The sequence below is a fragment of the Trichomycterus rosablanca genome, chromosome 5 (assembly GCF_030014385.1).
Source record: "Trichomycterus rosablanca isolate fTriRos1 chromosome 5, fTriRos1.hap1, whole genome shotgun sequence".
Taxonomy (NCBI): domain Eukaryota; kingdom Metazoa; phylum Chordata; class Actinopteri; order Siluriformes; family Trichomycteridae; genus Trichomycterus; species Trichomycterus rosablanca.
Genome location: NC_085992.1, coordinates 49,260,070 through 49,375,363, shown reverse-complemented (window position 1 = coordinate 49,375,363; position 115,294 = coordinate 49,260,070). Strand labels below are relative to the sequence as shown.

General features: G+C 41.4%; 1 protein-coding gene across 8 annotated transcripts; it reads right to left on the bottom strand.

Annotated features, from left to right (window-relative positions):
- Positions 1–3,003: 3,003 nt before the first annotated feature.
- Positions 3,004–59,988, bottom strand: oprm1 (opioid receptor, mu 1). 8 transcript variants are annotated; one of them, XM_062995317.1, is made up of 4 exons: positions 59,637–59,988; positions 10,827–11,197; positions 9,529–9,540; positions 3,004–3,805 (listed from the first exon to the last, which is right to left on the bottom strand). In XM_062995317.1, exons 1-4 carry the CDS (start codon positions 59,885–59,887, stop codon positions 3,273–3,275), a joined length of 1,167 nt encoding a protein of 388 aa, XP_062851387.1. In that variant the 5' UTR covers positions 59,888–59,988; the 3' UTR covers positions 3,004–3,272. The 8 variants fall into 8 exon arrangements, with proteins under 8 accessions (XP_062851387.1, XP_062851390.1, XP_062851391.1 ...); XM_062995320.1 differs by lacking the exon at positions 9,529–9,540 and adding an exon at positions 6,582–6,589 and having other exon boundaries at positions 3,004–3,814; positions 10,847–11,197; XM_062995321.1 differs by lacking the exon at positions 9,529–9,540 and adding an exon at positions 10,079–10,094 and having other exon boundaries at positions 3,004–3,814; positions 10,867–11,197.
- Between the last annotated feature and the right edge of the window lie 55,306 nt (positions 59,989–115,294).

Below are 115,294 nucleotides of genomic sequence, written 5' to 3'. Positions count from 1 at the left end.
CAATCTTACATTAATTTTACATTTTAGAACCTATAAAACCTTTTGAAATACAAACTCCAGAATAAATCATGTCAAACAGTTCGTATGAGAACCTCATCAGAGCTCAGAGTCTCATCATCCAGCTTTATGAACCTTGAAGTGAATCAGAAAAAAAATCCTTTTTCCTGTGACTCAGTGCCAGTGTGTGGTACAAGACAGAGTTTCTCAAACCTTGGGTCCCGAGTAGCAGAAAAAAATAATAATAATGAATTAAACTAATTTTACAGGTATATAAACACGTAATGAGCTTGTCCATGTATGCCACCATGTGGAGGCTTTACGTTGCGTCTAGTAAACCACAGTGGGACCAGACCGCCAATGTTTTTATTAATGAATTATAAGTAAGTGTAAGTGGATGTTTAATATGCTAAAATGCTATTGGTTGAATATGTAGATATATACATGCAGTGTATATGAGTGGTAGTAGATCTTGTCTGTGTCCCAAATCGCACAGTACTACACTAAAAAGTATGCCCAATTAATGCAATTTGATTTGTTTCATTAAGCACGCAGCCGGGAATCACTCGCGAACAATGTACGCCTGAGTAAAAAAACACCAAACGTTAGTCGAGTCTGATCTTATTTTAAGCAAATAAGGAAAATAATGTACTAAAAATACATATTTTTTCTTATAGAATATAATCTACAAACCGGACTGTAGTGTTTGAAGACATTTATTTGTTATAATCGATGAATAATGGGACATTGGAGCTAGACAGTGTGCTTTTACCTTTAAAAAAGAGAAATAAATTGGTAATATCTATTTTTAAAACTGTCATAATCAAAACCTGGCCTGTTTACATGTTTATTATGGGAAAAACTACAAAAAAACTGCTTGAATTTTAGCGCCACCGAAAGTCCTGTTAAGGAAATGGTGGCTGGCCTCATGATACTACTGCCAAATCAATATTATGTTAGTAAAAAGGGCGTTTATAAGCTCTATTTTATTAGCTCTGTAAATGTGCTGGATAATTTATTAAAGCATGCTTTAAACGCCATGAACTCGTTAACCAGAACACTTATAAAACGCGAACTAAACATCCGTGTCCCAAATCGCACACTACTACACTAAAAAGTATACCTAATTAATGCAATTTGACTGGTTTCATTAAGCACTACTTTAGACAAAGGTTGCAAATTGAGACGCAGCCGGAAATCACTAGTAAACAATGTATGCTTGAGTAAAAAGCACCAAATGTTAGTCGAGTCTGATCATATTATAAGCAAATAATAAAAACAATGTAGTAAAAATAAAGATTTTCCCTTGTAAAATATAATCTACAGAACGGACTGTAGTGTTTGAAGGAATGTATTTGTTATAACAGTGTGCTCTCTTACTTTTAAAAAAGCGAAATTAATTGGTAATATCTATTTTTAACCCTTTGATGCACAAGCTAAGCAAACCCCTTCTAATGCACAACATGGGTCGAAAACGACCCATATTCATTTCCTATGTTTTTTCATGTATTGTATCTTTTTGGTATATATTTTGAAATCAATTTATTTCACCATTTATTGTTCCAAGTGTTTATCACACATCTTGTTTTTGATGAGCTTTAATCATTATTTACATTTTTATTTATTTACTTTATGAACAAAAAATAGTTTTTGTATTACTACATCAGCTTTACACACATGGGTCGAAAATGACCCATGTCTGCAAGTGTGATGAAATAAAATGAAAAAACACTGTAATAACGTATTTATTCAAATTAACACTGATATTGAACTGTAGTGAAGATTGGTGAATGTGACTGAACGTAAAACTGATGAGATCATATAGATACAGTGTCATCATGATGGGTGCTCAAGAGGACAACAGCTTTTCCCTTCTTTCGCACGTAGCTCTCCATGGTCATATTGTCATGGTGGCCTTGCACATTGGATTTTGCAGTGGATCCAGAAAGAGTTCCTGTAAAGTCACATCCCAGCTCTTGTCTACCCATGCAAGCAGGGTCAAGCCAATAAAAGCCACACATCCTTCTTTGACAATACTTCTTTACTCGTTTCCTTTTGCTGCTGTTGCTCTTCAGAACGTCCTCAATGACGTTGTTACTGATTAATATATCTTTTGGTAAAACAGTTGTTGAACCAAATGCAGGTCCTGGGCATTTCCTCAAGATGTTTTAGCTTCTTGTTCCGCCCTGAATGGGGGATGCTAGCTCCAGTAAGACACATTTTACTCCATTTTTTAGACTGAGTCTGAGTTTCCTCTTCAGAGGACTCAAATGAGTGTTCTGTGTCATCAAAGATGTCTTCTTCATCTAGGTGAGATGGATTCACAGACACACCCTCAATTCCATCTTTGCCCTGTGGCACATAGTCTAGATCACCGGCATCAGAGACCAGCTGTCCTAACACATTGAAAAAGGCTATTAAAAAGCAAAGACTATTTTCATATGCACATTAGTCAGTTATTCATGTATTTACTGTCCTTTTAATAGCTAATAAAAGCTATCCAGAATAGAATATGCTAACATCTAGCAAGCTAATAGTATTGGACATATTTCTCTAACTAGTGAAGTTCAAGAGCCTAATCCTTGGTTATCGTTCAAAAGATCAGTAAATATGTTTCTGACTACAGTACAAACACTTACAAATGTCAGTAGTTCCTATCAAATTCAATTTTGACCCATGTTGTGCATTAGAAGGGTAGTGATACAAAAATGATTTTTATTAAAAAAGTAAAAAATATGAAACTGAAATAAGGATTTGTGATGATCAAAAACAAGTTAATTGAGGAATTCCTGGAAGCTTGAATGGCTAAATTAATTTATTGCAAATATATAGAAAATAAAAACTCGGTCAGGTCACTTTTGACCCAGATTGTGCATCAAAGGGTTAAAACTGTCCTAATCAAAACCTGGCCTGTTTACATGTTTATTATGGGATTAACGTTACAAAAACTGTGCTTGAATTTTAGTGCCACTGATATCTTGACCCCAGATAATAAATCCTGTTAAGTGAAAGGTGGCTGGCCTCATGATACTACTGCCACATTAACATTAGACAAGAATAAACAGGGCACACAGTTGCGTTACTTTGGATTTGTGTTGCCGTTTGTACGCTCTTTGTTGTTAGCATATATAATACAGCTAATGAAAGGGCTCTAGAATCGGCTGCCACCTCCATTTGCACAGTTCTTACAGACCGGTAGTGACTTGCGTGAGTTCTGAGTTGATGTCAACACTGGGCTGTGAGCGTGAATCCAGCGACGACATCTCCACCGCTAGTCATAACTTCCCGTTGGTCTGGTCTGCCGTTGGACTGGACTGAGCCTCTCGCTGGGGGTTCCGGGTGCGAGTGGAACGTATGGAGTTTTGCAGGTCCAGCACGGACGGACTGGGCACGCAGAACTCATGGAAGCAGCGCTTGAAGTTCTCGTCCAGGAAGGCGTAGAGGACTGGATTGAGGCAGCTGTTGGTGTAGCCCAGTGCGATGCAGAAGTGCCAGGTGATGGTCTGGAAAGCAGAGTTAGGGATGGTCACCAGGGCCTTGATAATCACAAATATGTGGATAGGGGTCCAGCAGACGATGAAGACGGCCACCACCACCAGCACCATGCGTGTGATGCGCCTGAGGTTACGGTCCTTCTCCTTGGAGCCGGACAGCATGCGGACGCTCTTCAGACGCAGGATCATCAGGCCGTAGCACACAGTGATTATTAGGACGGGCATTATAAAGGCAAAAATGAAGACACAGATCTTCAGCAGGTTCTCCCAGTACCAGGATGGGTGTGGGAATATCAGAGTGCAGTCGACGATACCTGCAGATGCTGCAGACAAGAGTAAAAAGGGAATTGTGAATCAGGGGTAATAAACATAATTTTTACCATACATCTTCTTAGCCCCTTTTCACCCTGTTCTTCAATGGTCAGGACCCCCACAGGACCACCACAGAGCAGGTATTATTTAGGTGGTGGATCATTCTCAGCACTGCAGTGACACTGACATGGTGCTGGTGTGTTAGTGTGTGTTGTGCTGGTATGAGTGGATCAGACACAGCAGCGCTGCTGGAGTTTTTAAACACCTCACTGTCACTGCTGGACTGAGAATAGTCCACCAACCAAAAATATCCAGCCAATAGCGCCCCATGGGCGGCGTCCTGTGACCACTGATGAAGGTCTAGAAGATGACCGACTTAAACAGCAGCAATAGATGAGCGATCGTCTCTGACTTTACATCTACAAGATGGACCAACTAGGTAGGAGTGTCTAATAGAGTGGACAGTGAGTGGACACGGTATTTAAAAACTCCAGCAGCACTGCTGTGTCTGATCCACTCATACCAGCACAACACACACTAACACACCACCACCATGTCAGTGTCACTGCAGTGCTGAGAATCATCCACCACCTAAATAATACCTGCTCTGTGGTGGTCCTGTGGGGGTCCTGACCATTGAAGAACAGCAGGTTTTCCACAGTTTCCACATTTTTATAGTTAGAACAGTATGACAAAAGTCAAACATGGCGGTGCTAGTGTGATGGGGTGAGGGTGGTTTGCAGTGTAAGAACCTAAACTAAATGTAAGGTAATCTGTCTGTGAGCTTAAGCTGAGGCAACACAGGGTTATAAAGCAGTCAGTGATCCAAACCACAAAGCTGAAATCCTGGCTAGAACCAAAAGCTTGAACCTATAAATAATCTAATTAATCCTTAAAAATCAATTTACAGGGTTTTGGGGGGTTAAATAACATAAATCACAAATGAATAAAATCAGTACTTCGGTGTAAAGATTTTGTTTGCCGTTGAGACCCTGTGATGGATTGACCCTGTCCATGGTGTGTTACTGCATTGTGCCCAGTAATTATTGGGAAACAGGACCCACCCTGACCCCTAGCAGGATGTGGTGGTAGACATCAAAATGAAATGACCAAAAGATGAATCACTATTGATGATGCACAAAAGTCTATATTCCGGTTTGATAATTACTTTTTCATACTGAGCCAGATAGAGCTAAACAATCCATTCAGCTGAATGAAAATAAACAAGAACAGGACGTCTCAGTAAACAGAGAAAGAATATTTACTGATACATACAAGCAGTTGACAATAATTTTGAGTTTAAATGTAAAACATCTTGTTCTCTTGACCAATATTAGCCAACTCTCAGCTTCAGTACTTGGTGAAACATTGTGCCTTGATACACTGCCTGGCCAAAAAAAAGGTCACACACTCCAATATTTGGTTGGACCGCCTTTAGCTTTGATTACGGCACGCATTCGCTGTGGCATCGTTTCCACAAGCTTCTGCAATGTCACAACATTTATTTCTGTCCAGAGTTGCATTAATTTTTCCCCAAGATCTTGTATCGATGATGGGAGATTTGGACCACTGCGCAAAGTCTTCTCCAGCACATCCCAAAGATCCTCAATTGGGTTCAGGTCTGGACTCTGTGGTGGCCGATCCACGTGTGAAAATGATGTCTCGCGCTCCCTGAACCACTCTTTCACAATTTGAGCCCGATGAACCCTGGCATTGTCATCTTGGAATATTCCCGTGCCATCAGGGAAGAAAAATCCATTGATGGAATAACCTGGTGGTTCAGTATATTCAGGTAGTCAGCTGACCTCATTCTTTGGGCACATAATGTTGCTGAACCTAGACCCTGACCGACTGCAGCGACCCCAGATCATAGCACTGCCCCCACAGGCTTGTACGGTAGGCACTAGGCATGATGGGTGCATCACTTCAGCCGCCTCTCTTCTTACCCTGATGCGCCCATCACTCTGGAACAGGGTAAATCTGGACTCATCAGACCACATGACCTTCTTCCATTGCTCCAGAGTCCAATCTTTATGCTCCCTAGCAAATTGAAGCCGTTTCTTACCTATATGCTTAGTTAAATCCAGGTGGTGACCTTTTTTTTGACCAGGCAATGTAGCTTCTAATAAGCAAATTCGGTAAGTGCTAACGAGCTTCTGATGCCTCTTATGTGGAATCTTCACCTGTCCTTCTCGAGCAAAAGCTTCCAGCACATTGAGGTTTGATGGCTTTCATGCTGAAACCGCTACTACTCCAAAGATGGGTTTTAAATCTGAGGACTGAGAAGATCCACTGCAGGATATTCCAGTACTGACTCCTCAACCAGTATTTGGTTGACATGGAAGTGTGTTTGGGATCATTTTTACTTCATAAGACACCACATTTATCCTCAGAATGCCTTGGTGTTTCTGTCAATCGATCATTTCAATCACACGGTCAGGATTGCCAGCAGAAAAATACCCCCACATTATCACTGACCACCTTGATGCTTGACCGTGAGGATAGGGTTCTTCTTGTCACTGTGGCCAAACAATTGTGTCCAAAATTCTAAATTCCTTCTGCTGTATTCCAGTCAACCCTTGCTGTGCATCGTGGAGTCTGGACATGAAGTTCTTGGTTGTTAGGGGATCTTATGGTTGACATTAAAACATTCATCACATCTACCATCAAATCATCCTGAGGTTTTATGCAGTAACAGGGTTTTTTTCTTCATGGTCCTGGGGAGGTACACTATATTGCCAAAAGTATTCGCTCGTCTGCCTTCACACGCATATGAACTTGAGTGACTCCCATTCTTAATCCATAGGGTTTAATATGATGTCGGCCCACCCTTTGCAGCTATAACAGCTTCAACTCCTCTGGGAAGGCTTTCCACAAGGTTTAGGAGTGCGTTTATGGGAATTTTTGACCATTCTTCCAGAAGCGCATTTGTGAGGTCAGACACTGATGTTGGACGAGAAGGCCTGGCTCACAGTCTCCGCTCTAATTCATCCCAAAGGTGTTCTATCTGGTTGAGGTCAGGACTTTGTGCCGGCCAGTCAAGTTCTTCCACACCAAACTGGCTCATTCACGTCTTTATGGACCTTGTGCTTTGTGCACTGGTGCGCAGTCATGTTGGAACAGGAAGGGGCCATCCCCAAACTGTTCCCACAAAGTTGGGAGCATGAAATTGTCCAAAATCTCTTGGTGTGCTGAAGCATTAAGAGTTCCTTTCACTGGAACTAAGGGGCCGAGCCCAACTCCTGAAAAACACCCCCACACCATAATCCCCCCTCCACCACACTGTACACTCGGCACAATACAGTCAGACAGGTACCGTTCCCCTGGCAACCGCCAAACCCAGACTCGTCCATTGGATTGCCAGACGGAGAAGCGTGATTCGTCACTCCAGAGAACACGTCTCCACTGCTCTAGAGTCCAGTGGCGGCGTGCTTTACACCACTGAATTCGACGCTTTGCATTGCGCTCAGTGATGTAAGGCTTGGATGCAGCTGCTCGGCCATGGAAACCCATTCCATGAAGCTCAGCACAGTCCTTTTCACCCTCTTCACATATGACTGCACCCCCATCCATGCCTCCAACACCCTTGTAAAATATGCTGATGACACCACAGTAATAGGTCTCATATCAAACAACGTTGGGACTCACTACTGACCTGGCTCACCTAGCACGGTGGTGCTTGGACAACAACCTGGTTCTGAACACCACCAAGACTGAAGAGGTAATTGTGGACTACAGGACAAACAGAAGGACAGCACACGCCCCCCTATTTATACATGAGAAGGAAGTGGAGCGTGTGGACAACATCAAGTACCTGGGACTCCACATTACAGCTGATCTCACCTGGGCTCTGAACATCCCCCACCTTATAAAGCAGGCCGGACTCCCCTCTCAGCTACTAGTGAACTTTTACAAAAACACAACTGAAAGCATCCTCTGTCTCTGTATGACTGTATGGTATGCCAGCTGTACAGCATAAGACAGTAAGGACCTGGCCCGGGTGGTGAGAACAGCACAGGGGATCACAGGAAGTCCGCTTCCAGACCTGGACTCAGTGTACGCTGGCCACCTCCAGAAGAAAGCCAGCAACATTACTAAAGATCCCACCCACCCAGGACACAGACTGTTTGTCCCACTGCCTTCAGGGTGGAGATAAAGATTCAGCAGGCTGAGGAACAGCTTCTTCCCCAGAGCTGTAACATCCATCACTCCCTCTGTACACCCCCCACCCAAACCCTTAGGAACTCATGCATTTTCGCACCACTTTTCGCATTTTTCCTCAATTTTATATTGCTGCTATTATTGACTGCATGTTTTATGTCTGTGTTGTTGTGTGTTGTTTTTATTGATTGTTGCTGTTGTTTTTCATTTTTCATATGATTCATTTACATTGAGAAGTACTGCACAGTATTTCGTTGTATAATGTACAATGACAAATAAAGATTCTATTTTATTTAATTCTATTCTATTCTAGATACATAGATAGACAGTCAGATAGATTACAAATAGATTTTATATACATGAATAGACAGACATACAGACAGATAGATAGATTATAGATAGATAGATAGATAACACAGACAGATGGATAAACAGAGACAGACAGACAGATAGATAGATAGATAGACAGACAGACAAATGGATAGACAGACAGACAGACAGACAGCTGGATGGATAGACAGATAGATAGATTACAGATATACAGTGTATCACAAAAGTGAGTACACCCCTCACATTTCTGCAAATATTTCATTATATCTTTTCATGGGACAACACTATAGACATGAAACTTGGATATAAGTTAGAGTAGTCAGTGTACAGCTTGTATAGCAGTGTAGATTTACTGTCTTCTGAAAATAACTCAACACACAGCCATTAATGTCTAAATAGCTGGCAACATAAGTGAGTACACCCCACAGTGAACATGTCCAAATTGTGCCCAAAGTGTCAATATTTTGTGTGACCACCATTATTATCCAGCACTGCCTTAACCCTCCTGGGCATGGAATTCACCAGAGCTGCACAGGTTGCTACTGGAATCCTCTTCCACTCCTCCATGATGACATCACGGAGCTGGTGGATGTTAGACACCTTGAACTCCTCCACCTTCCACTTGAGGATGTGCCACAGGTGCTCAATTGGGTTTAGTCCATCACCTTTACCTTCAGCTTCCTCAGCAAGGCAGTTGTCATCTTGGAGGTTGTGTTTGGGGTCGTTATCCTGTTGGAAAACTGCCATGAGGCCCAGTTTTCGAAGGGAGGGGATCATGCTCTGTTTCAGAATGTCACAGTACATGTTGGAATTCATGTTTCCCTCAATGAACTGCAGCTCCCCAGTGCCAGCAACACTCATGCAGCCCAAGACCATGATGCTACCACCACCATGCTTGACTGTAGGCAAGATACAGTTGTCTTGGTACTTCTCACCAGGGCGCCGCCACACATGCTGGACACCATCTGAGCCGAACAAGTTTATCTTGGTCTCGTCAGACCACAGGGCATTCCAGTAATCCATGTTCTTGGACTGCTTGTCTTCAGCAAACTGTTTGCGGGCTTTCTTGTGCGTCAGCTTCCTTCTGGGATGACGACCATGCAGACCGAGTTGATGCAGTGTGCGGTGTATGGTCTGAGCACTGACAGGCAGACCTCCCACGTCTTCAACCTCTGCAGCAATGCTGGCAGCACTCATGTGTCTATTTTTTAAAGCCAACCTCTGGATATGACACCGAACACGTGGACTCGACTTCTTTGGTCGACCCTGGCGAAGCCTGTTCCGAGTGGAACCTGTCCTGGAAAACCGCTGTATGACCTTGGCCACCATGCTGTAGCTCAGTTTCAGGCTGTTAGCAATCTTCTTATAGCCCAGGCCATCTTTGTGGAGAGCAACAATTCTATTTCTCACATCCTCAGAGAGTTCTTTGCCATGAGGTGCCATGTTGAATATCCAGTGGCCAGTATGAGAGAATTGTACCCAAAACACCAAATTTAACAGCCCTGCTCCCCATTTACACCTGGGACCTTGACACATGACACCAGGGAGGGACAACGACACATTTGGGCACAATTTGGACATGTTCACTGTGGGGTGTACTTACTTATGTTGCCAGCTATTTAGACATTAATGGCTGTGTGTTGAGTTATTTTCAGAAGACAGTAAATCTACACTGCTATACAAGCTGTACACTGACTACTCTAAGTTATATCCAAGTTTCATGTCTATAGTGTTGTCCCATGAAAAGATATAATGAAATATTTGCAGAAATGTGAGGGGTGTACTCACTTTTGTGATACACTGTATATATATAGATAGATAGATTAGACAGACAGACAGACAGACAGACAGACAGATAGATAGATAGATAGATAGATAGATTACAGATAGATAGATACGTAGATAGATAGATAGATAGATAGATAGATAGATAGATAGATAGATAGATAGATAGATAGATAGATAGATAGATAGATAGATAGATTACAGAAAGATAGATAGATAGACAGACAGACAGATAGATGGATAGACAGACAGGCAGATAGATGGATAGACAGAGATAGATTATAGATAGATAGACAAACAGATAGATAAACAGATAAATAGATTATAGATAGATAGATTATAGATCGTCTCTGACTTTACATCTACAAGGTGGACCAACTAGGTAGAAGTGTCTAATAGAGTGGACAGTGAGTGGACACGGTATTTAAAAACTCCAGCAGCGCTGCTGTGTCTGATCCACTCATACCAGCACAACACACACTAACACACCACCACCATGCCAGTGTCACTTCAGTGCTGAGAATGATCCACCACCTAAATAATACCTGCTCTGTGGTGGTCCTGAACATTGAAGAACAGGGTGAAATCAGGTTAAAAAGGTATGTAGAGAAACAGATGGACTACAGTCAGTAATTGTAGGACTACAAAGTGCTTCTTTATGGTAAGTGGAGCGTAGAAACAAGGAGGTGGTTTTAATGTTATGGCTGATCAGTGTATGTGTATAATTTTAAAATGAACTGCACTAACGGTCTCTGTTGTAGTCGAGCATGGTGGTGGTTGTGGAAGCCATGACCATGACTGGTAGTCCGATGGCAGACGACAGGATCCAGTTGCAGACGTTGACGATTTTGGCATTGTAAGGAGTTCTGAAGTCCAGCGCCTTCACAGGGTGGCAAACGGCGATATAACGATCCACGCTCATGGTGGTCAGCGTGAAGATGCTGGTAAACATGTTGTAGTAGTCAATCGACATGATGATCTTACACAGGACGTCCCCAAACGGCCAGGTGCCCATGAGATAGTTCACGCTCTGGAACGGTAGGGTACTCGTAGCCAGGGCGTCTGCGAAGGCAAGGTTGAAGATGTAGATGTTGGTTGCGGTCTTCATTTTGGTGTATCTGTCGAGAATAGAAGCATAAAAAGAAGGTCAGATTATAACCGAAACAAATGCAACATTAGAGAACCGTGGATTAAAATCCCTTCCTTAATAATATTACAACCTAAAATATTTGCTTGTTCATTTATCCACTTCTAATTTACACTTGATATATTTTGACTTTATAGTTTTTTATCATTGGCGATTTCTCTAAGACCGCTCAGCTTCCCCTAAAATGTCAAAAATTAAATGGTCAAATATGTACAGTTGTGTTAACATTTCATTGACTACAAATGCGTTAAAACACGTTCATCTCAAATACGAGTTCGTTCAGAATCAGCTACTTATCACAAATCGACTGACTTGAACTTCTCATACATTCCCGTAGCATCAATGCATTTGCCCGCAGAAGCTGAGCGTCTCTTCACTTCTATGGGACTGCATGGAACATGCAATGTTTTTTTCATTGCTTCGAAACTCGCCGGTCATTGGATAAATGCCACAATTTTGTCCCGCCCCCGGGTCTGGACGCGCAGCTTCAGCAAGATGATCGGAGGGTCAGTCGAAAGGCTGAATCCCGTTTTGATTGACAGCTATTTTGAGATCTACACCTTCATTTAATCACTGGGCGCTTCAGTCCCATCGCGGATTTTGAAGTCGAAAGACAAACTGCTGCAACCCATTTCTTGGTATTTGCTTGGTGAAATTACTTGACCATTTCCATTGTTCATTGTGTAAATAAAACACACTCATAGTATTTGTTTCAGTTTAACATAATTTCAACATTTCCTTGTTCGAGTTCAGGCCATTTTCTTGAAAAGGAACGGAGGGCAGAATTTATGTATAAATAAATTGACAAATTTTATGATGTAAGCCGACAATGAGCTTCCCCTCTTTGAAAGACCAGCAGCCGCCACTGTTTTATATATATCCAAAAACATATTCTATGTCACGACTCAAGCCTTTGTGGGGCCAAGCAAAGCTTATGGTGCTCAAAACCTTCATTATATACATGCTGAAATTAAAATGTTTTATATTCTATGTAAATAAGACAGTACATTTGCTTTGTCCGAAGCGATTTACATTATACAGTCTAAGCAATTTAGTGTTAAGGGTACAAAAGATATTAAAGAGTAAAGTGCAAAAATGCAATATTGTGCAAAGATGCGAGTAATATAGTCACTAAGTGGTTGTGTATTGGAGTTGTCAGAGGGGTAAGGGCCTTGTTTAGGAGCCCAACAGTGGCAAACTGGAACCAGTTATTATTCCAATACCCTAAGCGCTGAGCCTTAATTCAGCTATATTCAGGTTGCCAGTGAGATTTTCTCTCCTCATGTCATCTCCTCGATTAATGAGCTGATTTTAATGCGACAGCGTGCAGTAAAAAAGCAAAACACACTTGTTGCCTGACAGAAGGCCTTTACCAGTGATATGGAGTGGCATCGGGAAGCGCATGTCTCAAATTGGAAGGAATTCGAACGTAAAAGAACAAAAAGACTCATGCATAAATGATGATTTTATTTTATTATAATTGGGAAAGTTATTATCTGCTTTCAGAGAGCACTTGATGAAAATGAAGGCTCTCAGATGTCTATAAAATAAGTTCTAAACGATATAATGAATAATTCATAAGAACAGCAGCTTATTTCTATTCAGGAAAATAATTTGTTTTCTTTCTATATTGTCAATCTATAAGCGTTTATGCTAATGAGCTCAGCTGCTTGAGGACTCGGTGGGATAGACGCCTTTATGGCCGTATTTATTTTGTGAAAAGGCTTTTAAAGTGCGACGCCAATTATACAGAGCGATTACGCTGAATTAATGCACTTTTTTTTTTTTTTTTTCTTCTTCTTCGAAGCAAAGCTCTCAACAAAAAAATAACCATTACAAACCAGGCTGGATTTTAGCAGAACACGATGCTAATTTACTGCAGTTCCAAAAGGGATTACGACAGATTAAGTTTAACTTCTTTAATTTGACTGACTCACGGGTCAGTCCAAGATCAATCATCATTATTATATAAGTAACAGCATATTTAGAACTGCTGTTCTCATGAATTATTCATTATATCATTTAGAACTTATTTTATAGACATCTGAGAGCCTTCATTTTACATTACAGGTCACATGGAGACCATTTAAAGCTCAGAATGTTTACAGTACAATAATATTAGCAACATTAGCACATTTTGTATAAAAAAATACTTATAAAATACTTCAGTAATAATATTTGTATCATCCTGTTCAGCACAGGCTTCCAGAAGTATTTGGACATCTGACTAAGAGCTTGACGCATTCATTCATTATCTGTTTTCACACCTATTTATCCTGGTCTGGGTCAAGATTGGGTCAAGGTGGGTCTGATTCATTGGGCAACAGGCAGGAAACACCCGAGCAGGTCACCGGTCCATCACAGAGCAAACACACACACACACACACACACACAAACACCTAGGACAATTTTTAGTACTCCCAATTGGTCAAATTGGACTCCGGAGCACCCGGAGGAAACGTGCATGGACACGGAGAACATACCAACTCCCTGCCAAATGGACCCTGGCGATATTGTGCCGCTCACGTGGGTTGGGGTGCTGGAGCCTATCCCAGCTTTTCAATGGGCGCAAGGCACACAGTAACAACCTAGACGGGGCGCCAGTCCATCGCAGAGCAGACACACATACAAACACATACAGTGTATCACAAAAGTGAGTACACCCCTCACATTTCTGCAAATATTTCATTATATCTTTTCATGGGACAACACTATAGACATAAAACTTGGATATAACTTAGAGTAGTCAGTGTACAGCTTGTATAGCAGTGTAGATTTACTGTCTTCTGAAAATAACTCAACACACAGCCATTAATGTCTAAATAGCTGGCAACATAAGTGAGTACACCCCACAGTGAACATGTCCAAATTGTGCCCAAATGTGTCGTTGTCCCTCCCTGGTGTCATGTGTCAAGGTCCCAGGTGTAAATGGGGAGCAGGGCTGTTAAATTTGGTGTTTTGGGTACAATTCTCTCATACTGGCCACTGGATATTCAACATGGCACCTCATGGCAAAGAACTCTCTGAGGATGTGAGAAATAGAATTGTTGCTCTCCACAAAGATGGCCTGGGCTATAAGAAGATTGCTAACACCCTGAAACTGAGCTACAGCATGGTGGCCAAGGTCATACAGCGGTTTTCCAGGACAGGTTCCACTCGGAACAGGCTTCGCCAGGGTCGACCAAAGAAGTTGAGTCCACGTGTTCGGCGTCATATCCAGAGGTTGGCTTTAAAAAATAGACACATGAGTGCTGCCAGCATTGCTGCAGAGGTTGAAGACGTGGGAGGTCAGCCTGTCAGTGCTCAGACCATACGCCGCACACTGCATCAACTCGGTCTGCATGGTCGTCATCCCAGAAGGAAGCTGACGCACAAGAAAGCCCGCAAACAGTTTGCTGAAGACAAGCAGTCCAAGAACATGGATTACTGGAATGCCCTGTGGTCTGACGAGACCAAGATAAACTTGTTTGGCTCAGATGGTGTCCAGCATGTGTGGCGGCGCCCTGGTGAGAAGTACCAAGACAACTGTATCTTGCCTACAGTCAAGCATGGTGGTGGTAGCATCATGGTCTTGGGCTGCATGAGTGTTGCTTGCACTGGGGAGCTGCAGTTCATTGAGGGAAACATGAATTCCAACATGTACTGTGACATTCTGAAACAGAGCATGATCCCCTCCCTTCGAAAACTGGGCCTCATGGCAGTTTTCCAACAGGATAACGACCCCAAACACAACCTCCAAGATGACAACTGCCTTGCTGAGGAAGCTAAAGGTAAAGGTGATGGACTAAACCCAATTGAGCACCTGTGGCGCATCCTCAAGTGGAAGGTGGAGGAGTTCAAGGTGTCTAACATCCACCAGCTCCGTGACGTCATCATGGAGGAGTGGAAGAGGATTCCAGTAGCAACCTGTGCAGCTCTGGTGAATTCCATGCCCAGGAGGGTTAAGGCAGTGCTGGATAATAATGGTGGTCACACAAAATATTGACACTTTGGGCACAATTTGGACATGTTCACTGTGGGGTGTACTCACTTATGTTGCCAGCTATTTAGACATTAATGGCTGAGTGTTGAGTTATTTTCAGAAGATAGTAAATCTACACTGCTATACAAGCTGTACACTGACTACTCTAACTTATATCCAAGTTTTAGTTCTATAGTGTTGTCCCATGAAAAGATATAATAAAATATTTGCAGAAATGTGAGGGGTGTACTCACTTTTGTGATACACTGTATATACACATTCACCTATTCAGTGTCTCCAATTAACCTGACTGCACGTCTTTGGACTGTAGGAGGAAACCGGAGCTCCCGGAGGAATCCCATACAGACACGGGGAGAACATGCAAACTCCACACAGAAAGGACCCGGACCGCCCCACCCCGCCTGGGAATCGAACCCGGGACCTTCCTGCTGCGAGGCGACAGTGCTATCCACCGAGCCACCGTACTGCCCCGACGTTAATATAGCGATATCTAAACCACCCACTTCTGCCAGGGCGCATTCACATGAGAAGTGCTCTATTCAGCGCTCGACTTGAGCGGTGCTGTAAAACATCATCAAAGTGTGAATATGAGACGAATCTGCATTAGTGTGGAATAAGTGTCAGATCCAGGGTTACAGCTCCACATGTATCTGTGTTTATCTGGATTTTCCTCCCTGTTTCACTTTTAAACTTGTGTTACAGCTCGAGGTTCTGAGAAATTGTGAGAATCAGAATCAGCTTCTCCCGGAGTCTAAAACGCTTATTGTTAAAAAAAGCTTAATGTGGTTTAATGTAGTAAAAGAAGGAATCAGGAGCACTTAACTTCTCTTCATTATTACTGCTCATAAGTTCCTCCACTAATCAAATTCTTAGTACAATAAGTCACGTAAAGCTTTGTTCATACGGCCCGAGTCGCTTTTACCGCCTCATATCAAACAGTTCGTCTTATTGGAGAAGCTTTGTAAAGGTCAACAGCGAACCGGGTCAAAGTTTAATCACCTCATGTGAATACAACACACTCCACTCAAAGCTATTCACAAGATTATGGAGTGTGTATGCAAGAATTTATACTCATTCAGTCATAAGAGCATTTTAAGGTCAAGAATTGTTGTTGGATTAGAAGTTCGGGGCCCTTTAAAGACCACTGGAGTTCCTTCACACCAAACTTGTCAAACCATGAACCTTGCTTTTTATGAAGTACAGAAAGAACCCTGTCTAAACTGGTGCCACAAAGTTGGAAGCACGTGACGCAGGGGGGTCCAAACTTTTCATGTTGGGGGCCAGATAGAGTAAAATTACACAAACACGGGGCCACAGAGTATTTTATAATAAAACAAATACAAATATAACAGAGCTCCTGATTATTAACAATTCCACTTCCTTTTTATCTGAGTGACCGATGATCTATCATCCACAGTGTTGAGTAAACTAAGATTTTGTCAATTTCACGCATCAGTTTAAAACCCTAATGGGAAGATTATTATACTTCTATTAAACATACCCACTTCCATGTTCCCAGTGCGCCTGAAATCTTCTGCGTTCGTGAACGTTAATGTGGGTGTAACGTTAATGTTTTGAGGGGGGGTGGGTCCATGTGAGAGCGCCACCCAGAGTTCAAACAGTTTATTTAAACCTGCTTAACATTTACATTTTCTCTTATCCACTTACAGCGACTTACAGAAGAGCTTCCACAGTAAACATTTCATTACTCTAGTTTAAGTAAACAACAGTCCAAGAACACAAATCTGCTAAAACCTGTTAGAACCAAAGTGTTTTTTTTTTTTCAAGAAATTAATAAGAGTACGTAAGTAAGTAAGTACAAGTCAGCTTAAGTGTTTAGTAAAAAGGTGATGAAGGTTTTTAATCGTTTTTTAAAGACAGTTAGAGACTCAGATGTTCAGACAGACAGGGGAAGCTCGTTCCACCACTTGGGTGCAAGTACAGAGAAGAACCTTGATGCTCGTCTTCCTCAAGAGGATCAAGTCGAGTGAGACTAGTGGCTCGGAGGTTGCGTGGTACAGAGCGGACTGAATGCGTACAGCTACAGGAAACCAGTGAAGAGAACGCAGCAGTGGGGTGATGTGGCAGCAATGGGGTGATATGGCAGCAGTGGGGTGATGTGGCAGCGTTTAGGTTGGTTGAAAACCAGGCGAGCAGCCGCATTTTGAATGAGTTGCAAGGGTTGCAATAGTGGACATGGGAGCTCCTGCCAGCAGGGAGTTGCAGTAGTCCAACCGTGAGATTACAAGTGACTGCACAGTGGGACAACTTAAATATTATTTCTAAAAAAACCTCACGGGCTGTTTCAAAAATGGTTTGGACACCCCTGATGTAATGTATTTCACACAATTGATGTTATAAACCTGGTATAAATCGGTGTGGCTAAAACACCTAAACTTAATAATAAGGCGGACTGTCTGCATTTTTGCTAAATCCTTTACAGAAATAGATGACTTATGATTATATTATTACACTGTAAAATCAATAAACCACTTCTGGGGGTTGGATATAGGGCTATATGTGTTATTAATTACTTTTACTTTGTTTGGTTTATTCAGTTTCAGGCAAAAAATGGTTTAAATGATGAGAAGTGTAAAAGGTTAAAGCAGTAGACTAAAAAAGCGCTTTTATTTGACTCAGTCGAGATGAAGTAGAATCTTCAGTTGTTCCAGACACACCAGCTGATGTAAACAGAACTCAGTCTGGTGTGTGTTTGGAGTAAAACAGTGTCAGCAGATGCATGTGTAGGACCTGATGGATGGCGCTACATTGTTTAGGTTGGTGTCACTAAAGAACGATCGTGGAGAAACGCCGGGTCTCGTGTTGCGCGTGCCGGATTTGGTAAACGCCGCCTGAAGGCTGAAGACCTCTCGGTGCTCGGATGCAGAAGTAATCCGCTGATTTAATTGGGTAAGACCTAATCCTCACAAGCCTTCACACTATAAGCACTTCAATCCCAGACGGCACCTGAAGTCTCAGACGTGCTAATATATTCAATTCAGGAAGTACAGGAGATGAATAATCTCCCTGATAAAGATACTCGGAGGGATGTGATGTACTTTCTAAGCTTTCTGTGGTTTTTCATCTCCAGTCTGAATTCAATATCTATTCTGAACATATTTGGGGGTGCCACGGTGGCTTGGTTGGAGCACTGTAGCCTCACAGTTGCAATCAAAAAGGTCCTGGGTTCGATTCCCAGTTGGAGCGGTCTGGGTTCTTTTTGTGTGGAGTTTGCATGTTCTCCCCGTGCCTGTGAGGGTTTGTAACTACGTGTCCTGTCATGAATGGAACCGAAGTGGAAAACATCAACCTAAAATCCTAATAAATAATAAATAAACTGGGCCGATTAGGAGGGAAGCATTTTCTCACACCAACAAATTCCGGGTTTTAGAACCCTGCTGCACCCACCAGACACCCACAATTTTAATCAAACTAAAATTATAACAAGTAAAATATATTTAATACATTTCTTTATTGTTTGTTATTCCTACTTCCTATTAATGCCTATTGTTTTGGAATGAGATGTGAAACTAGTTCATGTTTAGGTGTCGTATTTTTGGCCATATCGTGCATCTATAAAAATGAGTATCACTGATTTACAGAGTATATAGATCTAGGAGAGGTTTTGGATAGAAATTGGCTACAAAATGCATAAAAAAGGAGCAGCTTTTTGTCACATTTGTTCGCCCATCAGAGACGAGGGCAAGGCAGGAACAGAACAGAAGTTGAAGACAACAAAACACACTGTGATCACAAGGGGCAGCTACACTATTAACACCGATGACTAGACTAAAGGCTAATGTTAACCTAATGCTAAATGCTAACTAAGACTTGCGAGTGTTCAGAATCAATCCCTAAACTAACATAAAACTAATCTGTACCAAGCAAGGAATGCTAAATCCTAAATTAAAGCTGAGCTAACTGCTAAGAAGAACACAAAGGGCAAGACACCATGGGAAGCACCAATACAAGGACGAGACAGAGGTTTCTACTTAGGTCAGGCTTGTACAGGGAACATGGATATCTAAGTCAGGATATGGACATCAAGGTAATACTAGCTAGCTACAACAAGGACCATGGATCTCAAGGACAGGCTAGGACAAGGCACATGGACTAAGGCTAACATTAGCAAAGAACATAGGTCACAAGGTCAATCATGAACGTGGACATGAAGGTTACATGAGCAAGCTACAAGGAGGGTTTAAGTCTAAGCTTACACCTAATTTTACTCCAACCGACAACTAACAAACTTTAACATGAGCAAGGGAGCATGGGTAACTTATATACAGTACATGACAATGATTACACAACAAGGAACAGGTGATCACGATTAAGATGAGGGCAAATCAAGAGACAACGAAAGTCCATGTGCTCTAAGAGAAGGGCAAGGCTGGAGCTGTCACACTTTTATGGCTATTAAATTATTTTATTTTTACCACCGCTTTATCCTGCGCACAAGTTACAGAATTCTTGATGGGTGAGGTTCCTCCGGAGCGGGCCATACGTTAAGAGGCACATCCCAATCTTGGCAGGGTGTTGTTGGTGCCATACACTTTCCATCTCTTAATAATGCTTAATAATACTCAGCTGCGTAGTTAAAGCCTCTTAAACCTTTTTGTATCATTTTCCTAACTTGTGTGTTTTCACAACTTTATCCTGGAGCTTTTTTGAAAGTAATTTTTTTAACCATGATGAATTTTTTGTGTTACCACACAATACTAGTAGCTGAATCCTCAAGGAACAGCCGGTTTTATTATTAAGTAATTAAAGCCATTACAGCTGTTAGTTAAGAGGTCAATAAGCTGGGTGTGGCATTTTGGTGTACTTATCCAAACCAGGTATTTTACTAATTAAATTGGAATAATTTATCACATTTTTATAAACATTATTTTTACTTTGCTGTTAAAGGCTTTGACACATCCACCAAGCTATCCTGTCGACTGTGGAATATGTTTATCATTTTTACATCAGTATAGACGCATATCTAAATATCTTAATATATATTATGATAACTCAGTCCAATTTAGAACAACCAATTCACCATATGTGTGTTATTGGGAGGTGAGATGACCAGTACCAGCATGAATCCCATGCAGATCGAGGGAGAATACAAAAAAGCTGTGCTGGCCCAACCCTAAATATAATATAAAAAAATAGCTTGTATTTGTTAAACTAACCCTATTAACCCTAATGTACGTGTACAACTCCCCAAGCTTCGCCTACAATGACCGGTCTGAATAAGAAGCGAGCGTCTTCGTTGAAGTATTTGCTCATTTTACAGGAGTCGAGCACAACATTATAGGACCGCAGGCTATCAGCCATTACGGATAATTACAGAGGCATCCGAAGCCTTTTACCTGAGACGCACCATCACACCATTTATTCTCCCTGGCCAGCGTTTGTCTCTAATTGCATGGATGTCCCAGGGATCCATTACACCGCGTGCTATACGACTTAGCCGTCTTCAAAAGCAATAAACTCCACTTCTGATAGACAGCGTCCGTCCTCACGGATTCAGATATTTGCAGAAAATACAACAAACACATCCCTCATGACTGTCATATCAGATTAAAGATGTATATTTGTATCATTTATACTGTACAGATGAAGTGTAATGTGTTTTCTCCTGAATTAATGCAAGCAGATGATGTTTCTCCAGCGTTCTCACTGTTATAGCAGAGCTAGAAAACCACCGGCTATCACATTCAGCACAAATATGCAGCCTGTAAGGAAGGGTTTTGATTATCATGTGCAGAAATGTGTGTAGGAGGAAAATCAGATGTAAAATCTGTGGTAAACAAAACAAATGCATGCCTATTTTTAAGATTTCTTTAACATAAAAACCACGTCAGTCTTGGCAGGGTTGCCGTGAGTCTGGAGTCACACATTCGCTCATTTACTCACACCCCCGGGGGTCATTAAGGACAGCCAGTCCACTTTCTGCATGTCTTTAAAAGGTTGGGGAATGTGACAGCATCACAGGCTGCCGCCTTTTCAACTAGTCACTTCCAGTCAGGTTTCAAAACCAGAAAAAATCCTTTTAAAAGAAGCTTGTTGATCTTTATATATTATTATACACCGATCAGCCATAACATTAAAACCACCTCCTTGTTTCTACACTCACTGTCCATTTTATCAGCTCCACTTACCATATAGAAGCACTTTGTAGTTCTACAATCTGTTTCACCCTGTTCTTCAGTGGTCAGGACCCCCACAGGACCACCACAGAGCAGGTATTATTTAGGTGGTGGATCATTCTCAGTACTGCAGTGACACTGACATGGTGGTGGTGTGTTAGTGTGTGTTGTGCTGGTATGAGTGGATCAGACACAGCAGCGCTGCTGGAGTTTTTAAATACCGTGTCCACTCACTGTCCACTCTATTAGACACTCCTACCTAGTTGATCCACCTTTTAGATGTAAAGTCAGAGACGATCGCTCATCTATTGCTGCTGTTTGAGTCGGTCATCTTTTAGACCTTCATCAGTGGTCACAGGACACTGCCCACGGGGCGCTGTTTAGGTTGGTGGACTGTTCTCAGTCCAGCAGTGACAGTGAGGTGTTAAAAAACTCCAGCAGTGCTGCTGTGTCTGATCCACTCATACCAGCACAACACACACTAACACACCACCACCATGTCAGTGTCACTGCAGTGCTGAGAATGATCCAACACCTAAATAATACCTGCTCTGTGGTGGTCCTGTGGGGGGTCCTGACCATTGAAGAACAGCATGAAAGGGGGCTAGAGAAACAGATGGACTACAGTCAGTAATTGTAGAACTACAAAGTGCCTCTAAGTGGTAAGTGGAGCTGTTAAAATGGACAGTGAGTGTAGAAACACTTCTCTCTTCTGATTTATGAGGTCAGGCACTGATATTGGACTTTAAGGTCTGGCTTGCAAATGTTTTTAAACTGTGGGAGCTCCCAGAGGAAACCCACACAGATACAGGGAGAACATGCGAACTCCACACAGAAAGGACCCGGACCGCCCGACCTGGGGATCGAACCCAGGACCTTCTCGCTATAAGGCGACAGTGCTACCCCCCGAGCCACCGTGCTGCCCCTCAATCAACCAGTTCACCAAATCTAAGTATGTTTAGTTGGGAACGCAGCAGAGCTTCATTTCAGCCCTGCAGAATATAAATCTCACGTCTTCTAAACCTTACGATCAACTTCACTGAGCCAAGGCCAGAAAAATCAGAGTTTTATTCATTTATTAAGATTTGACAGGAACAGTAGTTACAGGTTACCCATGATTCATCAGTTCAATGTCAAACACAGTCATGGCCATTTCTGCATCTCCAATTCACCTCACTTCACGTCTCTGTAATGTGGGAAGCAACCCACACAGACACGGGGAGAACATGCAAACCACACAGAAAGGACCCGCACTGCTCCACCTGGGAATCAACCCAATGACCTTCCTGATGACCAACTATGCCACCAAAAATAAGAGTGGTTAGGGTAGAAAAGCCATTTTGAAGGCACTTGGACTCGAGTCATTGCCATTATCTTCAGAAGGAAGATATATAAAGGCTGATGGTTTTGACTCCACAAAAAGAACAGTGGTAGCTCAGTGGTTAAGGTACTGGACCAGTAATCAGAAGGTTGACGGTTTAAGCCCCACCACTGCCAAGGGATGGTGGTAGTCTAGTGGGTAGAAAGGTTGAGACTTCAAATCCCAGCTCTGCCATGCAGCCACTGTTGGGCCCTTAAGCAAGGCCCTTAATCTTGTTTGCTCTAGGGTTAAGTGCACGGCTGACCCTGCTCTCTGACCCCAGCTTCCAAAACACAAGCTGGTATATGTGAAGACAGAATTTGGTTGAACTGTACACCCCTGTATATGTATATATGACAAATAAAGGCATTCTATTCTATTCCAGGTTGCCACTGTTGGGCCCCTGAGCAAGGCCCTTAACCCTTAATTGTTCAGACTGTATTCAGTCATAACAGTAAGCGAGAAGTGTCAACACAACACGGCTTTCAAGGTGTTCAGGTCGCTGTACAGTTCACACTACACGATTGATCTCTTGTAATCGGGAGTCTTTTAAGTCGTTGTGGTTTTCACACTACAATCACTGACTGATCAGCAATATGGGGCAACACACTACACGATCCATCACCTGGATGAATCTCAGACAAGTCTGTCTGGTCTCCCAAACTACGTTTTGTCACGAAAACACACACAAGAAGTGACAAGAGGTGTAAGAGGTGTAGATGTTTTTCTCGAGTCTGCGAGCAATCGATGAACTGCTTGGATCGAACACGTCGTTGAACAGTTCACACGTAGGGTTCAAGAGCGATTTTTAAGTCCCGGCGTATCTGCTGGGGATCTGTCTGGGGAACGAAAATCAGGGCAAAAATCGTGTAGTATGAACATAGGACTCAGTGCTGAGAATGATCCTATTTATTTAAAGTATCCTCCAGGCCACCCAAGAAGGATGGAGGTCCCTGCTGAGTCTGGTTCCTCTCAAGGTTTCTTCCTGTAATTTTAAGGGAGTTTTTCCTTGCCACTGTTGCCCTCGGCTCGCTCAACTAGGGTTTTTGGTCTGTTGGTCCTGGATTCTGTAAAGTTGCTTTGAGACAATGGGTGTGTTCGAAAACCTAGTGAGCTCTCTACATAGGCAGCATTTTACATCATCCTACCTGCACTCCCGAGAATGAGGCTGTTCGAAATCCTAGATGCCTTAATATGCTGCCTAGTTAGGCATCTTAACATTTCAATGTTATTTTGACTCAAGAGCGAGTGAGCATCGGAAGCGTCCTTAGTGTTCAAGGCAATCCCAGCATTCACTGCGGCAGCTCTTCTCTCACAGAAAAATAAAAAAAACATGGCTGACGGTGAGAAGAAACAAGTTATTTTCAAACGTAAATAAATTCTTATTGATTTTTAACTTGTATAAACTTGTACAAGTGTTTTTATTTGCAAGTTCGGGCTCGTCAGCGAATTTAACTGTTTTCGGTACACGGAGGGAGATGTTATATTTGACATGCTAGCGCACTGTGCCACCCCATCCCATTGGTTTGAATGGCAAGATGCTACCTGTTAGCTTAATAAGCGAAACCCGATGTTATCGCTGTCTAAGTAGCGTGTTCGAAGAACATGCCTTATAAGTCATTGACTTATTAGAATCCTCTCTACTGAGGCAGCTGCCTGTGTAGGCAGTAAGACAGCAAGGCAGCTCACTAGGTTTTCAAATACACCCAGTGTCCACTGTAAAAAGCGCTATATAAATAAATTTGACTGGACTTGACTTGACTCATGGGACGGTAACAAGGACTAACAAATAAAAAATGGGGTCTGTGAGGGCAGAACTGGATTTATCGTGATCACAGGCGAACGGGCTTTCATCGCTACCACAACACCTCAGGATTCGCTTGTTGCTAGGGAACACCAGACCCCGATCCGTCTCTCCGGCGCTCTCGGCGCGTTGATGCATTCGTGTTTTTTGCGTTTCCTTCTGATTGAGTTCTCTACGATCCCAATTTGGAGAAATTTGGCGAATTAGTTTAGCGAGGTCAGCTCGCTGTTTGAGGGTTATCCAGCGATCCCGAACGTCCGCGGGCGTCCTCGAGCGCCGCGTTACCTCCAGGCAGAAGAAAAGCGGCATTGTCTGAGCGGACGATTTTGACAAATCCGTCTGAAAGGAGCGCGAATAAACCAGAACGCGTTTTCAGTAAGAAAAGCAGCATTGTTCGAGAGGCCACTGTTTGTGACACAAAAGCGAGCGAGCGCGGGCGACGTGACAAGCTCGAAGTTCGATTCTACAAAACAAAAAAAGGAACGAGACGTGCCGGCACAATGCAAGCGCAAGTTTCTTTTCATGTAATTAGATGCAGAATATACATCCAGTGCCTCGTCTGCTTGTGGCTGAATCATCGCGGCACATGAAGAGAAGCCATTACAGCCTATTAAAGACGCTCCGTCTTTCTACACCAGAGTACGCCGCCGCGCATTCAGAGTAATGCCAGCTAATGCACTGTTATTTCAAGTCTGTGAGAGATCATGAGCATAAATTATAAAGAATAAGCTCCCCGATGTTACTGGAGTATTTAGCCTCTCTGTACGTCTCATGAATCTATAAAGAAATTTACTCTGATCTTTATTTAATGGAGCTCTGTGATTTTTAAATAATAAAAAAGGATTTTATTCAAAACTCACATCACTCGTGTGTGAAATCTTTTACACCACTGTTATGCAATCATATGATGTTTAGTTTTTTGTAGAAACAGATTATAGGGTCACATTAATGGTGAATGTGTATTTGGTACATGTTCATATGGTATATACACCGATCAGCCATAACATTAAAACCACCTCCTTGTTTCTACACTCACTGTCCATGTTATCAGCTCCACTTACCATATAGAAGCACTTTGTAGTTCTACAATTACTGACTGTGGTCCATCTGTTTCTCTGCATGCTTTGCTACCCCCCTTTCATGCTGTTCTTCAATGGTCAGGACCCCCACAGGACCACCACAGAGCAGGTATTATTTAGGTGGTAAATCCTTCTCAGCACTGCAGTGACACTGACATGGTGGTGGTGTGTTAGTGTGTGTTGTGCTGGTATGAGTGGATCAGACACAGCAGTGCTGATACAGTTTTTAAACACCTCAATGTCACTGCTGGACTGAGAATAGTCCACCAACCAAAAATATCCAGCCAACAGCGCCCCATGGGCAGCGTCCCGTGACCACTGATGAAGGTCTAGAAGATGACCGACTCAAACAGCAGCAATAGATGAGCGATCGTCTCTGACTTTACATCTACAAGGTGGACCAACTAGGTAGGAGTGTCTAATGGAGTGGACAGTGAGTGGACACGGTGTTTAAAAACTCCAGCAGCGCTGCTGTGTCTGATCCACTCATACCAGCACAACACACACTAACACACCACCACCATGTCAGTGTCACTGCAGGACTAAGAATGATCCACCACCTAAATAATACCTGCTCTGTGGTGGTCCTGTGGGGGTCCTGACCATTAAAGAACAAGGTGAAAGCAGGTTAAAAAAGCATGCATCCCAAACACGATGTAAAAGAAAACGTGATTCATCAGACCAGGCCTCCTTCTTCCATTGCTCCGTGGTCCAGTTCTGATGCTCAGGTGCCCATTGTTGGCGCTTTCGGCGGTGGACAGGGGTCAGCATGACTGGTCTGCAGCTACGCAGCGCCATACGCAACAACCTGTGATGCACTGTGTATTCTGACACCTTTCTATCAGAACCAGCATGAACTTCTTCAGCAGTTTGAGCTACAGTAGCTCGTCTGTTGGATCCGACCACACGGATCAGCTTTCGCTCCCAGCGTGCGTCAATGAGCCTTGGCCGCCCATGACCCTGTCGCTGGTTTACCACTGTTCCTTCCTTGGACCAATCTTGATAGATACTGACCACTGCAGACCGAGAACACCCCACAAGAGCTGCTATCACAATTTGGCCCTCGTCAAACTGGCTCGGATCCTCACGCTCGCCCATTTTTCCTGCTTCTAACATCAACTTTGAGGATAAAATGTTCACTTACTGTCTAATATATCCCCCCCACTAACAGGTGCCGTGATGAAGAGATAATCAGTGTTATTCACTTCACCTGTCAGTGCTCAGAATGTTATGACTGGTCGGTGTATGGTGTGTGTGTTTGGTATATCTGGTATTTTGGAGAATATATGGTAATTTTTGAGGTTTTGCTTTGTCACCGTCACCTTTGATTTGTTCATTAAGTTTGACATTTAGAAAGATGCATTTTTTTGAAGAACAATTATTCTACCAGCTGTGGAAATGAATAAACTTTGTCAGAGGACACGCTCTCTCGGAGGATGTGCATCGATGTGCATAAATAAAATCAGCAAACACGCCTCAGGACAAGAATTTTAACCAGTGGACTTTACAAACACCAGTGAGGTCAGTGTGGTCAAGGCTTATTGGCTTTTTGTGCCAGAAGTGAGGACATGCAGCACTTTCAGATCTCAAATCTTATGTTAATCACCATTATGTGATATATAGCGCATCACTTGATATAAAACCACCTCCTTGTTTCTACACTCACTATCGATTTTATCAGCTCCACTTACCATATAGAAGCACTTTGTAGTTCTACAATTACTGACTGTAGTCCATCTGTTTCTCTGCATACTTTTTAGCCCCCTTTCATGCTGTTCTTCAATGGTCAGGACCCCCACAGGACCACCACAGAGCAGGTATTATTTAGGTGGTGGATCCTTCTCAGCACTGCAGTGACACTGACATGGTGGTGGTGTGTTAGTGTGTGTTGTGCTGGTATGAGTGGATCAGACACAGCAGCGCTGCTGGAGTTTTTAAACACCTCACTGTCCCTGCTGGACTGAGAATAGTCCACCAACCAAAAATATCCAGCCAACAGCGCCCAGTGGGCAGCATCCTGTGCCCACTGATGAAGGTCTAGAAAATGACCGACTCAAACAGCAGCAATAGATGAGCGATCGTCTCTGACTTTACATCTACAAGGTGAACCGACTAGGTAGGAGTGTCTTAAAGAGTGGACAGTGAGTGGACACAGTATTTAAAAACTCCAGCAGCGCTGCTGTGTCTGATCCACTCATACCAGCACAACACACACTAACACACCACCACCATGTCAGTGTCACTGCAGTGCTGAGAATCATCCACCACCTAAATAATACCTGCTCTGTGGTGGTCCTGTGGGGGTCAAAGAACAGGGTGAAAACAGATGGACTACAGTCAGTAATTGTAGAACTACAAAGTGCTTCTATATGGTAAGTGGAGCTGATAAAATGGACAGAAGATCGAAATAGTAAGACTGATGTGGACATGGGGATAACATGAAATCCACTGGGCCTCCGATTACTGTCTGCAAGCATGGAACGCAAAACATTTCAGGTATGACGGTGGTGCCTGTTAAACTGCTTCTGTGTTTATAAAGATGATTTTCACATGGTTCACTGGGGACATTTACAGTAATATGTGTAAGTGGATTGGAATCAGGACATCCAGTGCTAATTTTTTGCTCATAATCAAGATTTTGCTCATAATTATTCTGAAAAATTCCAACTCCTGTGCATTATGTGCATGTAATTTTTAAACATACACCTCTGACTGAACATTAGACATTTTTACCTTACCACAGCAACCATGGGGAAAAGGTCGTGATGTGTAACATGTAAAGGTAATGTTCCGGTATCTATTTTATTTAGATTAGACTTTGTAACTTTGAGTTTCATTTAATGGCAGCACTGATGGAACATTAGTTAATATATAAAGTCTCTCCTCCACGTGACGTCCGCAATGAACTGTTAATTACACCAGTTTTACTGCACATTAAACACACCTGAGCATTAATGAGCAGCAGTAACAGCTGTTCAAGCACATTACCGCCGTTCAACATAAAGATTACGAGCTCCGCAAATACAACCTCATGTTTAAAATCCCTTTTATTGCAATATAAATATCATAAATCACTGCAAAAATAATACATCACTGTGATTTACATATTATTCTGTATGGACAAAAGTATGTAGACATCAGCTCATCCTAATAATGAGCTTAGGTGAAAGCCCAATCATCAAGTATTTAACCCTGTTGAACACTAGTGGGATGAACTGGAATGCCAGCTATGAGCCAGGCCTGCTAGTCTAACATTACAGCTTAAACTCACAAATTTTGCACTGTTTGGTTGTGTAGGCTGTTCTATCTGCAAAAGGGACTCAACCCCATATCATTACCCATGGTTTTAGAATGGCATGTCCAACAAGCTCATGGTCAGGTGTTCATATATATTTTGGTCAGAAAGGTCAGTAATTCACTCACTCACTCGTAGTGACCATTCGAAGCAGCCAAACTGCCCTCTGCATGTTTTCGGGAGGCAGGAGGAAATAAGACTAGCCAAAGAAAAATATCAATACAACAGAAACACAGAGAGTAAACAGGCAGGTATCAAACCAAAACCCCTCAGGGCCCGTGTTGCTGTGCTGCACCCACACGACCAAATGCACTTTTGTGACAAAATATAATGTACATAAATTATCGTATTATATATAACAATGATGATAATAATACAAATAGTAATAATAACAATATTAATAACAACAATAGTAGTATTAATTAATTATTTATATTTTTAAATGCCCAACAATATACCACTCAATAATAATAAGTTAATAATAAGTTAATGTCCCAACTTCCTCTCTCTGTACTGACCTCTCAAGTTCTGTTTAAAAAAAAAAATATTTCATGCTCAGGGGCCCAACAGTGTCAACTTTGTAGTGTACAGGTTTCAACCTGAAATCACTAGTACAGTATCTTGACCACTGAGCTACCGCTGTTATTCTGAACACTGCAGTGATACAGTGATATTGTACACTGACCTAAGAAACAAGTTTATTTTACATTTTGCAGACGCTTTTATCCAAAGTGACTTACAGTGTAAGTCCTTACCATAAGGGCCTTGCTCAAGGGCAACCACTGGCAACCTGGCAGTGGTGGGGCTTGAACCAGCGACCTTTCAATTAGTATGTTTCAATTAGTGTGTTATCCGCTAGGCTGCAACTGCCCTATTTTAAATAAGTCAAACTTTATGTTTGAATATGTTATAGAACTACTACTCAGAGATCTGGTGCTAAACCATTATGCAACATATAATAATGTCATAAATAAACCACTGCTAACAGCAATGCAACTTACAAACATCTAACATGGGGTTATACAGACCGCAGAATGCAGAAATGGAACTTTTTGCTGTAAGCTCGGGATATGCTCAGTATGGTCTAGGGATCTTAATCAAAGTAAAATCATTATACTGTATAATAATAATAATACATAATAATGTCCAACATCCTCTAGTCAAGAGACTCGACCATTATCTTGGCTTCCAAAATGACTCATAATTCATTGTATTGCATTTTCTCATTTTTTTCTCCCAGTTTATCGTGGCCAATTAGGTCCCACTGCTGGAGACCCTGATTACATCCAAGGAGGGTATATTTACCTGACATGCTCCCTCCGACACATGCGCAGTCCATCGACCACTTCTAATTCGCCTGTACTCGGATTCACACATGAAGTTGGTCTTGTTCACTGAGAGTCACACGCTGATCTCTGCATTCCTCCACTTCTGTACAGGTCGCTTTGGGCTACTAACCAAGGTCTTAACACAGCATCAAAGACCCCGCCCACTTTTAATAGTCCGATCTTTTCCCATCCAGCAGACTAGTGGCCAATTTTGTCTGATTTAGGCACTGCAGATCGTGCCTGCTAAGGGGCGCCCAGCCGACCGGTAGCAGAGCTGAGATTCGATCTCGGAGAGTTCAGAGTCCCAGCACTGGTGCGCCCACATGTGCAAACGAGTATCTGGGATACAAAATGATATTTAAGTGGGTATTATGAGTTCGATACAGTGGTTAAGGTACTGGACTAGTGAGCAGAGGGTTGAAGGTTGAGTGCCACTGTTGGGTCCCTGAGCAAGGCCCTTAAACATCAATTGCTTGAACTGCAAACGGTTGCTTCGGATAAAAGCGTCTGCAAAATGTAAAAGTAATAAAATGATTCAACGAAGGCAGGGTAAAAGAAATAGTATTAATATAGTATTTCATGTAATATCGTATTAATCCCTCACAAAAGATCAGGAGGTTTTTTATTATAAAGCAGTGCATGGATGTCAATTTTCCTCTAAAAAAATTCTCCTCTAAAAACCCGGTGATACACTGGAGATTGGAAAACCAGTTGACACCATTGATGCGATACCACATGCATCCAGATCTCCCATTTGCAGTCGTTGCTCCTCAGGGGAACACGACACATTTCTCCATCACTGCCGCTCCTGTCAGGATGTTCTTCAGTTCAGGCAGCAGCTGGCTGAAGTCATGTCTCTAAATGAATCATGATGTTTCATGCTCAGTTGTTATTTTGCTTCTGCACGATTTTGCTCTTCCTGGTTTCACGCGTTAACAGGAGCCGTCGCTACTCTGCGCTTTAACTGCTGCACAGAAACCCGTGGTTAACAGTAGGAATCGGCTTCACTTCATCACTGGTAATAGATGGTTGTTAAGCTCTCTGGACGTCCTCTCACTTTAGCTCTGAGTGGCTCGGGTGCACGGAGCGAGGGCGAGGACTTTCGGGTCACGGAGGATGAAAATCCAGTCTGTACAATCTCTGTTGTGATGCTTTATTTACATTTTTCTTTGCTTTTTATTTATGCACCATCACCACACTGGGGGAGGGGGTTATGTTTTGTTATACCTTTATAAAAACTACACCTGAGAGGGTACAATACAAAAAAAAAACATTGGTCAGGGAAGTTTTTATGGGTGTCTATATATAGAAGGAAATTTATTTTGAAATTTAAAATGTTATACATCCCACCTTCCTAATAAACCTAAACGCACTGTTGTTATAAATTGGAAACTTCATGTTCTGTTAATTAGCTCTAAAAATGAAAAGGTGCAAGCAACAATAATTTGTAATGTAATGTTTTGGTGTATGAAAAATAATAAAATAATAAATACAGGACAACCCCCAATAAAAGAGGCTCTACCTGCCTAGCGGTAGTAATCAGAAGATTGCTGGTTCAAGTCCTGCCACATGAAGTTTACATTTACATTTTCAGCATTTAGCGGACGCTCTTATCCAGAGCGACTTACAGAAGTGCTTCCATAGTGAAGATTACCTTACTCTGGTTTAAGTAGACAACAGTCCAAGAATATAAATCTGCTGAAACCCTGTTAGAACCAAAGGTCTTGAGCTTAAGTGTTTAGTAAAGAGGTGATGAGAGTCTTTAATCGTCTTTCGGAGACGCTGAGCGACTCAGATGTTCAGACAGAGAAGGGAAGCTCGTTCCACCACTTGGGTGCTGGTACAGAGAAGTTCCTTGATGCTGACGCTCGTCTTCCTCGAGTCCTGGGTGGAGGATCAAGTCGAGTGAGACTAGTGGCTCGGAGGTTGCGTGGTAAAGAGCGGGGTTTTATTAGACCTCGAAGGTAGCTTGGGGCTGGTCCATTTTTGGCTTTGTAGGCGAGCGTCAGTGTTTTAAACTGAATGCGTGCAGCTACAGGAAGCCAGTGAAGACAACGCAGCAGTGGGGTGATGTGGCAGCGTTTAAGTTGGTTAAAGACCAGGCGAGCAGCTGCATTTTGAATGAGTTGCAGGGGTTTAATAGTGGACACAGGAGCACCTGCCAGCAGGGAGCTGCAGTAATCCAACCGTGAGATTACAAGTGACTGGACCAGAATCTGAGTGGCTTCCACAGAGAGAAATGGAGGTTGCGTTTCTCTCTAGAGAAATGGCCAAATCTTCTTGATGTTGTAGAGGAGGAACCGGCATGATCTTGTCATGTTGGCTACATGAGAAGAGAAGGTCAGCTGGTTATTCAGGACAACACCAAGGCTCCTTACATTATCAGACGGTCTGATCTGGGAGTCATCAAAAGAGATGACTAGAGCCTGGGTTGGAAGTTGCCAATGTAGGGCCCCCGAACAAGGCCCTAAACACTCAAATGCTTAAAAGCAGGTGTATTAGCAGGTATACGTGTATAGAGAGCAATTGGGATTAAAAGGGTGGATAGAACGTGTTATGCTGCATAGCTAAGCTCAAACGATGTCAACGCCCCTTCTAAAATATAATGTATTGCTAAAATGTGCATAATTTTAATTATATGAAATAAATTCAAGACTACAAACGTCGTGTATAATTTCGTGATTAGCTGTAATTAACCTCACATCAAAAATGATCTCTGTGTCTATATTTTTGAAGAAACTGGTCTTATCTGCAACGAGTCTCATTCGTTTTCCTCTCTGTACAGCATCAGTGAGGCAGAGAGAAGAAAAACAGAGATCTACGACTGTTCACACAGCAGGAAAGCTTACAGAGGAACCGGAGGATGCTGTCTGAACTGCATTAGCTGTTATCCAGCCTGAAAGGTCAACAAATCCTCAGAGACTCCACTTGTCAGAATAACAAAAGCACTTTATAAACAAAAAATAAGCCGTGTGGCCACAAAATAAGATTTCTAATCCTTTATCATACTTGCTGTAGACCAATCGAGGCAGTTCTATTGACATAGAAGGGGCGTAACACGCTACACTTACCTGCTTGCTTATATTTAGCGAATGTTTTATGTCTGGTCATATTTTTATGCTATATCTGAGACCCAAACTGTACATTATGTATGTCACAGTTGGTTATAAAGAGTAATAATAAATTATACACTATGTAAAATGCAAATAAGGTTAAAAAAGCCAATCAGGGCCTTAATTGTAGTCTCATTTGTAGGCTGCTTTGCCATGCACCTTCTATATATGTGATCCCAGGCTGGGGTTTGAACCCCCAGAACTCTACAACAGACATTGTCTCAAAGCAATTTACATAATCCAAGATTGACAGACCAAAAATCCCTGTCGAGCAGCCGAGGGCGACAGTGGTGAGGGAAAACGCCCTTAAAATTACAGGAAGAAACCTTGAGAGGAACCAGACTCAGCAGTTACCGACCATTACGTCACATGAGCTACAGTATGTTTGCCAAATCAATAATTGTAAATGTAAACCAATTTTAAACATTATCAGTCATGCATAGTAAATAGACATAAAGGGTTATATGGTATATAGTAAAATAGGCAGTTATAGCCTAGCAGTTGCGGTACCGGACTGGTCATCAGGGGGTCACTGGTTCAAGCCTCACCATTCAAGGTTTTTACTCTTGGGCCATTGGGCAAAGCCATAACATTAAAACCACCTCCTTGTTTCTACACTCACTGTCCATTTTATCAGCTCCACTTATCATACAGAAGCACTTTGTAGTTCTACAATTACTGACTGTAGTCCATCTGTTTCTCTGCATATCTTTTTAACCTCCTTTCACCCTGTGTTCTTCAATGGTCTCCACAGGACCACCACAGAGCAGGTATTATTTAGGTGGTGGATCATTCTCAGCACTGCAGTGACACTGACATGGTGGTGGTGTGTTAGTGTGTGTTGTGCTGGTATGAGTGGATCAGACACAGCAGCGCTGCTGGAGTTTTTTTATTACCGTGTCCACTCACTGCCCACTCTATTAGGACCCGGACCACTCCACCTGGGAATCCAACCCAGGACCTTCTTGCTGTGAGGTGACAGTGCTACCCACTTTTATTATGTTATACATCCCACCTTCCTAATACACCTACCACACTGTTGTTTTAAATTAAACTCCACGGTCTTTAATTTAGCTTTAAAATTTAAAAAAGTGCAAGAGACAAAAGAGAACTGATCTCAGAAGCATGCAGTATACATAAAAATTTACAGAAGCGGCCAAATATATTGGTAGCCATGCATAATATTAAAATAAACCAACATTCACTCACAAAATAAAACAGCTAACTCTACAGAGACGTTCTAACAAACCGTGACTAAATTATTTTATATTTATAAAACCCTTTAAAACGAAATAATAAAGAACTAATTGGATTGTGCTAATAGTCTGAGCAGATTGTTCTGATCTAATTAGTCTTACAAGAGTTTTCAACCTTATAATCACACACGCTGCTATAAAAGCAGAAAATTATTCATCCTGCTGGGTTCTGCCTCTGGGAGTCTCATGTTGAATTATTATAAACAGAAGGAGAAGCTGAAGACGCTCTGAGGAGTTTAAGAAAAAGAGCACCGGGCGAGCGTTCTTCACTAAAAGGTTATGAGACCATCTCTAATGAGCTCGGTGTTCTTGTGACCAGGACTGCCGACGTTATTAGGAAGTTAAAGGTCCACGGGACTGAAGCCAACGTCTCCGGATGTGGTTAAAGAGAAAATTGGCCCGAGATTGAACAGACAGATTGTTCAAATGGTCAGAAACGGAACAGAATTAAACAGTTGTTCAGAAATTATTTAAGAAAGATAATTCACACTGATGAATATCAAATAATTAACTATGATCCTTATTAATAAGACTAATTTTATTACTGGGACAACTGTGAATGATCAGGGCATGATTACAGAGTCATTCAGGTTCATTTAAACTTTCTCTAGTGGAATAAAAACATTTAAGCACTGGATTCATTTGGACACACATATATTATGTTGTTTGGCTTGTACAGAACTTTGCCAGAGCTGATCGTTTTGCTTTTGTCATCTTGTATCATGTTACTTGTCACATCATCACTGTTTCTGTTTGTGTTGAACATTTGTCTCGGTGTACAGTAGATGCTAAAACATATTCAACCATTTTTATTATATTTACTTTGATATTATTCCAGTAGATTTACACACATAATGGACATAATCACACATAATGGACATAAGAACAAGCTGACCACACCACTGTCATGTGTGATGATAATAAAGATGATATTGGCTATTTATCATTATTATTATTAGTAGTAGTAGTACTATTTTTATTATTCTTTATGTTATTAGTATTATCATCATCATCCTTATTATTATTATTATTATTGTTATTATTATTAGTAGTAAAAATAGTATTACTACTATTATTTTTCTTTATATTATTATTATTATTATTATTATTATTATCATCATAATCATCATTATTATTATTTATATTATCATCATCAATCATCATCATTATTATTATTATTTATATTATTATCATCATTATCATTATTATTATTTATATCATCATCATCATCATTATTATTATTATTATTATTATTAATAATAGTATTATTATTACTATCTTTATATTATTTTTATCATAATCATCATCATTGTTATTATTATTATTATTATTAGTAATAGTATTATTATTATTATTTATATTATTATTTTTATTATCATCATCATCATTGTTATTATTATTATTAGTAATAGTATTATTATTATTCTTTATATTATTATTTTTATTATCATCATCATTGTTATTATTATTGTTACTACTATTATTTTTCTTTATATTATTATTATTTTTATTATCATCATAATTATAATAATAATTATTATTATTTATATTATTATCATCATCAATCATCATTATTATTATTATCATCATCATTGTTATTATTATTAGTAGTAGTAATAGTATTATTACTATTCTTTATATTATTATTTTTATTATTATTATCATCATCATAATCATTTTTATTATTATTATTACTATTATTATTTAGATTTTTGCTATTATCATCATTACTATTCTTATTATTTATCTTATTTTTAGTATTATTATTTATATTCAAAAGAGCCACCAAGATAGTTGGTGACCCCACACACACCCGGCCTATGGACTGTTCAGCCTCTTGCCTTCTGGCAAACGCTACCGCAGCATGCGAAGCAGGACTACCAGACTCAGCAAAAGCTTTTTTCCCACAAGCCACCAGCACACACAACATACCTGCTCACACTTACGGACTTTCTAAACACATTTATTTATTAAGATTTAAATACCTACATCATGCTGCTACTCTTCTATTATATTCTGAGCAATAACTCAAGTGTTTAACACCAGGCATTTTATTTATTTATTACACCGGTATCTCACCACTGCAAATTATGTGCAATATTTCTTACTTAATGTGTATATATTTTTTACTTTACTTAACGTGTATTTTATGTCTGTCTACAATGTCTGTGCAGTATTTTTTTTTAACTTAATGACTATCTTTTTTAAAACTTAATGTATATTTTGTCTTGTATATGCTCTTTTTTTCATATTCTGCACATTGGAGCTTGATAAATTATTATTATTATTATTATAGTTATTATTATTAGTAGTAGTAATAGTATTATTATTATTAAGATTATTGTTATTGCTATTATTATTATTATTATTATTATTGTTATTATTATGAATCTTATTTTTAGTATTATTAGTAGTAGTAGTAGCAATTATGTACAGACAGGCATAATAAAAAGAAAACATGAGTAAACACAACATGCAGCTTTTAAATGATCTTTCTTTTTATCAAAGATAAAGATTTATTCACCTATGTGGAAAAAATAATTGCCCCTCTAAACCTAATATCTGGTTGTGCCACCCTTGACAGAAACAAGTGCAGGTGAATGTTTGTAATAACTTGTGATGAGTCTGGTATTTACTCAGGAGGAGTTTTGTTTCACTCTTCTTTGAATCATTTCAGTTCAGCTACAACTGGAGGGTGTTTAAGTCTTAACTGCTCATTTAAGGTTGAACCACAGCATCTCAACGGGATTCGAGTCAGGACTTTGACTCAGCCGCTCCAAAACTTTTACGATGTTTCACAAATGGCCAGCGGACATTCTCCTTTTCTGATTTCTGCATTTTTCTGAGAGGAAAAATTCATGATTACATCGGTTATGACACGTCGTCCAGGTCCTGCAGAAGCAAAGCAGCCTCAGAACATCACACAACACCACCATGTTCGACTGTTATGGTTACGCGTCTTACTTATTGTTGAGTCGTGTACATCGACTTTAACTGAAGCAAGTGAGGCCTACAGTTCTTTAGATGTTGGTTTGGGTTCTTTGGTGACTTCCTGGATGAGTTTGTGATGCGCTCCTGGTGAAATTTTGATAGAACAGTCCTGGGAAGTTTCACCACTGTTCCAAGTTTTCTCTATATGTGGATAATGGCTCTCACTGTGCTGGAGTCCCAGAGCCTTAGCAATGGCTTTGTAACCCTTTCCAGACACAGGTACATTTCAATGACTTTGTTTTGCATCTGTATTTGAATCTGTTTTAAACGTGGCTATAATCTAAAAGTGATGTTTACATTCAGCAGGTCTGGCAGTGATCATGTCTGGGTGTGGCAGGTCAAATTAAACCCAGTTGTTAATTGAATTTGGTAAACTGGTTGATTTAGTAGCTAAGGAGGGGGAATTCATTCTACACATAGAGCCAAGTCTTTGTTTAATATTAAAAGTCATTTGATGACCTGAAATATACACTGATCAGCCATAACATTAAAACCACCTCCTTGTTTCTACACTCACTGTCCATTTTATAAGCTTCACTTACCATATACAGTGGGGGAAATAAGAATTTGATCCCCTGCTGATTTTGTAAGTTTACCCCCTTACAAAGACTTGAACAGTCTATAATTTTTATGGAAGGTTTATTTTAACAGAGAGAGACAGAATATCAACAAAAAATCCAGAAAAAAAACATTAAATAAAAGTTATAAATTAATTTGTATTTAATTAAGGGAAATAAGTATTTGATCCCCTACCAACCAGCAAGAATTCTGACCCCCACAGACCGGTTATGTGCCCATGAGGCACACAAATTAGTCCTGTCCCTGTATAAAAGACTCCTGTAACAGAATCAGTTTCTTCCGTTCAAATCTCTCGACTACCATGGGCAAGACCAAAGAGCTATCAAAGGACGTCAGGGAAAAGATTGTAGACCTGCACAAGGCTGGAATGGGCTACAAGACCATCAGCAAGAAGCTTGGTGAGAAAGAGACCACTGTTGGTGCGATCATTCAAAAATGGAAGAAATGCTGCACTGCAGGATCTCAATCCATTACGGCGAAGTGTGTTACTAATGGTTTTCTTGGTGACTGTGCTCCCAGCTCCCTTAGCTCCCTAGTGGTCCTGCGGGGGTCCTGACCATTGAGGAACAGGGTGAAAGCAGGTTAAAAAGTATGCAGTGATTGTAGAAGTGCTTCTATATGGTAAGTGGAGCTGATAAAATGGACAGTGAGTGTAATATACACTGATCAGTGTATGTGATAAATGCAAAAACAGAAGACATTGGGAGGGGGCACATACTTTTTCACTGCACTGATTATGGATCTCAAACTCAAGCAGGAATGAACATGAGCTTTGACAGACTGTGGTCACAGAGTTGAAAGTGTATCATTTATTTTATATATTTGATTTTATTCGGTCATTAGAAGGGATACAGAGGGGTGTGTGTGTGTGTGTGTGTGTGTGTGTGTGTGTGCTGTGGGGGGTATGTAGCTCAGAGCAGGGTCATAATCACAATATACTGTATATTGGATGAATTCACAAGATTTATTTATAATCATAAACAACATATTCCCCTCACTAGCTTTGCATGATGTTAGGATCCGTCAGCGTTTTCATCAGTTTTTGATGGCAGAAATGTTTTAGACCCCCCCCAGGTACATTTGGTCCCCCGCATTGTTAATATCAAGGCTACGACCTTGGCGGCTCAGAGTCACATACAGTAGCACAATGAGCAGTATGTGTGTACAATATGTATCGAAAAAATCCTTAACACGCTGCAACGTGGCTTTTTTCAGCTTCATATCTTCTCCCAGACTTCCTCAGTGTGTAAAGCCAAACAATCGTGCAAAAAGGGATGTTAGTACTGAATATAAGCACCTTAAATGGTTAAAAACACTATCCAGACACACAATCAAACATACATTAGCCTAAACTATAATGACAGGAACATTAAATACACTGAGCAAAAACAAAACAAACATTTGTAAGCATAAATCAGTGGGTCAGCAGCTTTCATAGCACAGAGAGAGAGAGAGAGAGAGAGAGAGAGAGAGAGAGAGAGAGAGAGCGTCAGCTGCTATGGCTGATATCATGGATGAATAACAGGTTCCATCTTTAAAAAGTCAAATGGGGGTTGATTTTTTTATGTATTGTTCACATTGTCATTTTGATTTATTGTTTTTAAAATGTGAAATAATAACTCCCGTATTATAACAGCTGCTTCGCACAACATTCATGTATTATTACGACAGTTTTTTGGTTCATTTTTGTACATCAATCCAGCTGCACGTTACCTAACTCAGCTTTCCATTATGCTGACTGTACTCAGAAGTTTTGGTTTTTTTTTTGCTGGCATAGTTTATTTCTTATTTCTTAATGTTATGATTAGGCATAACATTATGACCACCTTCCTGATATTGTGTTGGTCCCCATTTTGCTTCCCCATACACAACAATGTGATGCTCTGTGTATTCTGACACCTTTCTATCAGAACCAGCATGAACTTCTTCAGCAGTTTGAGCTACAGTAGCTCGTCTGTTGGATCGGACCACACAAGCCAGCCTTCGCTCCCCACGTGCATCAATGAACCTTGGCCGCCCATGACCCTGTCGCCGGTTTATCACTGTTCCTTCCTTGGACCAATCTTGATAGATACTGACCACTGCAGACCGGGACACACCCCACAAGAGCTGCAGTTTTGGAGATGCTCTGAACCAATCGTCTAGCCATCACAATTTTAGCTTTGCCCTTGTCAAAATGGCTCAGATCCTCACGCTCGCCCATTTTTCCTGCTTCTAACATCAACTTTGAGGATAAAATGTTCACTTGCTGCCTAATATATCCCCCCACTAACAGGTGCCGTGATGAAGAGATAATCAGTGTTATTCACGTCACCTGATAGTGGTCATAATGTTATGCCTCATCAATGTATATCTACATATGTATGTATATACAGTGTAACCTTGATTTAACGGACCTTCATTTAATGGATTTCGGATTTAACAGACAAAATCTGGAAAGCTGAATGTCCGGCCCGATTGTTTAAAATTCCCGCGAGAGCGTCCCAAGACCAGAAGATCAGCAATTGTCCGATGGCCAGCGCACCTCTCTGTTTACATGAGTGAGAGGCTTTATTTTGTCGGGAGGCTCGCTCTGTTCTCGTCTTTTTCTCTGTGTTTTATGCTTAATTCTGCACCAGTGCTGCTCCAGTAACCACCAGCCAAGCTTCAGACAAAGAATAATACGATCACAGCAACAAAAAAAACCTCCTCCACCACACAAGGTGAATGAAATTTCTCCCCAGTAGTACTGTAAACCAATTTTTATATTTATTTACAGGTTTTACATTTCATATTTACAGATCTATTCACATTGTTCATTTTACTGTTGATCATATGTGCATGTTTAGCACTTTTGTGGACCTTAATGCTGCGTTTTCATATTTTTTTGACCTCCTGGAAAAAAAAAAAACCCTCGCTGTTTCGGACAATCACATTTTATGGACTTCTTTAATCTTGACTTGTTTCTTTATCTGTGTACCCAGAGTTCAGGGTGCCATTTGCATGATTGTGAGGGTGTAAAGTTTAACTGGTTTCCCAATTATCTCATATGGCGTTTTTAAGTCCTAAGATCTTTACAAACCTGCCATCAGGCAGACGGTACCGCAGCATTCAATTCGGACTAGCAAGCTAAAAAACATATTCTACCTGCAGGCCGTCGAAATGCTGAACAATATGTATGAACAATATGTCACCTTCATTTTTCTCTCATTCCACCACTGCTCACATAACACACACACACACACTGGCCTTGTGAAATATCACTATTGTGTATATATATATATATATATATATATATATATATACAGTGTATCACAAAAGTGAGTACACCCCTCACATTTCTGCAGATATTTAAGTATATCTATTCATGGGACAACACTGACAAAATGACACTTTGACACAATGAAAAGTAGTCTGTGTGCAGCTTATATAACAGTGTAAATTTATTCTTCCCTCAAAATAACTCAATATACAGCCATTAATGTCTAAACCACCGGCAACAAAAGTGAGTACACCCCTAAGAGACTACACCCCTAAATGTCCAAATTGAGCACTGCTTGTCATTTTCCCTCCAAAATGTCATGTGATTTGTTAGTGTTACTAGGTCTCAGGTGTGCATAGGGAGCAGGTGTGTTTAATTTAGTAGTACAGCTCTCACACTCTCTCATACTGGTCACTGAAAGTTCCAACATGGCACCTCATGGCAAAGAACTCTCTGAGGATCTTAAAAGACGAATTGTTGCGCTACATGAAGATAGCCAAGGCTACAAGAAGATTGCCAACACCCTGAAACTGAGCTGCAGCACAGTGGCCAAGATCATCCAGCGTTTTAAAAGAGCATGGTCCACTCAGAACAGACCTCGCGTTGGTCGTCCAAAGAAGCTGAGTGCACGTGCTCAGCGTCACATCCAACTGCTGTCTTTGAAAGATAGGCGCAGGAGTGCTGTCAGCATTGCTGCAGAGATTGAAAAGGTGGGGGGTCAGCCTGTCAGTGCTCAGACCATACGCCGCACACTACATCAAATTGGTCTGCATGGCTGTCACCCCAGAAGGAAGCCTCTTCTGAAATCTCTACACAAGAAAGCCCGCAAACAGTTTGCTGAAGACATGTCAACAAAGGACATGGATTACTGCAACCATGTCCTATGGTCTGATGAGACCAAGATTAATTTGTTTGGTTCAGATGGTCTCAAGCATGTGTGGCGGCAATCAGGTGAGGAGTACAAAGATAAGTGTGTCATGCCTACAGTCAAGCATGGTGGTGGGAATGCCATGGTCTGGGGCTGCATGAGTGCAGCAGGTGTTGGGGAGTTACATTTCATTGAGGGACACATGAACTCCAATATGTACTGTGAAATACTGAAGCAGAGCATGATCCCCTCCCTCCAGAAACTTGGTCGCAGGGCAGTGTTCCAGCATGATAATGACCCCAAACACACCTCTAAGATGACCACTGCTTTATTGAAGAGGCTGAGGGTAAAGGTGATGGACTGGCCAAGCATGTCTCCAGACCTAAACCCAATAGAACATCTTTGGGGCATCCTCAAGCGGAAGGTGGAGGAGCGCAAAGTCTCGAATATCCGCCAGCTCCGTGATGTCGTCATGGAGGAGTGGAAAAGCATTCCAGTGGCAACCTGTGAAGCTCTGGTAAACTCCATGCCCAGGAGAGTTAAGGTAGTTCTGGGAAATAATGGTGGCCACACAAAATATTGACACTTCAGGAACTTTCACTAAGGGGTGTACTCACTTTTGTTGCCGGTGGTTTAGACATTAATGGCTGTATATTGAGTTATTTTGAGGAATGAATAAATTTACACTGTTATATAAGCTGCACACAGACTACTTTTCATTGTGTCAAAGTGTCATTTTGTCAGTGTTGTCCCATGAAAAGATATACTTAAATATCTGCAGAAATGTGAGGGGTGTACTCACTTTTGTGATACACTGTATATATATATATATATATATACTATATATACAGTGTATCACAAAAGTGAGTACACCCCTCACATTTCTGCAAATATTTTATTATATCTTTTCATGGGACAACACTATAGAAATAAAACTTGGATATAACTTAGAGTAGTCAGTGTACAACTTGTATAGCAGTGTAGATTTACTGTCTTCTGAAAATAACTCAACACACAGCCATTAATGTCTAAATGGCTGGCAACATAAGTGAGTACACCCCACAGTGAACATGTCCAAATTGTGCCCAAAGTGTCAATATTTTGTGTGACCACCATTATTATCCAGCACTGCCTTAACCCTCCTGGGCATGGAATTCACCAGAGCTGCACAGGTTGCTACTGGAATCCTCTTCCACTCCTCCATGATGACATCACGGAGCTGGTGGATGTTAGACACCTTGAACTCCTCCACCTTCCACTTGAGGATGCGCCACAGGTGCTCAATTGGGTTTAGTCCATCACCTTTACCTTCAGCTTCCTCAGCAAGGCAGTTGTCATCTTGGAGGTTGTGTTTGGGGTCGTTATCCTGTTGGAAAACTGCCATGAGGCCCAGTTTTCTAAGGGAGGGGATCATGCTCTGTTTCAGAATGTCACAATACATGTTGGAATTCATGTTTCCCTCAATGAACTGCAGCTCCCCAGTGCCAGCAACACTCATGCAGCCCAAGACCATGATGCTACCACCACCATGCTTGACTGTAGGCAAGATACAGTTGTCTTGGTACTTCTCACCAGGGCACCGCCACACATGCTGGACACCATCTGAGCCAAACAAGTTTATCTTGGTCTCGTCAGACCACAGGGCGTTCCAGTAATCCATGTTCTTGGACTGCTTGTCTTCAGCAAACTGTTTGCTGGCTTTCTTGTGCATCAGCTTCCTTCTGGGATGACGACCATGCAGACCGAGTTGATGCAGTGTGCGGCGTATGGTCTGAGCACTGACAGGCTGACCTCCCACGTCTTCAACCTCTGCAGCAATGCTGGCAGCACTCATGTGTCTATTTTTTAAAGCCAACCTCTGGATATGATGCCGAACACGTGCACTCAACTTCTTTGGTCGACCCTGGCGAAGCCTGTTCCGAGTGGAACCTGTCCTGGAAAACCGCTGTATGACCTTGGCCACCATGCTGTAGCTCAGTTTCAGGGTGTTAGCAATCTTCTTATAGCCCAGGCCATCTTTGTGGAGAGCAACAATTCTATTTCTCACATCCTCAGAGAGTCCTTTGCCATGAGGTGCCATGTTGAATATCCAGTGGCCAGTATGAGAGAATTGTACCCAAAACACCAAATTTAACAGCCCTGCTCCCCATTTACACCTGGAACCTTGACACATGACACCAGGGAGGGACAACGACACATTTGGGCACAATTTGGACATGTTCACTGTGGGGTGTACTCACTTATGTTGCCAGCTATTTAGACATTAATGGCTGTGTGTTGAGTTATTTTCAGAAGACAGTAAATCTACACTGCTATACAAGCTGTACACTGACTACTCTAAGTTATATCCAAGTTTCATGTCTATAGTGTTGTCCCATGAAAAGATATAATGAAATATTTGCAGAAATGTGAGGGGTGTACTCACTTTTGTGATACACTGTATATATATATATATATATATATATATATATATACATATATATATATATATATATACACAGGGGTTGGACAATGAAACTGAAACACCTGGTTTTAGACCACAATAATTTATTAGTATGGTGTAGGGCCTCCTTTTGCGGCCAATACAGCGTCAATTCGTCTTGGAAATGACATATACAAGTCCTGCACAGTGGTCAGAGGGATTTTAAGCCATACTTCTTGCAGGATAGTGGCCAGGTCACTACGTGATGCTGGTGGAGGAAAACGTTTCCTGACTCGCTTCTCCAAAACACCCCAAAGTGGCTCAATAATATTTAGATCTGGTGACTGTGCAGGCCATGGGAGATGTTCAACTTCACTTTCATGTTCTTCAAACCAATCTTTCACCAGTCTTGCTGTGTGTATTGGTGCATTGTCATCCTGATACACGGCACCGCCATTGGATGCACATGGTCCTCCAGAATGGTTCGGTAGTCCTTGGCAGTGACGCGCCCATCTAGCACAAGTATTGGGCCAAGGGAATGCCATGATATGGCAGCCCAAACCATCACTGATCCACCCCCATGCTTCACTCTGGGCATGCAACAGTCTGGGTGGTACGCTTCTTTGGGGCTTCTCCACACCGTAACTCTCCCGGATGTGGGGAAAACAGTAAAGGTGGACTCATCAGAGAACAATACATGTTTCACATTGTCCACAGCCCAAGATTTGCACTCCTTGCACCATTGAAACCGACGTTTGGCATTGGCACGAGTGACCAAAGGTTTGGTTATAGCAGCCCGGCCGTGTATATCGACCCTGTGGAGCTCCCGACGGACAGTTCTGGTGGAAACAGGAGAGTCGAGGTGCACATTTAATTCTGCCGTGATTTGGGCAGCCGTGGTTTTATGTTTTTTGGATACAATCCGGGTTAGCACCCGAACATCCCTTTCAGACAGCTTCCTCTTGCGTCCACAGTTAATCCTGTTGGATGTGGTTTGTCCTTCTTGGTGGTATGCTGACATTACCCTGAATACCGTGGCTCTTGATACATCACAAAGACTTGCTGTCTTGGTCACAGATGCGCCAGCAAGACGTGCACCAACAATTTGTCCTCTTTTGAACTCTGGTATGTCACCCATAATGTTGTGTGCATTGCAATATTTTGAGCAAAACTGTGCTCTTACCCTGCTAATTGAACTAACCTATATATATACAGTATATATATATATATATATATATATATATATATATATATATATATATATATAGATATATATATAGATAGATAGATAGATAGATAGATAGATAGATAGATAGATAGATAGATAGATAGATTGTAGATTTGACTGTAGGAGGCAGCACTCTTTATTTGCAATTGCTCTCTTGTGAGTTACAAAAGCATGAAAAAGAGACCAGATCTGATATACCACAGATCCCTCCCACTAACAGAACAGGACTTAACAAAAATGGTAACTTTACAAACTCCTCAGAACTTGGACACAAAATGCGACTATTAGCCACTTGACACAATACACAGTGGCACTTTAAAACTCGACGTCAGTTGGTTCTGGGAGTGGCGTTGAGTTTTGAAGACGTTGAGTTTTAAGGTATTTTTTCCCATAAGGATGTTTGGGAAACCTGTTAATGCTGTTAATCTCATGGAACTGCAGATACTTTAGTCTAATGTAAAATAATGTGGTTGTTTTTGACACTTATACACTGAAAATAACACAAATATAATATAAACACACTGAAATACAATTAAAAACAGTTTAAAATTAACCAAAAAAAACTTCTTTATTGTTTCCTTATGCTTCTTAATAGTGGAGATGCTTGATCTTGGAATACTGTATTCCGTTCAGTACCGGCGCATTCACATGAGAAGTGACAAAATCACTTTTGTGCTGCTGTGCCGTTATTTCCTATGAAGTGTGACGGTGCACAAAACTTAACGTGACTTATTGTAGTAAAACAGTGAGTGAGGAATGTGATTAGTGGAGGAACTTATGAGCAGTAATAATGAAGAGAAGTTTAGTGCTCCTGTCTCCTTCTTTTACTACATTAAACCACATTAAGCTTTATTTTGAACCAGAAGTGTTTTAGACTCTGGGAGAAGCTGATTCTGATTCTCACCATTTCTCAGAAGCTCGAGCTGTAACACAAGTTTAAAAGTGAAACAGGGAGGAAAATCCATATAAACACAGATACATGTGGAGCTGTAACACTGGATTTGTCTCATATTCACACTTTGATGGTGTTTTACTGCACCGCTCAAGCTAAGCACTGAACAAAGCGACACATGTCAAGTTTAAGGATAATGTTGAAATCTTGAAATCTTTGAAACTAGACGCCGTACATTGAGAAATTTATTTTAAAGATTTCAAGTTTAGGGGACTTCGAGTTACAAGGTACCACTGTATACATATCTTATATTAATTTTATTGATATTAAACTTCCCTGTCCCCATTTTATCCTTTTATAATGTCTCTATTTTCTTATTTGTTTGCACGATTGTAGAGATCCCAAACCGCATCCTGTCGCAAGACCCTCCAACGCATCGTGAGAGCATCTGAGAAGATCATTGGCACCTCTCTTCCCACCCTCCATGAACTTCACAACACCCGCCTCACCCGTGAAGCCCTCTGCATGGCAGGTGATTCCACCCACCCACTACACAGCTTCTTCAGTCTGCTGCCATCAGGAAGGAGACTGCGGAGTCTCCGGGCCAAGACCAGCCGACTGAGGGACAGCACCATCCACCAGGCGGTCAGGATCCTCAACTCGCTTCCTGTTCCCCCCCCCCCTCTCACGAACCTAACCCCCCCGCCCCCCCATCAATACCCAAAACTTACATCCCCATTATCTTTTCAACGCACACATCACTTTAATGTATAATATAATATAATCGATTTTGCACTGCCGTCGTAATTAAACTGTTTTTTTAACAAAGACTTCATAATCTGCACTGCCACTTTAAATGCCTAAGTTTTTATATTGGGACTTCTATTTTTTTAATTCTCCAAGTGGTCATTTTTACTTCTATATTTTCATATTTGTGTCAGTGTGTATATATTTGCGCTTTAGTGTGTTTCTTCTTATTCTACGTATTTTTATATTCTTTTATTCTAGATTTATTGTTAATTAATGTTTTATGTTGCACCATGGGTCAGAGAGTAACGTAATTTCAATCCTCTGTATGTCCTGTACATATTGCAGTTTTGACAATAAAAGCAACTTTGACTTTGACTCCCAACACACACTTCAACGTACAATTACTGCTAACATCTGTACAAATGACTAATAAACATAAAAGTGAAACCACTCATGTGGGTTTGGGGGAGGGTTTTAGAATAGTGTAAGAACACTCCCTGAATTCTCTCTGTATGGTTGTGGAACTACACGCCTTTATGATTTTTGTTGGAGGAGGGGACGCTGGGTACAAAAACTCTCCAGCTTCTCCATGACAACAAAGAGCTCAGGATCCTATTAGAAATCTCTTCGGTTTCTCTCGCCGCACGTAAAAAAAAACACATTTTCGACATGAGTGTGCAAAGCAGTTCCCATTTGACATGTAAAAGGGTGCCTAATCACCAAAAAGTTCATCCTAATAGCTGAATGTAAAAGCAATTACGCTGGGCCAAGGGCAGCGCTGGATTCTGACACAGACATCAGAAAGTGTTTCTGGTAACTTTCGATTATCTGAGGATTGAAGTGAGGACTGTAATTACTGACTGAATAATTAATGATGGGTAAAAAGCACTGCACTAAAAGTACAAACACTTTTTACAAATTATGGTTTTATTGCTGCTCATACATGATGAGAGTGCTTCTGTATGGACCTCAGCGTTTTTGTGTCCAGGTGAGAAACCCAAAATCTTTAACTTCTGTTTTCTACACTCCAACTGTTTTTGTTCTTTTGATACACTTGTACTGCATATAATTACTTATACACCGATCAGCCATAACATTAAAACCACCTCCTTGTCCATTTTATCAGCTCCACTCACCATATACAACCCCTGGCAAAAATTATGGAATCACCACTCTTGGAAGATGTTCTGTCAATTGTTTAATTTTGTAGAAAAAAAATAAATCACACACATGCCACAAAACTATCATTTCTCAAACTGTCAACCCTCTGGCATTAAGAAACAATAAAAAAAGAAACAAATATAATAGTTGTGGTCAGTCACAATTGCTTTTTTTTAGATCAAGTAGAGGAAAAAAATATGGAATCACTCAAATCTGAGGAAAAAATTATGAAATCATTAGAAAACACTGCACCATTATTACTTTGTTGCACCACCTCTGGCTTTTATAATGGTTTAAACTCTCTGAGGCATGTAGTTAACTAATGACAAACAGTATTCTTCATCAATCTGCCTTCAACTGTCTCTTATTGCTGTTGCCAGATCAGCTTTGCAGGTTGGAACCTTGTCATTGACCATTTTCTTCAATTTCCACCAGAGATTTTCAAATGGATTGAGATCCGGACTATTTGCAGGCCATGCCATTGACATTATATGTTTTCTTGAAGGAAAGTTTTCACGTCCTTTGCCCTATGGCAAGATGCATTATCATCTTGAAAAATGAAGTCATCATCACCAAACATCCTTTCAACTGATGGAATAAGAAAAGCGTCCAAAATTTTAATGTGGACTTTGGCATTTATCCATCTCCCCTGTGCCTTTACCCGACATGCAGGCCCATATCATCAACAACTGTGGAAATTAACATGTTTTCTTTAGGCAGTTATCTTCATAAATTTCATTGGACAGACACCAAACAAAAGTTCCAGCATCATCACCTTGCCCAATGCAGATTCGCGAGTCATCATTGAAGATCACTTTTATCCAGTCACACACAGTCCACGATTGCTTTTCTTTAGCCTACTTTAACCTTGTTCTTTTCTTTTCAGGTGTTAATGATGGCTTTTGTTTGGCTTTTCTGTATGTAAATCCCATTTCTTTTAGGTGATTTCTTACAGTTCAGTCACAGACATTGACTCCACTTTCCGGCCACTTGTTTCTCATTTGTTTTGTTGTGCATTTTCTGTTTTCAAGACATATTGCTTTAAGTTTTCTATCTTGATGCTTTGATGTCTTACTTGGTCTACCAGTATGCTTCCCTTTTACAACCTTCCCATTTTGTTTGTACTTGGTCCAGATTTTAAACACAGCTTACTGGGAACAACCAACATCTTTTGCGACATTCCACAATGATTTATCTTCTTGAAGGAGTTTTATAATCCTCTCATTTGTTTCAACTGACATATCTTGTGTTGGAACCATGATTCATGACAATCTGCTTTGTGCAACAGCTCTCCGAGGTGTAAGCACTCTTTTTAAACTGAAGAATAATTAGCAAATCTAATCTGCTGCAGATGTTTTGTTTTTAAACTGCAAATTACAGAGTGATTCCATAATTTTTTCCTCAGATTTAAATGATTCCATATTTTTTTCCTCTACTTGATCTAAAAAAAGCAATTGTGACTGACCACAACAATTATATTTGTTTCTTTTTTTTATTGTTTCTTAATGCCAGAAGGTTGACATTTTGAAAAATGATAGTTTTGTGGCATGTCTGTGATTTATTTTTTTTCTACAAAATTAAACAATTGACAGAACATCTTCCAAGAGTGGTGATTCCATAATTTTTGCCAGGGGTTGTAGAAGCACTTTGTAGTTCTACAATTACTGACTGTAGTCCATCTGTTCTCTACATGCTCTGTTAGCCCCCTTTCATGCTGTTCTTCAATGGTCAGGACCCCCACAGGACCACCACAGAGCAGGTATTATTTAGGTGGTGGATCATTCTCAGCACTGCAGTGACACTGACATGGTGGTGGTGTGTTAGTGTGTGTTGTGCTGGTATGAGTGGATCAGACACAGCAGCGCTGCTGGAGTTTTTAAACACCTCACTGTCACTGCTGGACTGAGAATAGTCCACCAACCAAAAATATCCAGCCAACAGCACCCCGTGGGCAGCGTCCTGTGACCACTGATGAAGGTCTAGAAGATGACCGACTCAAACAGCAGCAATAGATGAGCGATCGTCTCTGACTTTACATCTACAAGTTGGACCAGCTAGGTAGGAGTGTCTAATAGAGTGGACAGTGAGTGGACACGACATTTTAAAACTCCAGCAGCGCTGCTGTGTCTGATCCACTCATACCAGCACAACACACACTAACACACCACCACCATGTCAGTGTCACTGCAGTGCTGAGAATCATCCACCACCTAAATAATACCTGCTCTGTGGTGGTCCTGTGGGGGTCCTGACCACTGAAGAACAGGTCAGTACAGTCAGTAATTGTAGAACTACAAAGTGTTTCTATATGGTAAGTGGAGCTGATAAAATGGACAGTGAGTGTAGAAACAAGGTGGTGGTTTTAATGTTATGGCTGATCAGTGTAAGGTAGGTAGTACATGCTGTACAATACTATGGTGTAAATAATATATTTAAACATATTCTCCTATAAATATAAGCAAACGTATTTGAAAGCATTAAGAAATAAATGGATACTGGCCACTGCAGACTGGGAACACCCCACAAGAGCTGCAGGTTTGGAGATGCTCTGACCCAGTCGTCTAGCCATCACAATTTGGCCCTCGTCAAACTCGCTCAAATCCTCACGCTCATCCATTTTTCCTGCTTCTAACATCAACTTTGAGGATAAAATGTTCACTTCCTGTCTAATATATCTCCCCCACTAACAGGTGCCGTGATGAAGAGATAATCAGTGTTATTCACTTATGCCTGGTTGGTGTCAGTCAAAAAACTTTCTTGTGCACATTTTCTTGGTTTAATTATCAAATATGTTGGCATTTGTTGAAAATTCTTCTCACAATGGTTAGCAATCATGGTAATTGTTAGGATTTTATACTGTATAATTACTCTGGATGTTTATATAATTACACATAAAATTATACATAGTAGAAAAAAATAAAACAAACACCTTTATTGTCTGTAATCATGGAGGTGTAGAAGCTTCTCAATGTTCTCAGGGTCAAAATAAAGTTACAAATCTACAGCAAACTAAATCAATATTCCTGTCAGTACAACTGATTCAATAATCTGCAGGCAGAAAGTTTGTCAGGGGGGCACGAATTGCAGCATCATGCTCACCTGCCATGCCATTATGGGCCTATGGATGCCATGATGGTGCAGATGACACAGTGCTGGTTCCTTTAATCATCAGTCTCTGCACCTCATTAAGCATTAATTCACTGTAGCCGGTGCGGAGCTTTAAATTCTGGCTCAGCGGGCTCATGCCCTACATCCTATCCACAAGGCGGGACGCTGTGCTGGTCTCTGCCCAGTTTTTATTCCTGCAGGCTCTTTTGCTGCCATTCTTTTGATATATTTTTCTGGGAACTTTGTAACTTTTTAGAAGGACCATAAAGAATGCCCTTTAAGTCTTAGAGAATTTGTTGGAGGCAAAATTCTGTGTTTGGTGTCAAAATACCAAGCTTATATTGTATATTTATACAGTAGAAGTACCATAAAGGACCATAAAGAATCACAGAAACAGCACTTCACAGCGCTCAATGTTGTGGTCAAGCCACATATTCTAAAGTTCAGGTCCAGATCAGGGTCTTTAGACTATGTTAATTGGTTTTCTACCTAGTGCCAGTTGTGAAGGACAATTGTGAGTTTGATTGTTTATATTTACTTACTGTAGCCCATTTGTTGCTAAGCAGAATTTATGCCCAATCTAGTCATATCCAGTTCCACAATTGGCCTTTTTCCCCTTTTAGCTGCCACTGGTATTGCTGCCACTGTTAATTTTCGAGAGCTTAGGTTGTTACCTACTGGTGAAGTAGCTGGCATTGGTGGGAAACCGGTTCTTATTCTTTCTCTTTTTTATCCATCCTCTATCCATTTCCTGTCTGGTCTTTGCCTATTTATTATTGTAGTCATAATTTTTCTCTTTAGCCGCAGTATCGTTCTATTTTGGTGACGCATCCTGAAATTGGGTGCATTTATTAGTAGGGATGTAACGATGCACCACAAGACAGTTAAAAATCGCTGCACATGTGCCACGATTCAAATCAGTTATTCATTTAAGATGAAACGATATTCCCCGTAAACAGCAGAGGGCGCCGGCGCTATTCACCTCGCCTGGTTGACGTCACTATAGGGTTGCCAGGTAGGGGATTTTCCAGCCAAATTTGTTTATGTGAGGATACTTTCTTTATTTGTATTATTTAAAATTTCATTTCAGTTTTTTTTTTTTACACAATAAGCATCATTTGGCATAGTTTGTACCTACCTCAGAAATAAAAGGACATTCATTATTTAGATAAATAAAAGATAAAAACAGTAGTTTATTTTTTTTTAAGAGAAATAATAAAAGGCAACTTCGTCATAATTTGTCTTCAATTTCATTTTGTTAAAAAAATGTATCGATACATCCCTATTTATCAGAACGTGCAGCGTGCGGGGCTTCACCTGGCACCTCGGCGGCGAGGTGCGCACCACCCCATTACACCATCTGCTCATTTTGTGATTCATTTCGATATGTGTAGTAAGCAAGCAGCTTGGTGGCACGAGGGACTCGACTTCGATCAATGGTTTCAGGAGACGTGTGTGAGGAATGTTTGATGATTTTACAACGTCCTTGTGGTTTTCTTCTACACACACTGGTGCTCTCTCATCGCACCAAAAACATCCTTGTAGGTGTATTAGCTATTCTAATTGTATGTAAGTGTGTGTGTGTGTGTGTGTGTGTGTGTGTGTGTGTTCCTTTGCCTGTTCCAAAAGCTGGATCTCTTCCTACCCTCAAGCAATGCCTGAAGATCTTTTTACTAAGGATTGTGAAACTAACTTTTACACCTACCAATGTTGTTTCTTAAAACCAAACAAAAGACTTTACGTTATGTTCTCATACTTATATTTTTAAAAGGATCATTTTAAGAAGGCTTCCTGTTTATACTAGAGTAAAAACATTTTTACTGAGGGAACCACAAAGCTCTTCTGTATTTTTTCTGAATAAGAGCATCTGATAAATGTGATGAACTGTCCAGTGTGTGTATTCCTATTTTTGGGAGTTGCTGGACCCAAAACTGGAACTACAAAACCGACCAGGTTCAGGCAGTTAGAAAAAAAATATCAATCATTTTCCACACATTTATGCTCATAAATAATTTCAACAAAACATTGGCGAACGTTTCTGAACAGCACGTTCATTGCCACTACACAGATCAACAAATAGAAGGACTATAAAGAACCACAGAAACAGAACGTCACAGCACTCTGTTTTGTGGTCAAGCCACATATTCTCAAATACCCCTTTTCCATCGACGCAACGTGTTTCCACCGAAAAAAAGAGGTTCCAGACAGTGAACTAGCGGGCCAATCTGGCACCACAGAATACTGGGTTTTTCAGCGCAAACCGTGACGCAATCAGTGGGCGTGTCAAAGTGTCGAGGTTGAGGTGCTTTGCTAAACCACTGTGCTGTTGTTTCGTATGGAGCGTAAGTTCACCTGATTAAGCCAGTTTGCCGCTGATAGTTTCAAAGCGCCTTATAAAAGATGAATTGTGTGATATATTGTGGTAAAAGTGACCCGGACAGAACGAACACCGCTTAACGTGAAAAATAAAGCGTAACGTGACTTATTGTTCTAAAACAACGACCGATGAATTTGGGCAGTACAGAGCGCTTATAACCAGTACAGAGCTCTTATAACCAGTACAGCGCACTTATAACCAGTACAGCGCACTTATAACCAGTAGCGCACTTATAACCAGTACAGAGCTCTTATAACCAGTACAGAGCTCTTATAACCAGTACAGAGCTCTTATAACCAGTACAGTGCACTTATAACCAGTACAGAGCACTTTTAACCAGTACAGAGCACTTTTAACCAGTACAGAGCACTTTTAACCAGTACAGAGCACTTATAACCAGTAATAACGGTGAGAAATGTAGTGTTTCTATGTCGTACTTTTAGTACATTCAGCCACGTTACGCTTTATTTTTTACATGAAGTGCCCGAATTATTACAGTGTTGTGTTGTGGTCAAGCCACATATTCTCAAATTCAAGTCAAAATCAAGGTTGGACTACATTAGTCTGGTGCTCTCATGTTTGTCAGACTTGCTGCCGCTGCATGTTGGCTTCTGGCTGCACCTGATTTCTGACCCCTAGGACCGGAGCTGCCCACCCCGACTATAGACAAAGGAGCAGAGCTTGGGGGTTCTTGGTCATAGAAACTTGTGGTGATCAGGGATGTTTGGTCGCTGTCGTTCTGCCCCTCTTGTCCGATCACTCAGGTTTGATGACGGTGGGGGAGGTGGGCACTGACGTCCTGAAAGCCTTCATGACCTAGTTACCTGCTCGCTCTGCCTTTTAGTTATGCTGTAATAATTCGGGGTGCCGGAGTCTCTTAATGATTTCACGTTGTAACTACATCTTCTGTTGTTTTACCCCGACGTGGTTCTGACGGAAACCTTTTCACCCACCCGAGGTTGGAGCCTGCAATTCGAGACTGCTGTGCCAAAAATGCCGCTCCTGCTAGATGTGACGGAAACCTGGAAATGTCAAGAACTCACTACAGACTTCATCACAGACTGGACTGAATAATGAAGAACTCACATATTTTTATAACGTTATTCTGTAATGTTGCTTTGAAACATTGTCCAATGTTTGACTTGACTTGATTAATTAATTAATTATCTTCCTAGTAGGGGTGGGTTTATAAAATAGATTTTTCGATTCGAATCGATTTTTATTTGAACGATCCGATATCGATTCATATAAACGCGAGATCGATCTTTTAAATACGCCCCTTTTTACGGTGCAGACGGAAATCCGTTACCCCCTTTAATTTCGCGTGACCAGCCAGTGTTTTTTCATGCAACGAGATCTGACCTGCACATCAGTTTAGCATGGCAGAAGCTCAAGTTATGACCACTACACAACTTTTTGCACTGATTTTTGACGGGTCAGTGCTGGATTCGTGAGGAACTCAGTGTTCGCTCTGCGATCAAAACTCGGCTCTCGATCAGTGTGAGAAACAGCGAGGGGAAACACAGGGGGGAGGTTGTAAACAGGTGGTTCAGGGGCGTAATATAGTTTCTATCAGAATACATCAGCACACGAGTTTTACAGGATTTCTGACCTGATCGTTCTCTACAAAACAAAATATTTATTAACCTCCAACTCACTATAGAACAAGCCATGCTGCTCGTGTTGCCAAATCCACTCAGATTCATTTATTTCATCAGCGCACAAACTTTGATCTCTCGCTACTTGTTGATGTGCATGTTTGGACGTGGTATCATTAAACCTTTCATCACTTCTCACGTGTGTTTTCGTGACAAAACGTAGTTTTGGAGAGCAGAGAAGCTCGCCTGTGATTCCCCCTGGTGATAGATGGTGTAGTGTAAAACCCCCCATCGCCGATCAGTCGTGTAGTGTGAACATTACAGCGACCAGGTGTTAATCAGAGTGTCGTGTAGTGTAAACTTGGCATAAGCTGTTCAACAGCCAGGTGTATGTTTACATTACATTTACAATGTTGTAGCGTGTCAGACATATAAAATAATAATAAAAAATGAATGTTACTGTTTTCTGTTTTGGATTAATTATTTATGTAAACAAAATACACAAATATTTTTAATAATGAGTGTTCTTTGTACAATTAACACATTCGTTCTCTGAACATCTGTACATATTTAAACAAAACCTGTTAATGTAACTCAAATATACCTAAATGTGTTGAATCGAAATTGAATCGAAAATCGAATCGAAAATCGAAGATCGAATCGGGACCTTGTGAATCGGAATCGAATCGATCCAGGAAATTAGTGGCGATACCCAGCCCTACTTCCTAGTGGCAATTGTGACTGTAGCCCAGTTGTTGTTATGCACATTTCTTTTCATTTTCGCTTTTTCCACAATGCTTGTACCAAACCTGCCCGAACCGAGGGGAGCCGCAGACTATCACACCCCCCTCAGACACCCACCGGAGTCTCACTGCAAGCTCTGTCATGTTTGAAGAGTCATACACCAAAATCTATGCATTGTTCATTTCTTGTGCAGGTTCCTGGATCAGCCAGCAGGGGTCGCAGGAGCAGCAGCCTTGAGCAAACAAAGTTGACTCCCTCCTTCCTCAGGCACAGTCAATTTTTCCTGTTAGGGGCCCCGTCAGGTTGATAGCACAACTTGAGAGCTGCACCACCCAAGCCCTGCTATGCACAGTTTTTACCCACTTTTTTTACCACAGCCGGGTTAAGGTGCTGGACTAGTAGCCATAAGGTTGCTGGTTCAAGCCCCAACCCCAAGGTTGGAGACGTACCAGTGGGATTTTCTAAAAGAAAGTTTTTGTACTGATGTACTGCTCTAATCTAAAACAATATATAAAGATGTGGTTATGTACACCTGGCGGTTAAGGTACTGGACTAGTAATCAAAAGGTCATTGGTCAAGGCCAGCTGTAGCCCAGTGCTTAAGGTACTGGACCAGTGATCAGAGGGTTGCAGGTTCAAGCCCCACCACTGCCAGGTTGCTGCTGTTGGGCTCTTGAGCAAGGCCCTTAACCCTCAATTGCTCAGACTGTATATTGTAACTCTAATGTAAGTCGCTTTGGATGAAGGCATCTGCTAAATGCTGAAAATGTAAATGTAAATATAGTTCAAGCCCCAACATCATCAGGTTGCCACTGTTGGACCCCTGAGCAAGGCCCTTAACTCTTGATTGAGCGAATTGTCTTCAGTCATAGTTGTAAGGTGTTTTGGTATGTTGTGCAGTGGAAACTCAGCAGTTAAGGCACTGGACCAGTAATCTTAAGGTTGCTGGTTCAAGACCCAGATTCGCGAAGTTGCCACTGTTGGGCCCCTGAGCAAGGCCCTTAACCCTCATTTGTTCAAATTGTATTCAGTGATAATTGTAAGTCACTTCATATAAGAAAGTTTTTTTTTAATTCTGTACTGATGTACTGCTCTAATATAAAACAATAAATAAAGATCTGTGGTCATGAATATACAGTGTATCACAAAAGTGAGTACACCCCTCACATTTCTGCAAATATTTCATTATATCTTTTCATGGGACAACACTATAGAAATAAAACTTGGATATAACTTAGAGTAGTCAGTGTACAACTTGTATAGCAGTGTAGATTTACTGTCTTCTGAAAATAACTCAACACACAGCCATTAATGTCTAAATGGCTGGCAACATAAGTGAGTACACCCCACAGTGAACATGTCCAAATTGTGCCCAAAGTGTCAATATTTTGTGTGACCACCATTATTATCCAGCACTGCCTTAACCCTCCTGGGCATGGAATTCACCAGAGCTGCACAGGTTGCTACTGGAATCCTCTTCCACTCCTCCATGATGACATCACGGAGCTGGTGGATATTAGACACCTTGAACTCCTCCACCTTCCACTTGAGGATGCGCCACAGGTGCTCAATTGGGTTTAGTCCATCACCTTTACCTTCAGCTTCCTCAGCAAGGCAGTTGTCATCTTGGAGGTTGTGTTTGGGGTCGTTATCCTGTTGGAAAACTGCCATGAGGCCCAGTTTTCGAAGGGAGGGGATCATGCTCTGTTTCAGAATGTCACAGTACATGTTGGAATTCATGTTTCCCTCAATGAACTGCAGCTCCCCAGTGCCAGCAACACTCATGCAGCCCAAGACCATGATGCTACCACCACCATGCTTGACTGTAGGCAAGATACAGTTGTCTTGGTACTTCTCACCAGGGCGCCGCCACACATGCTGGACACCATCTGAGCCAAACAAGTTTATCTTGGTCTCGTCAGACCACAGGGCATTCCAGTAATCCATGTTCTTGGACTGCTTGTCTTCAGCAAACTGTTTGCGGGCTTTCTTGTACGTCAGCTTCCTTCTGGGATGACGACCATGCAGACCGAGTTGATGCAGTGTGCGGCGTATGGTCTGAGCACTGACAGGCTGACCTCCCACGTCTTCAACCTCTGCAGCAATGCTGGCAGCACTCATGTGTCTATTTTTTAAAGCCAACCTCTGGATATGACGCCGAACACGTGGACTCGACTTCTTTGGTCGACCCTGGCGAAGCCTGTTCCGAGTGGAACCTGTCCTGGAAAACCGCTGTATGACCTTGGCCACCATGCTGTAGCTCAGTTTCAGGGTGTTAGCAATCTTCTTATAGCCCAGGCCATCTTTGTGGAGAGCAACAATTCTATTTCTCACATCCTCAGAGAGTTCTTTGCCATGAGGTGCCATGTTGAATATCCAGTGGCCAGTATGAGAGAATTGTACCCAAAACACCAAATTTAACAGCCCTGCTCCCCATTTACACCTGGGACCTTGACACATGACACCAGGGAGGGACAACGACACATTTGGGCACAATTTGGACATGTTCACTGTGGGGTGTACTCACTTATGTTGCAGCTATTTAGACATTAATGGCTGTGTGTTGAGTTATTTTCAGAAGACAGTAAATCTACACTGCTATACAAGCTGTACACTGACTACTCTAAGTTATATCCAAGTTTTATTTCTATAGTGTTGTCCCATGAAAAGATATAATGAAATATTTGCAGAATATTATGCAGAAATGTGAGGGGTGTACTCACTTTTGTGATACACTGTATGTATACCTGCAGGTTAAGGTACTGGACTAGCACTCTAGTAATAGTAATCAAAAGGTCATTGGTTCAAGCCCCACATTCACCAAGTTGCCACTGTTGGGCCCCTGAGCAAGACCCTTAACCCTCAACTGCTCAAACTGTATTCAGTGATAATTGTATTGATAATGCTGCAAATGTAACTGTAGATACAAGACAGGTGTACCTACTAAAGTCCAATCTCAAGTCATGGATTAGTAAATTCAGGTGAGGTGCAGGACCTGAGCTACTAACTAGCACTGGTTACTGATTAAACCAGTTAACCATTAAACAGTAGAAGCCACTATAGAAAGAGAAGCGCACATGGTGAACACAGCTGCTTACCTGATGATGACATACATGACGAGCACGTTTCCCACCAGTCCCACCACACACACAATCGAGTACAGAGCGGTGATGATGATGGCGATGATGATCGGGGTCGCGGCGCCTCTGTGCTCATCGGCGGGCGGATCACACGCGGTGCTGTTCGGGTCCATCAGAGAGCCGTTCGTGAAGTCCAGACACTTGGAGCTGCCGTTAAAGACGCGAGAGAGGCGGTAGAGCGTCGCCGAGGCGTTCAGGAGGGTTTCCATAGCTCTGGTGTGGTGGTGGTGGTGGTGCGGGACTGTAGCAGATGCGGTTCGAGCTTTAGTTCGATTAATGCGCACGAGCGCTCGCACCGGTCTGCACGCGCTTCAGCAGCTACGGCGCGCGCGCGTCCTCTCACCGTACCACTACATACACGCGCACTGGGGGGCTCGCGCATTTTTAATCCCGGCGAAAAGTGACGTCACAGGCGGCAGCACGTGATCACGAGCGTTTGATGAAGATCCACCTTCATCCACTCCCGTCAAATGATTCGATTATTTATTATTTATGATTTCATTATTCGTCTTTTCTAGGAAAGATAAACAAAAACAGAGACCGAGTCGTGCTCAGTCTCACGAGCATCTTCTCCTGGCATCTGAGGTCTCAAAAAAGAGCCACCAGACGTTCTCAGTAAAGCAGTTTATTTGTTTATAAACAAGTTGGGACATCATGGAAAATGCAAATTATAATTAAAAAAAACGCAGAGTTTCTTACTCAAACTCAAAAGAAGCTTTATTGGCATGACAAATAAGGACATTCGTATTACCAAAGCAAGTTACAGAGAAATAATAAAAATAACAATAAGAACAAAAATATACAAAACAGTTACATGTGCAAAAATATAAAATAGAATAAAATATTAATAAAAACTGTGCAAAGTAATAACAATAAAATGATAATATTTACAAAAATGAGGTAGTAATAACAATCAGTGTGTGTGTGTGTGTGTCTGTGTGAGACATGGTCACCCACTGTCCCTCACCTGGTGGCAGGTGTGAGTATAGAGTGCTGCTAGTTTGCAGCTCTCTCTGTGCCCCCCCCCCAGTAGGTGGAGCAGTTTGTCGGGGTCTGGGAGGCAGGTAAAGTTGGGGATGACGGTGTTAAATTTGGTAAAGAATTGGGAGCGGACGTGGTGGTACTTGGTACACCGGGTGAGGAAGTGCAGCTCCGTCTCTACTGTACTGAGAGTACAGTGCTGGCACAACCTCTCCTCCCGGGGCAGCCAGGACCGGGTGTGTCGCCCCGTCTCCACGGCCAGGTCGTGTGCGCTCAGTCTGTACCTCGTCAAGGTGTTTCTTAATTTAGGGTTAGATACTGTGCTCAGATAGTCTGCTGCACTTACATTTACTTTGACTTTTATTTGATGTCAGACAGGATGAACCTGAGATATTTCATGTTTTATCTGCTCAACTTTATTTCATTTATCAATAAACATCCATTCCTGCATTTCAGGCCTGCAACACATTCCAAAAAAAGTTGGGACAGTAAAGCATTTACCACTCTGTAATGTTGCCGTTCCTTTTCACCACTTAAAAGAGGTTTTGGCACCGAGGAGACCAAGTGATAGATGGATGGATGGATGGATGGATGGATGGATGGATGGATGGATGAATGGATGGATGGATGGATGGATGGATGGATGGATGGATAGATGGATAGATAGATAGATAGATAGATAGATAGATAGATAGATAGATAGATAGATAGATAGATAGATAGATAGATAGATAGATAGATAGATAGATAGATAGATAGATAGATAGATAGATAGATAGATGGCCTTCACACACTGAAATTCCTCCTGATTCCTTGAATCATTGAATGGTTTAATGATATTCTGCACTGTAGAGGGAGAACATGCAAATCCCTTACAATATTTCTTTGAGGTTCATTGTTTTTAAACATTTCAATCATTTTCTCACACATTTGTGGACAAACTGGATCCTCTGATCATCTTTACTCATCAGAGACTCTCAGCCTTTCCTGGATGCTGCTTTTGTACCAAACCATGATTACAATCACCTGTTTGGAATCACATCATTATTTAGTGTTTTCACCTCATTACTAGCCCTAAATTGCCCCGTCCCAACTTTTTTTGGAACGTGTTGCAGGTCTGAAATGCAGGAATGGATGTTTATTAATAAATGAAATAAAGTTGAGCAGATAAAACATGAAATATCTCAGGTTCATCCTGTAATTTTCCATGCTGTCCCAACTTTTTCTGATTTGGGGTTGTATATGCTTTACACAGCATTCTGCTGCAATTCTTGCTTTTTGTGAAACTTGCTTTCTGATTTCTGTGTGGAGTTTGCATGTTCTGTGTGGGTTTTATCTGGGTGTCTAAAGACATGCAGTCAGGTTACCTGGAGATACTAAAATTGCTGTGTGTGTGTGTGTGTGTGTGTGTGTGTGTGTGTGTGTGTGTGTGTGTGTGTGTGTGCCCTGTTTAGGTGACCTGTCCATGGTGTTTCCTGCTTTTCGCCCCATGGAACGGACACACCTCAACCCTATTCAGGATAAAGCCCTGATAAAACAGACTGTGAATGAATAAAATAAGAAAAGAAAATGAAGAATTTTAGGAAAAGACAGTTGTTGACAGTAAGAACAACATCATCATTAATAATAATCATTTAATTACTTTTACTTTAATTTACTTTTCACTAACTGTTTCATCGTGTGCAGGACTCACCTGGGAGGAAACCTTTTTCCACTGTATATTTTGCTTTAAATGTGAATTATCTTTTTCTCCTCTTGGCCTTTTAAAAGAAGGTGTTGGTGGTGTTAGATCATTATAAAATGTTATCAAATAAATAAAATATTCATATTATTATTATTTATATTATTTCATTAGATAGAGGGTATGTTCGAAAACCTAGTGCACACTCTACATAGATGCATTTTACGTCATCCTACACGCTCCCGAGAAGAAGGCTGTTTGAAATCCTAGATGCCTTAATATCCTCACTAGTAATGTATCTTAACGTTGCAACGCTATGTTGACTTAAGAACGAGGTTCACACTTCACCTGGTTCACACTACACGATTTCTGCCCTGATTTTCGCTCGCCGACTGGTCGGTGCTAGATTTGCCGGCTCGGGAGCAACTCGGTGTTCACTCGGCGATCGAAACTCGGCTCTCAATCGCTATGTGTGAACTACTCAACCACTCGATCCGAGCACTCGGCGACCGAAGCGAGATTTCTAGCATGTCAGATATCTGAATCTGAGTTGCCTGACTGGCAGTGAGTGCGATGTGGAACAGCCAATGAGAACGCAGGATACGGTGTGAGCGGAAACGCAGGGGAGGAGTGTGAAAACGTGGGACAGGGGCGTAATATAGTTTATATCAGAATACATCAGCACACACAAGTTTTACAGTATTTCTGACCTTATCGTTCTCTACAAAACATAATACCCACGCTGCATTGCTAAAAGTATTTAATAACCTCCAGCTCACTATAGAATGATCCATGCTGTTCACGTTGCCAAATCCACTCAGATTAATAAATTTTTCCTCCTTGATTTTACGCTGCACATCAGCACACAAACTTTGATCGCTCGCTACTTGTTTACGTGCATTTTTGGACGTGGTGTCATTAAACCCCTCGTCACTTCTCGCATTTGTTTTCGTGACAGAACGTACGTAGCTCGTCTGAGATTCCAGTACGTAATAGATGGTGTAGTGTGTGACCCCCTATCACCGATCAGTCGTGTAGTGTGAAAGCCACACCGACTTGAAAGACTCACTTGACATCCCAGGCAATCCCAGTATTCAGTGCGGCACAACTTTTCTCACAGAAAAAAAAACATGGTGGACGATGCAGAGAAATTTAGTTATTCTGAAATGTAAATAAATTATTATTGATGTTTTATTTGTATAAACTTGCACAAGTGTCGTTGATTTGCAAATTTGTGCTTGTCAGTGAGCTTGTCAGTTTTCGGTACACGGAGGGAGATGTTAGTTGACATGCTAGCGCATTGTGCCACCCTATCTCATTGGTTTGAATGGCATGAGGCTAACTGTGTTAGCTTAGTTAGTGAAAACTGATGAGTCGCTAAGTAGCGCATTTGAATAACCTGCCTTATAAGTCCATGACTTATTAGAATCCTCTCTACTGAGGCAGCCACCTATGTAGGCAGTAAGGCAGCAAGGTAGTTCACTAGGTTTTCAAACACACCCAGTCTTTAGCCCCATTTTTTTTTTTTACAATTTAATACAATTATTTTGTGCCAATCACATAAACCTTTTATATAAATTAGGATAAGCATAAAGCTATAAGGTTGAAAAGGGATGAGAAATGAATAAAAACGTACGGACAGATTGTTCTGACACAGTGGGTAAGATCATTTCAGTTATCTAGAAAGCTAGAGGTTCATAAACTTACACATGATTTAGACTTAGTTTACAGATTTAAATGTGAAAAGATTAACAAAGTTTGGCTGTAGTGCTAATCTTAGCAATAAAGCAAAAGGTAAAGAAGGGAAAATATTACTATCATCAATCTAAGGATCATTTTTGAAGAGGAAAACTGTTTACCCACCCGAGGTTAAATCCTGCAAGTCGAGACTGCTGTGCCAACAATGCTGCTCCTGCTAGACGTGACGGAAACCTGGCATGTTTGCACCTCACTACGAACTAAGAACTCACTATGGATCACAGACTGGACTGAATAATGAGGAACTCCAATAATTTTTTGCTAGTTATAACTTTTAGTTCAATTTAATTTTGTGTTTGTATGATTTGTGTAAATCCTATTTATTCAAATTATCCTTCAGGCCACCCGAGGAGAATACAGGTCCCTGCTGAGTTCCTTTCTGGTTCCTCTCAAGGTTCCTTCCTGTAATTTTAAGGGAGTTTTTCCTGCCACTGTCACCCTCGGTTTTCTCAACAGGGGTTTTTGGTCTGTCGGTCCTAGATTCTGTAAAGTTGTTTTGAAACAGTGTTCACTGTAAAAAGCACTACACAAATACACTTGACTTGCCTTGACTTGAAAATTGGACATGGCTGATTTTAGGAAAGTTTATTTATGTCTTCATTTCCAGCAGTCATGTTCAATAACTTAAAGATAAAATAGCAATAAAATAAGCACTTAAAAAGATCCAGCTGTTCCCAGTATAAGAGTGGAAGACTAATAGTCTGTAGTGAAGAAAAGGTACATAGATAATAAACAGCAGATAAATGACCGAGCCTTGGGATCCTCTTGTGTATCTGTAGCGGTGGAGAAAGCTTCTGGAGAAATGTGGAAATGATATCTTGGAATATTTTAGGCTGATAAAAAATCCATGAATTGTAAAAATTGGCAGCAGAGTTTAAAGAAAAAAAATCAAATTAAATGGACTAATATTACAACGTTGGAAGTATGAAGATTTAATCATAGAGCTATAGTGAGTGTATGAAAATCAAATAAAAAATACACCAACACTAAAAACTATTCACTTATTTATTCATTGTCTGTTTTACCATCGTTTTATCAGATACCCAGTTGCGGTGGGTACAATTTACTAGATGAAATGCAAAATTAAAAGCCATAAAAAAAAAATTTGCAACTCCTTGTAAAAAAAGAAAACAAATACACTACACTTAAGTCCTTAAATAAAAAAGTTTAAAACATATAAAAACAATATATACTTGTATATATAAATATATATACTATGACACTGACATGGTGGTGGTGTGTTAGTGTGTGTTGTGCTGGTATGAGTGGATCAGACACAGCAGCGCTGCTGGAGTTTTTAAATACCGTGTCCACTCACTGTCCACTCTATCAGACACTCCTACCTAGTCGGTCCACCTTGTAGATGTAAAGTCAGAGACGATCACTCATCTATTGCTGCTGTTTGAGTCGGTCATCTTCTAGACCTTCATCAGTGGTCACAGGACGCTGCCCAAGGGGCGCTGTTGGCTGGATATTTTTGGTTGGTGGACTATTCTCAGTCCAGCAGTGACATGGAGGTGTTTAAAAACTCCAGCAGCGCTGCTGTGTCTGATCCACTCATACCAGCACAACACACACTAACACACCACCACCATGTCAGTGTCACTGCAGTGCTGAGAATGATCCACCACCTAAATAATACCTGCTCTGTGGTGGTCCTGTGAGAACAGGGTGAAATCAGGCTAAAAACAAAGTATGTAGAGAAACAGGTGGACTACAGTCAGTAATTGTAGAACTAGAAAGTGCTCCTATATGGTAAGTGGAGCTGATAAAATGGACAGTGAGTGTAGAAACAAGGAGGTGGTTTTATGTTATGGCTGATATACTGTATATATACTGTATATATACTGTATATATATATATATATATATATATATATATACAGTATATATAGGGATATGAAGGAGTTTAGCAGTATTGCGCATGTACAGATAATATTAGGGTTGAGGTAGTATATAGAGGATATAAAGCAGAGCACCAACAATAGGGGACCCAACATGTCACAGTAGCAGTGCTTTATATATTAGCAGTCCAGTATGTTGCCAACAAATCCAGCTGTCAACTTTACAGACAAGAAAATGATTATAAAATCAGTTTGCAGAAGTTCGAGAATGACAATCAGGTGCAAGTGTTTACTGTCATTTACTAAATTAATACAGCTTATGTCATGCCTGAGCAGTTCCAGCAACCCCGCACTAATTAACTCTGATAACAATGATGCAAGGCTGCATGACCCTATTTTCTTTGGAAACATTTATTGGATTGAATTAATGCCTGACAACATGCTGTACAGTTTCCTGGCATGTCGGTCTCTTGGGTAGAGCCATTTACAGGCTGAGTGGTGTAAAAAAAGTGTAAAAAGTGTTGTAGTGTGGTTCACTAAGTTACAAAAATAGCAAAGTGTTAAAAATATAATAGTTGATAGTACACTGATCAACCATAACATTAAAACCACCTCCTTGTTTCTACACTGACTGTCCATTTTATCAGCTTATACTTACCATATAGAAGCACTTTGTAGTTCTACAATTACTGACTGTACTCCATCTGTTTCTCTGCATGCTGTTCTTCAATGGTCAGGACCCCCACAGGACCACCACAGGGCAGGTATTATTTAGGTGGTGGATCATTCTCAGCACTGCAGTGACACTGACATGGTGGTGGTGTGTTAGTGTGTGTTGTGCTGGTATGAGTGGATCAGACACAGCAGCGCTGATACAGTTTTTAATTACCTCACTGTCACTGCTGGACTGAGCATAGTCCACCAACCAAAAATATCCAGCCAACAGTGCCCCGTGGGCAGCGTCCTGTGACCACTGATGAAGGTCTAGAAGATGACCGACTCAAACAGCAGCAATAGATGAGCGATCGTCTCTGACTTTACATCTACAAGGTGGACAAACTAGGTAGGAGTGTCTAATAGAGTGGACAGTGAGTGGACACGGTGTTTAAAAACTCCAGCAGCGCTGCTGTGTCTGATCCACTCATACCAGCACAACACACACTAACACACCACCACCATGTCAGTGTCACTGCAGTGCTGAGAATCATCCACCACCTAAATAATACCTGCTTTGTGGTGGTCCTGTTGGGGTCCTGGGAGAACAGGGTGAAAGCAGGCTAAAAACAAAGCATGTAGAGAAACAGATGGACTACAGTCAGTAATTGTAGAACTACAAAGTGCTTCTATATGGTAAGTGGAGCTGATAAAATGGACAGTGTGTGTAGATACAAGGAGGTGGTTTTAATGTTATGGCTGATCAGTGTATGTACAACACTTGGAGTTTATTCCAAAAAGTTTAATCTTTGTTTTATCTGACCATAAAATTTACATGGCATTCAAATCGTCCAGTCTTTCAGCACGGCACTTTTTCAGGAGTGGCTTCTCTCTTGCAACCCTGAAAAAAGCCACTGAAATCTGAAACTGGTGCTTTTCCACAACTTTGTCACAGAGCTTTTTTAAAAGCAGCTTTCCAACCATGGTGAATTTTTTTGAGTTACCAAACACCACCAGTAGTGGAATCCTCAAGGAACAGCCGGTTTTGTTCTGGGATAATCAAAACCCCTACAGTTGATTTCAGGTGTGGGTCTGGTATGTGATCTAGAGGGTGATTGGTTGTACCTGAGCAAGTTCATGATGGTTACTTAACCAAACCATGTATTTTAGTAAATACATTTTAATAATTTATTAGATTTCATCAAAGTGACTTTGATGATGAGGGTTATAATGTGTAAATATAGCTGGAAAAGTTAGATCTATTTTAATTTTAATATAATAGTATAATGGGACAAAAGTCCAGGATTTCTATATTTAAATGTATGATGATTTTCAATTGGCACTGTAGGTACTCATTTTACACCCAAACAGACTGAATGATTCCCGGTCTTTATTGAATTTTCCTTAAAGGTCAAACTGATCTTTTCCAGCCCTATTTAAAAGTAAGATGTATATAATAGACCTAAAGTAAGTGTACCATACTCCCTAGTATAACAGGCATTAAGACCAACTATTAACAATTCAGAGAACTTGTTTGCTGAATATCCAATATCATGATATGTAGCCCAGTGATAGTAAGTTTAGAAACATGACTAACAGTGTAATGTTGATCAATTTTGGCTGAGTCAGAGATCAGGGTCTGTAATTATCCAGTGGCTTTTAGCTTCTAATACTGTATGTCCAGCTGGGTCAGAGTCAAAAACAGTGTGTTTGGGAAATTCTCAGAAGTCTAAACTGCCTACTGTCCTGACCATTGAAGAACAGGGTAAAAGCAGGCTGTAGAGAAACAGATGGACTACAGTCAGTATTTGTAGAACTACAAAGTGCTTCTATATGGTATATGGAGGCCAATCGTTGTTCATGTGTCCACTCATTGATATGATGTATTCAAGATCCCAGCTCTGGTGCGCTAGTGTGTGTTTTTTCCACTGCGCCACCTGAGCAGCCGTCTATATAATTTTTGATTGCATTTTTGAGTTTAAGTTAAATAAATTATAATAAGAATTAATTGATTGCCTTCATTTCTCATATATACATATACAGGTGTACAGTACAATGAAATTCTTTCTTCGCATATCCCAGCTTGTTTTGGAAGCCATTGTACGGCACCTCTGGAGCAGAGAGGGTTAAGGGCCTTGTTCAAGGGCCCAACAGTGGCTGCATGGCAGAGCTGGGATTTGTACTCTCAACCTTTCAGTTGATAGGCCAAAGCTCTTCCCACTAGGCTACCACTGTCCCTATTACTATGTGCATAGTTCATTCATTGTGTGTTTTACCACCGCTTTATCCTAGTCAGGGTCACGGTGGGTTCGATTTATGATAGGAAACACCTGGACAGGTAGCCAGTCTATCACAGGGCAAACACACACACACACACACACACACACACACACCCATACACACCTATGGCATTTCAATTTCCAGTTAACCTGACTGCACGTCTTTGTACTGTGGAAGGAAACCGGAGTAGGAAACCCACACAGACACGGGGAGAACATGCAAACTCCACACAGAGGGACAAAGACTTCTCCTGGGAATCAAACCCAGGATCTATTTCTGTGTAATGACTACTAAAACACGTGAATACACACATTTTAGCTGATGTTTTATCTTTTATTTCTTTTATCTCACCTCAGAACAGAGTGTGCAGATACTGATGAGCATTTCACTTCATCTAAAGAACATGAGATCACAGTGACATGGTAGAATAGAAGCCATTTGTACGATTCTGGTCTTTTGTAGGAACGTTGACGAGAACCGATGCGCTCTTCAATCTCCGCGAGGATGAAGAGTTGGCCTGTTTCTATGGTTACCAGCCCTTCCTGCAAAGCCCGCTCTGGCAGAACTTGTATGTTATAATCCCATCAATTAGAAAGAATTTGATAAAATGGCCCTGAAACAAACACAGCACAAGCCAGCGATTAGTTGGAGTTACATTTTAAATGCACATAATAACTCATAATTCCTTACGGACTGCATAACCTCGATAAACATTATAAAATACTGTTTTGTACTGCTAGTGAGGCATGTGGTGACTTTATACTATTTACTATTTACCTAATTTATAAAGAAAACCTTTTAAAATACAGAGCAGCACCATGATGCAGGTACCCAGGCTAACAGAAACCTTCACTTTGTGGAGTTTGGCATGTTTTCTCCATGTTTGCATTTTTTAAACATGCTTTGTTTTAGATTGGTACCATTCTGTAGTTGATTACAGAGGTACCTTGTAACTCGACGTCCCCTAAACCCAAAATCTTTGAAACTTGACGTCCTTCGTCGGCTTGATCGGTGAGGTAAAACGTCATCAAAGTGTGAATATGGGATGAATCTGCATTTGTGTGGAATAACCATCAGATCCAGTGTTACAGCTCCACATGTATCTGTGTTTATCTGGATTTTCCTCCCTGTTTCACTTTTAAACTTGTGTTACAGCTCTTCATTATTACTGCTCATAAGTTCCTCCACTAATCACATTCCTCACTCGCTGTTTTACTACAATAAGTCACGTTAAGCTTTGTGCACCGCCGCCACACTTCATAGGAAAAAACGGCACAGCAGCATAAAAGCGGTTTTGCCGCTTCTTATGTGAATTACTGAACTTGCTAAGGAATACAGTATTCCAAGCTCAAGCATCTCCATGATTAAGAAGTATACGGAAACAATCAAGAAGTAAAGTGGAGTGTGCCCAACACAATACCATAAGAAAAGGGACACTGCCCTCCTATAGATACCTTCATACCAGCTCTGAAGCATGGTAGAGGAGATGTCTCTTTCTGGAGATGTGACTGCAGAGTGTAAAGTTTTATTTTGACATCCTAAATATGTATGACGAAATGGGTGCTTAAGCAACCAGCCCCAAACCCCCGTAGACAGAAGACGAGGGCGGACACGCACGCAGAGATGTTACAAACGTTTACTTCTAATAACAATAGACAAGATGACTAAACTATCCTGAACCCTGAGCTAAGCTAGACCCAGCACACTGACACATACTACTGCTACACAAACTAGGCTATGACATGAAACAAGCTTTCAAGTGATTAACTAAACAAGACACACATGCTGGAAACAAGACAAGATGAACAAAACCAAGATGTTACAGCAATATACAAGGGTTCTTCAAAAAGCTTCTGCACTTAAGAATTTCAAAAACAAATTACATCACTTTCCTACATCGTTACCTTCTGATTCACCTTCGTATTCACCCAGCAAACACAACTATGTGGTATGCGTTAGCCGCTTTGTGGTGATACGCCATGATGATAACGTTGTGAGAAAGTAAAGCACCAGAAACAAGATATCTGACCACTTTAAACATCTGAATTTATTTACATCCCTACTGAGAGCAGCTACTTACAAAAAATTTGTGTATTACAATAATACACTTAAAGGTCACGAAAATTCATTCAGATTTAGCAATTTGATGATTCATCTACCTTCATTATTAAAAAATATCGGTATCGATATCTACAATACTGGCCCTGTATTTACTTGGTATCGGATCGATACCAAATTCTGAAGTATCGTACACCGCTAGTGCTAGCCGTAGCCTAGTGGTTAAGGCACTGGACTAGTAATTACAAGGTCACTGGTTTAAGCCCCACCACTGTCAGGTTGCTGCTGTTGGGCCCTTGAGCAAGTCCCTTAACCCTCAATTGCTCAGACTGTGGGTGTGTTCGAAAACCTAGTGAGCTCTCTACATAGACGCATTTTACGCCATTCTACGCGCGCTCCCAGGAAGGAGGCTGTTCGAAATCCTGGATGCCTTAATATTCTCACTAAAGGTGTTCAAGTGTATTTATATGCAAATTCTGGCTTGTTAGTGACAATTTAATTGTTTTCGGTACACGGAGGGAGATGTTAGTTGACATGCTAGCGCGTTGTGCCACCCCATCCCATTGGTTTGAATGGCATGAGGCTAACTGTGTTAGCTTAGTAAGCGAAAACTGGTGGAATCGCTGTCTAAGTAGCGCGTTGAATAACCCGACTTATAAGTTGATGACTTATTAGAATCCTCTCTACTGAGGCAGCTGCCTGTGTAGGCAGTAAGGCAGCGTAATAAGTTTTCGAACACACCATTTATCTTGTAATTGTAATGTAAGTTGCTTTGGATAAAAGCGTCTGCTTAATGCCGAAAATGTAAATGTACAATGTGCTCCCGGAGACATGGGCGTGGCACATGCATGGGAGCACAGAGAGGCTGGATTCGTGACAACCCCAAACAGCTTGAGACTCCTGATGGAACTCCTGAGGGAACAATAAACTAAAAAATTATCAAGAACATGTTCAGTACACGTCAGGGTAGTGGTCAGTCACATGATGGTTTAATCAAAGTTGGGTGATGCTACAAGACAGAAGCTTAAAACACAAGATCTGATCTGAGCAGAGATGTTCACAAGTCACAAAATACGAGTCCAAGTCAAGTCACGAGTCTTTAGGCTAGAGTCAGAGTCAAGTCACAAGTCAATATAATCTACACAAAACATATATTGCAAGTGTAGCGTAGAAATAAACAAATAATCTGTAAGTTCAGATAAAAAACAACAACAGATTAGCGAGTGTATTTTGCCGTTTTACTTCGTGCTTTTACTTTCCTCCTCATTGTGTAAATGAATGTAATTTCCGTAACAAGAAGGTTCCAGTTAAAAGCTTCAACTGATACGTTTTGTTTTCACTGCAAAACAAAAGCGCGATAAATCACGGCACAGCGGCCAAAATCCAAAACACAGCAAAAAAAACATAACCACTGCTTACCTTAGCTTCTGTTCCTCCAGGTGCTATTACATTTATAATCGTGTGTCCCATTAGGAATAGAATCCGTTATTTTGTAAATGTGCTTGTAATTAAAAACCTCCAAACTTTTCCCGGTTGTGAAGTAAAACAGGAACTCGTTAGAAAGCCGATCGAGCGTTTCATTACCACGTCATCTGTGTGACGCTGCAAACTAAATACATGCAAATAACAGCATTTCTTATTAACAATTACAATCAGAAGCTCTGATTGGTTTAGAAAGCGGTTATTCCAACCATTAGCACCAATTCTGTGAAGCGTTTCATTCACACCAGCTGTTCCAGTAAAGTGCACTATGTAGGGTATTCCACCGTTTTAAGTGAGATTTCAATCCAAAGGAGGGAGTAGGGAGCGACGCTTCATCACTACGCCGGAAGCTGGCTGGAACTTTTACTCATTGCGTGCGTTGCGGGTTAAAACGGCCGGAGCTTTATTATTATTAGAGAGCAGAAAATGACACGATCAGATCAATATGTAATTAATTGTCACAGGTAACTAATGTTAACACATGCGGACGCTAGTGGCTCTAGTTGTGCACGAGTCATTTCTTGCGAGTCATGAGTCGAGTCCAAGTCATTTCAACCGAGTCCGAATCGAGTCTGAAGTCGCTGTGTGTGCGAGTCCCCATCTCTGGATCTGAGCATAAGTGATTTTCTCATCATGATATTTGAACTGTTGTAAAAAAGGCTAGGTGCTCGAGCACCTATTCTGTCATATTTTATTTAAGATGTCAAAATGAAAAGTAGCAGGAACTTCACACTCCAGAAAGATTCTCATCTCACCTTTTACTTCTCATTACAGTGTTGGAAGGTAGAAACATTTTCCCTCTTCTGCTACTATTGAATCAGAAAAAAACCTAGTGTGCCAGGATTATGGATGTGCAGACGGGGTTTGCTTAGATTTTTAGCAGCACTTGCATTTTTCAAACAGGCACATGTTTATCTGAGAGTCTTTTAAATATACTGACCTCTTTTCATTAAACACTAAACAGAACATCCACTTAAAAACAACAGAACAGGGCTTAATGCATTTCTAAGAAAATCATGTACGATGATAAAAGTAAGAAGTAAAACTCACAAATATTGAAACAAGCAGTGTGGTGGCTCGGTGGGTAGCACTGGCACCTCACAGCAAGAAGGTCCTGGGTTTGATTTCCAGGTGGAGCAGTCTGGGTCCTTTCTGTGTGGAGTTTGTATGTTCTCCCCGTGTCTGGGAGCTCCAGTTTCCTCCCACAGTCCAAAGACGTGCAGTCAGGTTGATTGAAAATACTAAATTGCTCAACAAAACCCAACACCATATATCTACAACACCATTACTACTAGTGTTAATATACTAGTGAGACTATAGTGCAAAGTGCTACAGAAGTATAAGCTACAGAATAAAATAAGAACACAATATATGCTAAAAACAACCAGTGCTACCAGTTCTAATGTCTAAACTAATCACCAGAAACAAAGACTAAGCTAAAGGTAACAATACACTAAGGACAGACAATACAATACAATACTACACAGGTAACAACCACAAAATCGAACCAGCTCACAAGCACACCTCAGCAACATAAAATCAGTCAAGCACCCTAAATCAAACAGCTACCCTGAAATGAAGGACTACCCACATGTCCTTGTGACACATTTACATTTACTATCTGGGCGGCACGGTGGCTCGGTGGGTAGCACTGTCGCCTCACAGCAAGAAGGTCCTGGGTTCGATCCCCAGATGGGGCGGTCCGGGTCCTTTCTGTGTGGAGTTTGCATGTTCTCCCCGTGTCTGTGTGGGTTTCCTCAGGGTGCTCCGGTTTCCTCCCACAGTCCAAAGACATGCAAGTGAGGTGAATTGGAGACACTAAATTGTCCATGACTGTGTTTGATATTAAACTCGTGAACTGATGAATCTTGTGTAATGAGTAACTACCGTTCCTGTCATGAATGTAACCAAAGTGTAAAACATGACGTTAAAATCTCAATAAACAAACAAACATTAACTATTTACATACTGTCTCTCTGTGAACCAATCACAGACCGGTTAGCGTGGCCCACAGTACCCACCAAAATTACAACATCTATCCATGCACAGATGGTGTAAATCTCCACTAGCACATCATTACTGGTCATTATTGGTCCTGTTAATTGAATATTTATCCCTGCAGTGGCAGTGATGTATTTAAAACCTTGACAATCATACTGCAAGTCATTCACACATCCACTACACATAGTGGTTTAGGAACTGGACTAGTAATCAGAAGGTTGCCAGGTCATTCCCCACTACTGCCCCACACTAAGTTTTCACTGTTGGGCCCCTGATCATGGCTCTTAATTCCAATTGCTTAGATATATCGCTTGTATGTTGCTTGTATATATAAAAATGTCAGCTGCTCGTCTTCAAAACCAAAAATGGACCAGCCCCAAGCTACCTCAGAGAACTTATCACACCCCGCTCTGTACCACGCAACTTCCAAACCTGTAGTCTCGCTCACCTTAATCCTCCACCCAGAACTCGAGGAAGACGAGCATCAAGGATGTTTTCTGTGCAAGCACCCAAGTGGTGGAACGAACTTCTCCTGTCTGTTCGAACATCTGAGTCTCTCGCTGTCTATAAAAGACGATTAAAGACCTTCATCACCTGTTAACTGAGCACTTAAGCTGAGAACTAATGTACTTAATAATGCTCTTATTTATTTCCTTAAAAAAAAGCAAACAAACTTTGTTCTAACAGGGTTTCAGCAGATTTGTATCCTTGGACTGTTGTTTACTTAAACTAGAGTAATGAAATGTTTACTGTGGAAGCACTTCTGTAAGAGCATCTGCTAAATGCTGAAAATGTAAATGGAATAAATGTTCAACCCCAAATCAGAAAGTTGGGACAGTGTGTTCCTTATATTTACTTTGACTTTTATTTAACATGCACAAATGCCACTTAAAACTTTACTGTACAAAAAAGAAGCCTTGTGTTAACCATGTCCAGAAGCGGCGTCGACTTCTCTGGGCTGGGAGGCATCTAGGATGGACCATCATACAGTGGAAACGTGTATTGTGGTCAGATGAATCAGCATTCCGGGTTTTTTTTTTTTTTAAATGGACATCGTGTGCTCCCGACCAAAGACGAAAGGAACCATCCAGACTGTTATCAGTAACAAGTCCAAAAGCCAGTCATGGTATGGGGGTGTGTCAGTGCCAGGGTCTGTCATGGTATGGGGGTGTGTCAGTACCAGAGTCTGTCATGGTATGGGGTGTGTCAGTACCAGGGTCTGTCATGGTATGGGGGTGTGTCAGTACCAGGGTCTGTCATGGTATGGGGGTGTGTCATTGCCAGGGTGTGTCATGGTATGGGGTGTGTCAGTACCAAGGTCTGTCATGGTATGGGGGTGTGTCAGTACCAGGATCTGTCATGGTATGGGGTGTGTCAGTACCAGGGTCTGTCATGGTATGGGGGTGTGTCAGTACCAGGATCTGTCATGGTATGGGGGTGTGTCAGTACCAGGGTCTGTCATGGTATGGGGGTGTGTCAGTACCAGGGTCTGTCATGGTATGGGGGTGTGTCAGTACCAGGGTCTGTCATGGTATGGGGGTGTGTCAGTACCAGGGTCTGTCATGGTATGGGGTGTGTCAGTACCAGGGTCTGTCATGGTATGGGGGTGTGTCAGTACCAGGGTCTGTCATGGTATGGGGGTGTGTCAGTACCAGGGTCTGTCATGGTATGGGGGTGTGTCAGTACCAGGATCTGTCATGGTATGGGGCGTGTCAGTACCAGGGTCTGTCATGGTATGGGGGCGTGTCAGTGCCAGGGTCTGTCATGGTATGGGGGTGTGTCAGTACCAGGGTCTGTCATGGTATGGGGGTGTGTCAGTACCAGGGTGTATCATGGTATGGGGGTGTGTCAGTACCAGGGTCTGTCATAGTATGGGGTGTGTCAGTACCAGGGTCTGTCATGGTATGGGGGTGTGTCAGTACCAGGGTCTGTCATGGTATGGGGGCGTGTCAGTGCCAGGGTCTGTCATGGTATGGGGGCGTGTCAGTACCAGGGTCTGTCATGGTATGGGGTGTGTCAGTACCAGGGTCTGTCATGGTATGGGGGCGTGTCAGTGCCAGGGTCTGTCATGGTATGGGGGCGTGTCAGTACCAGGGTCTGTCATGGTATGGGGGTGTGTCAGTACCAGGGTCTGTCATGGTATGGGGTGTGTCAGTGCCCTTGGTAAAGGTCATTTACATTCTGTGATGCAGCATTAATACAGAAAAGTACATTGAGATCTTAGAGCAACATGTGCTGCCTTCAAGACGTCGTCTTTTCCAGGGACGTCCAGCATTTTTCAACAAGACGATGCAGAACCACCTTCTGCACACATTACAAAGGCGTGGCTGCGGAAGAAGAGGGTACGGGTACTGGACTGGCCTGCCTGCAGTCCTGACCTGTCCCCAATAGAGAATGTCCAACCCGTACTGTTGCACATCTTAAGACGTGTTTGCAGGAAGAACGAGACAAAATAAAAGCTGAAACATTAAATCACTTGGTCTCCTCGGTGCCAAAAAGTCTTTTAAGTGGTGAAAAGGAACGGCAACATTACAAAGTGGTAAATGCTTTACTGTCCCAACTTTTTTTGGAATGTGTTGCAGGCCTGAAATGCAGGAATGGATGTTTATTAATAAATGAAATAAAGTTGAGCAGATAAAACATGAAATATCTCAGGTTCATCCTGTCTGACATCAAATAAAAGTCAAAGTAAATGTAAGAAACTCTTGTAAATAAAACATTCATGCCACTATCATTTCTGTGACCAAGTTGTTTTGATAATGAGCCTCCACACACATTTGTGGTTGTTTGATGAGATAAAAGGTGATAACAGATAGTCTACTGTCAGTAAATGTATCCCTGCACCCGGCAGTACAAACTAGGCCACCTTATTAACTAATTGTTAGTATATTTGCTTCTACAATTTGTGTTAAATATGTGTATGGAATAAATGTATAATTTCCCAGGCTGTACCTTACAGCACCTATTATCTGTGCTCTGCTAACAGAGGCTTTAAAAGCTGCTGTGAATTCTTGAAAATAATCCATGACGGAGCCATCGGAAAGCTTTTAAAGTAACTTCAAAGCTTGCACAGGCAGCTTGGATCAAAGTCGGCAGATACGCTATACGGCCGAACGTATTTGGTCACGTGACCATGAGCTTGTTGGGCGTGCCATTTCAAAAACAAATGCTGAACAGCCACTATTATAAGAGGGCCTCTCACAGGGCTTTGAAGCATTTCTGTGGGAATTTGTCCTTATTCAGTCTAAAGAGTCTAAAGTTCCGGTTCATCCCCGAGCTGTGCAAACGGAGCTTTCCTTCATGTCTGTATAGAGCTTGCTTTGTGCACATGGGGCACAGTCATGCTGTAACAGAAAAGGACCTTCCCTAAACTGTTGCTGCAATAATGTAAGCATATACACCGATCAGGCATAACATTATGACCACCTTCCTAATATTGTGTTGGTCCCCCTTTTGCTGTACTGTGTACTGTGACACCTTTCTATCAGAACCAGCATGAACTTCTTCAGCAGTTTGAGCTACCCACGTGTATCAATGTGCCTTGGTCGCCCATAATCCCCATAAGCACTTTTGATAGATACTGACCACTGCAGACTGGGACACACCACAAGAGCTGACCCAGTCGTCTAGCCATCACAATTTGGCCTTGTCAAACTGGCTCAAATCCTCACGCTCGCCCATTTTTCCTGCTTCTAACATCAACTTTGAGGATAAAATGTTCACCTGCTGCCTAATATATCCGCCCCACTAACAGGTGCCGTGATAAAGAGATAATCAGTGTTATTCACTTCACCTGTCAGTGGTCATAATGTTATGCCTAGTCGGTGTAATTTCCTTTATAATATTAATTTATTAGCAGGTGATGTGGCTGAAACACGTGAATTCAAATATGAGAAGTGGCGTCCCAATACAATAGGTCTGAAAATTATATAATATCCTCGTTAAATTAATTAATTACTGCAAATTGCCAGACCTTCAGACTAGAAAATACAAACAACCCCCCCCCCCCCCGCGTCCCCACTCAAAACGGGCTGCCTAATTAATTGCCCCTACTTTAGTCAATTAAATGTAATGTGCTATATTTTTTTGCACAGTCCTCCGACATTTACCTGATCTTTCCTCACTTGTCCACAAATGAGGACGACAGGCACATTTCGATGATTACAGCAAATATAACCCATGTCCACACATTTTTGTTTCCCCATAATGCTGTGTGTCTGTGAAAGCTCAAATCAAGCAGAATCTCGGCTGAATATATAAAAGTAAAAACACAGAGCTGGTTTAGAAACACAGGCTCAGTCGGAGGTAACAGTCAGACTAAATTGTCTTCTGTGGTTCTGTTCTGACACCCTAAAAAGCCTTTCTCACTGCTATAGCTAACAGCTTTTCAGTGTAGAGTTTATTCCCCTTAGAAGCCCCAAAATGGTGATTACTTTGACAGGGCGGTGTTTTATCACCCCATGGTCGGAGGAGACGTACCACTGGGAGTGTGGGATTGATTTTCTAAAAGAAAGTTTTGTTTTTCAAGGCTTTACTCAACACAGGACTTTTTACTTCACTGTAACAAACACTCAGTGATGAACTGTTCTGATCTAAAACAGTATACAACCCCAAATCAGAAAAAAAGTAAAATGGAAAATGCAAATAATAATAAAACACAGAGTTTTTTATATTTACTTTGACTTTTATTTGATGTCAGACAGGATGAACCTGAGACATTTCATGTTTTATCTGCTCAACTTCATTTCATTTATTAATAAACATCCATTCCTGCATTTCAGGCCTGTAACACATTCCAAAAAAAGTTGGGACGGGGGCAATTTAGGGCTAAGTAATGAGGTGAAAAAACTAAATAATGATGTGATTCCAAACTGGTGATTGTTATCATGGTTTGGTACAAAAGCAGCATCCAGGAAAGGCTGAGAGTCTCTGATGAGTAAAGATGATCAGAGGATCCAGTTCGTCCACAAATGTGTGGGAAAATGATTGAAATGTTTAAGAACAATGAACCTCAAAGAAAGATTAGAAGGGATTTGCATGTTCTCCCTCTACAGTGCAGAATATCATTAAATCATTCGAAGAATCAGGAGGAATTTCAGTGCATAAAGGTCAAGGACACAAGCTTACCTGAACGCTCATGATCTTCCATTCCTCAGACGGCGCCGCATCAAGAACCTCCACTCAACACTAGCTGATATAACCACATGGGTGAGGGATTAGTTTATCAAACCTTTATTAAGCTCTACAATACAGAGTTACTGCACAAATGATACTTAACACTTTAGTGTGCAAAAAAGAAGCCTGTCATGGTATGGGGGTGTGTCAGTACCAGGGTCTGTCATGGTATGGGGGGTGTCAGTACCAGGGTCTGTCATGGTATGGGGGTGTGTCAGTACCAGGGTCTGTCATGGTATGGGGGTGTGTCAGTACCAGGGTCTGTCATGGTATGGGGGCGTGTCAGTGCCCTTGGTAAAGGTCATTTACACTATGTGATGCAGCATTAATACAGAAAAGTACATTGAGATCTTAGAGCAACATGTGCTGCCTTCAAGACGTCGTCTTTTCCAGGGACGTCCAGCATTTTTCAACACGGTGATGCAAAACCACCTGCTGCACACATTACAAAGGCGTGGCTGTGGAAGAAGAGGGTACGGGTACTGGACTGGCCTGCCTGCAGTCCTGACCTGTCCCCAATAGAGAATGTGTGGATGACAACAACAACCCCGTACTGCTGCACATCTTGGTCTCTTTGGTGCCAAAAACGTCTTTCAAGTGTGGTGAAAAGGAATGGCAACATTACAAAGTGGTAAATGCTTTACTGTCCCAACTTTTGTGTTGCAGGTCTGAAATGCAGGAATGGATGTTTATTAATAAATGAAATAAAGTTGAGCAGATAAAACATTAAATATCTCAGGTTCATCCTGTCTGACATCAAATAAAAGAACTCCATGCAGTCCCAACTTTTTCTGATTTTGGGTTGTATTAGAAGTCTTATGAACTGTATATTATTATCTTTAGGCAATAATTGCATCTTCTAGTTTGTGCTTCATAAGTACTTTAAAAGAACTGAGTTTTCAGTTAAAGTCTTTCTCAAGTTGCTGCACATTAAACAAAGTAAGATCAAACTTTAATAGCTTTATAATTTATGTCAGATTTGTTATAACAAAAACAGAAGAGAAAAGCTTGGAACACACATGGTTTATTGCCATTTGCGAAGTTTCTGTTTAAACTCTGAAACAGCCCCTGGCACGGTTCATTTGTTAAGAATAACTTTAACGCCTTCGCTAACTGCCAGGAAGAGATTAAAGAAAGACGTTCAGGAGACTTTGTGATTTGTTGCAACATAAACAGCTTTATTTTCTCTCGGCTCCATCTGGTCTGGTCTGTGGTTTTTGTCTCCTCATGGACCCTGTGAGAGAGGATGACTGGAGGATGGGAGTAAATAAAACTCCAGTCATTTCATACATAATAAATCCCAATATGTGACATTTGCTGCATCATACTAAACCACAAATGCAAATTATATTACGTTCAGAGATGACACACTATATTGCCAAAAGTATTCACTCACCCATCCAAATCATTGAATTCAGGTGTTCCAATCACTTCCATGTCCACAGGTGTATAAAACCAAGCACCTCTGCATGCAGACTGCTTCTACACACATTAGTGAAAGAACGGGTCGCTCTTAGGAGCTCAGTGAATTCCAGCGTGGTACCGTGATGCCACCTGTACAGTCCAGTCCAGTCGTGAAATTTCCTTGCTACTAAATATTCCACAGTCGACTGTCAGTGCTATTATAACTAAGTGGAAGTGATTGGGAACGACAGCAACTCAGCCACCAAGTGTTACCACGTAAAATGACAGAGCGGGTCAGCGGTGCTGAGGAACATAGTGCGCAGAGGTCACCAACTTTCTGCAGAGTCGATCGCTACAGACCTCCAAACTTCATGTGCCCTTCAGATTAGCTCAAGAACAGTGTGTAGAGCTTCATGGAATGGGTTTCCATGGTCGAGCAGCTGCATCTGAGCTCTACATCACCAAGCGCAATGCAAAGCATCGGATGCAGTGGTGTAAAGCACGCCGCCACTGAACTCTAGAGCAGTGGAGACGTGTTCTCTGGAGTGATGAATCACGCTTCACCGTCTGGCGAGCCGATGGACGAGTCTGGGTTTGGCGGTTGCCAGGAGAACGGTACCTGTCTGACTGCATTGTGCCGAGTGTAAAGTTTGGTGGAGGGGGGATTATGGTGTGGGGGTGTTTTTCAGGAGTTGGGCTCGGCCCCTTAGTTCCAGTGAAAGGAACTCTTAATGCTTCAGCATACCAAGTGATTTTGGACAATTTCATGCTCTCAACTATGTGGGAACAGTTTGGGGATGGTCCCTTCCTGTTCCAACATGACTGCGCACCAGTGCATAAAGCACAAGGTCCATAAAGACGTGGATGAGCCAGTTTGGTGTTGAAGAACTTGACTGGCCTGCACAGAGTCCTGACCTCAACCCGATAGAACACCTTTGGGATGAATTAGAGCGGAGACTGCGAGCCAGGCCTTCTCGTCCATCAGTATCTGACCTCACAAATGCGCTTCTGGAAGAATGGTCAAAAATGTCCATAAACACACTCCTAAACCTTGTGGAAAGCCTTCACAGAAGAGTTGAAGCTGTTATAGCTGCAAAGGGTGGCGACATCATATTAAACCCTATGGATTAAGAATGGGAGTCACTCAAGTTCATATGTGTGTGAAGGCAGACGAGCGAATACTTTTGGCAATATAGTGTATGTGTTTAAGCACTGCTCTTAAAGTTTATGTCACTCAGAAAACTTTGGATGACATTATATTATATCTAATTATATCCCACCTCTCGTAGACTGTTATCTTGCACACTGTGTATTTTGCACATCTACACACAGCCACAATTAGACTGACATCTCTCACTGACTGTTATCTGGTACTTCAGGTTCTTTCTGCATTTTGCACATGTGCACACATTCACTTTCTACACACACTTACTCTTGATCTTTCTTGCAGTTCATACTGGAGCTTTACAGACTTTTCTCAGAATGTTCTGTACTGTTTAAACATGCACACATTCTCCTCATTTATTTTATTTATTTTGCAATCCATACATCAGCTGTACTGGTTTATCCTTTGTGACTATCCAAATGTGATGTAAATACTTCTTTGATCTCTTTTGGAAAGTGTAACATTAAATTCCGTTGTGCAAGTATAATGATGTAAAGGTTCTAAAGGTTCTTCTTCTATTAAAGAGACCAGTTTATATAACATTAAGGTGACATTTACAGTCGGGTTATAATGATATATTTAAATGGCACAGCAAGTGTGGGTACAGCACACTAGAGATGGGGACTCGATGACTCGAAGTCGGACACACAGCGACTTCAGACTCGACTCGTTTCAATCGACTTGTGACTCACAAAAAATGACTCATGCACAACTAGAGTCCCTAGCATCAGCATGTGTTAACATTAGTTACCTGTGACAATTAATTATATATTATATTCTGATCGTGTCATTTTCTGCTCTCTAATAATAATAAAGCTCCGGCCGTTTTAACCCGCAACGCACGCAATGAGTAAAAGTTCCAGCTTCCGGCGTAGTGATGAGGCGTTGCTCCCTACTCCCTCCTTTGGATTGGAATCTCACTTAAAATGGTGGAATACCCTACGTAGTGCACTTTACTGGAACAGCTGGTGTGGATGGAACACTCCTACAGAATTGGCACTAATAGTTCACTTGTGGTGCTAAAATAATCGCTTTCTGAACCAATCAGACATTCTGATTGTAATTGTTAGTAAGAAATGCTGTTATTTGTATTTATTCAGTTTGTGTCACACAGATGACGTGGTAATGAAACACTTGATCGGCTTTCTAACGACTTCCTGTTTTACTTCACAACCGGGAAAAGTTTGGAGGTTTTTAATTATAAGCACATTTACAAAATAACGGATTCTGTTCCTAATGGGACACACGCTTATAAATTTAATAGAATCTGGAAAAACAGAAGCTAAGGTAAGCAGGATGGTTAAGGATTTTTTGCTGTGTTTGGGACTTGGGCCGCTGTGCCGTGATTTATTGCGCACTTTTGTTTTGTAATGAAAACAAAACATAACAGTTTAAGCTTTTAACTGGTACCTAGGAAAGTAAAGGCAGTAAGTAAAATGACTAAATACAGTCGCTAATCTGTTGTTGTTTTTATCTGAACATACAGATTATTTGTTTGTTTCTACGCTACATTTCCAATATATGTTTTGTGTAGATTATATTGACTCGTGACTTGACTCGGACCCGTATTTTGTGACTCGTGAACATCTCTGCAGCACAGAAGCAGAGTTTGGGGACCAGTGTTTGATACTCACCTCTGGTCGTGAAGGGTTCCCATCTTCTCCATTAAGTCCATGTGGGTTTTATTTTTATACCCAGAGTTTCCTCACACCCTTTTAAAAACATGCTGGTGATAGATTGGCATGTGATAGATTGGCATGCTAACCAGTGTGTATTACCAACCTTCCCCGAGTGTTTCCATGTAAGACTGGTCCTGACTGAGATGTTATAAGAGTATAGCTAAATTAAACATGTAATTAAAAATGTATCTATTGTATTCTTTTTTATTGTTGTTATTATTAGCGAGTCCAGTAAACTTAAATCATACAAACAACACAATGTTTATATAATATAATGTGTAGAGCTTTTCTCGCACAGCAGACTCTAAGCTTATGATGACGTAAAGCTTGCTTAATAATAGACAGTGTCACCTTGTGATTGGATTTTAATGTACTGGCGGCCCAAAACCAAGTCACGCTGAGGTTGCGGTGTCACAATGTGGAGACACACACAAATAAACAAATGGGGAGAACTTGCAACTCCACACAGAAAGAACCCAGACCGCTCCACCTGGGAATCGAACCCGGGACCTTCTGACTGTGAGGCAACAGTGCTACCCACCAAGCCAAACTGAGTTCTGGGAGAAGGAAGGCTACATTTTTGACAGTCAGTCCCATGCAGTACAATTTCTGTGATACAAACTGTGACAATTGAAGTCTGCAGACCAGATCCACTGTGGTGACCCCTGAAATACTGGAGCAGCCGAAAGAGAAGAAAAAAGCAACTCAGAGCCCTTCAAAGAGTTTTCGATTATCTGAAGATGTATTGATCACTAACTCACTCGTTAGTGCTTTAATCACGGTCTGTATCAAAGAGCCAGTAAATCCTGCATCCTGTTTCTCCGGAGAACATCTTTAGACTTTTGTTTGAGACTTTTCTCTTCTGTCTTTTCTATATTATTTGTTATGATAGAAAGGAAGAATTGACATGTTGCACTGGATAAAAATAGATGCGTGCTGAGCCCCATGCTCTTCACCCTGTTCACGCACGACTGCACCCCAATCCACACCTCCAACACAATAATAAAATTTGCTGACGACACCACAATTGTTGGCCTAATCACAGGTGGTGATGAATGTGCCTACAGGGACGAGGTGAAATGTCTGGGTGAATGGTGCAAAGTCAATGACCTAGTACTTAACACCTCCAAGACAAAGGAGATCATCGTGGACTTCAGGAGAACAAAGAGGTCAGAACATCACCCCCTTCACATCTCCGGAGAAGTAGTGGAACGTGTGGAGAGTGTGAAATTCCTTGGAGTCCACATATCCAACAATCTAACATGGACACAGAACACCTCATACCTGAACAGAAGGGCACATCAGAACTTCTACCGCAGCACCATCGAGAGCGTCCTCTCCAACTGCATGACTGTGTGGTACTCCAGCTGCACAGCCTCAGAGAGGAAGGACCTACGTCGGGTGGTCAGAGCGGCGGAACGTATAATCGGGACCGAACTCCCCAACTTGGACAGTGTTTATAACAGCCGTTTACAGAACAAGGCCGGCAGCATCAGTAAGGATGCAACACACCCTGGGAACTATCTGTTTTCCCTGTTACCATCTGGAAGGCGGTACAGAGCTATTCGTGCACACACGAACAGACTGAGGAACAGCTTCTTCCCAAGAGCTGTGGCCTCCATCACCCCTCTCAACACCTCATAGACTGTGAACTTGAACATATTTGAGCATATTTGCACATCTTCATACAACCATTCTCTCACTCAACATAAATCATCATTTCTGAAACTGAACTGGTATCTTCACATAGCACAGTCACTTTATATATTCATATTCACCCATAATTTATTTTATTTATCTTGAAATCCATACTTTAAATTGTACTGGTTATTGTGTAAATATCCATATGCTTATGTAAATACGTTTGCCTCTTTTTAAATATCCATATGCTTAAATATCCATATATTTATGTAAATACTTTTGCTTCTTCTTTTTATCTTTCAGAGAGTGTCAAACTAAATTTCGTTGTATGCAAGTACAATGACAATAAAGGTTCTTCTTCTCATAGATACACATTACCATTGTGTTGCTGTATTAACACACTGAAATGGGCCAGTTTTTTGTTGGTATACTTTGAGTGCAAAATTAAATAGAAGATTTGCATGGATGGCTGTGAGACCACAACAAGGCACAGGTATAGAGCATCATAAATGAACATAAAAGCAACAAAACAGTAAGACAAAAAATATGATTAAATAATAATAAAGAAGACACTAGGTTATAGGGTCTGTCTGAAAACCTGGTAATCTCTCTACATAGTCACATTTTACATCATCCTACACTCCTGAGAAGAGGGCGTGTCTAAATTCTTAGATCCTTAAAATGTTCCTACTGAGGCGCCTTAATTCTGAGTGATAATCTGACTGAATAACGTGGGAGCGTCCGAGGCAATCCCAGCATTCAGTGCGGCACGACTTTTCTTACAAAAAATGACAAACATGCCGAATATGACAAATGCGGAGCAACCAACGGAGTTCTTCTCAAATGTAAATAAACCCTCACTGATTTTTAATTTTTAATGTATGGGTAGCACTGTCGCCTCACAGCAAGAAGTTCCTGGGTTCGATCCCCAGGTGGGCCGGTCCGGTTCCTTTCTGTGTGGAGTTTGCATGTTCTCCCCGTGTCTGCATGGGTTTCATCCCACAGTCCAAAAACATGCAGTCAGATTAATTGGAGACACTGAATTGCCCTATAAGTGAATGGGTGTGTATGTGTGTCTGCCCTGCGATGGACTGGCGCCCCGTTCAGGTTGTTACTGTGTGCTTTGCGCCCACTGAAAAGCTGGGATAGGCTCCAGCACCCTACGACCCTGATTCAATAAGCAGTTAAGAAAGTGAGTGAATGATGTTTAATCTGTATAAAGGTGCACAAGTGTCGTTTATTTGTAAATTGGGGCTCGTCAGGGACAGTTTAACTGTTTTTGGTACATGGAGGGAGACGTTAGCTGGCGTGCTAGCGGGTTGTATGACCTAAGGCTAACTGTGTAAGCTTAGTAAGCTAAAACTGTGGTGACGTAATCGGCGTAATCTCTGTCTAAGTAGAGCGTCTAAATAATCTGCCTTAAGTTTAAATTAAGTTAATCCCCCCTCCACCAAACCTTACACTCGACACAATGCAGTCAGACAGGTACCGTTCTCCTGGCAACCACCAAACCCAGACTCGTCCATCGGATTGCCAGACGGTGAAGCGTGATTCGTCACTCCATAGAGAACACGTCTCCACTGCTCTAGAGTCCAGTGGCGGCGTGCTTTACACCACTGCATTCGACACTTTGCATTGTGCTTGGTGATGTAAGGCTCAGATGCAGCTGCTCGGCCATGGAAACCCATTCCATGAAGCTCTACACACCGTTCTTGAGCTCATCTGAAGGCCACATGAAGGACAATACGGAAAATGCAAATAATGCTGCCTTGCACATCTTAAGACGTGTTTGCAGGAAGAACGAGACAAAATAAAACCCGAAACACTAAATCACTTGGTCTCCTCGGTGCCAAAACGTCTTTTAAATGGTGAAAAGGAACGGCAACATTACAAAGTGGTAAATGCTTTACCGTTCCAACTTTTTTTGGAATGTGTTGCAGACCTGAAATGCAGGAATGGATGTTAATTAATAAATAAAATGAAGTTGAGCAGATAAAACATGAAATATCTCAGGTTCATCCTGTCTGACATCAAATAAAAACCTTTCATTATTATTTGCATAATAATATTATTTGCATTTCCCATGCTGTCCCAACTTTTTCTGATTTGGGGTTGTAAATAATGTAAAAATCCAAGACATATGAAAGGTTTGTGAATGCTTTTGAGCTTTGACCACGCTCGACTGTAATTACTGGACCATCTTTAGACAATTTTGTATAATTATGTATTATCTAAGTGCAGGAAATGACGACACTGCAAATTCACTCTAATACAATAACACAGTTAAAAACCAGACGTATTTAGTACCGCATTCCTCCTGGATTTTGCTGTTTTGTCAGTGTTAGAACTCTGCTGCTGTAAGAAAAGCTTTTGATGAATATTTCATGTACGCTGGAAAGAGGAAAATAAATCTCTCTCCTGTACGACCCATCTAATGTATAGTGCACTACACAAGCTGAATGTAATGAAGTGCTGAAAGGGCTGCGGTTCTTTTATTAACGTGCACTCGTAACATTTATCAGCACAAGCACGGCTTTATTACCAGCTCATATTTTCCCATCAGGTACTTTTCTATGACAAGTGTTCACACACTGTGAGCCACTGCAGAATTTAGGTGCATTTGAGCATAAATGTTTTTCAAAAACAACTTGTCCTTCCGTCCTTATTTCCTTCCTTCGTATTTTCCTTCCTTCCTTCCTCATTCCCTTTCTTCCGTCCTTCCTTTCTTATTTACTTCCTTCTTTCCTTCTCTCGTTCCTTATTTCCTTCCTTCCTCTTTTCCCTCCTTCCTTCATTATTTCCTTACTTTCTTCCTCCTTCTCTCCTTTACTATTTCCTTCCTTCTGTCCTTTCTTCCTTCCTCATTTCCTTCCTTCCTTCTGTCCATCCTTTCTTCCTTATGTCCTTCCTTCCCTCCTTCCTTCCTCTTCATTCCTTCCTTCTGCATGTCCTTTTTTCTGCATGTACTTCCTACATTCCTTCCTTTCTTCCTTCCTCCGGCATGAACTTTAAGCCCCTCCTTCCTCCAATCTGTCCTTCCTTCTCTCCCTCTCTCCCTCCCTCCTCGTTTCCTTCCTTCCTCATTTTCCTTCCTTCCGTCCTAATTTTTCCTTCCTTCCTTCCCTCTCTCCCTCCCTATCTCCTCTTTTCCTTTCTTCCTCATTTTTCCTTCCTTCCCTCCTTCCTTCCTTCCCTCCCTCCCTCCTACCTCCCTCTTTTCCTTTCTTATTTCCTTCCTTTCATCCTTCCTTCCTTCTTACTGATTTACTTTCTCTCTGATCATGGTTGTGGTGAGTTCGGAGCCACATACAAACATCATCCACAAGGCCGGAATACGGCCTGAATATGGCACCAGTCCTTCACAGGGCATAATGCACTTACCAATTCACTTACCTACGTACACCTGGGGGCAAATTTTTTTGGGTAATTAAAAAATCCCTAAGTGCCCTGAAGGACATTGGGTTCTGCTCCTGGACCTCGAGATGTGGGTCTAAATGTGTAAAAGTTAGTCACTGGATTATATTAGTTGGATCTAGGGGGTTGAGCTCATGTCCTACTACACCAGATGGAGAGGTGCATGTGACCAGCCAGTGCGTACCCTCTTACTACCCCTGGCAAAAATTATGGAATCACCACTCTTGGAAGATGTTCTGTCAATTGTTTAATTTTGTAGAAAAAAAATAAATCACAGACATGCCACAAAACTATCATTTCTCAAACTGTCAACCCTCTGGCATTAAGAAACAATAAAAAAAGAAACAAATATAATAGTTGTGGTCAGTCACAATTGCTTTTTTTTAGATCAAGTAGAGGAAAAAAATATGGAATCACTCAAATCTGAGGAAAAAATTATGGAATCATTAGAAAACACTGCACCATTATTACTTTGTTGCACCACCTCTGGCTTTTATAATGGTTTAAACTCTCTGAGGCATGGAGTTAACTAATGACAAACAGTATTCTTCATCAATCAGCCTTCAACTGTCTCTTGCTGTTGCCAGATCAGCTTTGCAGGTTGGAACCTTGTCATTGACCATTTTCTTCAATTTCCACCAGAGATTTTCAAATGGATTGAGATCCGGACTATTTGCAGGCCATTGACATTATATGTTTTCTTGAAGGAAAGTTTTCACGTCCTTTGCCCTATGGCAAGATGCATTATCATCTTGAAAAATGAAGTCATCATCACCAAACATCCTTTCAACTGATGGAATAAGAAAAGCGTCCAAAATTTCAATGTGGACTTTGGCATTTATTGAAGACCATCTCCCCTGTGCCTTTACCCGACATGCAGGCCCATATCATCAACAACTGTGGAAATTAACATGTTTTCTTTAGGCACTTATCTTCATAAATTTCATTGGACAGACACCAAACAAAAGTTCCAGCATCATCACCTTGCCCAATGCAGATTCGCGATTCATCACTGAAGATCACTTTTATCCAGTCACCCACAGTCCACGATTGCTTTTCTTTAGCCTACTTTAACCTTGTTCTTTTCTTTTTAGGTGTTAATGATGGCTTTTGTTTGGCTTTTCTGTATGTAAATCCCATTTCTTTTAGGTGATTTCTTACAGTTCAGTCACAGACATTGACTCCACTTTCCGGCCACTTGTTTCTCATTTGTTTTGTTGTGCATTTTCTGTTTTCAAGACATATTGATTTAAGTTTTCTATCTTGATGCTTTGATGTCTTACTTGGTCTACCAGTATGCTTCCCTTTTACAACCTTCCCATTTTGTTTGTACTTGGTCCAGATTTTAAACACAGCTTACTGGGAACAACCAACATCTTTTGCGACATTCCACAATGATTTATCTTCTTGAAGGAGTTTTATAATCCTCTCATTTGTTTCAACTGACATATCTTGTGTTGGAACCATGATTCATGACAATCTGCTTTGTGCAACAGCTCTCCGAGGTGTAAGCACTCTTTTTAAACTGAAGAATAATTAGCAAATCTAATCTGCTGCAGATGTTTTGTTTTTAAACTGCAAATTACAGAGTGATTCCATAATTTTTTCCTCAGATTTGAGTGATTCCATATTTTTTTCCTCTACTTGATCTAAAAAAAGCAATTGTGACTGACCACAACTATTATATTTGTTTCTTTTTTTTTATTGTTTCTTAATGCCAGAAGGTTGACATTTTGAAAAATGATAGTTTTGTGGCATGTCTGTGATTTATTTTTTTTCTACAAAATTAAACAATTGACAGAACATCTTCCAAGAGTGGTGATTCCATAATTTTTGCCAGGGGTTGTACAGGTGCACATGGTAAACCTCGACCTGCCCAGTGTGTTAGCGAACTCCCTCAATGATAAAAGACCCTGTGGCACGCATCCAGCAGACCCCATGGTTCCTGTGGATTTCCTGCTGCTTCACCATGTGGAACCAGGCCAGCTCTACCTGGCCACCACTGCTGCAGCCCTCTGGTAGTACTGGCCCCATCACAGCCCTGGTCACATGCCAACCCTTCTCTGGGCACAATGCAGCCCCACACAGTCTGCAAGGTACTGGCCCACCACTGCCAAGCTGCAACTGTTGAGCCCCTGAGCAAGACCCTTAACCCTCAAGTAAGTTGCTTTGGGAAAAAGCGTCTGCTCTAGAGCAAAAGGTGACATATAGCCGAGTACTGCACCTAAACCACGGATGAGCACTGCAAACAGAAAGGTGAAGAGCTGTCTTCAAAATATATCTTTCACCATCTACCATACATAATATTGTGAAAAGATTCAGATAGAACAGTCCATGTAGGAAGGACGGAAACCACTGTTGAATGTGCATGCCTTTGAGCCCACAGATGGCATCATGCTACTCCTAGAAGGATTTAAGAAAACCATTGTCCTATAAAACAAATCAAGAAATGCAACCAGAAATATAAAAAGAAAGCCGTATATCACTTCTATACAGAAATCTGAGCTCAAGATTTTCTCAGAATAATAAAATGACAGTTTTAATGTGTGCTGTGGTCAGATGGGTCAACATTTCTGCTAGTTTTCAGACAATCTGGACATCCAGCTCTTGTGCCAAAGACAAAAACGACCATACATACTGTTATCAGCAAAAAGTGCAAAAGTCAAGATCATAAAACATAATGATACACATTAAACAACATTTTTAGTAAAACAGCAAAAACTATTTTAGGGCCTTTAGATCATTTAAGTGAGTTATTTATTAATAAATACATTTAGAAAGACTTTACTGACGTTCGTATTTCTGAGTTAAAAGCCAAATATTTGATTTAGTCACTGAAGCCGTAATTAGACTAGCAAATAGATTATTGGTTATCACACAGATCATTAATTAAACACAACAACACCACCAAACCACGATTCAGAGACGCTTATCAAAGTCACCAAGGAAAATCGAGAGTAAACACAGGACGGATTCTGCCTGGTACTGAGCTTCCCGTTCAATGAAATAATCAGGAAACCGGCTCCACGTATCGAGCGTTTAAATTACTGTTCAATCCACGTGAATAAAAGGAACCATAAGCAGCCGGTTATTTGTACAACACGCACACTGTGTTTCAGAGTGAGTTTGGCTTTTCTCTACTGAGAAAACATCACACGTCTTATCACGCTTCACATGTATCATCTAGAGTTTATTCTTCAATCAAATGTCAGTCGACTGGAAACCACAGTTTTGTGTTTGTTCTATGATTCACATTTTAAAGAACAATGATTCTGTTCACAGTTGTTGATAAAAAGTCAAAACAATCTTCAAGTGCTGAATAAAATGATGAAAATAACATAGGAGATTGACTTTGAAGTGTCTAAATCACAATTACATGAGTGGAGGCTGTTAAGGCCACAAACACGGAGGCAACTCTATGTAAAGGCAACTGCATTTTTGCACATTATTCCCTAATACTGTATATCTGCTGCTATACAAACCTACACTGCTGTTTAAAGATAGACAGACAGAAAAATAGATATATAGACAGATAGACAGACAGACAGATAGATAGATATACAGACAGATAGACAGACAGACAGATAGATAGACAGATAGGTAGATAGACAGATATATTGATGAGATAGATTGATAGCTAAATAGACAGACAGACAGACAGACAGACAAACAGATAGATAGACATATAGATTAGACAGATATATTATACTGTAGATACAGTAGATAGATATATAGACAGATAGATAGACAGTTAGATAGACAGACAGACAGATATTATAGATAGATAGACAGACAGACAGACAGATAGACAGACAGTACAGATAGATAGATAGACAGACAGACAGACAGACAAATATTATAGATAGATAGATAGATATTATAGACAGACAGACAGACAGACTGACAGCTAGATAGACAGACATAAAGATTAGACAGATAGATAGATAGACAGACAGACGGATGGACGGACAGACAGGCAGACAGACAGACAGTCAGTGAGAGAGACAGATAGATAGATAGATAGATAGATAGATAGATAGATAGATAGATAGATAGATAGATAGATAGATAGACAGACAGATAGATAGACAGACAGACATATAGATTAGACAGATAGATAGATATATAGACAGTCAGACTGATAGACAGACAGGCAGGCAGGCAGTTAGATTAGACAGACAGATAGATAGACAGACAGACAGATAGATAGACAGACAGACTGATAAACAGACAGGCAGTTAGATTAGACAGACAGACAGATAAATAGATAGATAGATTATTAATGAAGGATCTATCAAAGTACAGAAAATGTTGTATATTTAAGCAATAGAACACGAGAGGGAGTGTGTTATCGCGAATAACATCACGGCTGTGATTTGGTCGCAGGCACGAACCGAAGGTGAGTGCCGTAGATCATCACAGCCGTGATGTTATTCGTGATAACACACGACCTCAAGTGTTCTATTGCTTTTATACAACAGTTTTTACAAAATAAAGAAAGAAAATAAATCAAAGAAGCCCTGAATTTCATATTAAATATGCTTTAATATTGACAATACCTTCCACCAAAAAGTAGTTCCACAACGAATATAAAGTTTAACACTACAAAGCAGACATCCCAAGTTGCAAAAACTCATTTCAGGGAGGTAAGAACAACAACAAGAAGAAAGCAAGAACCTCTGAAGGGAAAAAAATAAATAAAAAAACCTCTCGCACACACCAAAGGCTATGGATGAAAACAGAACTACTAGGGCTTAACTAACTGTTCGCGTTACAAACACATTAATGTTCCCTACATAGTGCACTAGATAGTGTATCAGATCATGGATATATGTTCCCTACATAGTGCACTAGATAGTGAATTAGACACTTGGTTATGTTCCCTACACAGTGCGCTAGATGATTGTGTATCAGATAACGGATTTAAAACGCGACCGGGAAAAAAGGCTGTGTTGCCTGCGTGCGCGTTTATGTGCATGAAGCTTGTCGTTAATGGCAGCGCGTCAGCGGAGTAATACCATTGTGGTGTGAAAAGACCGTGCTGATATTCGTGATAACTTCTCAACCAATCAGATTGTAAGGTCGGAACTACCTGTTGTATAATATTTCCTCACTCTGCATTTACTCAGTACTGTGTTTTGACCAGAACCACTTGTCTTTTGATCTTGTCCCAAAAATGCCCCTTGTATTTATTTTAGGTCCTTGTATTTATTGCAGTGTTTATTTATCTGTACTGTGTGTATTGTGTTGTGTTGTTTGCACTTGTGTTCTGTGTTGCACCCTGGTTCTGATGGTTCCCAATGGTTTGGACATCTAACCAGCTATAACTTTATATTTTTGCTGTAAGACGGACACCTTGGAAGTGTCTATGCTCTCACTAAGGTCTGTGTGGAGTCACTTAATTAAGTTGACACTAATGTCTGCAGTCTCTGTCTGGCTGATTTTAGCTTACTAACAACCCCCAAAATGTTCTTTTTATTTCTTTTTGGAGGTCTCCAAGTATTAATTAGGAGAATTAGACCCATTTTACTTAACCCACACTATACCAACCTGTAACAGGTTTAAAAGAGTACAACCCTTGCACATGAATAACTGAAGCCTGTTGAACAAGTCTGTTGTAGATCATGACACCAGGTGTCGGTTTCTCCTCGTGCTGTTTAATTAATTTTGCCCTATCTCTGTCAGCGGGTAAATGAATAGTTCAGCTGTGTGAATGTTTGGGCTTTAAGCAGACAGCACATCCCTCAGGGCCCTCAGCTTTTCGCCCCACTGCATTACAACAAGGCCTCGAACATTAATTGACTTCGCTTGCTAACGACAGTCTTGTTTAGAAAGCCGACCCTGTCACTTCGGTGAGGAGACAGAGCTCGTCCAGGATTACTGTTTCTCTCTCGTCCTTGAAAAGAGAAATAGTGCGCCTGATTTTTGAGCCTGTAAAGTGTGCGTTTAGCTTTTGAACAGTGTTAAAAGCTCTCACAGGAAAGCACTCGCTGGTCTGAAAATGACCTTTTATGTCACTTAGAACAGTTTATGATTATAGCTGCGATACATTCGCTTGCACTGTGTGTGGGGGCGACACATCTGAGCAGATTTAAAACAGAGGTAAGTAGAGTAGCAAAAACGTTATTTAGGTAAAACAATAGTAGATAAAAAAATACATATTTAAGGTAGGTAAAAGTATATCTGAATATTTACCTGATTATGAGTAAGAAAGTATCTTGTAAAGATGTTCTCAGGTAAATAAATGATAGAAAATATGATTTACATTCATGTTTTAAAAACACATGAATGCATTAGGTTACAAAAAGCTACTCCTTACTGTAAAAGCATATTCCACACACTAGGCGACCAGTTAAGTTGACATTAATGTCTGATAAAAGCAGTTTATCAGATAATATTGCATTTAATAAACATACATTGTAGTAAAACCTATCCTACAAAAAAAGTCCAAGTAGCATGTAAGTTGTGGCTCGTGGACAACAAAAGTCAGCAACATTAGTTACGTGTGACAATTATATATATATATTGTGGCGCCGGCGAGCAGGAAGGCGAGCGTCGGGACCTCGAGTGAGCTGCCCTTGGCAGATCTCTCAGTGGTTTAGGACGTACACTCATTCATGCACACATACATCCACACAACAAACAAACATATAAGCTACCTATCCAGCTCTCACCGCAGCCACCCAGTCTCCCACACTGGGATACACGCTGACGGTAAGCCTGGATACCACGGCTCCTCCCACTGACGCTACAATATATATATATATATTAGAGATGCATGAGTACCGATACTAGTATCGGGTATTAGCCCGATACCGCGCTCATTAACTCGTACTCGTACTCGCAAACGAGGCTCCGGTACTAAACATCCGATACCGTGTACCTAGTGCACGTTGCTGCGTTAACGCAGGGATTTTCAACCTGGGGGGTCGCGAGTGCCTGACCGGAGGTGTGACATTACGAGATTTTTTTTACTTCTAAAACTAAAGCAATTCATTTTTCACCCACGGGAGACATTGAATTATTCTCACTGACCAGGCTCACACGCACGTTTAATGTTATTTAGTTCTGTTTGACAAAAAAAAAACCTTCAAAATAGAGCTAACAGTGAAGATAAACCGGTTACAAAAGCAGCGACCGCTGTTATAGGACGTGTTTGTGTTCAATACTCTGTTCACAGTGTCGATACAAGTGATTCAGGAGTCGACTCATTTTAAGCGCAGCCTCAGTCATCTCTCCGTGTTACTGTTATAATGAATGTTGCGGTTGTAAATAAACACCAAATACTACAGAACATTCTGTGTGACTCGCTTACCTTATAAAGCTCAGGCTTAATTATACTGGTTATTACCACAGAGCGGGAGCCGACTCAGAGTCGTTTACGATTTACCGAGGTGAACCACGAATGTATGTGCTGATAGAATCGGCTCAGATGGGATCCGACTGTATTATCTTTTTAAAGTAAATATTTCAATCAGCAGAATCGCATCGCATGTATGATGTGCACAACGTTAATTACGTGCGTTTATTAATGAACGTTAACGTTAGCTTGTCAGAAGCTTTCTCAATGATGTCTGTGCGGTGTTTTTTTTTTTTTTTTTACAATTAGTGATGGCAACCCAAGCAACTGTTCCACTGCACTATTTTACACTAAAAACTACACTATTCCATAATGCTCCAGATTGCATCATTCTAAATAGGTATCGGTATCGGCGAGTACAAAAATACATGTACTTGTACTCGTACTCGGTTGGGAAAAAATGGTATCGATGCATCCCTATAATATATATATATATATATATATATATATATATATATATATATATATATATCTCATCCAACATCATTCTGATCGTGTCATTTTCCGCTCTCTAATAACGCTCCGGTCGTCTTAACCCGCAACACACACAATGGGTAAATGTTCCAGCCAGCTTCCGGCGTAGTGATGAAGCGTCGCTTCCTACTTAAAATGGTGGAATACCCTACGTAGTGCAGTTCACAGTAACAGATAATGTGAATGGAACGCTCCTACAGAATTGGCGCTAATGATTGTAAGAACCGCTTTCTGAACCAATCAGAGCTTTCAGTTTTTTCAGCTATTCAGTTTGCAGCGTCACACAGATGATGTATCGATGAAACGCTTGATCGGCTTTCTAACGAGTTCGTGTTTTACTTCACAACCGGGAAAAGTTTGGAGGTTTTTAATTTTAAGCACATTTACAAAATAACGGATTCTATTCCTAATGGGACACACAGTTATAAATGTAATAGCATCTGGAAGAACAGAAGCTAAGGTAAGCAGTATTATGGATTTTTTTGCTGTGTTTGGGATTTTGGCCGCTGTGCTGTAATTTGCAATGAAAACAAAACGTCAGTTTAAGCTTTTAACTGGTACCTAGGAAAGTAAAGGCACAAAGTAAAACGGCAAAATACAGTCGCTCGGACTCTAGCCTGAAGACTCGTGATTCGACTCAGACTCGTATTTTGTGACTTGTGAACATCTCTGCATCTGATGGCTCCTCTATGTCAAGTCATATACCACCAGTGTTAGCTGCCTGTGTTTTTTCCCCAGCGCAAGCCGAAGCAGCTCACGGTTTGAACAATTCCTCACCATTACAGCCAGTTTTAAATGCTTTTCCGAAGCGCACCTTTGGCCACACAGAACGGGCTTTTAATCCGGATCTGGTATCGATCCAGGCCATGGCTTGAGTATTCTTTAAAAGCTGATGCATGCTTTTGTTTTTTGTGTCGTGTGTTTGGGGGCAAAAATTATAAAGATTTAGCATTCACAAAGCATGGGTATATAAACTGGAAAGCGGCACTGGACAGTGATAAAGGCAACGACACTATTAGGTTCAACCCAGACAGAGAAACCCAGACAGAGAAAAACCGCTACTATGTTAGAAGTATAGGGGATGTGATACGGGTTTTTGGCTGTGAATGAACTGCCTTTTCGTGAAACCCAGCAGTCGACTCAGGAGTCGAGTCAAAACAACGACACATAATGCCAAGTTCACACTACACGATTTTTGCCCTTATTTTCGCTCGGCGACCGGTCGGCGCTAGATTTGCCGGCTCAGGAGCAACTCGGCGTTCGCTCGGCGATCGAAACTCGGCACTCAGTCGCTATGTGTGAACTATCCAACAACTCAATCCGACCGGCTCGCAGAGCGCTCGGTGACCAGATTGAGATATCTAGCATGTCAGATATCTGATCTCAGTTGCACGTCTGGCAATGAGTGCTCTGTCGAACAGCCAATGAGAACGCAAGATACGGTGTGAGGGGAAACGCAGGAGAGGAGGGTACCAGTACATAATATAGACAGGGACATAATATACACTGCTCAAAAAAATAAAGGGAACACTAAAATAACACATCCTAGATCTCAATTAATGAAATATTCCAGTTGAAAATCTTTATTCATCACATAGTGGAATGCGTTGAGAACAAAACAACATAAAAATGATCAATGTAAATCAAAATTATTATCCCATGGAGGTCTGGATTTGGAATCATACTCAAAATCAAAGTGGAAAATCCAATTACAGGCTGATCCAACTTCAGTGGAAATTCCTCAAGACAAGTTAAAATGAGGCTCAGTAGTGTGTGTGGCCTCCACGTACTTGTATGACCTCCCTACAACCTCTGGGCATGCTCCTGATGAGGCGGCGGATGTTCTTCTGAGGGATCTCCTCCCAGACCTGGATTAAAGTCAACTCCTGGACAGTCTGTGGTGCAACGTGGCATTGGTGGATGATGTCCCAGATGTGCTCGATTGGATTCAGGTCTGGGGAACGGGCAGGCCAGTACATAGCTTCAATGCCTTCATCATGCAGGAACTGCTGACACACTTCAGCCACACGAGGCCTAGCATTGTCATGCATCAGAAGAAACCCAGGGCCCACTGCACCAGCATATGGTCTCACAATGGGTCTGAGGAACTCATCCCGGTACCTAATAGCAGTTAGGGTACCCCTGGTTAGCCCATGGAGGGCTGTGCGGCCCTCCAATGAAATGCCTCCCCACACCATTACTGACCCACTGCCAAACCGGTCATGCTGGAGGATGTTGCAGGCAGCAGAACGTTCTCCACGGCGTCTCCAGACTCTGTCAAGTCTGTCACGTGCTCACTGTGAACCTGTTCTCATCCATCAAAAGCACAGGGCACCAATGGCGAATCTGCCAATCTTGGTGTTTTCTGCCAAATGCCAATCGCCCTGCACGGTGTTGGGCTGTAAGCACAAGCCCCACTTGTGGACGTCGGGCCCTCATACCACCTTCATGGAGTCTGTTTCTGACAGTTTGAGCAGAAACATGGGTATTAGTGGCCTGCTGGAGGTCATTTTGCAGGGCTCTGACACTGCTCCTCCTGTTCCTCCTGGCACAAAGGAGGAGGTAGCGGTCCTGCTGCTGGATTGTTGTCCTCCAACGGCCCCCTCCATGTCTCCTGGTGTATTGCCTGTCTCCTGGTATATGCTTCATGCTCTGGACACTGTGCTGACAGACACAGCAAACCTTCTTTGCCACAGCTCGCATTGATGTGCCATCCTGGATGAGCTGCACTACCTGAGCAACTTCTGTGGGTTGTAGACACCGTCTCATGCTACCTCTAGCATGTGGAGGCCACACACACTACTGAGCCTCATTTTAACTTGTCTTGAGGAATTTTCACTGAAGTTGGATCAGCCTGTAATTGGATTTTCCACTTTGATTTTGAGTGTGATTCCAAATCCAGACCTCCATGGGATAATAATTTTGATTTACATTGATCAATTTTATGTTATTTTGTTCTCAACGCATTCCACTATGTGATGAATAAAGATTTTCAACTGGAATATTTCATTAATTGTGAAATATTGGATGTGTTATGTGTTATTTTAGTGTTCCCTTTATTTTTTTGAGCAGTGTAGTTTATATCAGAATACACCGGCACACACACACGTTTTACAGTATTTCTGACTTGATCGTTCTCTACAAAACACCAACGTTGCATTGCAAAAATATTAATTAACCTCCAACTTACTATAGAACAATCCATACTGTTCGTGTTGCCAAATCCACTCAGATTCATTTATTTTTTCCTCCTTGATTTTACGCTGCACATTAGCGCACAAACACTTTGATCAATCGCCACTTGTTGACGTGCATTTTTGGACGTGGTATCATTAAACCCCTCGTCACTTCTCGCGTTTGTTTTCATGACAAAACGATATTCGTGAGAGCAGAGAAGCTCGCCTGTGATTCCAGTTGGTGATAGATCGTGTAGTGTGAAAGCCCCTATCGCCGATCAGTCGTGTAGTGTGAATTACACACCGACTGAAAGGTGTGAACTGTACAGCGACCCGACAAATCAGAAAGTCGTGTAGTGTGAACTTGGCATAAGCTGGTCTTTTCCTCAAGTCTTTTAAATATACTTTGTCTAAGGACCCCAAATTGGCAGATATAGCAAAATATATTCCTCAAAATGCAAAATATACATCAAAAGATGCAAACAGATTACTGACACACCAGCAAAGTTTCTGATTGAGGTTAAAGACAAATATAATAATGCAGACACAGCAGGCTTTTGTATAAAGAGTGATGGAACTTGAGACAGGTGTAATGTAGAGAATCTCTCCTTAATGATCAGGTTCATCTGTAATTCTGTTCCATAATTTTAACTTTTCCCCCTGTAAAAATAAGGTTTTAAGTTTATGTCTGAAGACACATGCAACATGTTATTTCTTTACCTCATATTTCAATTTAAACCAGTATCATTAGCTCTGCTGCCATCCCTCCTCAGATCAAGCCCTGAATAAAGTTTTGGCTTTAAAAATATGACTAACGACATGCCCACCCATTATGTTTTACTGCCCATGAGTCCAGAACCAGGGCTGCAGCAGATCTCACTACTGTCTTGTGAACTTTCCCTGTGGCAGATCCTCATCTACCACAAATCCCACTTCAAACTGCCTGCGCCCAATCTCAATCATTTCCATTCACTCCACCCCAAGTATTTAGACTCATCCACTTTTACCACCTGAACTCCCTGCATCTGCACCTTTCCACCACCCTCCCTCTCGTTCACGCACATGTACTCAATCAGCCAGCAGAGGTCGTAAATTTTCGCACCAGTTATGAGGAACCCTGATCCGGCTTATCCCACCCTGAAATCAGCCAATCGTTGTTCATGTGGTCGCCCAGCCCAGCCGGATGGCAGAGCCGAGATTCGATATGATGTATTCAAAATCACAGCTCTGGTGCGCTAGGGTATTTTACTGCCGTGCCACCTGAGCGGCAATTTCTTCTATTTTTGCTAATTCGTCACATTTGAATGTTTTAGATCTTCCAACTAATTTTACATTTAAGATGAAGACATCATGAGTAAACACAATATACCATTTTAAATAAGCATTCCATTTTCTTAAGGTATTTATTCAAAACCTTTATCATCCTGTAAAAAATAATTCCCTCCTTATCTGCACCTTTCCGCCACCCTCCCTCTCGTTCACGCACATGTACTCAGTTTTACTCCTGCTAACATATTTGCCCTTTCTCTTCAATGCATACCTTCATCTCTCCAGGCCCTCCTCAACCTGCTTCCTACTCTAGCTACAAATCACAATCACATCAAAGTCCATAGAGACTCCGGTCTAACCTCATCCGTCAGCCTGTCCATTTCAAACAGGAAAGGACTCCTCGATGCAGCTCCACTTTAAACCTGACCCTCATTCCTACTGAACATATCACTGCTGTCACAGTGTCCCCATACATATCTATTACATATCTATTACCTCCCTCACATACTCACTCACTCACTTTCTAAGCCGCTTATACTAATCAGGGTCTCATGGGGTGCTGGAGCCTATCCCGGGGCACACAGAATCACCCTGGACAGGGCAGAGCAATTTTAGTATCTCCAGTTAACCAGACACAGGGAGAACATGCAAACTCCAGACAGAAAGGACCCGGACTGCTCCATCTGAGAATCAAATCAAAAATCTTTTTGCCGTGTGGCGACAGTGCTACCCACCGTGCCGCCCTCTCACATATTGTATTTATTTATGGTCAATTTTGACTTGAAGTATTATTTATTTGTTATTTTTGCATTACTTATTTGCTTTGCAATAATTAAGGTGTATGGGGGCCCAAGTAGAATGTCACTTAGAAAAATGGCCCTAGATACATGTGTGTTGTGGCAGGGCACATTCTGTGTACATCGATGAGGCATAACATTATGACCAACTCCTTGTTTCTACACTCACTGGCCATTTTATCAGCTCCACTTACCATATAGAAGCACTTTGTCGTTCTACAATTACTGACTGTAGTCCATCTGATTTTCTACATACTTTTTTAACCTGCTTTCACCCTGTTCTTTAATGGTCAGGACCCCCACATGACCCCCACAGAGCAGGTATTATTTAGGTGGTGGATCATTCTCAGCACTGCAGTGACACTGACATGGTGGTGGTGTGTTAGTGTGTGTTGTGCTGGTATGAGTGGATCAGACACAGCAGCGCTGCTGGAGTTTTTAAATACCGTGTCCACTCACTGCCCACTCTATTAGACTCTCCTACCTAGTCGGTCCACCTTGTAGATGTAAAGTCAGAGACGATCGCTCATCTATTGCTGCTGTTTGAGTCGGTCGTCTTCTAGACCTTCATCAGTGGTCACAGGACGCTGCCCACGGGGCGCTGTTGGCTGGATATTTTTGGTTGGTGGACTATTCTCAGTCCAGCAGTGACGGTGAGGTGTTTAAAACTCCATCAGCGCTGCTGTGTCTGATCCAGTCAGTAATTGTAGAACTACAAAGTGCTTCTATATGGTAAGTGGAGCTGATAAAATGGACAGTGAGTGTAGAAACAAGGAGGTGGTCATAATGTTATGGATGATCAGTGTATTATGTCTCTAATTTTCGTCCTAGCAGCAGCAGCAAGTGCAGCCTGAAGTTCAAGTTGTTCCTTCTGAGTTTTCAATTTAAACACAAGTGCCTCCTTATCGGTATTAAAACTAATTTCTTGTACTTTTAAATCTTTATCTGTAAATCTTTTGCTCCAATATTGCTGCTTTAGGTCACAGTGAAGTCTGAACTGAAGGACTTGAAGATCTCTGGAAGATAATCAGTAACCTTTCCTCATTACTGTGTCGATTAACCTCACTGATCCAACATTCCACACTTCTACATTTACTAAATGAATCCACCTCAGTCTCAAATGAGCTTAGGCCTGGAATGCCTACAAGTAGTTCAATAAAATACAACCCCAAATCAGAAAAAGTTGGGACAGGATGGAAAATGCAAATAAAATAAAAACAGAGTTTCTTACATTTACTTTGACTTTTATTTGATGTCAGACAGGATGAACCTGAGATATTTCATGTTTTATCTGCTCAACTTCATTTCATTTATTAATGAACATCCATTCCTGCATTTCAGGCCTGCAGCACATTCCAAAAAAAGTTGGGACAGTAAAGCATTTACCACTTTGTAATGTTAAAAGACATTTTGGCACCGAGGAGACCAAGTGATTTAGTGTTTCAGCTACTATTTTGTCTCGTTCTTCCTGCAAACACCTCTTAAGATATGCAGCAGTACGGGGGGGGGGGGGGTCATCATCGTCCTGTGACCACTGATGAAGGTCTAGAAGATGACCGACTCAAACAGCAGCAATAGATGAGTGATCGTCTCTGACTTTACATCTACAAGGTGGACCAACTAGGTAGGAGTGTCTAATAGAGTGGACAGTGAATGGACACAGTGTTTAAAAACTCCAGCAGCACTGCTGTATCTGATCCACTCATACCAGCACAACACACACTAACACAGCACCACCATGTCAGTGTCACTGCAGTGCTGAGAATGATCCACCACCTAAATAATACCTGCTCTGTGGTGGTCCTGACCATTGAAGAACAGGGTGAAAGCAGGTTAAAAAAGTATGTAGAGAAACAGATGGACTACAGTCAGTAATTGTAGAACTACAAAGTGCTTCTATATGGTAAGTGGAGCTGATAAAATGGATAGTGAGTGTAGGAACAAGGAGGTGGTTTTAATGTTATGGCCGATCAGTGTATGTCAATATATGAAATTGTTTCAATAGTTTCTAACAGTCTTCTGTCATTGTTTCTTTTCCGTCCGTGCTCAGGTAGGTCAGCTACAGTGTCATGGGCTGTACATTTCTTAATGTCATAGCGGACAATGGACACGGGAACATTATGTTCTCTGAAAATGGACTTTTACCCTTTAGATAGTACATGCTTTTGCACAATTTTGGTCCTCACAGCTTTGGACAATTCTTTGTTTTCTTTCTTTTCTCCGCTCTTAGTGTGATTCACACTAGTGTTGGGCGGATCGATCCAAATATCGATATTATCGATACCAACGTTAGTACTGGTATCGGACCGATACTAGTGTGATGGGATCGATACTTTAGTTTGACTTTTCTCCGCTACATTCAGCATGTTTCTCCCGTTTTGTCAGAAAGTACAGACGCCACTCCTCTCACATCTTACATGCTCACCTCGCTCCTCCCCTCCTGCTCTGCTGTGTTTTGTTGTGGTGCCATCATGTTGTTATAATCCTAACAGACATCAGTACATTGGTTGGCAAGTTTTTGAATACTGTGCTTTGCACATACAGAAACAGGGTCCATTTTATGGAAATAATAGTGTAAACTACACGTATGTACAGTACGGACGCACCTTTGCACAAATGAATCGGAGCATGAGTAGTGAGGCTCTTATTCCGTGTGTTTTGGTGAATGAGAGCTCTTTTCTTTTGACTTTGTGCTTATGTAAACAGAATAGCATCGATTTTTTATTTTAAATAAACAAGGACACGTATTCGGTCACTATTAAAAATGTACAAATTTATTCACCCAGCAAACACAACTATGTGGTATGGGTTAGTCGCTTTGTGGTGATGCGCCATGATGGTAACGTTGTGAGAAAGTAAAGAACCTAGAAACAAGAAATCAGCTCCCTTGAGATCATTGACAAGCTCCTCCCGGGTAATTCTGGACTGACCTCACCTTTCTCAGAATCATTCTTACCCCACCAGGTGAGATCTTGCATGGAGCTCCAGAGCGAGGGCGATTGACTGTGATCTTGTATTTCTTCCATTTTCGAATGATCGCACCAACAGTGGTCTCTTTCTCACCAAGCTTCTTGCTGATGGTCTTGTAGCCCATTCCAGCCTTGTGTAGGTCTACAATCTTGTCCCTGACGTCCTTTGATAGCTCTTTGGTCTTGCCCATGGTGGTCGAGAGATTTGAATGGAAGAAACTGATTCTGTGACAGGAGTCTTTTATACAGGGACAGGACTAATTTGTGTGCCTCATGGGCACATAACCGGTCTGTGGGGGTCAGAATTCTTGCTGGTTGGTAGGGGATCAAATACTTATTTTCCTTAATTAAATACAAATTAATTTATAACTTTTATTTAATGTTTTTTTTTCTGGATTTTTTGTTGATATTCTGTCTCTCTCTGTTAAAATAAACCTTCCATAAAAATTATAGACTGTTCAAGTCTTTGTAAGGGGGTAAACTTACAAAATCAGCAGGGGATCAAATACTTATTTTCCCCACTGTATTGTATATATCTGCTATACTTATATACTCTACTTTATTTTTAACATTCATTTAGCCACTTTTATTCTTCTTTCATCACTCTGTAATTATATACTAGTGTAATCAGCATTACCTGTTTAATATTCTTAACTTGTGTCTCCTCATTTCATTTATCTGGTGACTTCGGCACTATAGGTGGATAGACAGACAGACAGACAGACAGATAGATAGATAAATGATAGATAGATAGATTGATAGATAGATAGGTAGGTAGGTAGGTAGGTAGGTAGGTAGGTAGGTAAATAGACAGACAGACAGACAGACAAATGATGGATGGATGGATGGATGGATAACTTTATTAATCTCAGAGGGAAAGTCAAGTATTATTAAGTTTTTTTGCATCTCCCGCTCTGATGCTGCCTCCCCAACACACTGATGCAAAGAACACAGCCCCCGCAACAACAGACTGGTAGAAAATAGTCAGCATCTTAAACATATTAAAGGACCTGAGCTTTCTCAGTAAGTAGAGTCTGCTCATCCCCTTCCTGTACACAGCCTCTGTGTTGGCCCTCCAGTCCAGTCTGTTGTGAAGCCAGACACCCAGGTACTTGTATGTGTCCACCAGTTCAACATTACATGATGGTAACAGGGGTGGTCACAGTTTTCTTCCTCCTGAAGTCCACGGACATCTCCTTAGTTTTGGAGACATTCAGGAGCAGATGGTTCCTCCACACAACAATCACCACCACACAATCATCAGAAAATTTCTGAAGGTGGCAGAGGTCTGACCTGTTATATTATATGTAAATAATCTCTGTCTTGCTCTGATAAGATGCTACTGCATTTAACTGGCTCTCTACTTGTATGCTGCACAGTGATAGTAAAGTTAAATCAAATCTAATCTAATACATGGTGAACAGCCTTGTTTTATATTAAGTTTTTATATTATATTAACTTTTTATATTAAGTTTTTTATCCATCCTCCCTTTTAAAGTCATGTTTCATTTAATTATTGGGAACTATTCAGTGTGGCAAATATTCAACATGCAAATAAATTGTACATTTAATGTATCTTTCCCTCATGGAACCAGTGTAATAATAATTAGATGTTGATAATTGTGTTATGCTTGTACACACGAGAATGCTGCGTGAATAGTGGTGTAAATGTGTGTAGCTGGTTATAAAACACCCGCTGAGCAAACGATGTGATTGTTTAATTGGTCGGAATATTTTCATTTCATTTGATTTCATATTTTACCACTGCTGTATCCTGGTCAGGGTTGTGGTGGGTCCGGCTTTCTTGGAATCACTAAGCGCAATGTTGTTGTTGTTTTCTCTTTTTTATCATAATCACTAACAAGCAGGCCAACAAGAGGTCAAGTTGATGTATGTAGATTTTGTTATATTTAACAGCGGTAAAACATGCTAGCACACTTGTCGGTTTGAAACTCAGCTCTGCCATCCGGCAGGCTGGGCACCTACATGAACAACGATTGGCTGTTGTTCATACAGGGTGGGAGCCGGATAGGGACTCCTCATGACTGGTGTAATTACGATCTCTGCTGGCTGATTGATGGCGCCTGCACAGAGATGGGAAAAGAGTGCTGTCAGGGTGTGTCTCTCCATACACAAAGCTGATCAGCGTATGAACTTGCCTTGTGCAGGAGAAAAAATGCAGTCAGCTACTGCACACGTGTCGTAGGGTGTGTGTGTCAGTCTTGCTGTCCTCAATCAGCAGTGGGGATCAGCATCAGTAGAGAAGAAGCATAATGCAATAGGGTAATTGGACATGCTAAAAAGTCAGGAGTAAAAGGGGAAAAAGCATAAATAAAAAAAATATATAAAAAAAACCCTCAAAACCAGCCGTTCAGGTGGCGCAGCGGTAAAAACACACGCTGGAACCAGAGCTGGGATCTCGAATACATCGTATCGAATGTCAGCTCTGCCTGCTGCCTGGGCTGAGCGGCCACATGAACAACAATTGGCCTGTTGATCAGATATGGGCGGGACTAAGCTGGATGGGGTCTCTCTCTCATGACTGGTGCAATTACGACTGATGGCGATTGATGGCCCCTGCACAGAGATAAGAAAAGAGGGTGTGTCTCTCTGTACACAGTGCTGAGCTGCACTGCACTCGTCAAAGTGTAGGTGAGAAGATGCATACGGCTGCTGTCCACGTGTCAGAGGGGGCGTGGGTTAGCTTCGTTCTCCTCAATCAGAGCGGGAATCGGCATTGCTGAAGAGGAAGCATGATGCAATCGGGCAATTGGACGCTCTAAAAAAGGGAGAACAAGGGAGAAAATGCTTAAAAAAAAAAAAAAAAAAAAAAAAAAAAAATATATATATATATATATATATACAGTGTATCACAAAAGTGAGTACACCCCTCACATTTCTGCAAATATTTCATTATATCTTTTCATGGGACAACACTATAGACATGAAACTTGGATATAACTTAGAGTAGTCAGTGTACAACTTGTATAGCAGTGTAGATTTACTGTCTTCTGAAAATAACTCAACACACAGCCATTAATGTCTAAATGGCTGGCAACATAAGTGAGTACACCCCACAGTGAACATGTCCAAATTGTGCCCAAAGTGTCAATATTTTGTGTGACCACCATTATTATCCAGCACTGCCTTAACCCTCCTGGGCATGGAATTCACCAGAGCTGCACAGGTTGCTACTGGAATCCTCTTCCACTCCTCCATGATGACATCACGGAGCTGGTGGATGTTAGACACCTTGAACTCCTCCACCTTCCACTTGAGGATGCGCCACAGGTGCTCAATTGGGTTTAGTCCATCACCTTTACCTTCAGCTTCCTCAGCAAGGCAGTTGTCATCTTGGAGGTTGTGTTTGGGGTCGTTATCTTGTTGGAAAACTGCCATGAGGCCCAGTTTTCGAAGGGAGGGGATCATGCTCTGTTTCAGAATGTCACAGTACATGTTGAAATTCATGTTTCCCTCAATGAACCGCAGCTCCCCAGTGCCAGCAACACTCATGCAGCCCAAGACCATGATGCTACCACCACCATGCTTGACTGTAGGCAAGATACAGTTGTCTTGGTACTTCTCACCAGGGCGCCGCCACACATGCTGGACACCATCTGAGCCAAACAAGTTTATCTTGGTCTCGTCAGACCACAGGGCATTCCAGTAATCCATGTTCTTGGACTGCTTGTTTTCAGCAAACTGTTTGCTGGCTTTCTTGTGCGTCAGCTTCCTTCTGGGATGACGACCATGCAGACTGAGTTGATGCAGTGTGCGGCGTATGGTCTGAGCACTGACAGGCTGACCTCCCACGTCTTCAACCTCTGCAGCAATGCTGGCAGCACTCATGTGTCTATTTTTTAAAGCCAACCTCTGGATATGACGCCGAACACGTGGACTCGACTTCTTTGGTCGACCCTGGCGAAGCCTGTTCCGAGTGGAACCTGTCCTGGAAAATTGCTGTATGACCTTGGCCACCGTGCTGTAGCTCAGTTTCAGGGTGTTAGCAATCTTCTTATAGCCCAGGCCATCTTTGTGGAGAGCAACAATTCTATTTCTCACATCCTCAGAGAGTTCTTTGCCATGAGGTGCCATGTTGAATATCCAGTGGCCAGTATGAGAGAATTGTACCCAAAACACCAAATTTAACAGCCCTGCTCCCCATTTACACCTGGGACCTTGACACATGACACCAGGGAGGGACTACGACACATTTGGGCACAATTTGGACATGTTCACTGTGGGGTGTACTCACTTATGTTGCCAGCTATTTAGACATTAATGGCTGTGTGTTGAGTTATTTTCAGAAGACAGTAAATCTACACTGCTATACAAGCTGTACACTGACTACTCTAAGTTATATCCAAGTTTCATGTCTATAGTGTTGTCCCATGAAAAGATATAATGAAATATTTGCAAAAATTTGAGGGGTGTACTCACTTTTGTGATACACTGTATATATATATACAGTGTATCACAAAAGTGAGTACACCCCTCACATTTCTGCAGATATTTAAGTATATCTTTTCATGGGACAACACTGACAAAATGACACTTTGACACAATGAAAAGTAGTCTGTGTGCAGCTTATATAACAGTGTAAATTTATTCTTCCCTCAAAATAACTCAATATACAGCCATTAATGTCTAAACCACCGGCAACAAAAGTGAGTACACCCCTTAGTGAAAGTTCCTGAAGTGTCAATATTTTGTGTGGCCACCATTATTTCCCAGAACTGCCTTAACTCTCCTGGGCATGGAGTTTACCAGAGCTTCACAGGTTGCCACTGGAATGCTTTTCCACTCCTCCATGACGACATCACGGAGCTGGCGGATATTCGAGACTTTGCGCTCCTCCACCTTCCGCTTGAGGATGCCCCAAAGATGTTCTATTGGGTTTAGGTCTGGAGACATGCTTGGCCAGTCCATCACCTTTACCCTCAGCCTCTTCAATAAAGCAGTGGTCGTCTTAGAGGTGTGTTTGGGGTCATTATCATGCTGGAACACTGCCCTGCGACCCAGTTTCCGGAGGGAGGGGATCATGCTCTGCTTCAGTATTTCACAGTACATATTGGAGTTCATGTGTCCCTCAATGAAATGTAACTCCCCAACACCTGCTGCACTCATGCAGCCCCAGACCATGGCATTCCCACCACCATGCTTGACTGTAGGCATGACACACTTATCTTTGTACTCCTCACCTGATTGCCGCCACACATGCTTGAGACCATCTGAACCAAACAAATTAATCTTGGTCTCATCAGACCATAGGACATGGTTCCAGTAATCCATGTCCTTTGTTGACATGTCTTCAGCAAACTGTTTGCGGGCTTTCTTGTGTAGAGACTTCAGAAGAGGCTTCCTTCTGGGGTGACAGCCATGCAGACCAATTTGATGTAGTGTGCGGCGTATGGTCTGAGCACTGACAGGCTGACCCCCCACCTTTTCAATCTCTGCAGCAATGCTGACAGCACTCCTGCGCCTATCTTTCAAAGACAGCAGTTGGATGTGACGCTGAGCACGTGCACTCGGCTTCTTTGGACGACCAACGCGAGGTCTGTTCTGAGTGGACCCTGCTCTTTTAAAACGCTGGATGATCTTGGCCACTGTGCTGCAGCTCAGTTTCAGGGTGTTGGCAATCTTCTTGTAGCCTTGGCCATCTTCATGTAGCGCAACAATTCGTCTTTTAAGAACCTCAGAGAGTTCTTTGCCATGAGGTGCCATGTTGGAACTTTCAGTGACCAGTATGAGAGAGTGTGAGAGCTGTACTACTAAATTGAACACACCTGCTCCCTATGCACACCTGAGACCTAGTAACACTAACGAGTCACATGACATTTTGGAGGGAAAATGACAAGCAGTGCTCAATTTGGACATTTAAGGGTGTAGTCTCTTAGGGGTGTACTCACTTTTGTTGCCGGTGGTTTAGACATTAATGGCTGTATATTGAGTTATTTTGAGGGAAGAATAAATTTAAAAAAAACATTAAATAAAAGTTATAAATTAATTTGTATCTAATTAAGGGAAATAAGTATTTGATCCCCTACCAACCAGCAAGAATTCTGACCCCCACAGACCGATTATGTGCCCATGAGGCACACAAATTAGTCCTGTCCCTGTATAAAAGACTCCTGTCACAGAATCAGTTTCTTCCGTTGAAATCTCTCGACCACCATGGGCAAGACCAAAGAGCTATCAAAGGACGTCAGGGACAAGACTGTAGACCTGCACAAGGCTGGAATGGGCTACAAGACCATCAGCAAGAAGCTTGGTGAGAAAGAGACCACTGTTGGTGCGATCATTCGAAAATGGAAGAAATACAAGATCACAGTCAATCACCCTCACTCTGGAGCTCCATGCAAGATCTCACCTGGTGGGGTAAGAATGATTCTGAGAAAGGTGAGGTCAGTCCAGAATTACACGGGAGGAGCTTGTCAATGATCTCAAGGGAGCTGGGAGCAGAGAAATGCTGGATATGACCCCAAGAACACCATCTCCACTGGGCATTTCTCTGCCTCCAAACACGGCGAGTGGAGTTGATGCCAAAGAGCTCAATTTTGGTCTCATCTGACCATATCACATTCTCCCAAGCTTTCTCTGAATCATTCAGGTGTTCATTGGCAAACTTCAGACGGGCCTGTACATGAGCCTTCTTGAGCAGAGGGACTTTGCGGGCACTGCAGGATCTCAATCCATTACGGCGAAGTGTGTTACTAATGGTTTTCTTGGTGACTGTGCTCCCAGCTCCCTTGAGATCATTGACAAGCTCCTCCCGGGTAATTCTGGACTGACCTCACCTTTCTCAGAATCATTCTTACCCCACCAGGTGAGATCTTGCATGGAGCTCCAGAGCCAGGGTGATTGACTGTGATCTTGTATTTCTTCCATTTTTGGAATGATCGCACCAACAGTGGTCTCTTTCTCACCAAGCTTCTTGCTGATGGTCTTGTAGCCCATTCCAGCCTTGTGCAGGTCTACAATCTTGTCCCTGACGTCCTTTGATAGCTCTTTGGTCTTGCCCATGGTGGTCGAGAGATTTGAACGGAAGAAACTGATTCTGTGACAGGACGACTGTCTTTTATACAGGGACAGGACTAATTTGTGTGCCTCATGGGCACATAACCGGTCTGTGGGGGTCAGAATTCTTGCTGGTTGGTAGGGGATCAAATACTTATTTCCCTTAATTAAATACAAATTAATTTATAACTTTTATTTAATGTTTTTTTTCTGGATTTTTTGTTGATATTCTGTCTCTCTCTGTAAAAATAAACCTTCCATAAAAATTAAAAATTATAGACTGTTCAAGTCTTTGTAAGGGGGTAAACTTACAAAATCAGCAGGGGATCAAATCCTTATTTACCCCACTGTATATATATATATATATAAAGAACTCAAAACCCAAATTTGTCTTAGTTTTTTTGGTCTAGGAAGTATGGTCCAATTATTTAATTACAGAAAAAAAGAAAAGTTGGAAAATCTTGTTGCAATGGTTTGCATTTTTAATGTAAGTATATTTTTGTTTAATGTAATTATTTTTTATAATTACTTTCTTAGAAATAGCAACGTCAGCTGCATGACATTTGCTTTTATGTAATAAGGCATTAAGATTTAGTTTTGCAGTGAGCTGTTAGAGTAAGAGTGCATTTTTACTTCAAATGTGCTGTGTTAATGATAGCCTTTATCATTTCTGCTTTTACAACATGTTTATTTGACATGATTTGGTGGATTATTTCTTCTATTTCTTCTGTTTTTTTGGCTAGAAATGACTGATTATTGCTTCTTGCCTTTACACCATTGCAGCTTACAAAGTTTCATGGGATTACTCTACTTTCAGATACCTGTTTATACCTCAGTCTTGACCATTAAAATTGTGAAAGAATTTTCTGAGAGTTGCACAACAGTCTCACTGTTAAAGCAAGGTAACAGACCAGCACACTGGTCAGGGATGGGTGAGGGGGGATTCTTACAGAGACTCTTACTGTGTACCGAGGACCTCACTGCTCTTTCTGCATAGTGAGTGTTGAATCAACCAGTCAGTTCAAATGCTTTTGCAGTAAAAAAGAGTGCATTTCACCCCAGTACCCCAGTAGTTCCCTGTGAAATGGACACGGGGAATCCGGCAAATTTAAGTGAGTTTCCAAACCATAAGGAGTAAAAGCTTTTGGTTTAAAGAAAACTTCAGACTGCATATGGAGTAGTGAGTAACAGCTTATTAATATGCAAAAAGTAGATAGGATAGGATAGGATAGGAAAGAAAAGGTAAGGTTAGGATGTAGGATAGAATAGAATAAAGGATAGGATATAGGATAGAATAGAATAAAGGATAGGATATAGGATATGATAGAATAGGATATAGGATTGGATAGGATATAGGATAGAATATAGAATAGGATAGGATATAGGATAGAATATAGGATATAGGATAGAAAAGGATAGTAAAGGAGAGGATAGTAAAGGATAGGATATAGGATAGGATATAGGATAAAGGATAGGATATAGAATAGGATAGGATATAGAATAGGATATATGATAGGATAGGATATAGAATAGGATAGGATATAGAATAGGATATATGATAGGATAGGATATAGAATAGGATATATGATAGGATAGAATAGAATAGGATAGTAAAGATAGGATACAGGATAGGATAAATGATAGGATATAGAATAGGATATATGATAGGATAGGATATAGAATAGGATATATGATAGGATAGAATAGAATAGGATAGTAAAGATAGGATACAGGATAGGATAAATGATAGGATATAGGATAGGATATATGATAAAGGATAGGATATAGAATAGGATAGGATATAGAATAGGATTATAGGACATGTAAATGTAAATATAAGTTATGTATTACCTATTATTGTAAGCCCTGATAGCTGCAGGAATGAAGGACCTGTGGTAGGGCAGGGATCTGGTGCTAAAGGAGCTTGTTGGAACCCCTACAGTCTCGTGTAGTGGATGTAAGGTGTTGAGAAAGATGGATGACAGACAATAAAATATATCCATCAGCCATCGCTTGTCTTGCAGGTAGCAGCAAATGGTACGAGCGGGATTATGTTGGACTAATGTATTATTAATCTTTGCTAAAAACTACCAACGATGTGAAAGTAACCAGTGAACATCCAGAGACACTGCAAAATCCACCAGAAAATGAATTAAGCTTGTTAACTTTCACACAGCTAATCAGGAGCAATACAGCACAACGTAATCATGACACAAAGCTCCTGTTGATAAAATCATGTGTGTTTCCATATTACATACACAACATGATACATGGCTGTGCTTCATTAGTTTACTAGTTACTTTAGAAAGCAAACAAAAGGTTAAAGATCGCTGTCAATGTGACTCTCTCACACTACACGATTTTTGCCTTGATTTTAGCTCGCTGACTGGTCGCCTCTAGATGTGGCAGCTCGGAGGCAACTTGGTGTTCGCCCGGGGAACGAAACTCGGCTCTCGATCAATATGTGTGAACTGTTCAACGACTTAATCCGAGCGGCTCGCAGACTCGAGAAAAATATCTAGCATGTTAAATATCTGGACCTGTCGCAGACTTCAAATCCTGTAGTGTGAAAGGCATGGCGAGCAGGTTGCGAGTGGCAGCAAGTGCGGCGTAGAACCACAGCCAATGAGAACGCAGGATACGGGGTGAGGGGAAACCCGGGGGAGGAGTGTAAAAAGACAAGGGCATAATATAGTTTAAATCAGAATACATCAGCACACACACACAAGCTTTAAGCATTTGTGACTTTATCGTCCACGCCAAACCATCATACCCACACTGCACTGCAAAAAATATTTATTAACCTCCAACTCACTACTGAACAGACAATTTCTGCTGGTCGTGTAGCCCAATCCACTCAGATTCATTTATTTTACATCATTGCTTTTACAATGTATATCAGAGCACAAACAACTTTGTTTTCATGACAAAACGTAGTTTGGGAGACCAGATAGACTCTCCTGTGATTCCTCCTGGTGATAGATGTGTGAAACCCCCTATCACCGATCAGTCGTGTAGTGTGAAATACACACCGAATTAAAAGACTCCCGGTTGCAAGAGATCTAGTCGTGTAGTGTGAACTTGGCATTAGTCGATATCACATGATTATTATTTAGGAACTACAAAGATACAGCGTAGAGACCCTGTGGATTAGAATCCACAGTCTTCCCTGCCTCAGGTACAACCGACCGTTTCTGTCAAGCACTCGGCCAGGCGGGTGAGACCCCCTAATGGGTCAAACAGAGTAACATTGCAAAAGGCTGAAGTGTTCGACAGTGAAGTGTGTCAAGGTGAGATAATATCCGAGACATTCCTAAAGTTCACAGCAAGGAACTGTA

Coding starts and splice junctions, on each gene's coding strand:
- oprm1 (XM_062995317.1), bottom strand. CDS start 59,887: ATGGAAACCCTCCTGAACGCCTCGGCGACGCTCTACCGCCTCTCTCGC. Junction 11,198..59,636: donor GTCATGTATGTCATCATCAG/GTAAGCAGCTGT, acceptor TATTCTCGACAG/ATACACCAAAATGAAGACCG.